This window comes from Rattus norvegicus, chromosome 1 (assembly GCF_021556685.1).
Source record: "Rattus norvegicus strain SHRSP/BbbUtx chromosome 1, alternate assembly SHRSP_T2T, whole genome shotgun sequence".
NCBI lineage: Eukaryota > Metazoa > Chordata > Mammalia > Rodentia > Muridae > Rattus > Rattus norvegicus.
Window position 1 is genome coordinate 128,610,830 of NC_141534.1, and position 144,179 is coordinate 128,755,008.

Sequence of the window (144,179 nt, forward strand, 5' to 3'; positions counted from 1 at the left end):
AGCCCGGCTGATGCATGTGGAACCGACACACCTGGACCACACCTGGGTGGTGGTCAATTTACTTCTGCCTTTTGCTTCCTCAGCCTTTATCCTTGAGATTTAGGCTGATCTTCTTGGATTTCTCCCTAATTAATTCAGGTCTCCTAGTCGGTCTTTTGTTACCGAAGTCACGAGCCAGGTAGTCACGAGCCAGGGTTTCCCACTGTGCTTCCCAGTTATTTTCTACCTGGAGACTTGGGTATATAAGTGGTGAATAAAGCTACAGGAGATTCTCACTCTTCTTCCTCACTCTCGCTCTTCCACTCTTCCTCTCTCTCTCTCTCTCTCTCTCTCTCTCTCTCTCTCTATCTCTCTTCCTCTCTCTTCCTCTCCTGGCTTGACATGATTAAAAAAAAAAGAAGGAGCCAGGAGAGAGGGTGCTGAACCCTGAGAGTGGGAACTAGTCGTACCTATTTTTTTTCTTTTTTTACTGCAGCAGTGTAGCCAGACTTCTTCCAATCCTTCAGAATGATTATCCAAGGCTCTTCTTTCTTAGACCTTTATCTTTAGCTCCCAGGCAATAGAATCTCACATTAGGAGAGATGTCATATGTATTTTATGGCTTACTTTCCTATAAGCTGTCTAACTCAGAGATCACACTATATCCTATGTCTAAGTCTACATGTAGTCAGCCCTTATGCTTTATATTGTAGTTGGAACAATTACTGCCTGATAACTTTCCAAATTTTATTGGGGCAAAATATTCTTGCAACCAGTCAAATGGCCTCAAGCTTCCAAAGTTTGATCCAGACCTAATACATTAGGCTGGAATGGTTTTACATTCTTATCTCTTTCTAGATTGTTTATCTTCCAGAAATGATGTTTAGGGTCTGTTGTAATTACTGCATCTTAAGTGTAAATCAGTTATATTGCTTTGATTTGTACTCTAATGCATAGCAAATGTGGTAACAATAACATCACCACATACATTTTGGTATGTGTTGCCAAATGACACCACAAAATTTGTTGTTGTTGTTGTTTATTTCTTGCCTTAGTGAAGGATTTGTAGAAAACTTCCTTCAATTGCTTAATAATGTGCTTCTTTATAATAGTATTCCATTGCATATATGAACCATATTTTCTATATCTATTATTTGGTTCAGGGACATCAGTGTTTCTTCAAGTTTCTGGCTATTACAAATAAAGTTGTTGTGAACATAGTGAAGCATGAGTCCTTATATGTTGAAGTAACTTTTGTGTATATGACTAGGAGAGGTAAAGCTTGGTCTTCAGGTTGTACTATTTCCAGTATTCTGAAAAACAGCTAAATATAACTCCAGGATAGTTGTACCAGTTTGCACTATGACCAGCGATGGAGGAGTGTTTCCCTTTCTCCACAGCCTTGCCAGCATGTGCTGCTGTTTGAGTTTTTGATCTTAGCCATTCTGATTTGTGTAATGTGGAATCTTAGGGTCATTTTGATTTACATTTCCCCGATGTCTAAGGATGTTAAACATTTCTTTAAGTACTTCTTAGTCATTCAAGATTCCTCTGCTGAGAATTCTGTTTAGCTATATACTACATTTTAATTGGCCTATTTGTTTGTTTCTTTCTTTGTTTGTTTTTGAGTAAGACTTCTTCAGTTCTTTATATATTTTGGATAATAGCCCTGTGTTTGATGTAGGTTTAGTGATGAGCTTTTCCTAATCATTGGGTCTTAGTTTGTCCTATTGACAGTGTCCTTTGCCTTACAGAAACATTTTAGTTTCAAGAGGTATCAATTATAAACTGATAATCTTATGGTCTAAGCCATAGTGTTCTGTTCAGAAAAATTTCTCCTATACCAATCTATTAGAGACTATTTCCCTCTTTTTTCCATTTTACTTAGTGTATCTGATTTTATGTTGATGTCCTTGATGTACTTGGGCTTGAGGTTGTGCAGGTGTTAAATATGGAGCAATTTTCATTCTACAACAATGGAGGATTCTTCTACGTGCTCCACATCCTTGGCAGCATGTGGTCTTATTTATTAATTGATCTTAGAGCATGATGCACTGGTGTTATTTTCATGAAGTTGTCTTCTGTACCAGTGTCCAATTTTCTCTTTGATTAGATTTTATAATGAGGTGTTTGATACACTTGGACTTGAGTTTTGTAATGGATGATAAACAGTATTTACTTCCATTTTTCTACAAGTAGACATGCAGGTAAACCAGCACCACTTGTTGCATTTTACTTTTTCTTTGTCAAAAATCAAGTATCAGTAGGTATGTGGATTTATTTCTGGTTCTTCAATTCTAGTCTTTTGTTCTATCACTATTGATGTATAGTATAGCTTGAAATCAGAGATTGTGATGACTCTGGAATTTTTATTGCACCAGATTATTTTAGTTATCCTCGGTTTTTGTTTTTCCACATGAAGTTGAGTATTGCTCTTTCTGGGTCTGCATAGAATTTTATAGGATTTTTTTAGGAACTACATTGAAATTGTAGATTGCTTTTGATAATTAGTGTAATTTTACTACTTTAATACTACCAATCCACAACAACACTAAACCTATCTTGTGATATATTCTTTAGTTACTTTCTTCAGAGATTTACTACCAAACAGATGAGAGCCAGGAGATCAAGGATTTTCCTGTGAGATCGAATTTCCTTGAAATATCAGAAGCTATACACATAAAGTCTCATCAAAATCATTGCTCAAAGATGATCAAAGGTAATGCCAATAGAACAGTTAAAGTGGTTGGAATGAATATGAGGTTTCAACCAACAGGAAGTACTACAGGTAATTAATCTGTGACAAAAATAGAAGGTGTGGTCTTAATGAGTAAGAGCACAACACTTGTTATCTAGTACCAGATAGTCAGGTATCAAAAGAGGCCTACAACAATATTTTGCAAATCAAGCAGGTTATATTACAAACACACACACACACACACACACACACACACACACACACACACACACACTTGTATATGTATTCATGAAATAAGAATTAATGTAAAATGGGTCATTAATTTAAGTAGAGTAAGTTGGCATGTTTGAGAATATTTAAATGAAAGAAAATGCATGGATAAATGTTATAATTATATCATCTCAAAAATAAAAATTTAAAATGTTTGATTATATAAACAAAAGAAGAAAATGAAGGAGGAGAAGAAGAAGCAGAAATAGAGAAGAAACAGAAGGAGGAGGAGGAGGAGGAGGAGGAGGAGGAGGAGGAGGAGGAGGAGGAGTCTGATAATGAAGGAAAGAAAAACAAAATGTCTTCCAGAGTTATCCTGGCCCTACAGGACAGTCTGGAGTTTACTCCTCATAAATTTACCTCTACCTTGAAGCTTCTATGGTTGTTTTAAATTGACATTATTAAATTAGAAGAGCATCTACTCACTTTGGTACAGAAAAATACATGCACCAGATCTTACTCGACATCTATATCCTTTGATAGTGAATAACATGTTCAAAATTTGAACAACTGATCTTAAAAATATTCATGAGAAAATTATTTCACTTTTTGAGCTCCCAGCTTGTGAAATGTACTCTTTGTCCACAATGTTGCCCATGACAGATAACTTCTCCAGAATAATTGAGATAATTCTAAGAAAATGCTAATCTTCCTTCTTTGAGTCTTCTGGGACCAGCAAAGCTGCCCTGAGCAGCCGGCCATCTTTGGAGGATCTCCATTCTACAACCATCTCTCCTCCATATCCACTACACTCCTGAACCATACTGGTAAGCTTTCCTTCCCCCACAAAAGATCTCTGCTCTCTGAAACCTGTGGGTCAAGACAAGTTGCCCTGAAAACCCTGCCATTCCGGGGCGTGGGGGAATCCATTCTCCTGCCACCTCTCTGACCACCTTCTGTAGGCTTCAGGCTCCTGAACCATACAGAACTGCAGTTCAGAAACCATACAGACCAAACATAACCATCAGGGATTTGATGATTTCTGATGACCAGGACTGTACAGATTCATCCCTCTCTCAGTGCCTGCTACAAGAACATCTAAAATTATCCAGATGGCTCAAGGTCCTGGAAATAATACAATCAACATTAGCCAGAGCACTGTGAAGCCTCTAAAGTACAGGTACCACATTACAATGAGCCCTGGATATTCTAATATAGGCAAAACATTAAAAATTATCTTAAATCTTATAAAGATGATAAAGGTATTAATGAGGAAATAAATAAACCCCTTAAAGAAATATAGAAAAATACAATTAAACAGGTGAAGTAAATAGAGAAATATGAGCAAGATCTGAAAATAGAAATAGAAGTAATTAAGAAAACACAAATGAGGAAATCCTGGAGATGGAAAAGCCTGGAAAAGAACAGGAACAACTGATACAAACATTACCAAAAAAATACAAGATGAAAGATAGACTCTCAGGTTTTAAAGACTCATTAGAAAAAATAGGTACATCAATCAATAAAAATGACAAGGCTATAACTCTCCTGACACAAAACATCCAGAAAAATCTAGGATACCATGAAAAGACATAAACTAAGAATAGTAGAAGTGGAAGAAGGTTAAGTGTCCCGGCTACAAGGCTCAGAAAATATTCTCAACAAAATCATAGAAGAAAATATTCCCAACCTAAAGAAAGAGGTGGCTATATACACATGAGAAGCTTATAGAACACCAATTAGAGTGGACCAGAAAATAAAACCTCCCTGGCAAATAAAAATCAAAACACAATATCTTCAGAGCAGAAAAAGAATATTAAAAGCAATAAGAGAATAACATCAGACCTATACAAAGGGAGACCTATTAGAATTACACTTTATTTTTCAAGTGAGAAACTAAAGTATAGAGGAGCTTGTAAATATATGCTGCAACCTCCAAAAAACCCACAGATATCAACATAGAATACTAAACCCAGCAAAACTCTCAATCACTATCAAGGTGAAAACAAGATATTTCAAGATAAATCCAAATTTAAATAATGTCTATCCACAAACATAGCCCAGCAGAAAAATGAAAGAAGGAACCCTCCCGTGTAAGGATAACTACATCCAAGAAAACACAGGAAATAAATTTTGTATGGTTTGTTCAATTCCTTCACCTCATTGGTTTTGTTTTCCTGTTATTTTTAAAGGGATTTTTCTGTTGCCTTTATTTATGTGTTGTCCTGTATTTATTTAAGTGAGTTATTTATGTCCTTCTTAAGGTTCTCAAACATTCTTGCATTCCTGAGATGAAACCTACTTGAACAATGTGGATGATGAATTTGATGTGTTACTGGATTCAGTTTGTAAGTATTTTACTTAGAGTTTTTTCAACTATGTTGAAAAATAGTTCTGAAATTCTCTTTCTTTGTTGAGTCTTTGTGTGGTTTAGGTGTAAGTGTAACTGTGGCCTCCTAGAAATAGTTTGGCAGTGCTACTTCTGTTTCTATTTTGTGAAAAATTTTGACCAGTATTGGCATTAGCTCTTCTTTGAAAGTCTGGCAGAATTCTGCCCAAAAACCATCTGGCTCAGGCTACGGTTTAATGCTGGGAGATTTCTAATGACTCTTTATCTTTTAACAGACATGAGGCTGTTTAAATAGTTTACCTGATTTAATTTGGTAAATTATATCTGCCTAGGAAAATTGTCCATTTTACAATTTCTGAGAAGTAAGGATTTTAAAAATTTAATGATTATTTGAATTTCCTTAGTGCCACATGCCATGGCTCCCTCTTCCCTACTGGTTTTGTTTATTCTGTCTCTATGTATCTTGGCTATTTTAGATATGGATTTGTCTATCTTGCTGATTTTCTCAAAGAGACAACTCTTTGTTTTATTAATTCTTTGTATTGTTTACTTTGTTTCTAACTGATTGATTTCAGCCCTTATTTTGATTATTTCCTGCCTTCTACCCCGTTTGATGTACTTGATTGTTGGCTAGAGGTTTCAGGGGCAGTTTTAAATTGCTGATATGAGAATTTCCTCATTCCTTCATGGAGACACTTAGGGCTATGAACTTTTCTCCTAGAAATGCTTTCATTATGTCCCATAAATTTGCATATGTAGTGCCTTCATTTTCAGTGAATTCTAGAAAGTCATTTTTTATTTCATCCCTGACTCAGAGATGATGAGCAGAGTCGTTCAATTTCCATGATTGTGTAGGCTTTCCACTTTTCTGCTGTTATTGAAGTCAAGATTTAATCCGTAGTGCTCTGATAAGACACAAGGCATTATTATTTCAATATACTTGATTCGTTTGAAGCTTTTGTTGTTACCAACTATAAAGTCAATATTTGAGAAGGCTCCATGAGGTGCTGAAAAGAGTATGACTGAAATATTCTATAGATATTTTTTTACAAATGTGAGTACCCTGGTGTTTAAGGCACAGTTGATAAGAATTGAGAAATCATCTTTTTAAAGTTTTCCTTTGACTGCCTTTCCCTATATCTTTTGATTAATTTTGATTGAGAGTCTCTTTAATTACATGTTCAAATGGCTACTCCAGCTTCATTTTTGGGTCCATTTGCTTGGAAAATTAGGCCAAGCCTTTTCCTCTAAGGTAATGCTTATCTTTATAGCTGAGGTGTGTTTCTTGTATGCAACTATATGATGGGTCCTGATTTTTCATCCATTCTGTTAGCCTGTATCTTTTTATAAGGTAATTGAATCTATTGATGTTGAGATATATTAATAGCCAGTGTTTGGTATTTCCTGTGATTTTGCTGATTGTGATGTTAGTGAGTGTGCATGTATATGTGCATGCATGTATGAGAGAGAGAGAGAGAGAGAGAGAGAGAGAGAGAGAGAGAGAGTATGTGTGTAATTTTATTGTTTTTGCTGGTGGTTTTTAAAATATAATGAAAATGAAGGTACAGCATACTCAAACTTAACAGGCATAATAAATACAGTGCTAAGAGGAAAACTCATAGCTCTGACTGACTTAAAACAGAAACTGGAAAGAGCACATATTAGCAGATTGACAGCACATGTAAAAGCTCTAGAACAAAAAGAAGCATATACATCAAAGAGGCATTGACAGCAGGAAATAAACTCAGGGTGGTAATCAAAAAAGTAGAAACATAAAGGACTATACAAAGAATCAACAAAACAGGAGCTGGTTCTTTGAAAAAAGAATAAGAGAGATAAATCCTTAGTGAGAGTAACCAGAGGGAACAGAGAGTATATCCAAAAAACAAAATCAGAAATGAAAAGGAAGACATAACACCAGAATCTGAGGAAATTAAAAGAATGGTCAGTTCCTACTACAAAAGCCTATATTCAACAAAACTGGAATATCTGGATGAAATTGAAAAATTTGTAGGCAGATTCCAGGTACCAAATTTAAATCAGGATCAAATAAACCAACTAAACAATACCATAACTCCATAAGTAATGGAAGTAGTTTTTAAACCCAAAGGATCCCAGGACCACATGAATTTAGTGCAGAATTCTATCAGACCTAAATAGAAGACCTCATACATATACTCTCCAAACTATTCCACAAAATAGAAACAGAAGGAGCACTACCCAATTATTTTATGAAGCCCAATTACACTAAAACATAAACCACCCAAAGACCCAACAAAGAAGGAGAACTTCAAAACAATTTCCTTCATGATTATCAAAACAAAATTACTCAATAAAATTCTCCCAAACCAAATTGAAGAACATATCAAAACAGTCATGCATCAAGATCAAGTAGGCTTCATCCTAGTGATGGAGAGATGGTTCAATATATGGAAATCCATCAATGTAATCGACTATGTAAACATACTCAAAGGAAAAAAAAAACACCTGAGTGGCAGTATTAATACAGTAAAAATGGTCATTTTACCAAAAGTGATCTACAGATTCAATGCAATCCCCATCAAAATACCAATCTAATTCTTCAGAGTTAGAAAGAACAATTTGCAAATTCATCTGGAATAACAAAAAACCAGGATAGCTAAAACTATCCTCAACAATAAAAGGACTTCCAGGGAATCACTATCCCTGAATTCAAGCAGTATTACAGAGCAATAGTGAAAAAAAAACTGCATGATATTGGTAGAGAGACAGACAGACCAGTGGAATAGAATCAAAGACACAGAAATGAACCCACGCACCTATGGTCACTTGATTTTTACAAAGGAGCCAAAACCATACAATGGAAAAAAGATAGCATTTTCAGCAAATGGTGCTGGTTCAACTGGAGGTCAGCATGTAGAAGAATGCAGATCGATCCATGCTTATCACCCTGTACAAAGGTTAAGTCCAATTGGATCAAGGACCTCCACATCAAACCAGATACACTCAAACTAATAGAAGAAAAACTAGGACAGCATCTCGAACACATGGGCACTGAAAAAACTTTCCTGAACAAAACACCAATGGCTTATGCTCTAAGATCAAGAATCGACAAGTGGGATTTCATAAAACTGCAAAGCTTCTGTAAGGCAAAGGAAACTGTTATTAGGACAAAATGACAACCAACAGATTGGGAAAAGATCTTTACCAATCCTACAACAGATAGAAGGCTTATATCCAAAATATACAAAGAACTCCAGAAGTTAGACCACAGAGAGACAGATAACCTTATTAAAAATGGGGTTCAGAGCTAAACAAAGAATTCACAGCTGAGGAATGCAGAATGGCTGAGAAACACCTAAAGAAATGTTCAACATCTTTCGTCATAAGGGAAATGCAAATCAACCCTGAGATTTCACCTCACACCAGTGAGAATGGCTAAGACCAAAAACTCAGGTGACAGCAGATGCTGGTGAGGATGTGGAGAAAGAGGAACACTCCTCCGTTTTTGGTGGTATTGCAGACTGGTAAAACCATTCTGGAAATCAGTCTGGAGGTTCCTCAGAAAATTGGACATTGAACTACCTGAAGACCCAGGTATACCTCTCTTGGGCATATACCCAAAAGATGCCCCAACAGATAACAAAGACTCATGCTCCACTATGTTCATAGCAGCCTTATTTATAATAGTCAGAAGCTGGAAAGAACCCAGATGCCCTTCAACAGAGGAATGGATACAGAAAATGTGGTTCATCTACAGAATGGAATATTACTCAGCTATCAAAAACATTCACTTTATGAAATTCATTGGCAAGTGGATGGAACTGGAAAATATCATTCTGAGTGATGTAACCCAATCACAGAAAAACACACATGGTATGCACTCATTGATAAGTGGCTATTAGCCCAAATGCTTGAATTACCTTAGATGCACAGAACACATGAAACTGAAGAAGGATGACCAAAATGTGAATACTTCACTCCTTCTTTAAAAGGGGAACAAGAATACCCTTGATAGGGAATAGGGAGGCAAAGTTTAGAACAGAGGCAGAAGGAACACCCATTCAGAGCCTGCCCCTCATGTGGCCCATATATATATATATATATATATATATATATATATATATAGTCACCAAACTAGATAAGATGGATGAAGCAAAGAAGTGCAGGCCTACAGGAACCAGATGTAGATTTCTCCTGAGAGACACAACCAGAATACAGCAAATACTTAGGCAAATGCCATCATTAAATCACTGAACTGAGAACGGGACCCCTGTTGAGGGAATCTTAGAAAGAACTGAAAGATCTTGAAGGGGCTTGAGACACCATATGAACAACAATGCCAACCAACCAGAGTTTTCAGTGACTAAACTACTACCCAAAGACTATGCATGGACTGACCCTGGACTCCAACCTCATAGATAGCAATGAATAGCCTGTAAGAGTACCAGTGGAAGGGGAAGCCCTTGGTCCTGCCAAGACTGAACCCCCAGTGAACGTGGTTGTTGGGGGGAGGGCGGTAATGGGGGGGAAGATGGGGAGGGAAACACCCATAGAGAAGTGGAGGGGGGAGAGATTAGGGGGATGATGCCCGGAAAACCAGGAAGGGGAATAACAATCGAAATGTAAATAAGAAATACTCAAGTTAATAAAGATGGGAAAAAAAGAAATACCTAAATTAATAAAGATGGAGAAGAAAGATAATATCATTTTTTTTTTAAATCTGAAGTTATTCTAGTATGGAATAAATAAGGTTTGTTGTTGTTTTGGTTTAAAAAAAAGATGTTGAGAAAGCATTTGACAAAATCAACACCCTTTCATATCAAAAGTCCTGGAAAGATCAGGAATTCACAGCCCATACTTAAGCATAATAAAAGCATTATACAGCAATACAGTAGCCAATGTCAAACTAAATGGAGAGAAACTCAAAGCAATCCCACTAAAATCAAGGAATAGACAAAGATGTTCATTCTCTTCCTACCTTTTCAGTATAGTACTCAAAGTCCTAGCCAGAACAATCAGGCATCAAAAGGAGGTCAAAGGGATAATCTGGAAAGGAAGAAGTCAAAATTTCACTATTTTTCAGATGATATGATAGTATACTTAAATGACTCCAAAAGTTCCACCGGTGAACTACTACGCCTGAAAAACAACTTCAGCAAGGTGGCTGGGTACAAAATTTACTCAAACAAATCAGTAGCCTTCCTCTATTCAAAGGATAAATGGGCAGAGAAAGAAATTAGGTAAGTGGCATCCTTCACAATAGTCACAAACAACATAGAATATTCTAACCAAGCAAGTGAAAGATTTGTGTGAAAAGAACTTCAAGTCTCTGAAGAAAGAAATTGAAGATAGTCTCAGAATATGCAAATACCTCCTATGCTCATGGATTGGTAGGATTAATATTATGAAATGGCCATTATAAGAATCGACAAATGGGATCTCATAAAACTGCAAAGCTTCTGTAAGGCAAAGGACACTGTGGTTAGGACAAAATGGCAACCAACAGATTGGGAAAAGATCTTTACCAATCCTACAACAGATAGAGGCCTTATATCCAAAATATACAAAGAACTCAAGAAGTTAGACCGCAGGGAAACAAATAACCCTATTAAAAAATGGGGTTCAGAGCTAAACAAAGAATTCACAGCTGAGGAATGCCGAATGGCTGAGAAACACCTAAAAATGTTCAACATCTTTAGTCATAAGGGAAATGCAAATCAAAACAACCCTGAGATTTCACCTCACACCAGTGAGAATGGCTAAGATCAAAAACTCAGGTGACAGCAGATGCTGGCGAGGATGTGGAGAAAGAGGAACACTCCTCCATTGTTGGTGGGATTGCAGACTGGTAAAACCATTCTGGAAATCAGTCTGGAGGTTCCTCAGAAAATTGGACATTGAACTGCCTGAGGATCCAGCTATACCTCTCTTGGGCATATACCGAAAAGATGCCTCAACATATAAAAGAGACACGTGCTCCACTATGTTCATCGCAGCCTTAATTATAATAGCCAGAAAATGGAAAGAACCCAGATGCCCTTCAACAGAGGAATGGATACAGAAAATGTGGTACATCTACACAATGGAATATTACTCAGCTATCAAAAACAACGAGTTTATGAAATTCGTAGGCAAATGGTTGGAACTGGAAAATATCATCCTGAGTGAGCTAACCCAATCACAGAAAGACATACATGGTATGCACTCATTGATAAGTGGCTATTAGCCCAAATGCTTGAATTACCCTAGATCCCTAGAACAAACGAAACTCAAGACGGATGATCAAAATGTGAATGCTTCACTCCTTCTTTAAATGAGGAAAAAGAATACCCTTGGCAGGGAAGGGAGAGGCAAAGATTAAAACAGAGACTGAAGGAACACCCATTCAGAGCCTGCCCCACATGTGGCCCATACATATACAGCCACCCAATTAGACAAGATGGATGAAGCAAAGAAGTGCAGACCGACAGGAGCCGGATGTAGATCGCTCCTGAGAGACACAGCCAGAATACAGCAAATACAGAGGCGAATGCCAGCAGCAAACCACTGAACTGAGAATAGGTCCCCTATTGAAGGAATCAGAGAAAGAACTGAAAGAGCTTGAAGGGGCTCGAGACCCCAAAAGTACAACAATGCCAAGCAACCAGAGCTTCCAGGGACTAAGCCACTACCTAAAGACTATACATGGACTGACCCTGGACTCTGACCCCATAGGTAGCAATGAATATCCTAGTAAGAGCACCAGTGGAAGGGGAAGCCCTGGGTCCTGCTAAGACTGAACCCCCAGTGAACTAGTCTATGGGGGGAGGGCGGCAATGGGGGGAGGGTTGGGAGGGGAACACCCATAAGGAAGGGGAGGGGGGAGGGGGATGTTTGCCCGGAAACCGGGAAAGGGAATAACACTCGAAATGTATATAAGAAATACTCAAGTTAATAAAAAAAAGAAAAAAGAAAAAAAAGAAATGGCCATTATGCCAAAAGCAATCTACAGATTCAATGTAATTCCCATCAAATCCTAACTCAATTCCTCATAGAGTTAGAAGAGCAATTTGCAAATTCCTTTGGAATAACAAAAACCCAGGGTAGTGAAAACTATACTCAATAAGAAAAGAACTTCCAGGGAAATCATCATCCCTGACTTCAAGCAGTATTACAGAGCAATAGTGATAAAAAAATCTGTATAGTATTGGTGCAGAGACACGCTGTAGATCAGTGGAGAAGTAGTGAAGTCCCAGAAATGAACCCACACACCTATGGTCAATTGATCTTTGACAAAGAAGCTAAAACCATCTAGTGGAAAAAAAGACAGCGTTTTCACCAAATGGTGCTGGTTCAACTTGAGGTCAGCATGTAGAAGAATGCAAATGGAGCCATTCTTATCATTTGGTAGACAGCTTAAGTCCAAGTGGATCAAGGACCTCCACATAAAACAAGATACACTCAAACTAATAGAAGAAAAAATATGGGAAGATCCTCAAACACATGGGCCCTGGAGAAAACTACCTAAACAGAACACCAATGGTTTATGATCTAAGATCAAGAATTGGCAAATGGGACCTGATCAACTGCAAATCTTCTTTAAGGCAAAGAACACTGTTATTAGGCCAAAATGGCAACCAAGAGATTGGGAAAAGATCTTTACCACATCCAATAGATGGCTAATATTTAATATATACAAAGAACCCAATAAATTAGAGTCAAGAGAATCAAATAACCCTATTAAAATGGAATACAGAGCTAAACAAAGAATTCTCAGCTGAAAATATCAAATCGCTAGAGAAATGTTCAACATCCTTGTTCATCAGGGAAATGCAAATTAAAAGAACCCTGAGATTCTACCTCACACCATTTAGTATGGCTAAGATAAAAACTCAGGTGGCAATAAATGCTGATAAGGTTGTGAAGAAAGAAGAGCACTCCTCAAATGTTTGTGAGATTACAAGTTGGTACAATAACTCTGGAAATCTGTCTGGAGGTTCTTTAGAATATTGGATACTGAGAACCCAGTTACACCACTCAAATACCCAAATTATGCTCCAGCATACAACAAAGATACATGCTTCACTGTGTTCATAGCAGCGTTATTTATAATAGCCAGAAGACAGAGGAAACCCGATGCTGTTTAACAGAGGAGAGGATACAGAAAATATGGTACCTCTACAAGATGGTGTACTACTCTGCTATCGATAAACAATGACATCATTAAATTCATAGGCAAATGGATGGAACTAGAAAATACCATCCTGAGTGAGGTAACCCAATCAGCAAAAAACAAACAAACCAACAAACAAACAAACAAACAAACAAAAAACCCACACATGGTATGCACTCACTGATAATTGGATATTAGCCCAAAAGCTCAAATTATCCATATACTATCTACAGACCACATAAAGCTCAAGAATAAGGATAATCAAAGTCAGATGCTTCAGTCCTTCTTAAAATGGGAAAAATATCTTCACAGGAGAAGATATGGAGACAAATTTTGGAGCAGAGACTGAAGGGAGGGTCATTCAGAGCCTGCCCCACCTGGGGATCCAGCCCATATATACAGACACCCAGATAATATTGCTAATGCCAAGAAGAAGTGCCCCCTGACAGAAGCCTGATATAGCTGTCTCCCGAGAGGCTCTGCCAGAGCATGATATATACAGAGATGAACACTTGAAGCCAACCATTGAATTGAGTACAGGGCCTCCACTTGAAGGAACCAGAGAAAGGACTGAAGGAACTGAATGGTCTTTTAACCCCAGAAGAACAACAATATCAACTAACCACAGCTTCCAGGGAATAAACCACTACCTACAGTCTACACATGGACAGACCTATGGCTACAGCTGCATACGTAGGAGACTATGGCCCAGTTGAGCACCAATGGGAGGAAATGCTCTTGGTCCAGTCAAAATTGACACCTCAGTGTAGGGAAAATGTCATGGTGGGGAGATGGGAAGGGGGATGTTTGGTAATGGGGAATACCCTTGTAGAAGAGAGAGAAGTGTATGTTATAGGTGGCTTATGGAAGGAAATCGGGAAAGGGAATGACACTTGAAATATAAATAAAAAATCCAATAAAAAAGAATAAAAACAAGTGAATCCTAAATGTTTTCTTAAAATAAAAAATAATAAATTAAAACATTTTAGAATTTAATGAAAATGACTTCAGAGCATACCCAAAGTAATGTTATAAAATGAAGGTAGAGCTAAGAGGAAAACTCATAGCTCTCAGTGCCTCCTAAAAGAAATTGGAGAGAGCATACACTAACACACCAGACACCACACCAGAAAGCTGTAGAAGATAAAGAAGCAAATTCACTCAAGAGGAGTAGACTGAAGAACGTAATGAACTCAGAGCTGAAATCAACAGGGTAGAGACAAAAAGAACTATAGAAAGAATGAACAAAACCAGGAGCTGGTTTCTGGAGAAAATCAACAAGATAGATAAACCCTTAGCTAGCCTATCCAGAGGGCACAGAGGAAGTATCCAAATTAACAAAATAAGAAATGAAAAGATAGACATAGCTACAGAAACTGAGGAAATTAAAAAATGTATCATATCCTATTACAAAAGCCTATACTCGGGCTGGTGAGATGGCTGAGCAGTTAAGAGCACTGACTGCTCTTCCAGAGGTCCTGAGTTCAATTCCCAGCAGCCACATGGTGGCTCACAACCATCTGATGCCCTCTTCTGGTGTGTCTGAAGACAGCTACAGTATACTTATGTATAATATATAATTTTTTTAGAAAAGCCTATACTCAACAAAACTGGAATATCTGGGCAAAATGGACAATTTTTAGACAGATACCATGTACCAAATTAAAATCTGGATCAGATAAACCATCTAAACATTCCCATAACTGCTAATGAAATAGAAGTAGTCATTAAAATCTCCCAACTAGAAAAAAGCCAGGGACTAGAAGTGTTTGGTGTAGAAATCTATCACACATTCCTAGAAGCACTAATACTAATTCTCTTCAATGTATTTCACAAAATAGAAGCATAAGGAACACTACCAATTCATTCTTTAAAGCCTCAATTACACTGATCCCTAAAACACAAAAAGTCCTTTCAAAGAAAAAGAAGTTGAGATCTATTTTCTTCATGAATATTGATGAAAAAATACTCAATAAAATTCTGACAAACCGAATCCAAGAATGTATCAAAATGATCATTCAACATGATCACGTAGGCTTCATCCCAGTAATGCACAGATGGTTTGATATGTGGAAAGCCATCAAGGTAATCCACTATATGAAGAAACAAGAAAAAATAACCACATGATCATATCATTGGATGCTAAGAAAGCATTTGACAAAAATTCAACATGCTTTCATTTCAAAAGTCTTGGAAAGATCAGGAATTCAAGGCCCATACCTGAACATAGTAAAAGCAATATACAGCAAACCAGTAGCCAACATCAAATTACGTGGAGAGCAGCTTGAAGCAATCCCACTAAAATTTGGGACTAGTAAATGCTACCCACTCTCTCCCAACCCATTCAATATAGTATTTGACCTAGCAGAGCAATCAGAGAAAAAAATGAGGTTAAAGTATTTAAGTGTAAGAAGTAAAAAAAATCACTATTTGCAGATTCTATGATAAAAAAGTTAGTTTACTTCAAAAATTCTACTAGTAATTCCTACAGCTGATAATTAACTTCAGTGAAGTGTCTGGATATAAATTAACTCAACAAAATGAGTAGCCTTCCTCTACTCAAAGAATAAACAGGCTGAGAAAGAAATTAGGAAAATGACACCCTATACAAGCCACAAATAACATAAAATACCTTGTGTGACTCTGACCAAGAAAGTGAAAAATCTGTTTGAAAGAACTTCAAGTCTCTGAAGGAAGAAATCCAAGAAGATCTCATAAAATGGAAAGCTATCACATGCTCAGGCGTTGGCAAGATCACTATTGTAAAAATGGCTACCGTGCCAAAAGCCCTCTAAAGTTTCAATGCAATCTCCATCAAAATTCCAACACAATTCTTCATTGAAGTAGAAAGAGAAATTGCACATTCATTTGGAAAAGCAAAAAACCTTGGATAGTGGAAATTATTCTAAACAATGAAAGAACTTCTGAGGGAATCACCATCCCTGACCTCAAGCTGTAATGCAGAACAATACAGTGATGAAAATTGCCTGGTACAAATACAGCCAAGTAGATCAATTGAATAGAATTGAAGACTCATAAATGAATCCACACACCTATGATCCCTTGATCTTTGACAAAGGAGCTAAAACTATCCAATAGGAAAAAGACAGCATTTTCAACAAATTTTCAGCTTGTTCACCTGGATATAACCATGTAGATGAATGCAAATTGACCCAGTCTTATCTCCTTGTAAAAAGCTCAATTCCAAGTGGATCAACAACCTGCACATAAAACCAGATACACTGAAACTAATAGAACAGAAAGTTGGACAAACCTCAAACATATCAATTCAGGGGAAAATTTCCTGAACAGAACACCAATGACTTGTGCTGTAAGATCAAGAATTGACAAATGGGACTTCATAAAACTGCAAGTCTTCTGTAAGGCAAAGCACACTGTCAACAGGACAAAACAGCAACAAACAGATTGGGAGAAATTCTTTATCACTCCTAGTGCTGATAGAGGGCTAATATCTAAGATATACAAAGAACTCCAAAAGTTAGACTCCAGAGAATCAAATGATACTATTAAAAATGGGGTACAGAGCTAAACAAAGAGTTCTCAACTGAGGAGTACAGAATAGCTGAGAAGCAGTGTTAGAAATGTTCAACATCTGCAGTCATCAGGGAAATGCAAACAAAACAAATCTTAGATACCATTTCACAACAGTTAGAGTGGCTATTATCAAAAACTCAGGTGAGAGTAGATGCTGGTGAAGATGTGGAGTAATAAGAATGAACACTCCTCTATTGTTTTTGTAATTGCAAGCCGATACAACCACTCTGGAAATCAGTTTGGTGGTTCTTCAGAAAACTAGGTATAGTAGTACCTGAGGATCCAGCTACACCACTCATGGAAATACACTCAAAAGCTGCTCCAATATATAACAAAGACAAATGGTCCACTATGTTCATAGCAGACATATTTATAATAGGCAGAAGCTGGAAAGAACCCAGCTGTCCTTTCAACAGAAGAATTGATACAGAAAATATGGTACATTTACTCAATGGAGTACATACAATCCAGGCATTAAAAACAATGATTACATGAAGTTTTATGGCAAATGGATGGAACTAGAAAATATCTCCCTTATTGAAGTAATCCAGTCACAAAAGGACACAAATGGTATGCACTCACTGATAAGTGGATAGTAGTGCAAAAGCTTTGAATAGCTAAGGAAAACTTCACAGATCATACGAAACCCAAGAAGATAGAAGACCAAAATTTGGATGCTTTATTTCTTTTTAGAAGAGAGAACAAAATTCTCATGGGACCAAGAGTGGAGCAAGGACTCAAATAAAGGTCTTCCAGAGTGCTCCACCTGGGGATCCGTCCCATAGGCTGCCACAAATCCAGTCACTATTGCTGAGACCAAGAAGTGCTTGCTGACAGGAATCTCACATAGCTGTCTCCAGAGATGTTTTGCCAGAGCTCCAGTGATACAGATGTGGATGTTTGTAGATAACTATTAGACTGAACAAACGGACCCCAATGGAAGAAGAAGAAAAAGACTGAAGGAGCTGAAGGGGTTTTCAACACCATAGGAAGAGCAAAAATATCAACCAACCAAACCCCACTAGAGCACCCAGGAATTAAACCACCAACCAATGAGTACACACGGAAGGACCCATGATTCCACCCATATATGTAGCAGAGTATGACATTGTTCAGCTTCAATAGGAGGAAAAGACCTTGGTCCTGTAAAGACTTGTTTCACTGTAGGAGTTGCCAGGCTGTTGAGTTTAGAGTGGGTGCATGATTCCTCATAGAAGCAGGGGGAGGGGAGAGGGTATAAGGGGAAAGGAGATAACATTTGAAATGTAAATACATAAAATATCCAAGAAAAATAAATAAACAAGAAAACTGGAAATGTATCATCACCTCTATAGAAATATTTTGCTAACTTGTTCTATGGCATACTAACTCCATTGTTACTATGTTAAAACTCTGAAGTTTTAAATCCTAGTCATATTTGTCATTTTTAATTTTATATTTTACCCACCTTAAATAACTTCCTTAGATATTCACAAGACAAACTTCCCTCATGCACCATCTCATCTGGAAAGAGCCTATATTTACCATGAGACATACGTGGTTGATTACTGAGATCAGTCATTAAAAGCAAGTTCTTCATATAAAAGAAGAGGCAAAAGCATTTTTACCTTGAAACCTGTTTTGTCAGTTTACCTTTCTCAGCATGAAACCTTGCAGCACTGTGAACTTCTCAGTGTGTTTACATTTCATTGCCTGAGCCTACCTGCAAAGTAAACTTGCCTGTTGGTTTGACTTCTCTGCAGGAGTCCTAACATCTCAAAGAAAAAGGAGGATGGATGTTTACATATGAAAAGGCTCCCCAGGGAGCTGCTCTCCGGTCTTGCAGAGAAGATCATTCTGAATTTGCTTTGCTTCTATAGAACTGCCAAACACCAACTCTAACAGAGGAACAATAGAGGACTAAATTAGAGAAGGTTGTATAAACCTAAAGGCCTCCATTATCAATTAAAACAACAAAGATTTACCCCCTACCGGTAAAGCCAACCTTTGCTTCTCCATGGTAATCTCCATGGCTTTGTTGAGGGTGATCAACTTTGTATCAAGCCAGGTGTACTAGGACAGTTGGAAACATGACAAAATATGTGAACTCAATGGACAATATTCCAACCGCTAGACTTTTCTGGCTTTGAATTTCTAGATTAGAAATACTGTCTAGACGATCATAATAGTAGATGAAGCATGTTCTAGGTCTTTGTATGGAAGTTTTAGTAGAAGCATTTTCTATAGGCAAGAAAAATCAATACCCAAAGCAAATATCTGTATTCCAGTAAGTAATCTCACAACACTGAACTTTCCAAGACGTAAGTTGTCTAAAGTACTTGACTTGAGATCTGATCACCAACTAGCAAACTAGCATCCCAAGGAATGTCCTACTTCACATTTAGTTTTGGTGTTGGCTGTTGCAGGATTTGGCTTTAAATAACAGCCATTCTTAGTTGAACTTTAGTGAATCAAATCCTTGTGGGTTTTTTTTGTTGTTGTTTGTTTTGTTTTCATTTTTAACTTCATGCATAAATTCCACCCATAACACCATGACCTGCTTGTTTCCAGAAGCTGGGTCCATATAATGATAATGCTACAGATAGGACAGAAAAATCACTGACCCAAATAAAATTCTCCAAATTAATGAAAATAGGCATTTATTTTATTTTATTTTTTAACTTGAGTATTTTTTATTTACATTTCGAGTGTTATTCCCTTTCCCGGTTTACGGGACACATCCCCCTAATCCCTCCCCCTCCCCTTCTTTATGGGTGTTCGCCTCCCCATCCTCCCCCCATTGCTGCCCTCCCCCAACAATCACGTTCAGTCTTAGCAGGACCCAGGGCTTCCCCTTACACTGATGATCTTACTAGGATATTCAATGCTACCAATGCAGTCAGAGTCCAGGGTCAGTCCATGTATAGTCTTTAGGTACTGGCTTAGTCCCTGGAAGCTCTGGTTGCTTGGCATTGTTGTTCATATGGGGTCTCGAGCCCCTTCAAGCTCTTCCAGTTCTTTCTCTGATTCCTTCAACGGGAGTCCTGTTCTCAGTTCAGTGGTTTGCTGCTGGCATTCGACTCTGTATTTGTTGTATTCTTGTTGTGTCTCTCAGGAGAGATCTACATGCGGTTCCTGTCGGCCTGCACTTCTTTGCTTCATCCATCTTGTCCAATTGGGTGGCTGCATATGTATGGGCCACATGTGGGGCAAGCTCTGAATGGGTGTTCCTTCTGTCAATGTTTTAATCTTTGACTCTCTATTCCCTGCCAAGGGTATTCTTGTTCCCCTTTTAGAGAAGGAGTGAAGCATTTACATTTTGATCATCCGTCTTGAGTTTCATGTGTTCTAGGCATCTAGGGTAATTCAAGCATTTGGGCTAATAGCCACTTATCAATGAGTGCATACCATGTGTGTTTTTCTGTGATTGGGTTACCTCACTCAGGATGATATTTTCCAGTTCTAACCATTTGACTACGAATTTCATAAAGTCTTTGTTTGTGATAGCTGAGTAATATTCCATTGTGTAGATGTACCACATTTTCTGTATCCATTCCTCTGTTGAAGGGCATCTGGGTTCTTTCCAGCTTCTGACTATTATAAATAAGACTGCTATGAACATAGTGGAGCACGTGTCTTTTTTATATGTTGGGGCATCTTGTGGGTATATGCCCAAGAGAGGTATAGCTGGATCCTCAGGCAGTTCAATGTCCAATTTTCTGAAGGACCTCCAGACTGATTTCCAGAATGGTTTTACCAGTCTGCAATTCCACCAACAATGGAGGAGTGTTCCTCTTTCTCCACATCCCTGCCAGCATTTGCTGTCCCCTGAGTTTTTGATCTTAGCCATTCTCACTGGTGTGAGGTGAAATCTCAGGGTTGTTTTGATTTGCATTTCCCTTATGACTAAAGATGTTGAACATTTCTTTAGGTGTTTCTCAGCCATTCGGCATTCCTCAGCTGTGAATTCTTTGTTTAGCTCTGAACCCCTTTTTAACAGGGTTATTTGTCTCCCTGCGGTCTAACTTCTTGAGTTCTTTGTATATTTTGGATATAAGGCCTCTATCTGTTGTAGGATTGGTAAAGATCTTTTCCCAATCTGTTGGTTGCCGTTTTGTCCTAAGCACAGTGTCCTTTGCCTTACAGAAGCTTTGCAGTTTTATGAGATCCCATTTGTCGATTCTTGATCTTAGAGCATAAGCCATTGGTGTTTTGTTCAGGAAATTTTTTCCAGTGCCCATGTGTTCGAGATGCTGCCCTAGTTTTTCTTCTATTAGTTTGAGTGTATCTGGTTTGATGTGGAGGTCCTTGATCCAATTGGACTTAAGCTTTGTACAGGGTGATAAACATGATCTGCATTCTTCTACATGTTGACCTCCAGTTGAACCAGCACCTTTTGCTGAAAATGATATTTTTTTCCATTGGATGGTTTTGGATCCTTTGTCAAAAATCAAGTACCCATAGGTGCGTGGATTCATTTCTGGGTCTTCAATTCTGTTCCATTGGTCTATCTGTCTGTCTCTGTACCAATACCATGCAGTTTTTTTAATCACTATTGCTCTGTAATACTGCTTGAGTTCAGGCATAGTGATTCCCCCTGAAGTCCTTTTATTGTTGAGGATAGTTTTAGCGATCCTGGGTTTTTTGTTATTCCAGATGAATTTGCAAATTGTTCTGTCTAACTCTTTGAAGAAATGGATTGGTATTTTGATGGGGATTGCATTGAATATGTAGATCGCTTTTGGTAAAATGACCATTTTTACTATATTAATCCTGCCAATCCATGAGCATGGGAGATCTTTCCATCATCTGAGGTCGTCTTCAATTTCTTTCTTCAGAGTCTTGAAGTTCTTATTGTACAGATCTTTTACTTGCTTGGTTAAAGTCACACCGAGGTACTTTATATTATTTGGGTCTATTATGAAGGGTGTCGTTTCCCTAATTTCTTTCTCGGCTTGTTTCTCTTTTGTGTAGAGGAAGGCTACTGATTTATTTGAGTTAATTTTATACCTAGCAACTTGGCTGAAGTTGTCTATCAGCTTTAGTAGTTCTCTGATGGAACTTTTGGGATCACTTAAATATACTATCATATCATCTGCAAAAAGTGATATTTTGACTTCTTTTCCAATCTGTATCCCCTTGACCTCCTTTTGTTGTCTGATTGCTCTGGCTAGAACTTCAAGAACTATATTGAATAAGTAGGGAGAGAGTGGGCAGCCTTGTCCAGTCCCTGATTTTAGTGGGATTGCTTCAAGTTTCTCTCCATTTAGTTTAATGTTAGCAACTGGTTTGCTGTATATGGCTTTTACTATGTTTAGGTATGGGCCTTGAATACCTATTCTTTCCAGGACTTTTATCATGAAGGGGTGTTGAATTTTGTCAAATGCTTTCTCATCATCTAATGAAATGATCCTGTGGTTTTGTGCTTTCAGTTTGTTTATATAGTGGATCACATTGATGGTTTTCCGTATATTAAACCATCCCTGCATACCTGGGATGAAGCCTACTTGATCATGGTGGATGATTGTTTTGATGTGCTCTTGGATTCGGTTTGCCAGAATTTTATTGAGTATTTTTTGCATCGATATTCATAAGGGAAATTGGTCTGAAGTTCTCTTTCTTTGTTGGGTCTTTGTGTGGTTTAGGTATAAGAGTAATTGTGGCTTCATAGAAGGAATTCGGTAGTGCTCCATCTGTATCAATTTTGTGGAATAGTTTGGATAGTATTGGTATGAGGTCTTCTATGACGGTCTGATAGAATTCTGCACTAAACCCGTCTGGACCTGGGCTCTTTTTGGTTGGGAGACCTTCACTGCTTCTATTACCTAAGGAGTTATGGGGTTGTTTAACTGGTTTATCTGTTCCTGATTTAACTTCAGTACCTGGTATCTGTCTAGGAAATTGTCCATTTCCTGCAGATTTTCAAGTTTTGTTGAATATAGGCTTTTATAGTAAGATCTGATGATTTTTTGAATTTCCTCTGAATCTGTAGTTATTTCTCCCTTTTCATTTCTGATTTTGTTAATTTGGACACACTCTCTGTGTCCTCTCCTTAGCCTGGCTAAGGGTTTATCTATCTTGTTGATTTTCTCAAAGAACCAACTTTTGGTTCTGTTGATTCTTTCTATGGTCCTTTTTGTTTCTACTTGGTTGATTTCAGCTCTGAGTTTGATAATTTCCAGCCTTCTACTCCTCCTGGGTGTATTTGCTTCTTTTTGTTCTAGAGCTTTTAGGTGTGCTGTCAAGCTGCAGACATATGCTCTTTCCTGTTTCTTTCTGCAGGCACTCAGAGGTATGAGTTTTCCTCTTAGTACATCTTTTTGTGTCCCATAAGTTTGGGTATGCTGTACCTTCATTTTCACTAAATTCTAAAAAGTCTTTTATTTCTTTCTTTATTTCTTCCTTGACCAGGTTATCGTTGAGTAGAGCATTGTTCAACTTCCATGTATATGTGGGCGTTCTTCCCTTATTGTTATTGAAGACCAGCTTCAGGCCGTGGTGGTCTGATAGGACACATGGGATTATTTCTATCTTTCTGTATCTGTTTTGGCCCGTTTTTGACCAATTATATGGTCAAATTTGGAGAAAGTACCATGAGGTGGTGAGAAGAATGTATATCCTTTTGCTTTAGGATAGAATGTTCTATAAATATCTGTTAAGTCCATTTGGCTCATGACTTCTCTTAGTCTGTCTATGTCTCTGTTTAATTTCTGTTCCCATGATCTGTCCATTGATGAGAGTGGGGTGTTGAAATCTCCTAATATTATTGTGTGAGGTGCAATGTGTGTTTTGAGCTTTAGTAAGGTTTCTTTTACGTATGTAGGTGCCCTTGTATTTGGGGCATAGATATTTATGATTGAGAGTTCATCTTGGTGGATTTTTCCTATGATGAATATGAAGTGTCCTTCCTCATCTTTTTTGATGAATTTTAGTTGAAAATTGATTTTATTTGATATTAGAATGTCTACTCCAGCTTGCTTCTTCCGACCATGCTTGTAAAGTTGTTTTCCAGCCTTTCACTCTGAGGTAGTGTCTGTCTTTGTCTCTGAGCTGTGTTTCCTGTAGGCAGCAGAATGCAGGGTCCTCGTTGCGTATCCAGTTTGTTAATTTATGTCTTTTTATTGGGGAGTTGAGTCCATTGATGTTGAGAGATATTAAGGAATAGTGATTATTGCTTCCTGTTATATTCATATTTGGATATGAGGTTATGTTTGTGTGCTTTTCTTCTCTTTGTTTTGTTGCCAAGACGATTAGTTTCTTGCTTCTTCTAGGGTGTATCTTGCCTCCTTATGTTGGCCTTTACCATTTATTATCCTTTGTAGTGCTGGATTTGTAGAAAGATATTGTGTAAATTTGGTTTTGTCATGGAATATCTTGGTTTCTCCATCTATGTTAATTGAGAGTTTTGCAGGGTACAGTAACCTGTGCTGGCAGTTGTGTTCTCTTAGGGTCTGTATGACATCTGTCCAGAATCTTCTGGCTTTCATAGTCTCTGGCGAAAAGTCTGGTGTGATTCTGATAGGTCTGCCTTTATATGTTACTTGACCTTTTTCCCTTATTGCTTTTAATATTCTTTCTTTATTTTGTGCGTTTGGTGTTTTGACTATTATGTGATGGGAGGAGTTTCTTTTCTGGTCCAATCTATTTGGAGTTCTGTAGTCTTCTTGTATGCTTATGGGTATCTCTTTCTTTAGGTTACGGAAGTTTTCTTCTATGATTTTTGTTGAAGATATTTACGGGTCCTTTGAGCTGGGAGTCTTCACTCTCTTCTATACCTTTTATCTTTAGTTTGATCTCCTCATTGAGTCCTGGATTTCCTGTATGTTTTGGACCAGTAGCTTTTTCTGCTTTACATTATCTTTGACAGTTGATTCGATGATTTCTATGGAATCTTCTGCTCCAGAGATTCTCTCTTCTATCTCTTGTATTCTGTTGGTGAAGCTTGTATCTACGGCTCCTTGTCTCTTCTTTTGGTTTTCTATATACAGGGCTGTTTCCATGTGTTCTTTCTTGATTGCTTCTATTACCATTTTTAATTCCTTCAACTGTTTGATTGTGTTTTCCTGGAATTCTTTCAGGGATTTTTGTTATTCCTCTCTGTAGGCTTGTACTTGTTTATTTATGTTTTCCTGTGTTTCTCTAAGGGAGTTCTTCATGTCTTTCTTGAAGTCCTCCAGCATCATGATCAAATATGATTTTGAAACTAGATCTTGCTTTTCCAGTGTGTTTGGATATTCAGTGTTTGCTTTAGTACGAGAATTGGGCTCCAATGATGCCATGTAGTCTTGGTTTCTGTTGCTTGGATTCCTGCATTTGCCTCTCGCCATCAGATTATCTGTAGTGTTACTATAGGACAGTGGCTAGACTGTCCTATAAGTCTGTGTGTCAGGGGTGCTGTAGACCTGTTTTCCAGTTTTCTTTCAGCCAGTTATGGGAACAGAGTGTTCTGCTTTTGGGCGTGTAGTTTTTCCTATCTATAGGTCTTCAGCTGTAATACAGTTCCTGTGGGCCTGTGTCCTGAGTTCACTAGGCAGGTCGCTTGGAGTAGGAAGGTTTGTATTACCTGTGGTCCCGAGGCTCAAGTTTGCTCGTGGGGTGTTGCTTACGAGATCTCTGTGGCGGCAGCCACCAGGAAGATCTGCACCACCCTTCTGGGAGTTTCCGTGCAACAGGGTTCCAGATGGCATTTGGTGTTTTCCTCTGGAGTCAGAGATGTGGGCAGAGTGCAGTCTCTTCTGGTTTCCCAGGCGTGTCTGCCTCTCTGAAGGTTTAGCTCTCCCTCCCACATGATTTGGGTGCAGAGAACTGTTTATCTGCTCGGTCCCTTCAGGTTCAGGCGGTGTCTCAGACGCAGCGGACCTGCTGCTCCTGGAAATAGGCATTTATTTAAAGAAAGCCTTTCCCTTTGTGCGCATTGCTGTCCCAAGGCAGGATTTGAGAAGTCAGCATTCAAGTTGAGGAAGACAGAGTTTTATATGCAAAGGAGTAGGGCTTTTCCAGATGGTATATTTCATAGGCAAAAGAGGCAGTTTTACAGGAGGAGAACATTAGCATAAAAAGTTAATCTGAAGTACCTCCTCCTGAAACAAAGACATGTTTGCAAGGTGGGAATAACACCAGGTGCTCATAGCAAGTTATCCATAAAATACCTTTAGAGGAAAAGATAGGGTTTGAAACAAAGGCACTATTGCCATTCCTGGAACAGGTAATATTGAACCATTTGTAGTTAAGGATATAGGTGACACGTAGTGCAATTCTTGATACACACATGTTTAATCCAAAACAGGAATCCACTGAGTTTATCCTCATGATAAGTTAACTTTTAAGCTTAAGATGGAGACAGACTGGGTCTTCAAGGGCAATGAAAATGATGGCCAGGAAGTCCACAAATGAGGTGTCATATATACTTAACTATTGAAATCCCCACTAACTGAGATAACTTATTATCAGTATTAATTTTACCCCTGTGTTTTACATTTAGAGAGACTTTTCAGATGTTCAAATCCATTAGGAAAGACAAAAGACAGCATCAATTTAAATTTTGATAAAACGAATGTATTATTTTCTATTATTTTATTTATTTACATTCCAGCTGTTGTTCCCTTCTAGCACTCCCCCCACCACACACACACAGTTCCTCACTCCATTCCTCTTCCCCCTTGCCTCAGACATGGTGCTCCACACACTATTCCTCTCCCTTCACTGGGTTTCAAGTCTCTCCAGTGTTAGGCCCATCCACTCCCACCGATGCCAGAACAGCCAGTTCCCCCTACCCTTTCTCTCTCTCTCTCTCTCTCTCTCTCTCTCTCTCTCTATATATATATATATATATATATATATATATATATATATATATATGTATATATATATGTATATGTATACACACACACACACACGCGGCTCAGTCTGTAGGATTTTGATTTTACTGCAATTTTGGGTGTGAGTATTTTGTATTGTTGAGAATTTTTGGTTGTCCTGGTTTTATTCTTTTCATATGTAGTGGAGAAATTCTCTTTCCATGTCTATGAAGAAAATTCCATATCTCCAACAATTGTGTTGGAAAATTTCACAGGGATGGCATTGAATCTGTAGATTGCTTTTAATCCTGCCATTTCAAGATGATGGGGGATCTTTCCATCTTTTGATATCTTCTTCCATTTCTTTCTTCAGGAATTTGAAGTTTTTGTAATACAGATTTTACTTGCGTGTGAAAAGTTATAACAAGATATTTTATAGTATCTGTGGCTGTTGTGAGGACTGTTGTTTTGCTACTTTCTTTCTCAGTTTGTTTATCATTTGTATAGAAGAGGGCTGCTTATTCCTTTGACATAATTTTGTAATTTTTTATCTATGCACTTTCTTTAAGGTGTTTTATCAGCTGTAAGTGTTCTCTGGTAGAATTTTTGTATACTATCATATTATCTGTAAAAAGTAATACCTGGACTTCTTCCTTTCAAATTTGATTCCCTTTGATCTCCTTGTCTATTGCTCTAGCTAGAACTTCAAGTAATATATAGAATTTTTAGGAAGAATGTGGCCACCCTTGTCTTTTTCCTGATTTTAGTGAGATTGCTTCAACTTTTTTCATTTAATGTCATGTTGGCTGTTGGTTTGCTGTCTATTGCCTTTATTATGTTTAGGTATGTGCCTTGAATTGCTGATCTATTCAAGACTTTTAACATCAGTGGGCATTTTAAAGGTCTTTTCAGCATCTAGCACAGTGATCATATGACTTTTACCTGGAGATTTTTTACATAGTGAATTATGTTGATGGATTTTCATTAGTATATTATTCACACATTAAAGTACTTTGACTTTATATCCCCTTGATTTCCTTTAGTTCTTTTACTGCTTATTCTAAAAAAGTAATGTTTTTATCTAGTGACACCATTACAGATAATTTTTTAATGAAAATACAAATTTCAGTATCAGCTCTGACTTGTCTGAATGTGCAAAGTGTATCATGCCATAAACATTCTTGTTATGCTTTTTGTCAATATTTTATGTTTTTACATTTCAAATGCTATCCCCTTTCCTCCAGTTTCTGCTCCAATCTTCATCTCTATATCTCCTATAAATATTTTGTTCCCCCTTTTAAGCAGTACTGAAGCATCTGCACTTTGGTAGTCCTTCTTGAGATTCATGTGGTCTGTGGATCATATGTTAGGTAATCATACCTTTGGGCTATTATCCTCTTATCAGTGAGTGCATATTATTTGAGGGTTTTTTTTGTGATTGGGTTAACTCACTCAGAATATTTTCTAGTTCCATCCATTTGCCTATGAATTTCATGAAGTTATTTTCGTTGATAGTTGAGTAGTACTCCATTGTGTAGATATACCACATTGGAACACGTGTATTTGTGATATGTTGGGGCATCTTTTTGGCATATGTCCAAGAGAGGTATAGCCGAGTCCGCAGGTAGTACAATGTCCAATTTTCTGAGGAACCTCCAGACTGATTTCAAGAATATTTGTACCAGTGTGCAATCCCACCAACAATGGAGGAGTGTTCCTCTTTTTCCACATCCTCGCCAGCATTTGCTGTCACCTGAGTTTTTGGTTAGTGGAGAAGCGTCTCGAACACGTGGGCACTGGAGAAAATTTCCTGAACAAAACACCAATGGCTTATGCTCTAAGATCAAGAATTGACAAATGGGATCTCATAAAAGTACAAATCTTCTGTAAGGCAAAGGACATTGTTGTTAGGCCAAATCACCAACCAACAGATTGGGAAAAGATGTTTACCAATCCTACAACTGATAGAGGGCTCATATCCAAAATATACAAAGAACTCACAAAGTTAGAGGGCAGGGAGACAAATAACCCTGTTAAAAAGGGGTTCAGAGCTAAACAAAGAATTCACAGCTGAGGAATGCCGAATGGCTGAGAAACACCTAACGAAATGTTCAACATCTTTAGTCATAAGGGAAATGCAAATCAAAACAACCCTGAGATTCTACCTCACAACAGTCAGAATGGCTAAAATGAAAATCAGTAGATGATTACAAGGATGTGGAGAAAGAGGAACACTCCTCCATTGTTGGTGGGATTGCAGACTGCATTTCTGCCATTCTGGAAATCAGTCTGGAGGTTCCTCTGTAAATTGGAAATTGCACTACCTGAGGACCCAGGTATAGTTTTATGGGTATATACCCAAAAGATGCTCCAGCATATAACAAAGACACATGTTAAACTATGTTTATAGCAGCCTTATTTATAATAGCCAGAAGCTGGAAAGAACCCAGATGCACTTCAACAGAGGGATGGATACAGAAAATGTGGTACATCTACACAATGGAATACTACTCTGATATCAAAAGCAATGCCTTTATGAAATTCATAGGCAAATGGATGGAACTGGAAAATATCATCCTGAGTGAGGTAACTCAATCACAGAAAAACCACAAAGTATGCATTCATTGATAAGTGGATATTAGCCCAAATCCTCGAATTACTCTAGATGCACAGAACAAGTGAAACTCAAGAAGGATGACTAAAATGCAAATGCTTCACTCCTTCATTAAAATGGGAACAAGAATACACTTGGGAGGGAATAGGGAAGCAAAGTTCAGAATGAAGGCAGAAGGAACACCCATTCAGAGCCTGCCCCACATGTGGCCCATACATATACAGCCACCAAACTAGATAAAATGGATGGAGCAGAGAAGTGCAGGCTGACGGGAACCAGATGTAGATCTCTCCTGAGAGACACAGCCAGGATATGGCAAATACATAGGCGAATGCCTGCAGGAAACTACTGAACTGAGAACGGGATGCCCGTTGAAGGAATCCAAGAAAGGACTGAAAAGTTTGAGGGAGCTTGAGACACCATATGAACAACAATGCCAACCAACCAGAGCTTCCATGGACAAAGCCAGTACCCATAGATTGACCCTGGACTCCAACTGCATAGGTAGCAATGAATTTCCTAGTAAAGGCACCAGTGGAATGGGAAGCCCTTGGTCCTGCCAAGACTGAATCCCCAGTGAACGGGATTGTTGGGGGGAGGGCAGTAATGGGAGGAAGATGGGGAGGGGAACACCCATATAGGATGGGATGGGGAGGGGCTAGGGGGATGTTGGCCTGGAAACTGGGAAATGTAATAACAGTTGAAATGTAAATAAGAAATACCCAATTTAATAAAGATGGAGAAAAAACAACAACAACAACAACAACAACAAATAAAACCCACATCATTGGTGATGCACAACATTTCCTGTCTTAGTCATCCCAAGATCACACACTAATATTGATACTATTACAAACATTTTACAAATATTTTACAAATTTAAAAGGCCTACTTTCCTATAAATCCAAAAACTTTACAAGTTCAATTAGTGTATGTGTGTGTGGGGAGCTGGAATCTCAGAAGCGCAGACAATCTGGAGAGCTCAGAGGAGTCAACTACCTCTGCTCAAATTCTTCACACAAGAGTAAATTACTCAGTGGCTTCTGTTCTCTCTGCACACAGGAACTTAGAATCAGTCAGGGGCAGGATCCTTCTGGTTTCTGCCTGCCCCCAGAGCTAAAAGTCACTTGACAGGTGCTCTGACACACCTGAGATCAAAGGTAAGACCAACTCTTCTTGGTCTGAGCAGCCCGAGTGAAGGGCTCAGGGCACACAAACCCAGGAGTACTCTGGGTCAGGACCCTTATAGCTGACCTGGTCCCACAGCCCTCTGTACCCTAATATGGGTACAGAGAAAATGGGTCTACAGAAGTGATGGCACACAGGCTTACAGGAGAGTCAAGCCACTGTTAGAGACAGCAAGACAAGCTCACACCAGAGTCAACCTGAACTCAAGAAGCAAACACAGAAACCTAAGCAACAGAAATGAAGAGTACTTGGCATCATCAGAGCCCAGTTTTCCCACCAAAGCAAACACTGGATATCCAAACACACCAGAAAAGCAAGATTATGGTTTAAAATCACCTCATGATGATGATGGAGGACTTTAAGAAGGATATAATTAACTCCCTTAAAGAAATACAGAACAGTACAGGTTAACAAATAGAAGCACTTAAAAAAGAAACAGAAAAACCCCTTTAAAAATTACAGGAAAACACAACGAACCAGGTGAAGGAATTGAACAAAGCATACAAAATTTACAAATGTAAATGAAACAATAAAGAAAGCACAAAGGGAAACAACCCTGGAGATAGAAAACCTAGGAATTCAGGTGTCATAGATGCAAGCATCACCAAAAAATACATGGAAGTTGATCAATGCTCTACTCAATGGTAACGTGGTCAAGGAAGATATGAAGGAAGAAATTAAAGACTTTTTAAAATTTAATAAAAATGAAGGCAAAACATACTCAAACTTATGGGGCATAATGAAGGCAGTGCTAAGAGGAAAACTCATTGCTCTGAGTGATTAAAAACAGAAACTGGAAAGAACACATATTAGCAGATTGACAGCACACATAAAAGCTCTAGAACAAAAAGAAGCATATACACAGAAGAGGTATAAACAGCAGGAAATAATCAAACTCAGGGTGGAAATCAACCAAATAGAAACCAAAAGGACTTTACAAAGAATCAACAAAACCAGAAGCTAGTTCTTTGAGAAAATCAGCAAGAGAGATAAATCCTTAGTGAGAGTAATCTGAGGGCACAGAGAGTGAATCCAAATTAACAAAATCAGAAATGAAAAGGAAGGCATAACAACAGAATCTGAGGAAATTAAAAGAATGATCAGATCCTACTACCAAAGCCTATATTCAACAAAACTTGAAAAATCTGGTTGAAATAGAAAAAAAATTCTAGACAGATTCCAGGTACCAAAGTTAAATGAGGATCAGAAAACCATCTAAACAGTACCATAACTCCTAAAGTAATGGAAGTAGTTATTAAACCAAAAAGCACCCAAGACCACACAGGTTTAGTGCAGAATTCTATCAGACCTACATAGAAGACCTCATATCAATACTGTCCAAACTATTCTTCAAAATAGAAACAGAAGGAGCACTACCCAATTACTTTTTTTTCTTTTTTTTTGTTTTTTTTTTGTTTTTTTTTATTTTTTATTTTTATTAACTTGAGTATTTCTTATATATATTTCGAGTGTTATTCCCTTTCCCGGTTTCTGGGCAAACATCCCCCTCCCCCCTCCCCTTCCTTATGGGTGTTCCCCTCCCAACCCTCCCCCCATAGACTAGTTCACTGGGGGTTCAGTCTTAGCAGGACCCAGGGCTTCCCCTTCCACTGGTGCTCTTACTAGGATATTCATTGCTACCTATGGGGTCAGAGTCCAGGGTCAGTCCACGTATAGTCTTTAGGTAGTGGCTTAGTCCCTGGAAGCTCTGGTTGCTTGGCATTGTTGTACTTTTGGGGTCTCGAGCCCCTTCAAGCTCTTTCAGTTCTTTCTCTGATTCCTTCAATAGGGGACCTATTCTCAGTTCAGTGGTTTGCTGCTGGCATTCGCCTCTGTATTTGCTATATTCTGGCTGTGTCTCTCAGGAGCGATCTACATCCGGCTCCTGTCGGTCTGCACTTCTTTGCTTCATCCATCTTGTCTAATTGGGTGGCTGTATATGTATGGGCCACATGTGGGGCAGGCTCTGAATGGGTGTTCCTTCAGTCTCTGTTTTAATCTTTGCCTCTCCCTTCCCTGCCAAGGGTATTCTTTTTCCTCATTTAAAGAAGGAGTGAAGCATTCACATTTTGATCATCCGTCTTGAGTTTCGTTTGTTCTAGGGATCTAGGGTAATTCAAGCATTTGGGCTAATAGCCACTTATCAATGAGTGCATACCATGTATGTCTTTCTGTGATTGGGTTAGCTCACTCAGGATGATATTTTCCAGTTCCAACCATTTGCCTACGAATTTCATAAACTCGTTGTTTTTGATAGCTGAGTAATATTCCATTGTGTAGATGTACCACATTTTCTGTATCCATTCCTCTGTTGAAGGGCATCTGGGTTCTTTCCATTTTCTGGCTATTATAATTAAGGCTGCGATGAACATAGTGGAGCACGTGTCTCTTTTATATGTTGAGGCATCTTTTCGGTATATGCCCAAGAGAGGTATAGCTGGATCCTCAGGCAGTTCAATGTCCAATTTTCTGAGGAACCTCCAGACTGATTTCCAGAATGGTTTTACCAGTCTGCAATCCCGCCAACAATGGAGGAGTGTTCCTCTTTCTCCACATCCTCGCCAGCATCTGCTGTCACCTGAGTTTTTGATCTTAGCCAATCGCACTGGTGTGAGGTGAAATCTCAGGGTTGTTTTGATTTGCATTTCCCTTATGACTAAAGATGTTGAACATTTCTTTAGGTGTTTCTCAGCCATTCGGCATTCCTCAGCTGTGAATTCTTTGTTTAGCTCTGAACCCCATTTTTTAATAGGGTTATTTGTTTCCCTGCGGTCTAACTTCTTGAGTTCTTTGTATATTTTGGATATAAGGCCTCTATCTGTTGTAGGATTGGTAAAGATCTTTTCCCAATCTGTTGGTTGCCGTTTTGTCCTAACCACAGTGTCCTTTGCCTTACAGAAGCTTTGCAGTTTTATGAGAACCCATTTGTCGATTCTTGATCTTAGAGCATAAGCCATTGGTGTTTTGTTCAAGAAATTTTTTCCAGTGCCCATGTGTTCCAGATGCTTCCCTAGTTTTTCTTCTATTAGTTTGAGTGTGTCTGGTTTGATGTGGAGGTCCTTGATCCACTTGGACTTAAGCTTTGTACAGGGTGATAAGCATGGATCGATCTGCATTCTTCTACATGTTGCCCTCCAGTTGAACCAGCACCATTTGCTGAAAATGCTATCTTTTTTCCATTGGATGGTTTTGGCTCCTTTGTCAAAAATCAAGTGACCATAGGTGTGTGGGTTCATTTCTGGGTCTTCAATTCTATTCCATTTGTCTATCTGCCTGTCTCTGTACCAATACCATGCAGTTTTTATCACTATTGCTCTGTAATACTGCTTGAGTTCAGGGATAGTGATTCCCCCTGAAGTCCTTTTATTGTTGAGGATAGCTTTAGCTATCCTGGGTTTTTTGTTATTCCAGATGAATTTGCAAATTGTTCTGTCTAACTCTTTGAAGAATTGGATTGGTATTTTGATGGGGATTGCATTGAACCTGTAGATTGCTTTTGGTAAAATGGCCATTTTTACTATATTAATCCTGCCAATCCATGAGCATGGGAGATCTTTCCATCTTCTGAGGTCTTCTTCTATTTCTTTCCTCAGTGTCTTGAAGTTCTCATTGTACAGATCTTTTACTTGCTTGGTTAAAGTCACACCGAGGTACTTTATATTATTTGGGTCTATTATGAAGGGTGCCGTTTCCCTAATTTCTTTCTCGGCTTGTTTCTCTTTTGTATAGAGGAAGGCAACTGATTTGTTTGAGTTAATTTTATACCCAGCCACTTTGCTGAAGTTGTTTATCAGCTTTAGTAGTTCTCTGGTGGAACTTTTGGGATCACTTAAATATACTATCATGTCATCTGCAAATAGTGATATTTTGACCTCTTCTTTTCCGATCTGTATCCCTTTGACCTCCTTTTGTTGTCTGATTGCTCTGGCTAGAAGTTCAAGAACTATATTGAATAAGTAGGGAGAGAGTGGGCAGCCTTGTCTAGTCCCTGATTTTAGTGGGATTGCTTCAAGTTTCTCTCCATTTAGTTTAATGTTAGCAACTGGTTTGCTGTATATGGCTTTTACTATGTTTAGGTATGGGCCTTGAATTCCTATTCTTTCCAGGACTTTTATCATGAAGGGGTGTTGAATTTTGTCAAATGCTTTCTCAGCATCTAATGAAATGATCATGTGGTTCTGTTCTTTCAGTTTGTTTATATAATGGATCACGTTGATGGTTTTCCGTGTATTAAACCATCCCTGCATGCCTGGGATGAAGCCTACTTGATCATGGTGGATGATTGTTTTGATGTGCTCTTGAATTCGGTTTGCCAGAATTTTATTGAGTATTTTTGCGTCGATATTCATAAGGGAAATTGGTCTGAAGTTCTCTTTCTTTGTTGTGTCTTTGTGTGGTTTAGGTATAAGAGTAATTGTGGCTTCGTAGAAGGAATTCGGTAGGGCTCCATCTGTTTCAATTTTGTGGAATAGTTTGGATAATATTGCTATGAGGTCTTCTATGATGGTCTGATAGAATTCTGCACTAAACCCGTCTGGACCTGGGCTCTTTTTGGTTGGGAGACCTTTAATGACTGCTTCTATTTCCTTAGGAGTTATGGGGTTGTTTAACTGGTTTATCTGTTCCTGATTTAACTTCGATACCTGGTATCTGTCTAGGAAATTGTCCATTTCCTGAAGATTTTCAAATTTTGTTGAATATAGGTTTTTATAGTAAGATCTGATGATTTTTTGAATTTCCTCCGAATCTGTAGTTATGTCTCCCTTTTCATTTCTGATTTTGTTAATTTGGACACACTCTCTGTGTCCTCTCGTTAGTCTGGCTAAGGGTTTATCTATCTTGTTGATTTAATCAAAGAACCAACTTTTGGTTCTGTTGATTCTTTCTATGGTCCTTTTTGTTTCTACTTGGTTGATTTCAGCTCTGAGTTTGATTATTTCCTGCCTTCTACTCCTCCTGGGTGTATTTGCTTCTTTTTGTTCTAGAGCTTTTAGGTGTGCTGTCAAGCTGGTGACATATGCTCTTTCCTGTTTCTTTCTGCAGGCACTCAGCGCTATGAGTTTTCCTCTTAGCATAGCTTTCATTGTGTCCCATAAGTTTGAGTATGTTGTATCTTCATTTTCATTAAATTCTAAAAAGTTTTTAGTTTCTTTCTTTATTTCTTCCTTGACCAGGTTATCATTGAGTAGAGCATTGTTCAATTTTCACGTATATGTGGGCATTCTTCGCTTATTGTTATTGAAGACCAGTTTTAGGCCGTGGTGGTCCGATAGCACGCATGGGATTATTTCTATCTTTCTGTACCTGTTGAGGCCCGTTTTTTGACCAATTATATGGTCAATTTTGGAGAAAGTACCATGAGGAGCTGAGAAGAAGGTATATCCTTTTGCTTTAGGATAGAATGTTCTATAAATATCCGTTAAGTCCATTTGGCTCATGACTTCTCTTAGTCTGTCGACATCACTGTTTAATTTCTGTTTCCATGATCTGTCCATTGATGAGAGTGGGGTGTTGAAATCTCCCACTATTATTGTGTGAGGTGCAATGTGTGTTTTGAGCTTTAGTAAGGTTTCTTTTACGTATGTAGGTGCCCTTGTATTTGGGGCATAGATATTTAGGATTGAGAGTTCATCTTGGTTGATTTTTCCTTTGATGAATATGAAGTGTCCTTCCTTATCTTTTTTGATGACTTTTAATTGAAAATTGATTTTATTTGATATTAGAATGGCTACTCCAGCTTGCTTCTTCTGACCATTTGCTTGGAAAGTTGTTTTCCAGCCTTTCACTCTGAGGTAGTGTCTGTCTTTGTCTCTGAGGTGTGTTTCCTGTAGGCAGCAGAATGCAGGGTCCTCATTGCGTATCCAGTTTGTTAATCTGTGTCTTTTTATTGGGGAGTTGAGGCCATTGATATTGAGAGATATTAAGGAATAGTGATTATTGCTTCCCGTTATATTCATATTTGGATGTGAGGTTATGTTTGTGTGCTTTCATTCTCTTTGTTTTGTTGCCAAGACGATTAGTTTCTTGCTTCTTCTAGGGTATAGCTTGCCTCCTTATGTTGGGCTTTACCCTGTATTATCCTTTGTAGTGCTGGATTTGTAGAAAGATATTGTGTAAATTTGGTTTTGTCATGGAATATCTTGGTTTCTCCATCAATGTTAATTGAGAGTTTTGCTGGATACAGTAACCTGGGCTGGCATTTGTGTTCTCTTAGGGTCTGTATAACATCAGTCCAGGATCTTCTGGCCTTCATAGTTTCTGACGAGAAGTCTGGTGTGATTCTGATAGGTCTGCCTTTATATGTTACTTGACCTTTTTCCCTTATTGCTTTTAATATTCTTTCTTTATTTTGTGCGTTTGGTGTTTTGACAATTATGTGATGGGAGGTGTTTCTTTTCTGGTCCAATCTATTTGGAGTTCTGTAGGCTTCTTGTATGTCTATGGGTATCTCTTTTTTTAGGTTAGGGAAGTTTTCTTCTATGATTTTGTTGAAGATATTTACTGGTCCTTTGAGCTGGGAGTCTTCACTCTCTTCTATACCTATTATCCTTAGGTTTGATCTTCTCATTGAGTCCTGGATTTCCTGTATGTTTTGGACCAGTAGCTTTTTCTGCTTTACATTATCTTTGACAGTTGAGTCAATGATTTCTATGGAATCTTCTGCTCCTGAGATTCTCTCTTCCATCTCTTGTATTCTGTTGGTGAAGCTTGTATCTACAGCTCCTTGTCTCTTCTTTTGGTTTTCTATATCCAGGGTTGTTTCCATGTGTTCTTTCTTGATTGCTTCTATTTCCATTTTTAATTCCTTCAACTGTTTGATTGTGTTTTCCTGGAATTCTTTCAGGGATTTTTGCGATTCCTCTTTGTAGGCTTCTACTTCTTTATTAATGTTTTCCTGTGTTTCCCTAAGTGTGTTCATGTCTTTCTTGAAGTCCTCCAGCATCATGATCAAATATGATTTTGAAACTAGATCTTGCTTTTCTGGTGTGTTTGGATATTCCATGTTTGTTTTGGTGGGAGAATTGGGCTCCGATGATGGCATGTAGTCTTGGTTTCTGTTACTTGGGTTCCTGTGCTTGCCTCTCGCCATCAGATTATCTCTAGTGTTACTTTGTTCTGCTATTTCTGACAGTGGCTAGACTGTCCTATAAGCCTGTGTGTCAGGAGTGCTGTAGACCTGTTTTCCTCTCTTTCAGTCAGTTATGGGGACAGAGTGTTCTGCTTTCGGGCGTGTAGTTTTTCCTCTCTACAGGTCTTCAGCTGTTCCTGTGGGCCTGTGTCTTGAGTTCACCAGGCAGCTTTCTTGCAGCAGAAAATTTGGTCTTACCTGTGGTCCCGAGGCTCAGGTTTGCTCGTGGGGTGCTGCCCAGGGGCTCTCTGCAGCGGCATCAACCAGGAAGACCTGTGCCGCTCCTTCCGGGAGCTTCAGTGCACCAGGGTTCCAGATTGTCTTTGGCTTTTTCCTCTCGCGTCGGAGATGTGTGTGCAGGGAGCAGTCTCTTCTGGTTTCCCAGGCTTGTCTGCCTCTCTGAAGGTTTAGCTCTCCCTCCCACGGGATTTGGGTGCAGAGAACTGTTTATCCGGTCTGTTTCCTTCAGGGTCCGGAGGTGTCTCTGGCAGGGGTCCTGCCGCTCCTGGGCCCTCCCCCACGGGAGCCCAGAGGCCTTATACAGTTTCCTCTTGGGCCAGAGATGTGGGCAGGGGTGAGCAGTGTTGGTGGTCTCTTCCGCTCTGCAGCCTCAGGAGTGCCCACCTGACCAGGCGGTTGGGTCTCTCTCTCACCGGGTCTGGGAGCAGAGAGCTACCCAATTACTTTTATGAAGCCTAATTACACTTAAACATAAACCACACAAAGACCCAACAAAAAAAGAGAACTTCAGACCAATTTCCTTCATAAATATCAAAACACAGTTACTGAAAAAAATTCTCCCAAAATGAATCGATGAACACATCTAAACAATCATCCATCTTGATATGCAGGCTTCATCCTAGGGATGGAGAGATGGTTCAATATATGGGAATCCATCAATGTAATTGACTATGTAAACAAACTCAAAGAAAAAAACCAACCTGATCATCTCATTAGAAGTTGGGAAAGTATTTGACAAAATCAACAAACACCCTTTCATATCAAAAGTCCTGCAAAGATCATGAATTCAAAGCTCATACTTAAACATACTAAAAGCAATATACAGCAAATCAGTAGCCAATGTCAAACTAAATGGATAGAAACTTGAAGCAATCCCACTAAAATCAGGGAATAGACAAAGCTGTCCACTCTCTCCCTACTTATTCAATATAGTACTCGGAGTCCTAGTCAGAGGAATCAGACAACAAAAGGAGGTCAAAGGCATACAAATTGGAAAGGGAGAAGTTAAAATATCACTATTTGCAGATGATATACTATACTTAAGTGACCCCAAATGTTCTACCAGAGAACTGCTATACCTGAAAAGAAAACTTCAGCAAAGTGGTTGGGTATAAAATTAACTCAAACAAATCAGTAGCCTTTCTTTATTCAAAGGATAAACTGGCAGAGAAAGAAATTAGTTAAATTACATCCTTCAAAATAGTCACAAAAACATAAAATAACTTGGTATGATTCTAACCAAGCAAGTGAAAGATCTGTATGAGAACAACTTCAAGTCTCTGAAGAAAGAAATTGAAGACCTCAGAAGATGGAAAGATCTCCTATGCTCATGGACAGGCAGGATTAATATAGTAAACATGGCCATTTTGCCAAAAGCAATCTACAGATACAATGCAATCTCCATCAAAATTACTACTTAATTCTTTATAGAGATAGAAAGAGCAATTTGCAAATTCATTTGGAATAACAAAAAACCCAGGATAGTGAAATTATACTCAATAATAAAGCAACTTATGGGGAAATCACCATCCCTGACTTCAAGGTGTATTATGGAACAGTAGTGATAAAAAACTGTATGGTATTGGTACAGAGACAAGCATGTAGATCAGTTGAAACATATTGAAGGCCCAGAAATAATTACACACACCTATGGTCAATTGATCTTTGACAAAAAGCTGAAACCATCCAGTGGAAAAAAAGATAGTATTTTCACTGAATGGTGCCAGTTCAACTTGAGGTCAACATGTAGAAGAAAGCAAATAGAGCCATTTTTATCATCTGGTAGACATCTTAAGTCCAAGTGGATCAAGGACCTCTACATAAAACCAGATACACTCAAACTAATAGAAGAAAAAAATGGAGAAAAGCCTTGAACACAAGGGCCCTGGAGAAAACTTCCTCAACAGAGCACCAGTGGTTTATAATCTAAGGTCAAGAACAGAGAAATGGGACCAGATAAACTGCAAATCTTCCATAAGGCAAAGAACACTGCTGTTAGAACAAAATGGCAGCCAACAGACCAATTCTACATCTGAGAGATGGCTAATTTCTAGTATATACAAAGAACTCAATAAGGTAGAATCGAGAAAATCAAATAACCCTACTAAAAATGGAGTACAGAGCTAAACAAAGAACTCTCAGCTGAGGAATATCAAATGGCTGAGAAGTACCTAAAGAAATGTTCAGCAGGGAAATGCAAATTAAAACAACCCTGAGGTTCTATTTCATACCAGTCAGAATGGCTAAGATAAAAAAAACTCAGGTGACAACAAATGCTGGTGAGGACATGGAGAAAGAGGAATGTTCCTCCAATATTTGTGAGATTGTAAGCTGGTACAACAACTCTAGAAATCTGTCTGTACGTTCCTCAGAAAATTGGACTTTGCACTACCTTAGGACCCAGCTACACCACTCATATACCCAAATGATGCTCCAACATACATCAAAGACACATGCTCTACTATGTTCAAACAGTCTTATTTATAATAGCCAGAAGATGGAGGAAACCCAGATGCCAATTAAAAGAGGAGTGGATATAGAAAATATGGTACATCTACAAGATGGAGTACTACTCAGCTATCAAACAACAGTGATATCATGAAATTCATAGGCAAATGGATGGAAGTAGAAAATATACTGAGTGTGGTTACCCAATCACATAAAAACACACTTGGTATGCACTCATTGATAAATGATATTAGCCAAAAAAGTTTGAATTAGCCAAGATTCCATCCACAGACCACATAAAGCCAAAGAAGTATGAAAAAAGTCAGATGCTTCAGTCCTTCTCAAAATGGGAAAATGTATTCATAGGAGGATATATGGAGACAAATTTTAGAGCAGAGATTGAAGGAACAGTCATTCAGAGCCTACACCACCTGGGGAACCAGCCTATATACATACAGCCACCAAACTCAGACAATATTGCTAATGCCAAGAAGTGCCTCCTGATAGGAGCCTGCTATAGCTGTCTCCTGAGAGGCTATGTCAGAGCATGACAAATACAGAGACGAATGCTCAAAGCCAACCATTAAATTGTGTAAGGGTCCCCCTTGAAGGAATTAGAAAAAGTATTGAATGAACTTAATGGTCTTGCAATGCCATAAGAACAACAATATCAACTAACTAGAGATTTCAGGGAATAAACCACTACCTACAGACTATCGTCGACGGAGCCATGGCTACAGCAGCATATGTAGGAGACGATGGCCCTGTTGGACACCAATGGAAGGAGAAACTCTTGGTCCTGTCAATATTGACACCTCAGTGTAGTGGAATGACAGGGTGGGGAGGTGGGAAGGGGGATGTTTGGGGAGGGGGAATACCCTTATAGAAGTGGGAGAAGATGTTATAGGTGGCTTATGGATGGCAAAGCAGAAAAGGGAATAACATTTGAAATATAAATAAAAATTCCAATAAAAAAGCATAAAAAAGAAGTAAATCCTAAATGTTTTCTTAGAATAAAAAATTAAAAAAATTAAAGACATTTTAGACTTTAATGAAAATGAAGTCACAACGTACCCAAAGTAACGTTATAAAAGGTAGTGCTAAGAGGAACTCTCATAGCACTGAGTGCCTCCTAAAAGAAATTGGAGAGAGCATACACTAACACACCAGACACCACACCAGAAAGCTCTAGAAGATAAAGAAGCAAATTCACTCAAGAGGAGTAGACTGCAGAAAGTAATGAACTCAGAGTTGAATTCAACAAAGTAGAAACAAAAAGAACTGTAGAAAGAATGAACAAAACCAGGAGCTGGTTCATTGAGAAAATCAACAAGATAGATAAACCCTTAGCTAGCCTAACCAGAGGGCACAGAGGCAGTATCCAAATTAAAAAAAATAAGAAATGAAAAGGTAGACGTAACTATGGAGACTGAGGAAATTAAAAAATATCTCATATCCTATTACAAAAGCCTATACTCAACAAAACTGGAAGATATGGGGGAAATGTCCAATTTTTAGACAGATGCCTCATACCAAATTAAAATCAGGATTAGATAAAGCATCTAAACACTCCTATAACTCCTAAAGAAATAGAAGAAGTTGACCCGTCCAGCAGATCTAGTTATTCAGGGTTCCAAAGAGGTGCTACCTGAGGGTCAATTGGGAGAGAAAAGAAGGAGACCAAGCAAGGTTCTGTTGTCAAGGTCTCATTTATTGGGGTGAGTGTTATGGCTTATAAGGCATTCAGATAGGGGGAGTGCCCTTTGTGAAACACAAAGGAGGGTGGGGTATTCAGGCAGTGATAGCAGGAGGCAAAGAGGTCAGGCAGTAGGCGGTGGAGACATCTCATGTTTACTCAGGAGACATGTGGTATTTGCTCGGGCTGAAGCATTCCTTGATTGTTATCTTCCTGTGTCATAAATTCATGGGAGAGGCTTTTGTCCAACAATCTTAAGACTTTATGGCAGTCATCTTAGGGGTGAGTATCTGTGTCCATACAACCCAGAGTCACGTAGCCACTTTGAGCTATACAGTCACACAAAGCGGCCAGGCCCAAATCCAATACAGCTCCCTACAAGAAGTCATTAAAATCTCCCAACCAGAAAAAGACCAGGACCAGAAATGTTTAGTGTAGAAATCTATCACACATTTATATAAGACCTAATACCAATACTCTTTAATGAATTCCATAAAATAGAAACAGAAGGAACCCTACCAATTCATTCTTTAAAGCTACAATTACACAGATACTTAAAACACAAAAAGTCCCTTCAAAGAAAGAAAACTTCAGACCAATTTCTCTCATGAATATTGATGAAAAATACTCAATAAAATTCTGACAAACTGAATCCAAGAACATATCAAAAGGATCATTCAACATGATCATGTAGGCTCCATCCCAGTAATGCATGGATGGTTTGATATATGGAAATCTACCAAGGTAATCCACTATATGAAGAAACTCAAGGATAAAACCACATAATCATCTTATTTGGTGCTAAGAAAGCATGTGACAAAAATCAACAGGCTTTCATGTCAAAAGTCCTGGAAAGATCAGGAATTAATAACCCATACCTAAAAAGCAATATACAGCAAGCCAGTAGTCAATATCAAATTACATGGAGAGCAATTGAAGCAATCCCACTAAAATTAGGGACTAATAAATACTACCCACTCTCTCTCTCTCAACCCATTCAATATAGTATTTGATGTCCTAACAGAGCAATTAGACAAAAAACAAGGTTAAAGTATATTAAGTTGGAAAGGAAGAAGCCAAGAAATCACTATTTGCAGATGCTCTGGTAGTATATTTAATTTACCACAAAAATTCCACTAGAAAACTCCTACAGCTGATAAACAACTTCAGCAAAGTGTCTGGATATAAAATTAATACAACCAAATGAGTAGTCTTCCTCTACTCAAAGGATAAACAGACTGAGAAAGAAATTAGGATAATGACATCCTTCACAATCCGAAAATAACCTAAAATACCTTGGTGTGACTCTGATCAAGAAAGTGAAAACTCTGTTTGACAATAACTTCAAGTCTCTGAAGAAAGAAATCCAAGACAATCTCATAAAATGGAAAGAACTCCCATGCTGATGGATTGGCAAGATTAATATTGTAACAATAGCCATTTTATTAAAAGCTATCTAAAGTTTCAGTGCAATTCCCATCAAAATTCCAACACAATTCTCCATAGAAGTAGAAAGAGAAATTGCAAATTCATCTGGAAAAGCAAAAAACCTTGGATAGTGTAAATTATTCTCAACAATAAAAAGAACTTCCCTGGGAATCACCATCCCTGACCTCAAGCTGTATTACAGAACAATACAGTGATGAAAATTGCATGGTACAAATACAGCCAAGTAGATCAATTGAATAGAATTGAAGACTCATAAATGAACCCACACACCTATGGTCCCTTGATCTTTGACAAAGGAGCTAAAACTATCCAATAGGAAAAAGACAGCATTTTCAACAAATTTTCAGCTTGTTCACCTGGATATAACCATGTAGATGAATGCAAATTGACCCAGTCTTATCTCCTTGTAAAAAGCTCAATTCCAAGTGGATCAACAACCTGCACATAAAACCAGATACACTGAAACTAATAGAACAGAAAGTTGGACAAACCTCAAACATATCAATTCAGGGGAAAATTTCCTGAACAGAACACCAATGACTTGTGCTGTAAGATCAAGAATTGACAAATGGGACTTCATAAAACTGCAAGTCTTCTGTAAGGCAAAGCACATTGTCAACAGGACAAAACAGCAACAAACAGATTGGGAGAAATTCTTTATCACTCCTAGTGCTGATAGAGGGCTAATATCTAATATATACAAAGAACTCCAAAAGTTAGACTCCAGAGAATCAAATGATACTATTAAAATGGGGTACAGAGCTAAACAAAGAATTCTCAACTGAGGAGTACAGAATAGCTGAGAAGCAGTGTTAGAAATGTTCAACATCTGCAGTCATCAGGGAAATGCAAACAAAACAACTCTTAGATACCATTTCACAACAGTTAGAGTGGCTATTATCAAAAACTCAGGTGAGAGTAGATGCTGGTGAAGATGTGGAGTAATAAGAATGAACACTCCTCTATTGTTTTTGTAATTGCAAGCCGATACAACCACTCTGGAAATCAGTTTGGTGGTTCTTCAGAAAACTAGGTATAGTAGTACCTGAGGATCCAGCTACACCACTCATGGAAATACACTCAAAAGCTGCTCCAATATATAACAAAGACAAATGGTCCACTATGTTCATAGCAAACATATTTATAATAGGCAGAAGCTGGAAAGAACCCAGCTGTCCTTTCAACAGAAGAATTGATACAGAAAATATGGTACATTTACTCAATGGAGTACAATCCAGGCATTAAAAACAATGATTACATGAAGTTTTATGGCAAATGGATGGAACTAGAAAATATCTCCCTTATTGAAGTAATCCAGTCACAAAAGGACACAAATGGTATGCACTCATTGATAAGTGGATATTAGCCCAAAATTTGGTATAGCTAAGAAAAACTCCACAGATCATATGAAGCCCAAGAAGATAGAAGACCAAAATCTGGATGCTTTATTCCTTTTTAGAAGGGAGAACAAAATACTCTTGGGAAGAAGTACAGGGACAAAGAGTGGAGCAGGTACTCAAATAAAGGTCTTCCAGAGACTGCCCTACTTGGGAATCCATCCCATATGCTGATAGAAATCCAGTCACTATTGCTGATGCTAAGAAGTGCTTGGTGAAAGGAACCTCACATAGCTGTCTCCTGAGAGGCTTTGCCAGAGCCCCAGTGAGATATGTGAGGATGGTTGTAGGTAACCATTGGACTGAACAAGGGGACCCCATTGGAAGAGTAAGAAAAAGACTGAAGGAGATGAAGGGGTTTTCAACACCATAGGAAGAACAACAATATCAACCAACCAAACCCCACAAGAGCTTCCAGGGACTAAACAACCAACCAATGAGTCCACATGAAAGGACCCGTGACTCCACCCATATACAAGCAGAGTATGTTCAGCTTCAAGAAGAGGAAGAGCCCTTGGTCCTGTAAACGTTTGTTTCCCCTGTAGATGCTGCTAGGCAGTTCAGTTTGGAGAGGGTAGGTGCTTCCTCATAGAAACAGGTGAAGGGAAAGGGACTATGAGACGGGGGAAAAGGATAATGAAAGATCCCACGCAGAGAGACCCTTACTCAAGTCTTGGGAAATCGCGGACCCCAGACACAGAGAGACCATTTTGGATGTAATAAGCAAAGGCGAGGTTTATTATAAAGACCTATTACAGAGATCTCTGGGCCGACACGTTTCTCACGCAGTAGACAGAGGTGTCGACCATGAAACTCAAAAGTCAGAGGGTTACATAGAGAAAGCTAGGGTATTTTGGCGTGGTTACATATAATTGGCTCATTCAAACATAGCAGTGAGAACAAAGCAGAAAGAGTACGTGCTAGAAGTCAGGGGCTTATCAGGGGGACACCTAGTTGAAATATGGCCCTGAGTGAGCTAGGGGGAGATGTCTTCCTGCCAGATGTCCCATGAATCAGTCCCATTAACTCAGGCTGGTTCCTGTATTCCTTTTTCTTATCTTTATGGCTTGCCAGTCCTGCCTAGACAGTGTTTCCTGTGCTCCTTTATCTTTATGGCCTGCTAGTCTTGGCTGCAGGGGCTTACTCTTTTAATTTTATACATTTTTTCTCTTTTATTTATTTTTATTTTTATTTTTTTATTAACTTGAGTATTTCTTATATACATTTCGAGTGTTATTCCCTTTCCCAGTTTCTGGGCAAACCCCCTCCCCTTCCTTATGGGTAACCCCCTCCCAACCCTCCCCCCCATTGGCGCCCTCCCCCCAACAGAATAGTTCACTGGGGGTTCAGTCTTAGCAGGACCCAGGGCTTCCCCTTCCACTGGTGCTCTTACTAGGATATTCATTGCTACCTATGAGGTCAGAGTCCAGGGTTAGTCCATGTATAGTCTTTAGGTAGTGGCTTAGTCCCTGGAAGCTCTGGTTGCTTGGCATTGTTGTACTTTTGGGGTCTCGAGCCCCTTCAAGCTCTTCCAGTTCTTTCTCTGATTCCTTCAACGGGGGTTCTATTCTCAGTTCAGTGCTGGCGTTCACCTCTGTATTTGCTGTATTCTGGCTGTGTCTCTCAGGAGCGATCTACATCCGGCTCCTGTCAGGCTGCACTTCTTTGCTTCATCCATCTTATCTAATTGGGTGGCTGTATATGTATGGGCCACATGTGGGGCAGGCTCTGAATGGGTGTTACTTCAGTCTCTGTTTTAATCTTTGCCTCTCTCTTCCCTGCCAAGGGTATTCTTGTTCCCCTTTTGAAGAAGGCGTGAAACATTCACATTTTGATCATCCGTCTTGAGTTTCATTTGTTCCAGGCATCTAGGGTAATTCAAGCATTTGGGCTAATAGCCACTTATCAGTGAGTGCATACCATGTATGTCTTTCTGTGATTGGGTTAGCTCACTCAGGATGATATTTTCCAGTTCCAACCATTTGACAACGAATTTCATAAAGTCGTTGTTTTTGATAGCTGAGTAATATTCCATTGTGTAGATGTACCACATTTTCTGTATCCATTCCTCTGTTGAAGGGCATCTGGGTTCTTTCCAGCTTCTGGCTATTATAAATAAGGCTGCGATGAACATAGTGGAGCACGTGTCTTTTTTATATGTTGGGGCATCTTTTGGGTATATGCCCAAGAGAGGTATAGCTGGATCCTCACGCAGTTCAATGTCCAGTTTTCTGAGGAACCTCCAGACTGATTTCCAGAATGGTTGTACCAGTCTGCAATCCCACCAAAAATGGAGGAGTGTTCCTCTTTCTCCGCATCCTCGCCAGCATCTGCTGTCACCTGAGTTTTTGATCTTAGCCATTCTCACTGGTGTGAGGTGAAATCTCAGGGTTGTTTTGATTTGCATTTCCCTTATGACTAAAGATGTTGAACATTTCTTTAGGTGTTTCTCAGCCATATGGCATTACTCAGCTGTGAATTCTTTGTTTAGCTCTGAACCCCATTTTCTAGTAGGGTTATTTGTCTCCCTGAGGTCTAACTTCTTGAGTTCTTTGTATATTTTGGATATAAGGCCTCTATCTGTTGTAGGATTGGTAAAGATCTTTTCCCAATCTGTTGGTTGCCATTTTGTCCTAAGCACAGTGTCCTTTGCCTTACAGAAGTTTTGCAGTTTTATGAGATCCCATTTGTGGATTCTTGATCTTAGAGCATAAGCCATTGGTGTTTTGTTCAGGAAATTTTTTCCAGTGCCCATGTGTTCCAGATGCTTCCCTAGTTTTTCTTCTATTAGTCTGAGTGTGTCTGGTTTGATGTGGAGGTCCTTGATCCACTTGGACTTAAGCTTTGTACAGGGTGATAAGCATGGATCGATCTGCATTCTTCTACATTTTGACCTCCAGTTGAACCAGCACCATTTGCTGAAAATGCTATCTTTTTTCCATTGGATGGTTTTGGCTTCTTTGTCAAAAATCAAGTGACCATAGATGTGTGGGTTCATTTCTGGGTCTTCAATTCTATTCCATTGGTCTATCTGTCTGTCTCTGTACCAATACCATGCAGTTTTTTTAATCACTATTGCTCTGTAATACAGCTTGAGTTCAGGGATAGTGATTCCCCCTGAAGTCCTTTTATTGTTGAGGATAGTTTTAGCTATCCTGGGTTTTTTGTTATTCCAGATGAATTTGCAAATTGTTCTGTCTAACTCTTTGAAGAATTGGATTGGTATTTTGATGGGGATTGCATTGAATCTATAGATTGCTTTTGGTAAAATGGCCATTTTTACTATATTAATCCTGCCAATCCATGAGCATGGGAGATCTTTCCATCTTCTGGGGTCTTCTTCAATTTCTTTCTTCAGTGTCTTGAAGTTCTTATTGTACAGATCTTTTACTTGCTTGGTTAAAGTCACACCGAGGTACTTTATATTATTTGGGTCTATTATGAAGGGTGTCGTTTCCCTAATTTCTTTCTTGGCTTGTTTCTCTTTTGTGTAGAGGAAGGCTACTGATTTATTTGAGTTAATTTTATACCCAGCCACTTTGCTGAAGTTGTTTATCAGTTTTAGTAGTTCTCTGGTGGAACTTTTGGGATCACTTAAATATACTATCATATCATCTGCAAATAGTGATATTTTGACTTCTTTTTTTCTGATCTGTATCCCCTTGATCTCCTTTTGTTGTCTGATTGCTCTGGCTAGAACTTCAAGAACTATATTGAATAAGTAGCGAGAGAGTGGGCAGCCTTGTCTAGTCCCTGATTTTAGTGGGATTGCTTCAAGTTTCTCTCCATTTAGTTTAATGTTAGCAACTGGTTTGCTGTATATGGCTTTTACTATGTTTAGGTATGGGCCTTGAATTCCTATTCTTTCCAGGACTTTTATCATGAAGGGGTGTTGAATTTTGTCAAATGCTTTCTCATCATCTAAAGAAATGATCATGTGGTTTTGTTCTTTCAGTTTGTTTATATAATGGATCACGTTGATGGTTTTCCGTATATTAAACCATCCCTGCATGCCTGGGATGAAGCCTACTTGATCATGGTGGATGATTGTTTTGATGTGCTCTTGGATTCGGTTTGCCAGAATTTTATTGAGTATTTTTGCATCGATATTCATAAGGGAAATTGGTCTGAAGTTCTCTTTCTTTGTTGGGTCTTTGTGTGGTTTAGGTATAAGAGTAATTGTGGCTTCATAGAAGGAATTCGGTTGTGATCCATCTGTTTCAATTTTGTGAAATAGTTTGGATAATATTGGTATGAGGTCTTCTATGAAGGTCTGATAGAATTCTGCACTAAACCCGTCTGGACCTGGGCTGTTTTTTTTTTTTTTGGGAGACCTTTAATGACTGCTTCTATTTCCTTAGGAGTTATGGGGTTGTTTAACTGGTTTATCTGTTCCTGATTTAACTGTACCTGGTATCTGTCTAGGAAATTGTCCATTTCCTGCAGATTTTCAAGTTTTGTTGAATATAGGCTTTTATAGTAAGATCTGATGATTTTTTGAATTTCCTCTAAATCTGTAGCTATGTCTCCCTTTTCATTTCTGATTTTGTTAATTTGGACACACTCTCTGTGTCCTCTTATTAGTCTGGCTAAGGGTTTATCTATCTTGTTGATTTTCTCAAAGAACCAACTTTTGGTCCTGTTGATTCTTTCTATGGTCCTTTTTGTTTCTACTTGGTTGATTTCAGCTCTGAGTTTGATTATTTCCTGCCTTCTACTCCTCCTGGGTGTATTTGCTTCTTTTTGTTCTAGAGCTTTTAGGTGTGCTGTCAAGCTGGTGACATATGCTCTTTCTTGTTTCTTTCTGCAGGCACTCAGCGCCATGAATTTTCCTCTTAGCACAGCTTTCATTGTGTCCCATAAGTTTGGGTATTTCGTACCTTCATTTTCATTAAATTCTAAAAAGTCTTTAATTTCTTTCTTTATTTCTTCCTTTACCAGGTTATCATTGAGTAGAGCATTGTTTAAGTTCCACGTATATGTGGGCATTCTTCCCTTATTGTTATTGAAGACCAGCTTTAGGCCCTGGTGGTCTGATAGGACGCATGGGATTATTTCTATCTTTCTGTACCTGTTGAGGCCCATTTTTTGACCAATTATATGGTCAATTTTGGAGAAAGTACCATGCGGAGCTGAGAAGAAGGTATATCCTTTTGCTTTAGGATAGAATGTTCTATAAATATCTGTTAAGTCCATTTGGCTCATGACTTCTCTTAGTCTGTCTACATCTCTGTTTAATTTCTGTTTCCATGATCTGTCCATTGATGAGAGTGGGGTGTTGAAATCTCCTACTATTATTGTGTGAGGTGCAATGTGTGTTTTGAGCTTTAGTAAGGTTTCTTTTATGTATGTAGGTGCCCTTGTATTTGGGGCATAGATATTTAGGATTGAGAGTTCATCTTGGTGGATTTTTCCTTTGATGAATATGAAGTGTCCTTCCTTATCTTTTTTGATGAGTTTTTGTTTTAAATTGATTTTATCTGATATTAGAATGGCTACTCCAGCTTGCTTCTTCTGATCGTTTGCTTGCAAAGTTGTTTTCCAGCCTTTCACTCTGAGGTAGTGTCTGTCTTTGTCTCTGAGGTGTGTTTCCTGTAGGCAGCAGAATGCAGGGTTTAATTTTATATTTTTAAACCTTAAATTCGTATAATTTTCCTTTCAGATAACATTTGAAATGTAAATACATAAAATATCCAAGAAAAATAAATAAAAAGGAAACAGGAAAGGTATCATCACCTCTATAGAAGTATTTTTAATCCTAGTGTAAATAGTTTTGCTGACTTGTTCTATGGCACATTAACTCCACTGTTAATATGTGAAAACTCTAAGTTTAAATCCTGGTATTATGTGTCATTTTTAATTTCATATTTTACCCACCTTAAATAACTTCTTTAGATTACCACAACACAAGCTTCCCCCACCCACCATCTCATCTGGAAAGAACCTGTATTTACCATGAGACATAAGTGGTTGATTACTGACATCAGTCATTAATAGCAAGTTCTTCATATAAAAGAAGAGGCAAAAGCACTTTTACCTTGACACCTGTTTTGTCAATTTACCTTTCTCAGCATGAAGCCTGGCAGCCCTGGGAACTTCTCAGTATGTTTGCATTTCTTTACCTGAGCCTGTTGGCAAAGTAAACTTGCCTGTTGGTTTGACTTCTCTGCAGGAGTCCTAACAGCTCAAAGAAAAACAGAATTTTACTTATGAAAAGCCTCCCCAGCGAGCTGCTCTTTGAGCTTGCAGAGAAGATCTGGCTGAATTTACTTTGCTTCTGCTAAACTGGCTAGCATCAACTCTATCATAGCAACCATAGAAGAATAAATTAGAGAATGGCTTCCATTATCAATTAAAACAACAAAGATTTACCCCCTACCTGTAAAGCCAACCTTTGCCTCAACCTTGGTAATCTCCATGGGTTTGTTGAAGGTGATCTACTTTCTATCAAGCCAGCTGTATTAGGACAGTTGGAAACATGACAAAACATGTAAACTCCATGGACAAAATTCCAACCGCTAGACTTTTTCGGCTTTGAATTTCTAGATTAGAAATAATGTTGTCTAGACTATCATAATAGTAGATGAAGCATATTCTAGGTCTATGTATGGAAGTTTTAGGAGAAGCGTTATCCATAGGCAAGCCAAAATCAAAACCCATAGCAAATATCTGTATTCCAGTAAGTAATCTCACAACACTGACCTTTCCAAGACGTTAAGTGGTCTAAAGTACTTGACTTGAGATCTGATCACCAACTAGCATCCCAAGGAATGTCCTATTTTAGAATTATTTTTTGGTGTTGGCTATTTCAGGATTTGACTTCAAACAACAGTCATTCTTGGTTGAACTTTGGTGAATCAAAGTTCTTGTTTTTTTCTTTTAACTTCTTGTATAAATTCTGCCCATAACATCATGACCTGCTTGTTTTCAGAAGTATGGACCCATATAATTGACAATGCTACAGATAGGAACAGAAAGACTACTGACCGAAATAAAAATCTCCAAAGTAATGAAAATTGGCATTTATTTAAAGGAAGCCTTTCACTTTGTGTACATTTCTGCCTCAAGGCAGGATTTGAGAAGTCAGCATTCAAGTTGAGGAAGACAGAGTTTTATATGCAAAGTAGTGCGTTTCCAGATGGTGTATTTCATAGGTGTATTACAGGAGGAGAACATTAGCATAACAACTTAATCTGAAGTACCACCTCCTGAAGTGAAGACATGTTTGCAAGATGGGAAAAACACCAGGTGCTCATAGCAAGTTATCCATAAAATACATTTAGATGAAAAGATAGGGTTGCAGAGTAGACATTACCTTTTCAAACAGACACAATTGCCATTCCTGGAACAGGTAATACAGAATCATTTGTAGTTAAAGATATAGGTGACACATAGTGCAATTCTTGATAAACACATGTTTAATCCAAAACAGGAATCAACTGAGTTTGTCCTCATGATAAGTTACCTTTTAAGCTTAAGATGGAGACAGACTGGGTCTTCAAGGGCAATGAAAATGATGGCCAGGAAGTCCACAAATGAGGCATCATATATACTTAACTACTGAAATCCCCACTAACTGAGATAATGTTTTATAAGTATTTATTTTATCCCACTGTTTTACATTTAGAGAGACTTTTCAGATGTTCAAATCCATTAGGAAAGACAAAAGACAGCATCAATTTAAATTTTGATTAAATGAATGTATTATTTTTTATTATTTTATTTATTTGATTCCAGCTGTTGCTCCCTTCTAGCCCCCCACCCCACAGTTCCTCACTCCATTCCTCTTCCCCTTGCTTCAGACATGGTGCTCCACACAATATGCCTCTCCCTTCACTGGGGCCTCAAGTCTCTCCAGTGTTAGGCTCATCTGCTCCCATATATATGTATATTATATATATACATATGTTTGGTGACTCAGTCTCTGGGATTTTCCTATGGAGTTTTCTTCCCCTTCAGATCATTCATTCCTTTCCCTAATTACTCCATGTTTGATTTCACTGCATTGGTTGGGTGTGAGTATCTGCATCTGTTAAAGTCAGCTTATAGTGTATCTCAGAGGACAGCTATGCTAGGCCCCTGTCTGTAAACATATCATAGCATCAGTAATAATGTCAGGCCTTAATACCTGCCCTGCCTCCATGAGATGTATTCCACATTGGGTTGGTCACTGGACTGCCTTCCCTTCAGTCTCTTCTTCATTTTTGTCTCTGCAGTTCTATTAGACAGAAACAATACTGAGTCAGAAATTTTGACTGTGTGTTGGTAAACCAGTCCCTCCACTTTGGCCTCTGTCTATTTACTAGAGATGGACTCTTCGAGTTCCCTCTCCTACTATTGGGCATTTTGGGTAAGGTTACTTAAAGGCCATTGGGTCCTGAGTATCTTTCACCTTCCAGGAATCAGGAAATTTCTAAAACCTCCCACCAATTCCAGAAGCTACAAATTTATATTTATTCTCCTGATCCTTTTTCTCTTCTGTCCCCTCCCACCACCACTGATCCTGTTCCTCTTTTCCTTTCCCTTTTTCCACTCCCACCGAGACCCTCTGCCTTTTGTGGTTATTTTGTTTGCCTTTATAAGTGGGATTGAAACATCTTCACTTAGGCTTTCCTACTTGTTAAACTTGTTACCGTCTGTGGGTTATATCCTAGATATTGCACATGTTTTGGCTAAAATCCACTTATCAGCAAGTACCTATATCCTTTCGTGTCTGGCTTACCTTACTCAGGACTCTGTTTTCGAGTTTCACTCATTTGTCTTCAAAATTTATGATGTCCTTGTTACTTTTTAAAATTATTTATCAATCATTTTATTTGTTTACATTTCAAATGAAATCCGCCTTCCTGGTTACCCCTTCACACATTCCCCATCCCATCTCCTTTTTCTCTCTCCAGTTTGTCTATGAGAGTGCTCCTCCATGCACTCACTACATATATAGCAGAGAATGCCCTTATCTGACCCCAATTTCCTTATTTTTAATAGCTGAACAGTAGTCCATTCAGTAAATGTTCGCATTCCTGTACATATTCTTCACTTCAGGGTCATCTGGGTTGTTTCTAGCTTCTGGCTATTACAAAAAAAGGCTGCTATGAATATAGGGCAGCACTTGTCTTTGTGATATGGTGAAGCATATTTTGGGAATATGGACAGAAGTGGTCTGAAGGGGTTTTCAGGTAGGTATATTTCCAATTCTCTGAGGAACATCCAGATTGATTTACAGATTGGGGGTTATACCAGTTTGCAATCTCGCCAGCAATAAAGGAGTGTTCCTCTTTCTCCACATCCTTGCCAGCATGTGCTGTCACTTGAGATTTTGATCTTAGGCATTCTGATTGGTGTGAGGTGGAGTCTCAGGGTCGTTTTGATTTGCATTTCTCCAATGACTAAGGATCTTGAACATTTCTTTAAGTTCTTCTTGGCTATTTGAGATTCTCTCTTGGCTATATGGAAATTCTCTGTTTAGCTCTGTACTCCTTTTTAATCTTTTTTCTTTGTTGGAGGATAACTTCTTGAATTCTTCATATATTTTGGATAGTAGCCTTCTGTCAGATTGTGGGGTGAGTGAAGATTTCTTCCCAATCTCTAGGTTTCCAATTTATCATATTGACAGTGTGTTTTGCCTTATAAAAGCTTTTCAGTTTCATGAGGTCCCATTTATAAATTTCTGATCTTAAACCATGAGCCACCGGTGTTCTGTTCAGAAAATTTCCCCCTTTGCCAATGTGTTTAAGGCTCTTTCTCACTTTCTCTTCTGTTTGATTTAGTGTATCTGGCTTTATGTTGAGGTCCTTGATCCACTTCGACTTGAGTTTTGTACAAGGTGATAAATATGGACCTATTATCATTTTTCTATATACATACTGCCAGTTGGACTAGCACCATTTATTGAAAATGGTTTCTTTTTTCCATTGTATGTTTTTGGCTTTTTTGTTAAAGATCGAGTGTTCATAGGTTTGTGGGTTTATTTCTGTATCACTTTTCTATTCTATTGATGGAACTCTCTCTCTTGTACCAATATTATATGGTCATTATCGGTATTGCTTTGTAGTACAGTTTTAGGTCAGGGATAGTTATTCTCCCAAACAACTTTGTATTGTTGGGAATTTTTGGTTACCCTGGGTTTATTTTTTTCTATATGTAATGGAGAATTGCTCTTTCCATGTCTATGAAGAAAATTCCATATCGCCAACAATTGTGTTGGAGTACTGACAGGGATTGCATTAAATCTGTAGATTGCTTTTGGTAAGATGTCTATTTTCACTAAGTTAGTCCTGCCAATCCATGATTATGGGAGATCTTTCCATCTTTGGTGTCTCCTTCCATTTCTTTCTTCAGGAATTTGAAGTTTTATATTACAGATGTTTACTTGCTTGCAAAAAGTTATACCAAGATATTTTATATGATTTGTGCCTGTTGTGAAGGCAGTTGTTTTGCTAATTTCTTTCTCAGTTGGTTTGTCATTTGTATAGAAGAGAGCTACTGATTTCTTTGAGTTAATTTTGTAATTTTGTATCCATGCACTTTCTTTAAGGTATTTTATCAGCTGTAAGTGTTCTCTGGTAGAGTTTTTGTATACTATCATATTAACTGAAAATAGTAATACCTGGACTTCTTTCTTTCAAATTTGATTCCCTTTGAGCTCCTTGTCTATTGCTCTAGCTAGAACTTCAAGTAATATATAGAATAAATAGGGAGAAAGTGGGTACCCTTGTCTTTTTCTTAATTTTAGTGGGGTTACTTCAATTTTTTTTCATTGATGTGATGTTGGCTGTTTGTTTGCTGTATATTGCCTTTATTATATTTAGGTATGTGCCTTGAATTCTGAATCTATTCAAGACTTAAAACATAAAGGGGCATTTTCAAAGGCCTTTTCATGATCTAGCAAAATGGTCATATAAATTTTCCCTTTATATATTGAATTATGTTGATAGATTTTCATTAGTATATTATTCACACATTAAAGTAATTTGACTTTATATCCCCTTGATTTCCTTTAGTTCTTTTACTGCTTAATCTAAAAAATATTTTTTTATTTAGTGACACCATTATAGACAATTTTTTAACGAAAATACAAATTTCAGTATCAGGTCTGACTTGTCTGAATGTGCAAAGTGTATGGTGACATAAACATTCTTGTTATGCTTTTTGTGGAATATTTAATGTATTTACATTTCAAATGTTATCCCCTTTCTTGTTTTTGCCTCCATAACCTTTCTATGCATCCTATCTCCCCCTTTTTCTATGAGGATGTTACCCATCCCAAACCAACCATACATTCCTGCCTCCCTGCCCTGATATTCCCCTACATTTTGGGTTCCAGTCTGGGTAGGACCAAGTGCTTCTCCTCCCATTGGTGCCCAACAAGGCCATTATCTGCTACATATGCAGCTGGAGCCATGGATCTATCTATGTATTCTCTTTGGGTAACTGGTAGCTCTGGATGGTTGGTGTTGTTTTACTTATGGGCTTGCAATCCCCTTCAACTCCTTCAATCCTTTCTCTAACTCTTCCAATGGGGACCCCATTCTCAGTTCAATGTTTGGATGCAAGCTTTTTTTGCTTTGTCATGAAAGCATAGCATTTCAGGAGACAGCTATACCAGGCTCCTGTCCACATAGATTTCTTGGCTTCAGCAATATTGCCTGAGTTTGTTGGCTGTAGGTATATGGACTAGATTCTAAGGTAGAGAAAGCACTGAATGGCCATTCCTTCAGTTTTTGCTCCAAACTTTGTCTCTATATCTCCTATGAATATTTTTGTTCCCCCTTTTAAGCAGGACTGAAGCATCTGCACTTTGTTTGTCCTTCTTGAGACTCATGTTGTTTGTGTATCATATGTTAGGTAATTCATGCCTTTGGGCTTATGTCCCGTTATCAGTGAGTGCAAACATTTTTTTTGCAATTGGGTTAACTCACTCAGAATGATATTTTCTATTTCCATCTCTTTGACAATGAATTTCATGAAGTTATTGTTTTTCATAGCTGAGTAGTATGACATTTTTCTATTTCCATCTATTTGACAATGAATTTCATGAAGTTATTGTTTTTCATAGCTGAGTAGTATGCCATTGTGTCGATGTACTACATTTTCTGTATTCATTCCTCCATTGAAGGAAATCTGGGTTCTTTCCAGGATAAGTAAAGTTGCTATAAACATAGTGGACCATGTGCCCCTGTTATATGTTGAAGTATATTTTGGGTATATGCCAAGGAGTGGTATAGCAGTGTCCTCATATGGGACTATGTCCAATTTTCTGAGTAATCTCCAGACTGATTTCCAGAGTGATTTCATCGCCTTGCAATCCCACCAACAATGCAGGAGTGTTCCTCAATCTCCACATCCTCACCAGTATCTTTTGTGATAAGTTTTTGATCTTAGACATTCTGACTAGTGTGAGGTGAAATCTCAGGGGTGTTTTGATTTGCAATTCCCTGATGACTAAGGATGTTGAATATTTCTTTAGGTACCTCTCAACCATTTGTTATCCCTCAGATGAGAATTCTTTGTTTTGCTATATATTCCATTTTTAAGTACTATTATTTAACTCTCTGGAGTATAACTTCTTAAGTTCTTTGTACATATTAGATATTAGCCATTTTTCCTATTAGTTTTAGGGTATCTGGTTTTATATGGAGGTACTTATTCCACTTGGGGTCAAGCTTTGTACAGGGTCATATAAATGGATCAATTTGCATTCTTCTACATGCTGACCTCCAGTTGAACTAGCACCATTTGTTGAAAACACTATCTTTTTTCCACTGGATGGTTTTAGCTCCTTTGTCAAAGATCAAGTGACCATAGGTGTGTGGGTTCAATTCTGGGTCTTTAATTCTATTCCACATGCTTATCTCTGTAACAATACCACACAGTTTTTATCACTATTGCTCTGTTATACTGCTTGAGATCAGGGATGGTGCTTCCTCTAGCAGTTCTTTTATTGTTGGCGATACTTTTCACTATCTTTAATTTTTTCCAAATGAATTTGCAAATTGCTCCTTCTTACTCTATGAAGAATTGAGTTCCAAAGCCAGCTGGGGAACATCAGAGTCATGAGGTTCACAGCAATGAGTACAAGTTAGTCCTAGACTCTGAGATAAAGGAAGATAATAGATATTTGAAATTTAACATATATAAATCTCCATATATATGGAGAAAGAAATAGATAATATATATTCTGGGCCCTTAGCCTAGTTTGTTGTTTCATGTAAACACCATTGTACCCTGAAAGCTTCAGTTCTTTCTGTAAAGAAATGCAAACGGCCATTGCACTTTAATGATTGTTACTCTTTTCTCAATAAAAAGTGTGTAGAGACAAGCAAAATTACAGATTCAAGAAAAATTAACAGAGAATTAGCAACAGTTTATGGCTTTAAAATCTTTTGGTTTTATAATTAGTTCATTTTTTATTGTGATTATTTTTGTTGGTGTGAATAAATCTTGTATCTTAAATTAAAATTCTTAACTGAGAAATACTGAATGGCAGAGAAGCACCTAAAGACATGTTCAATATCCTCAGGTATCAGGGAAATTCTAATCAAAAGAACCCTGAGATTCCACCTCACACCAGTCAGCATGGCTAAGTTCAGTATTCAGGTGACTGAAGATGCTGATGAGGATGTGGAGAAATAGGAACACTCCTCCATTTCTGGTGGGACTGCAAGCTGGTACAACCACTATGGAAATCAGTCTAGCAGTTCCTCAGCTATTAAAAACAATAACTACATGAAATTCTTTGGGAAATGCATGGAAGTAGAAAATATCCTGAGTGAGGTAACAAAAGAGCACACATGGAATTCACTCACAAATAAGTGTATATTAAACATAAAGCTCAGAATACCAAAGATACAATTTACAGACCACATGAAGCTCAAGGTGAAGACCAAAGTGTCTATGAAGTGTCTATGTTTCAGTCCTTCTTAGAAGGGGAAACAAAATATTCACAGGAGAAAATATGGGGACAAAGTGTTGAACAGAGTCTGAAGGAAAGGCCATCTGGAGACTGTGCCACCTGGAGATCCATTCCATAAACAGACAACAAACACAGACACTGTTGGGGATGCCATGAAGTGCTTCCTGAGAGGAACCTGATGTAGCTATATCCTGAGAGCATGAGCCAGAGCTTGACAAATACAGAGGCAGATGGCTGCAGCTAACCATTGGGCTGAGTATGAGGTCCGCAATGGATGAGTTAGAGAAAGAACTGAAGGAGCTGAAAGGGTTTACACACCCATAGGAAGAACGACAATATCAACCATCAAATCTGACATACCCAGAAATCCAAGGACTAAATCACCAACCAAAGAGTACACATGGATGGACCAATGTTTCCAGCTGCACATGTAACAGAGAATGTCCTTGTTAGGCATCAATCAATGGAGAGGCCCTTAGTCCTGTGAAGGCTCAATACCCCAATGTAGGGGAATGCCAGGGCAGGGAGGAGGGAGAGATATGTGGGGGAGCACCCTCATAGAAGCAGGGGGATGGACTATGGGATAGGGGGTTTCCAGAAGAAACTGGGAAATGGGATAACCTTTGAAATATAAATAAATAAAATATCCAATAAAAATAAATGTTATCTAAAAAATACAGGAAAACACAATCAAACACGTGAAGGAATTGAACCAAGTGAACCAAGATCTAAAGGTAGGAGAAGAAACAATAAAGAAAACCCAAATGGCGGCTGCTGTTGAAGTGGAAAATCTAGGAAAGGGGTCAGGATCACAAACAGAATACAAAAAAGCGAAGAGAAAATTTCAGGTATAGAAGATAACTTAGAAGTTATTGACACAATGGTCAAGGAAACTTCAAAAACATAAAATAACCAATCACTTCTTGGCATCAGCAATACTGTCTGGGTTTGATGACTCCCCAGAATGGATCCCCAGGTGGAGCAGTCTCTGAATGGTCTTACATTGAGTCTCTGCTCCAAAATTTGTCTCTGTATTTCCTCCTAGGAATATTTTGGTTCTAAGAAGGACTGAAGCATATAGACATTGGTCATTTTTCTTCTTGAGCATCATGTGAACTGTGGATACTATCTTGGGTAATCTGAGCCTTTGGGCTAATATCCACTATCTAGATAGAACTAGAAAATATCATCCTGAGTGAGTTAACCAAAACACAAAAACACCCACACATTGTATGCACTCACTGATAAGTGGATGTCAAGAAGTGCAAGCTTACAGGAGCCTGATACAGCTATCTCCTAAGAGGCTCTGCTAGAGCATGACAAATCCAGAGGTGGATGTTCTCAGCCAACCATAGAACCGAGCATTAGGTTCCCATTGGATGAATTAAAGAAAGAATTGAGGAGCTGAATGGGTTCAAAATCTCATAACAAATACAATACCAACCAACCAGAGCTCCCAGCCACAAACCACCATCCAAAGCTCCAGCTGCATATGTAGTAGTGGATGGCCTTGTTTGGCACCAATCGGAAGAGAATCCCTTGTTCCTGCTGGATCCCCCAATATGTGGTAAAATCAGGGCCAGTTGTTGTGAAGGGTTGGTTGGTAGGGTTGGTGGGCAACACCCTTTTAGAAGTAGGGTGAGGGAGATGGGATAAGGCACTTATGGACAGGAAACCAGGAAAGGAGTGACATTTGAAATGTAAATTAAAAAATCAAACAAATAAAAGAAAAATGCCCCACATAGGCTTAGATGTTTACAAGAAATATAACCCTTTCTGTTCTAGATTAATATAAGAGGTTTGTTAATAATTGATATCTATATCTATCGTCCATGTGGCTTTATTTTTCTGGAATGCAATATTAAAAAATCTTTATTGGTAATTGACATCAAATGAAACAATTTATAAATCTAAGAACCAATTTTCAGGTACCAGACAATTAAATAATAAAAAGTAACCAGCATTCAAAATATAAAAATACCTAATTATACAGTGAGACCCAATCAAGTAAGCTCAAGGTTCATATGTTAGAACTATATTATTCAGCTTATCTTCTATATTTTTTCTTGGTAGAGACCATATATTTTGACACAATATTTGGTGAGTATTGATATGGATATGATTGATATACTACATAAGCAGTTACCTTTCAATAATGTTTTCAGTCCTTGCAAGTCTTTTCCTGAACTTGTGAAATGAATTTTTCTGTGGTCTTAACAAAGTAATGTAGCACTTTGGGGCAAAGATACAAAGAAGCAGTCCTGCACTTGAGGCCAAGATGCAGAAGATCTCCACAGCAACCATAGCCTTGCCCTTGGAGCTGTGGTAGACAGGGAGGATGGTGATCCAGACACTGCAGAATACCAGCATGCTGAATGTCAAGAGCTTTGGCTCATTAGATGTATCAGGCAGATTCTTTGCTAGGAAAGCTACAGTGAAATTTGCTAGAGCAACACAGCCCGTGTATCCCAGGACACAGTAGAAGGCAATCACTGAACCTTTGTTGCAACAAATGATGATATGCCCATGTACCATGTGTACATCAGCATCAACAAAGGGAACTCAAGTTCTCAGCCAAATGCCACAGAGTTATCAGTTGGACTGTGGTGCATATAGGGATGATGTAGTTAGGTGCCCTTGACACAAGCAACCCCCTCAGCCTTCTTCCTGGAACAGTGACCTTGAATGCCAGTACTACAGTACTTGTCTTGGACAAGACAATTGAGGCAGCCATGATAAACACAATGGCAAATGTGGTTTGCTGCAGGATGCAGCTGGTCACACTTGGCTGACCAATGTAAAGCAAGGAACAGATAAAACAAAATATGAGTGAGATGAATAGGACATAGCTAAGAGTTTGGTTATTGGCCTTGACTACAGGAGTGTCTCGGTGTTTCAAGAAGACACAGAGCACAACAGATGTAAGAACAGAGCCAAGCCAACCAGAGCCATTCCCAAGGGATCCACATAATCAAGAAATGTCACAGCTTTTTTGAGACACTGTGTTTGATCTGTGTTGGCATACTCATCCTCTGGACAGTTTACACATTGATCCACGTCTAGTATAGGAAGGGAAGTATATCAGATTTAAATTTTCATATTAATCATAGGATACACTAAATTAATGGAATATAATTACAAAATTAGATATACATATTGAAATTTAAATGTGCAAGCTGTAAGACGTTATCTCAATGTTCAGTACCTATCATTTTATGTTAGTTTTTTTTTAATATTTACCTTGTATACTCAAGCTGTGTATAATACTTTTCAAAAACAAATCATAGTGTCACATAATACCCCTGTCTCCCCAGTAATATATATTGGTTTGATTATTCATTGAAATACACCCCTTTCCTTCATAATTTTGTATATTATTCAGAGAAAGAACTCAGAAGAAGCTGTGTCTTTGTATCTCATGTTCTATTTATCAACAAAAGTTTTGGTCCTACATATGGTCTCAAGTGGCTCCTTAGATATGTAAACTCCAACAGTCCACATCTAGGAAAACAACCTATAGCAAATAGTTTGCTTAATCATGTTCTAAATACTTGTCCTTACAAACACAGCTATGAATATTCCTCACCATTCATTATCGAACCTATATCTATAAAAGACACACATGCCACTAGAGAGAACCATAGTTGTTAAATAAGAGTTCAGAGATTTTTGAGTATAGTCTATGGATACATCAAAAAATTCTTCACCAAATTTAGAAAACCACAATTGAAGGGTTATAAAGAGAGTAAGAGTTAGATAGTAAGAATTTTATGCAAGGCTGTATTTCCTAGAAAGATTGCACGTAACACCCATACATTCTCATTAAATTGGCTGCTTAAACATGAACTGAATGGCCTTCTGGTCTGTGCCTGTACTGGGGCAGATCAGCAAGCATGCCCTTTTCAAAAACACAGTCTACAGTTATCCCAGGAGATATGCTTCTGTAAGAGCATCAATTAAGATACCTGCCCAAATAATTTCAGTAGTTGGAAAGCTTGAGGAATGCAGTAGATTCAGGACAATCCATTCCATTCACATGTTATCTATCTCCCTTCCAATCTATACCTGAGCTGAGGAAAATCAATGTATCTCCCCATTCCTCTGCCAACACTACACTTTCTGCATGTCACCCAGGAGATCTGCTGTATCTGAAGCAACATATGGATCACCTGCCAAAATAAGTACAGCCCCAAGCTGCTCACAAGACACAGGATCCCTACCTTATGCTGAAGCTTAATCTCCTTTCCAGTGTGTACCTCCATTGTGGCAGACCTTCCTGTCTCCTTACCCCACAGTCTGCAGGTCTCCCAAGAGATCTGCAGCTAGGGCCAAAGATCTACCAGATCAGTTATAACCCAGGGAAATAGGGGGCAAGCTCCAGACAGAGACACCCAGGGAACTAACGCAAAAGATAGTCAAAGAGTGAGAGGTAAGCACAAAACAAACAACAGAAGCCAATATACTTTGAAACCAGCAGATCCCAGCTCTCCCACCAGAGCAAGTGCTGGATACCTCAACACACCTGAAAATCAGGTTGCTGACCTAAAATCCTATTTCCTGAGGATAACAGAGACATTTGAGAAAGATATAAGTAACTCAGTGAAAGATATATAGGAAAACACAGGCAAACAGGTTAAGGAATTGAACAAAGTGGGACAAACCTAAAAATGGAAGTACAAACAATATAGAAATCACAAATAGAGGTCAACCCTGAAATAGAAAAGATAGGAAGGGGTCAGAAGTTACAGATACAAGCATCACCAACAGAATAAAGGGGATAGAAGAGAGAATCTCAGGTGTAGAAGATACCTTAGAAGACATTGACACAACAGCCAAATGAAATACAAAAGCAAAACTCTTAACCCAAAACAACTAGGAAATCCAGTACTCCATCAAAAGTCCAAACTTAAGAATAATAGATTAGAAATGAGTGATGATTACCATCTTAAAAGGTCATAAAATGAAAAAGGAAAAAAAAATAGAAGGCCACTTCCCTATCCTAAAGAAAGGATTGGCTATAAAGTACAAGAAACCTACAAAACACTAAATAGATTTGATCAAAAAATACAATTTTCCCATCACATAATAATCAAAACACTAAATGCACAGAACGAAGATTTAATATTAACATCTGTAAGGCAAAACAGACAAGAAACACATAAAGGCAGACCTATCAAAATTACACAATACTTGACACAGAGACTATAAAAGCCTGAAATTCTTGGAAAGGTATCATGTAGACCCAAAGAGAACAGAAATGCCAGTCTAGGCTACTATATTTAGCAAAACTTTTAATCAGCAAAATTGGAGAAACTAAAGCATTCAATGACAAAACCAAGTTTAAACAATATATATGACCTTCTGTTCTCCATCTGCATGCAGAGCTGGGGCTGCTCCACAGCTCTCGACCCAAAACCTGCCAGCAGAGAGCCAGTCTAGCAGGAGTACTCTCTTTCCTTAGCCCACAGCCCACAGGTAGGCTCCCATTTCTTTCCACTGAAAATCCAAAGAGAAACCCATTGGGAGTGTAAAGGGCTCAGGAGCCACAGCGTGGTCTAGGACTAGGCACTTCTGTTCTTCATCTGACCTCAGAGCAGGGGCTTTCCCACAGCCCTTGGACACAAAACCTGCCTGCAAAGTACTGGTCTGCCAGAAGCCCCCTCACTACTATGATGACAGGCTCACAGGCCCACAGGCCCACAGAAGGGACAAGTTCTAGTCAGAAATAACAAGACCAAATAATATCAGAGATAACCAGATGGAGACAGGCAAGCACAAAACTAAGAAAGAGAAACCTTGATTATTTGGCATCATCAGAGCCCATTTCTCCCACCACAACAAACACTTGATATCCCAACACACTGAAAAAGCAGGATTTGGATTTAAAGTCACATCTCATGATGATGATAGAGCACTTTAAGAAGAACATGAATAACTCCCTTAAAAATTACAGGACACTGCAGGTAAACAAGTAGAAGTCCTTAAAGAGAAAACACAAAAATCCCTTAAAGAATTACAGGAAAACACAAACAAACAGGTGAAGGAATTGAACAAAAACACCGAAGGATCTAAAATAAAAACAGAAACAAACAAACAAACAAACAAACAAAAAAGAAATCACTTTAGGGATAGAATCCTGGAGATAAAACCTAGTGATAAGAAATCATAGTAGGAAGTATTTTCAATAGAATAAAAGAGATTGAAGAAGTAATTTCAGGGGCAGAAGATACCATAGAAAATATCAAACCAATAGTCAAAGAACATGCACAACACAAAAAGTTCCTAACTCTAATCATCTAGAAAATCCAGGACAAAATGAGAAGACCAAACCTAAGAATAAAAGGTATAGAAGATAATAAAGATTCCCAAATTAAATGGTCACTGAATATTTTCAACAAAATTATAGAAAAATTCCCTAACCTAAAGGAAGAGATGCCCATGATCATACAAGGAGCCTACAGAACTCCAAACAGATTGAACCAGGAAAGAAAATCCTCCTGTCACACAATAATCAAAATACCAAATGCACAATAACAAAAAGAGAATATTAAAAGCAGTAAGGGAAAAAGGTCAAGTAAAATATGAAGTAAGACCTATCAGAAACACACCAGACTTCTCAATAGAGACTATGAAATCCAGAAGTTCCTGGGCTGATGTCATACAGACCCTAAGAGAGCACAAATGCCAGTCTTGGCTACTATATCCAGCAAAACCCTCAATGACCATAGATGGAGAAACCAAGATATTTCATGACAAAAGCAAATATACAGAGTATTTTTCCACAAATACAGACATACAAAAAAATAATAGATGGAAACCTTCAACACGAGGAGGGAAACCACACATTAGAAAAAGCAAGAAGGTAATCTTCCTGAAATATATACAAAAGAAGATAGCAAAAGTAATTCCACTTCTAACAACAAAAATAACAGGAATCAGTCACTATTCTTTAACATCTCTTAACATCAATGGACATGATTCTCCAATAAAAAGACATAGACTAACAGACTGGATATGTAAAGAGGATCCAGTATTTTTCTGCATACAGAAAACAAACCTCAGTGACTAAGACAGAAACTACCTCAGAGTAAAAATCTGGAAGATAATTTTCCATGCAACTGGTCCCAAGAAACATGCTGTAGTAGCCATTCTAATATCGAATAAAATTGAATTTCAGCAAAAAGTTATCAAAAAGATAAGGAAGGTCACTTCATACACATCAACGAAGGAATCAACCAACATGAACTCTAAATGGTGATCATCTATGCTCCAAATGCAAAGGCACCCACATTCATAAAAGAAACTTTATTATAGTTAAAAGCATACATTGCACCACACTCAAGAGTAGGAGGCTACAACACACCACTCTCTTCAATGGTCAGATCATCAAAACAGAAACTAAACAGAGACCCAGAGAAACTAATGGAAGTTATGAACAAAATATATTTAACAGACATCTATAGAACATTTCATCCTAAAACAAAATAAGATAGCTTGTTCTCAGCACCTTCTCCAAAACTGACCAAACACACCTCAGTTAATGCATGAAGTTTGTCATAATCCCATGCATCCTATCAGATCACCATGGACTAAGACTGGTCTTCAATAACAACAAACAGAACAGAAAACCCACACACACATGGAAGCTGAACAATGCTTTTCTCTGTTACAACTTGGTCAAGGAGGAAATGAAGAAATAAACAACATTTTAGAACCTAATGAAAATGAATGCAAAATATATCAAAACTTATGGAAGACAATGAAAGCAGTGTTAAGAGGAAAGCTTGTAGATCTGAGTGCCTCCAAAAAGAAACTGAAGAAAGCATACACTAGCAACTTGACAGCACACCTAAAAGCTCTAGGGAAAAAGAAGGAAATTAACTCAAGAGGTGTAGTAGGCAGGAAAAATCAAACTCAGAGATGAAATCATCCAAGTAAAACAAAAAAGAGCTATACAAAGAATCAACAAAACCAGGAGATTGTTCTTTGAGAAAATAACAGTTAGATAAATCCTTAGGCAGACTAACCAGAAGGCAGAGAGACAGGGTTCAAATTAAGAAAATCAGAAATGAAAAGGAGACATAACAATAGAAACTGAAGAAATTAAAAATGAATTGTATTCCACTTCACAAGCAAATACTCAAAAAATGGATAATATGCAGAAAATGGACAATTTTCTAGACAGATATCAGGTACCAAAGTTAAATCAGGTTCAGATAAACTATCTAAACATTCCAATAACCCCTAATGAAATAGAAGCAGTCATTAAAAGTTACACAACCAGAGGGATTTAGTGCATAATTCTATCACTCATTCATAGAAGTGCTAATACCAACACTCTTCAAAGTATTCCACAAAATAGAACCAAAAGGAACACCACCCAATTAGTTCTTTAAAACTACAATTATGCTCATATCTACACCACACAGGACTCTACAAAGAAAGACAAACTCACACCAATTTCCCTCATAAATTTCAATGCAAAAATACTCAAAAAAATCTGGCAAACCAAATCCAAGAACAATCAAAAGGACTATTCATCATAATCAAGTAGGCTTCATCCCAGGGATGCAAAGGTGGTTCAATATATGGAAGTCTATCAACAAAATCCACTATATAAACAAATTAAAAAATGATCATTGCATTAGATTCTGAGAAATCACTTGACAAAATTCAACACCCCTTCATAACAAAAGTCTTGGAAAGATCAGGAATTCAAGGCCCATACATAATATAGTAAAAGTAGCCAACATCAAATTAAATGGATAGAAACTTGAAGCAATGCCACTAAACTAAGGAACTGCCCACTCTCTCCCTACCTATTCAATATAGTACTTAAAGTCCTACACAGAGGAAGTAGACAACAAAAAGAGGTCAAAGCAATGAAAACTAGAAAGGAAGATATCAAAATATTACTATTTGCAGTTCGTATGATAGTATACATAAGTTATCCAAAAAATTATACCAGAGAACTTCTACAGCTTATGAACAAATTCTGCAAAGTGGCTGTATATAAAGTTAACTCAAACAAATCAGTACCCTTCAACACTCAGAGGATAAACAGGTAGAGAAAGAAATTAGTGAAATAATACCCTTCACAATATCCACAAGTAATGTAAAATACTTTGGTGTTAATTCAACCAAGAAAGTGAATGAACTGTATGACAAGAACTTCAAATCTCTGAAGAAAGAAATTGAAGAAGATCTCAGAAGATCCAAATGTCTCCCATACTCATGGACTGGCAGTATTAATATAGTGAATGGTCATCTTGCTGAAAGCAATCTACAGATTCAATTCAATCTCCATCAAAATTCCAACTCTAAAAGGGCAATTTGAATTCATTTGGAATAAGAAAAAAAAACCAGTATAGTTAAAACTATTCTCAATAATGAAAGAATGTCTGGGGGAACCACCATCCCTGACTTCAAGCTGTATTACAGATCTATTGTGATAAAAACTTCATAATACTGGTAAAGAGACAGGCACATAGATAAAATAGAATAGAATTGAAGTTTCAGAAATGAACCCAATGGTCACTTGAAAATTTTCCTGAACAGAACACCAATGGCTCATTCTCTAAGACAAAGAATTGACAAATGAGACATCATAAAATCACAAAGCTTCTGTAACACAAAGGACACCATCAATAGAACAAAATGGCAATCAACCAATTTGGAAGCCCTTGCCAATACTATATCTGAAAGAGTCCAGAGAATCAAATAATTCAATAAAGATGAAGTAAAGAGCTAAACAAAGAACTGTCAACTGAGTAATAACAAATGGTTGAGAAGCACTTAAAAATGTTCAACATCGAGTTCTCTGCAACCAAATCCCGTGGGAGGGAGAGCTAAACCTTCAGAGAGGCAGACAAGCCTGGGAAACCAGAAGTGACTGCTCCCTGCACACACATCTCGGACGCCAGAGGAAAAAGCCAAAGACCATTTGGAACCCTGGTGCACTGAAGTTCCCGGAAGGGGCGGCACAGGTCTTCCTGGTTGCTGCCGCTGCAGAGAGCCCGTGGGCAGCACCCCACGAGCGAACCTGAGCCTCGGGACCACAGGTAAGACCAAATTTTCTGCTGCAAGAAAGCTGCCTGGTGAACTCAAGACACAGGCCCACAGGAACAGCTGAAGACCTGTAGAGAGGAAAAACTACACGCCAGAAAGCAGAACACTCTGTCCCCATAACTGACTGAAAGAGAGGAAAACAGGTCTACAGCACTCCTGTCACACAGGCTTATAGGACAGTCTAGCCACTGTCAGAAATAGCAGAACAAAGTAACACTAGAGATAATCTGATGGCGAGAGGCAAGCGCAGGAACCCAAGCAACAGAAACCAAGACTACATGCCATCATAGGAGCCCAATTCTCCCACCAAAACAAACATGGAATATCCAAACACACCAGAAAAGCAAGATCTAGTTACAAAATCATATTTGATCATGATGCTGGAGGACTTCAAGAAAGACATGAACACACTTAGGGAAGCACAGGAAAACATTAATAAACAAGTAAAAGCCTACAGAGAGGAATCGCAAAAATCCCTGAAAGAATTCCAGGAAAACACAATCAAACAGTTGAAGGAATTAAAAATGGAAATAGAAGCAATCAAGAAAGAACACATGGAAACAACCCTGGATATAGAAAACCAAAAGAAGAGACAAGGAGCTGTAGATACAAGCCTCACCAACAGAATTCAAGAGATGGAAGAGAGAATCTCAGGAGCAGAAGATTCCATAGAAATCATTGACTCAACTGTCAAAGATAATGTAAAGCAGAAAAAGCTACTGGTCCAAAACATACAGGAAATCCAGGACTCAATGAGAAGATCAAACCTAAGGATAATAGGTATAGAAGAGAGTGAAGACTCCCAGCTCAAAGGACCAAAAATATCTTCAACAAAATCATAGAAGAAAACTTCCCTAACCTAAAAAAAGAGATACCCATAGACATACAAGAAGCCTACAGAACTCCAAATAGATTGGACCAGAAAAGAAACACCTCCCGTCACATAATTGTCAAAACACCAAACGCACAAAATAAAGAAAGAATATTAAAAGCAGTAAGGGAAAAGGTCAAGTAACATATAAAGGGAGACCTATCAGAATCACACCAGACTTCTCGCCAGAAACTATGAAGGCCAGAAGATCCTGGACTGATGTCATACAGACCCTAAGAGAACACAAATGCCAGCCCAGGTTACTGTATCCAGCAAAACTCTCAATTAACATTGATGGAGAAACCAAGATATTCCATGACAAAACCAAATTTACACAATATCTTTCTACAAATCCAGCACTACAAAGGATAATAAATGGTAAAGCCCAACATAAGGAGGCAAGCTATACCCTAGAAGAAGCAAGAAACTAATCGTCTTGGCAACAAAACAAAGAGAATGAAAGCACACAAACATAACCTCACATCCAAATATGAATATAAAGGGAAGCAATAATCACTATTCCTTAATATCTCTCAATATCAATGGCCTCAACTCCCCAATAAAAAGACATAGATTAACAAACTGGATACGCAATGAGGACCCTGCATTCTGCTGCCTACAGGAAACACACCTCAGAGACAAAGACAGACACTACCTCAGAGTGAAAGGCTGGAAAACAAATTTCCAAGCAAATGGTCAGAAGAAGCAAGCTGGAGTAGCCATTCTAATATCAAATAAAATCAATTTCCAACTAAAAGTCATCAAAAAAGATAAGGAAGGACACTTCATATTCATCAAAGGAAAAATCCACCAAGATGAACTCTCAATCCTAAATATCTATGCCCCAAATACAAGGGCACCTACATACGTAAAAGAAACCTTACTAAAGCTCAAAACACACATTGCACCTCACACAATAATAGTGGGAGACTTCAACACCCCACTCTCATCAATGGACAGATCATGGAAACAGAAATTAAACAGTGATGTCGACAGACTAAGAGAAGTCATGAGCCAAATGGACTTAATGGATATTTATAGAACATTCTATCCTAAAGCAAAAGGATATACCTTCTTCTCAGCTCCTCATGGTACTTTCTCCAAAATTGACCATATAATTGGTCAAAAAACGGGCCTCAACAGGTACAGAAAGATAGAGATAATCCCATGCATGCTATCGGACCACCACGGCCTAAAACTGGTCTTCAATAACAATAAGGGAAGAATGCCCACATATACGTGGAAATTGAACAATGTTCTACTCAATGATAACCTGGTCAAGGAAGAAATAAAGAAAGAGATTAAAAACTTTTTAGAATTTAATGAAAATGAAGATACAATATACCCAAACTTATGGGACACAATGAAAGCTGTGCTAAGAGGAAAACTCATAGCTCTGAGTGCCTGCAGAAAGAAACAGGAAAGAGCATATGTCAGCAGCTTGACAGCACACCTAAAAGCTCTAGAACAAAAAGAAGCAAATACACCCAGGAGGAGTAGAAGGCAGGAAATAATCAAACTCAGAGCTGAAATCAACCAAGTAGAAACAAAAAGGACCATAGAAAGAATCAACAGAACCAAAAGTTGGTTCTTTGAGAAAATCAACAAGATAGATAAACCCTTAGCCAGACTAACGAGAGGACACAGAGAGTGCGTCCAAATTAACAAAATTAGAAATGAAAAGGGAGACATAACTACAGATTCAGAGGAAATTCAAAAGATCATCAGATCTTACTATAAAAACCTATATTCAACAAAATTTGAAAATCTTCAGGAAATGGACAATTTCCTAGACAGATACCAGGTATCGAAGTTAAATCAGGAACAGATAAACCAGTTAAACAACCCCATAACTCCTAAGGAAATAGAAGCAGTCATTAAAGGTCTTCCAACCAAAAAGAGCCCAGGTCCAGACGGGTTTAGTGCAGAATTCTATCAAACCTTCATAGAAGACCTCATACCAATATTATCCAAACTATTCCACAAAATTGAAACAGATGGAGCACTACCAAATTCCTTCTACGAAGCCACAATTACTCTTATACCTAAACCACACAAAGACACAACAAAGAAAGAGAACTTCAGACCAATTTCCCTTATGAATATCGACGCAAAAATACTCAATAAAATTCTGGCAAACCGAATTCAAGAGCACATCAAAACAATCATCCACCATGATCAAGTAGGCTTCATCCCAGGCATGCAGGGATGGTTTAATATACGGAAAACCATCAACGTGATCCATCATATAAACAAACTGAAAGAACAGAACCACATGATCATTTCATTAGATGCTGAGAAAGCATTTGACAAAATTCAACACCCCTTCATGATAAAAGTCCTGGAAAGAATAGGAATTCAAGGCCCATACCTAAACATAGTAAAAGCCATATACAGCAAACCAGTTGCTAACATTAAACTAAATGGAGAGAAACTTGAAGCAATCCCACTAAAATCAGGGACTAGACAAGGCTGCCCACTCTCTCCCTACTTATTCAATATAGTTCTTGAAGTTCTAGCCAGAGCAATCAGACAACAAAAGGAGATCAAGGGGACACAGATCGGAAAAGAAGAAGTCAAAATATCACTATTTGCAGATGACATGATAGTATATTTAAGTGATCCCAAAAGTTCCACCAGAGAACTACTAAAGCTGATAAACAACTTCAGCAAAGTGGCTGGGTATAAAATTAACTCAAATAAATCAGTTGCCTTCCTCTATACAAAAGAGAAACAAGCCGAGAAAGAAATTAGGGAAACGACACCCTTCATAATAGACCCAAATAATATAAAGTACCTTGGTGTGACTTTAACCAAGCAAGTAAAAGATCTGTACAATAAGAACTTCAAGACACTGAGCAAAGAAATTGAAGAAGACCTCAGAAGATGGAAAGATCTCCCATGCTCATGGATTGGCAGGATTAATATAGTAAAAATGGCCATTTTACCAAAAGCAATCTACAGATTCAATGCAATCCCCATCAAAATACCAATCCAATTCTTCAAAGAGTTAGACAGAACAATTTGCAAATTCATCTGGAATAACAAAAAACCCAGGATAGCTAAAGCTATCCTCAACAATAAAAGGACTTCAGGGGGAATCACTATCCCTGAACTCAAGCAGTATTACAGAGCAATAGTGATAAAAACTGCATGGTATTGGTACAGAGACAGACAGATAGACCAATGGAATAGAATTGAAGACCCAGAAATGAACCCACACACCTATGGTCACTTGATTTTTGACAAAGGAGCCAAAACCATCCAATGGAAAAAAGATAGCATTTTCAGCAAATGGTGCTGGTTCAACTGGAGGGCAACATGTAGAAGAATGCAGATCGATCCATGCTTATCACCCTGTACAAAGCTTAAGTCCAAGTGGATCAAGGACCTCCACATCAAACCAGACACACTCAAACTAATAGAAGAAAAACTAGGGAAGCATCTGGAGCACATGGGCACTGGAAAAAATTTCCTGAACAAAACACCAATGGCTTATGCTCTAAGATCAAGAATCGACAAATGGGATCTCATAAAACTGCAAAGCTTCCTTAAGGCAAAGGACACTGTGGTTAGGACAAAACGGCAACCAACAGATTGGGAAAAGATCTTTACCAATCCTACAACAGATAGAGGCCTTATATCCAAAATATACAAAGAACTCAAGAAGTTAGACCGCAGGGAAACAAATAACCCTATTAAAAAATGGGGTTCAGAGCTAAACAAAGAATTCACAGCTGAGGAATGCCGAATGGCTGAGAAACACCTAAAGAAATGTTCAACATCTTTAGTCATAAGGGAAATGCAAATCAAAACAACCCTGAGATTTCACCTCACACCAGTGAGAATGGCTAAGATCAAAAACTCAGGTGACAGCAGATGCTGGCGAGGATGTGGAGAAAGAGGAACACTCCTCCATTGTTGGTGGGATTGCAGACTGGTAAAACCATTCTGGAAATCAGTCTGGAGGTTCCTCAGAAAATTGGACATTGAACTGCCTGAGGATCCAGCTATACCTCTCTTGGGCATATACCCAAAAGATGCCTCAACATATAAAAGAGACACGTGCTCCACTATGTTCATCGCAGCCTTATTTATAATAGCCAGAAAATGGAAAGAACCGAGATGCCCTTCAACAGAGGAATGGATACAGAAAATGTGGTACATCTACACAATGGAATATTACTCAGCTATCAAAAACAACGAGTCTATGAAATTCGTAGGCAAATGGTTGGAACTGGAAAATATCATCCTGAGTGAGCTAACCCAATCACAGAAAGACATACATGGTATGCACTCATTGATAAGTGGCTATTAGCCCAAATGCTTGAATTACCCTAGATCCCTAGAACAAACGAAACTCAAGACGGATGATCAAAATGTGAATGCTTCACTCCTTCTTTAAATGAGGAAAAAGAATACCCTTGGCTGGGAAGGGAGAGGCAAAGATTAAAACAGAGACTGAAGGAACACCCATTCAGAGCCTGCCCCACAGGTGGCCCATACATATACAGCCACCCAATTGGACAAGATGGATGAAGCAAAGAAGTGCAGACCGACAGGATCCGGATGTAGATTGCTCCTGAGAGACACAGCCAGAATACAGCAAATACAGAGGCCAATGCCAACAGCAAACCACTGAACTGAGAATATGTCCCCCGTTGAAGGAATCAGAGAAAGAACTGGAAGAGCTTGAAGGGGCTCGAGACCCCAAAAGTACAACAATGTCAAGCAACCAGAGCTTCCAGGGACTAAGCCACTACCTAAAGACTATATATGGACTGACCCTGGACTCTGACCCCATAGGTAGCAATGAATATCCTAGTAAGAGCACCAGTGGAAGGGGAAGCCCTGGGTCCTGCTAAGACTGAACCCCCAGTGAACTAGACTATGGGGGGAGGGCGGCAATGGGGGGAGGGTTGGGAGGGGAACACCCATAAGGAAGGGGAGGGAAGAGGGGGATTTTGCCCGGAAACCGGGAAAGGGAATAACACTTGAAATGTATATAAGAAATACTCAAGTTAATAAAAAAAAATGTTCAACATCCTTAGTCATCTGGGAATTGCAAATCAAAAGAATTCTGAGATACCACCTCACACCAGTCAGAATGTCAAAAACTCAGGTGACAACTGATGTTGGCCAAGATGTGGAGAAAGAGGAACACTCCTCCGTTGTTTGTGGGATTGCCAGCTCATCCAACAACTCTGGAAATCAGTCTGGCAGATCCTCAGAAAAGTGGACATAGTACTACCTGTGGCCAGACATACAATTCCAGGGCATATATCCAAAAGATGTTCCAACATACGACAAGGACACATGCTCCACTCTGTTCATAGCATCTTTATTTATAGTAGCCAGAAGCTGGCAAGAACCAAGATGTCCTTCAGTGGAGGAATGGATACAGAAAATGTTGTACAGTTATACAATGGAGTACTACACATCTATTAAAAATAATGACTTCATGAAATTCTTAGGGAAATGGATGGAACTAAAAAATATCATCCTGGGTGAGGTAACACAGTCACAAAAGAATACACATGACTTGTACTCACTGATAAGTGGATATAAGCCCAGAATCTCAGAATGCCCAAGACCATATGAAGCTCAAGAAGAAGGAAGACCAAAGTGTGTACATTTAATCCTTCTTAGAAGGGGAAACAAAACACTAATAGAAAGATATATGGAGACAAAATATGGAACAGATACTGAAGGAAAGGCCATACAGAAATTGCCACACCTGTGGATCCATCCTACATACAGTCACCATACCCAGACCATATTGCAGATACCAAGAAGTGCAAGCTGACAGGATCCTGATACAGCTATCTCCTCAGAGGTTATTCCAGAGCCTGACAAATATAGAGGCAGAAGTTCACATCCAACCATTGGAGAGAGCATGAGGTGCCAAAGGGTGGATTTAGAGTGAGAACTGAGGTAGCTGCTTGGATTTGCAACCCCATAGCAAGAACAACACTATCAACCAAACAGATATCCCAGAGCTCCCAGGGACTAAACCCCCAACAAAAGAATACACATGCAGTGACCAATGACTCCAGCTGCATAAGTAGCAGAAGATGGCCTAATTGGGAATCATTGCACACATTCTGCAATGTCTGGATGCCCCAATGAAGGGAAATATCATTATGGTTGGCAGAAGGGAATGTGTGGGTGTGTGGTGGAACACTCTCATAGAAGCAGGAGGACTTTGGATAGGATAGGGTGTTTCTGGAGGTGAAACTGTGAAAGGGGATTCATTTGGAAGAAAAAAAACAGGATAATGAAAACCATCCTCAACAATAAAGGAACTTCTATGGGAAGTATCTTCCCTGACCTCAACTTGTATTACAGAGCATCCATGATAAAAATTAATGCATGGTAATGGTACAGAGATAGGCAGGTAGAACAATAGAATAGAATTGAAGACCCAGAAATGAACTCACATATCTATGGTCACTTGATCTTTGACAAAGGAGCTAAAATCATCCAATGGAAAAAAAGACAGATTGTAACAATTGCTACTGGTTCAACTGGTGGTGAGCATGAAGAAGAACGCAGATTGATCCATTCTTATCACTTGTATAAAGCTTAGTTCCGCGTGGATCAAGGACTTCCACGTAAAATTAGATACACTCAAATTAATAGAAGAAAAAGTGGAGAAGAGCTTCCCACACCTTGCACGGGGAAATTTTCCTGAACAGAACACCAATGGCTTATGCGCTCTGATCAAGAATGAACTACTATCCCATGCATGCTATCGGACCACCACGGCCTAAAACTGGTCTTCAATAACAATAAGGGAAGAATGCCCACATATACGTGGAAATTGAACAATGCTCTACTCAATGATAACCTGGTCAAGGAAGAAATAAAGAAAGAAATTAAAAACTTTTTAGAATTTAATGAAAATGAAGATACAACATACCCAAACTTATGGGACACAATGAAAGCTGTGCTAAGAGGAAAACTCATAGCGCTGAGTGCCTGCAGAAAGAAACAGGAAAGAGCATATGTCAGCAGCTTGACAGCACACCTAAAAGCTCTAGAACAAAAAGAAGCAAATACACCCAGGAGGAGTAGAAGGCAGGAAATAATCAAACTCAGAGCTGAAATCAACCAAGTAGAAACAAAAAGGACCATAGAAAGAATCAACAGAACCAAAAGTTGGTTCTTTGAGAAAATCAACAAGATAGATAAACCCTTAGCCAGACTAACGAGAGGACACAGAGAGTGCGTCCAAATTAACAAAATTAGAAATGAAAAGGGAGACATAACTACAGATTCAGAGGAAATTCAAAAAATCATCAGATCTTACTATAAAAACCTATATTCAACAAAATTTGAAAATCTTCAGGAAATGGACAATTTCCTAGACAGATACCAGGTATCGAAGTTAAATCAGGAACAGATAAACCAGTTAAACAACCCCATAACTCCTAAGGAAATAGAAGCAGTCATTAAAGGTCTTCCAACCAAAAAGAGCCCAGGTCCAGACGGGTTTAGTGCAGAATTCTATCAAACCTTCATAGAAGACCTCATACCAATATTATCCAAACTATTCCACAAAATTGAAACAGATGGAGCACTACCGAATTCCTTCTACGAAGCCACAATTACTCTTATACCTAAACCACACAAAGACACAACAAAGAAAGAGAACTTCAGACCAATTTCCCTTATGAATATCGACGCAAAAATACTCAATAAAATTCTGGCAAACCGAATTCAAGAGCACATCAAAACAATCATCCACCATGATCAAGTAGGCTTCATCCCAGGCATGCAGGGATGGTTTAATATACGGAAAACCATCAACGTGATCCATTATATAAACAAACTGAAAGAACAAAACCACATGATCATTTCATTAGATGCTGAGAAAGCATTTGACAAAATTCAACACCCCTTCATGATAAAAGTCCTGGAAAGAATAGGAATTCAAGGCCCATACCTAAACATAGTAAAAGCCATATACAGCAAACCAGTTGCTAACATTAAACTAAATGGAGAGAAACTCGAAGCAATCCCACTAAAATCAGGGACTAGACAAGGCTGCCCACTCTCTCCCTACTTATTCAATATAGTTCTTGAAGTTCTAGCCAGAGCAATCAGACAACAAAAGGAGATCAAGGGGATACAGATCGGAAAAGAAGAAGTCAAAATATCACTATTTGCAGATGACATGATAGTATATTTAAGTGATCCCAAAAGTTCCACCAGAGAACTACTAAAGCTGATAAACAACTTCAGCAAAGTGGCTGGGTATAAAATTAACTCAAATAAATCAGTTGCCTTCCTCTATACAAAAGAGAAACAAGCCGAGAAAGAAATTAGGGAAACGACACCCTTCATAATAGACCCAAATAATATAAAGTACCTCGGTGTGACTTTAACCAAGCAAGTAAAAGATCTGTACAATAAGAACTTCAAGACACTGAGGAAAGAAATTGAAGAAGACCTCAGAAGATGGAAAGATCTCCCATGCTCATGGATTGGCAGGATTAATATAGTAAAAATGGCCATTTTACCAAAAGCAATCTACAGATTCAATGCAATCCCCATCAAAATACCAATCCAATTCTTCAAAGAGTTAGACAGAACAATTTGCAAATTCATCTGGAATAACAAAAAACCCAGGATAGCTAAAGCTATCCTCAACAATAAAAGGACTTCAGGGGGAATCACTATCCCTGAACTCAAGCAGTATTACAGAGCAATAGTGATAAAAACTGCATGGTATTGGTACAGAGACAGACAGATAGACCAATGGAATAGATTTGAAGACCCAGAAATGAACCCACACACCTATGGTCACTTGATTTTTGACAAAGGAGCCAAAACCATCCAATGGAAAAAAGATAGCATTTTCAGCAAATGGTGCTGGTTCAACTGGAGGGCAACATGTAGAAGAATGCAGATCGATCCATGCTTATCACCCTGTACAAAGCTTAAGTCCAAGTGGATCAAGGACCTCCACATCAAACCAGACACACTCAAACTAATAGAAGAAAAACTAGGGAAGCATCTGGAGCACATGGGCACTGGAAAAAATTTCCTGAACAAAACACCAATGGCTTATGCTCTAAGATCAAGAATCGACAAATGGGATCTCATAAAACTGCAAAGCTTCTGTAAGGCAAAGGACACGGTGGTTAGGACAAAACGGCAACCAACAGATTGGGAAAAGATCTTTACCAATCCTACAACAGATAGAGGCCTTATATCCAAAATATACAAAGAACTCAAGAAGTTAGACCGCAGGGAAACAAATAACCCTATTAAAAAATGGGGTTCAGAGCTAAACAAAGAATTCACAGCTGAGGAATGCCGAATGGCTGAGAAACACCTAAAGAAATGTTCAACATCTTTAGTCATAAGGGAAATGCAAATCAAAACAACCCTGAGATTTCACCTCACACCAGTGAGAATGGCTAAGATCAAAAACTCAGGTGACAGCAGATGCTGGCGAGGATGTGGAGAAAGAGGAACACTCCTCCATTGTTGGTGGGATTGCAGACTGGTAAAACCACTCTGGAAATCAGTCTGGAGGTTCCTCAGAAAATTGGACATTGAACTGCCTGAGGATCCAGTTATACCTCTCTTGGGCATATACCCAAAAGATGCCTCAACATATAAAAGAGACACGTGCTCCACTATGTTCATCACAGACTTATTTATAATAGCCAGAAAATGGAAAGAACCGAGATGCCCTTCAACAGAGGAATGGATACAGAAAATGTGGTACATCTACACAATGGAATATTACTCAGCTATCAAAAACAACGAGTCTATGAAATTCGTAGGCAAATGGTTGGAACTGGAAAATATCATCCTGAGTGAGCTAACCCAATCACAGAAAGACATACATGGTATGCACTCATTGATAAGTGGCTATTAGCCCAAATGCTTGAATTACCCTAGATCCCTAGAACAAACGAAACTCAAGACGGATGATCAAAATGTGAATGCTTCACTCCTTCTTTAAATGAGGAAAAAGAATACCCTTGGCTGGGAAGGGAGAGGCAAAGATTAAAACAGAGACTGAAGGAACACCCATTCAGAGCCTGCCCCACAGGTTGCCCATACATATACAGCCACCCAATTGGACAAGATGGATGAAGCAAAGAAGTGCAGACCGACAGGAGCCGGATGTAGATCGCTCCTGAGAGACACAGCCAGAATACAGCAAATACAGAGGCGAATGCCAACAGCAAACCACTGAGCTGAGAATAGGTCCCCCGTTGAAGGAATCAGAGAAAGAACTGGAAGAGCTTGAAGGGGCTCGCGACCCCAAAAGTACAACAATGTCAAGCAACCAGAGCTTCCAGGGACTAAGCCACTACCTAAAGACTATATATGGACTGACCCTGGACTCTGACCCCATAGGTAGCAATGAATATCCTAGTAAGAGCACCAGTGGAAGGGGAAGCCCTGGGTCCTGCTAAGACTGAACCCCCAGTGAACTAGACTATGGGGGGAGGGTGGCAATGGGGGGAGGGTTGGGAGGGGAACACCCATAAGGAAGGGGAGGGGGGAGGGGGATTTTGCCCGGAAACCGGGAAAGGGAATAACACTTGAAATGTATATAAGAAATACTCAAGTTAATAAAAAAATAAAAAATAAAAAAAAAATTAAAAAAAAAAAAGAATGAACTACTAGGTCCACATAAAATTGCAAAGCTTCTGTAAGGCAAAGGACACTGTCAATAGGACAAAATGACAACCAACAGATTGGGAAAATTTCTTTATCAATTATATACATCTGATAGAGGGCTAATATCCAGAAGTTAGACTATAGAAAATCAAATAATCATATTTAAAATGGGGTATAGAGCTAAACAAATAATTCTCAACTGAGGAATATTGAATGAGGGAGAAGCAGCTTAAGAAATGTTCAGTGTCCTTAGTCCCCAGAGAACTTCAAATCAAAACATCCCTAAAATCCCACCTCATAACAGTCAGAATGGCTACAATAAAAATCTCAGTTGATAGCAGATGCTGGCCAGGATGTGGAAAAGAATATTCCTCCATTGTTGGTTAGATTGCAAGGTGATATAACAAATGTGGAAATCAGTCTGGCAGTTCCTCAGAAAATGGGACATAGTACTACTTGAGGACACAACTATACCACTGCTTAGCATATACTCAAAATATGCTGTAACACATAAATGGACACATTCTCCAATATGTTCATAGCAGCCTTATTTATAATAGCCAGAACCTAGAATGAACCCAGATGTCCTTCAATGCAGGAATTCAGAGAGAAAATGCGGTACAATTACTCAATGGACACTACTTTGCTATTACAACAATGACTTCATGCAATTCTTAGGGGAATGCATGGGTCAAGAAAATATCATCCCAAGTGTGGTAACCCAATCATAAAGTGGCACACACTGTATGCACTCAGTGAGAAACAGATATTAGCCTAAAAGCTCAGAATACCGAAGATACAACTTACAGACCACATGAAGCTAAAGTGGAAGTAAGACCGAAGTATATATTTTTAAGTCCTTCTTAGAAGGGGGACCAAAATACTAATGGGAGGAGATAAAGAGACAAAAAGTGGAGGGAACAGAGACTGAAGAAAAGGCTATGCAGAGATTGTATTATTTGGAGAACAATTCCATATACAGACCAAGTCCAGACACTATTGTGGATGCCAAGAAGTGCATGCTGACAGCATCCTGATATAGTTGTCTGTCCTTAGAGTATCTGCCAGAGTCTGACAAATAGATAGGCAGATGCTCTCAGCTAACCATTGGATTGAGCATGGAGTAACCAATGGTGGAGTTTGAGAAAGGACTGAAGATCCTGAAATGGTTTGTAACCACATAGGAAAAACAAGTATATCAACCAACCAGAAACCCCAAAGCTCCCAGGGACTAAAGCACCAACAAAAGAGTAAACATGGGGTGATCAAAGGCTCCAGCTGCATATATAGCAAAGGATGGGCTTGTCAGGCCTCAGTGTGAGGAAAGGCCCTGGGATTTGTGAAGATTGCATGCCCCAGTATAGTACAAAGCCAGGGGGAGAAGGGAGCAAGTGGGTATAAGAACATCTTCATAGAAGCAGAGTAAGTGTGGACGGGATAGAGTGTTGCAGGAGGGCAAACTTGGAAAGGGGTTAACATTTGAAACGTTAATAAAGAAAAATCCAATAAAAGAATTAGATAGAAAAATGTGATTAAAAATATCCATTAAAAGAAATTCAACTCAACATTCAAAGAAGAGTTAATCCCAATATTCCAAAATTTGTTCCCAGAATAATAACTGAAGTAACGTGTCCCAAGTCATTTTATAAGAACATAGTTACCTTAATACACAAACAGCTTAAGGGTTCAATAGATTAAGAGAATTAGAGAACAATTTATGTTACCAATAACTTTGTTGAATTACTCAACTATATACTTACAAACCGAATCCAAGAACACGTAAAATGATTGTGCATCATGATCAAGAATGCATAATCCCAGAAATTATTAAATGATTCCAATTTAAAAACACAGATTGGAAAAAATCTTCACTAAACCCACATCTGATAGAGGGCTAATATCCAAAATATATAGAGAACTCAAGAAGCTTACCAACTAAATACCAAACACCCCAATCAAAAAATGGGGTATAGTACTAAACTGAGAATTCACAATAGAGGAATTTCAAATGGCTGAGAAGTACATAAAGAAATGTTCAAAGTCCTTAGTTATCAGAGAAATGCTCTCCAGTGGGGAGAGTGAATTTATTGAATCCACCTCTAGCAGAAAGATAGGACATCGAATGTGGAATAGGGTTGCTATATCACAGCCAAACGCTGACCCATAATTCTTTCATCTCAAAGAAATGCAGGGATGGAAATGGAGAGGAGCCCGAGGAAAACAAGGTCCAGTGACAGGCCCAAAGTGGGATCCTGCTCAAGGAGAAGCCCAAAGACCTCATATCATTACTGAAGCTATGGATTGTTCACAAAAAGAGACTTACCATGGCTGCTCTCAAAAAGACCCAACAAGCAGTTGAAAGATTCAGATGCAGATATGTGCACCAGAAGCTGCTGAGTCCTCTGGTTGAATTAGGGTGGTGGAAGCTACGGAGGAAGGGCAATACTGTAGGAGGACCTGCAGTGTCAAATAATCTTTTAGACACTGGATCACCAACCAGGAAGCATACACCCGACAAGATAAGGCCTCCAATGCAAATACATCAGAGGACTCCAAGGTATTGGTTTAGTCAGAAAAGATGCACAAATGAAATATGTGGATTAGATCAATCCCCATTAAAATACTAACATGAATTTTTACAGACTGCAGAAATTTGATCACTTTATACAAAGAAAAATAAACACAAGATGGCCAAACATGCTGAACAATTACAGAATTGCTGGAATTAGCACCATTTCTAATTTCAAGTGGCACAACAATGCAATACTAATAAACACCACACGATATTGGCATAAAACAACCATATTAATTCACAGAATAAAATTAAAGATGAGAGATATATTTATACAACTTTGGATATCTAATATTTCATAAATAATCCAGAAATATAGACTGAAAATAATGAAAGCACCTCAAAGAAATGGTGTGGGTCACATTGGATATCTGAAGGTAGAATAATACAAATAAATTTATATTCATCACCCTACACAAAGTGATCAGGCACATCAACATAAAAAAAGACACAATGAACCTCATTATAAGGAAATGTTTAACATCTACAAATGCATTGACACAAGACACAACTTTCTGAACAGAACACCAATAGCAAGGGAATTATATCAACAGTTATAGAAATGAGTTGGAATATAACTAAAAATTATTGTTAAGGTCAAGAATGCAATCAATTGAACAATACATAAGCACGAGGATTAAAACATATTTTACCCGTTACATGTTCAAGAGAGGAGTAATAGATAATGTATTAAAAAAACTCAACAACCTAGATATCAAAACAAAACCAAATAATTGAATTACAAAACAGAGTAAATAATCTGACAGGATTCTAAAGGGAGAAATCTGAAATTCCTGTGAATCATTTTAAAAATTTCAATATCTTTAGCAATAGGAGAAAGACAACCCAAAACTTCTTTAATATTCTAAGTTATTTGTGACACAATTGCTGAGATCAATAAGCCAAATGAACTCATGCAGGCAAGGATGCAGAGTCATGCCTCCATTATTGAACAGAATATAAACTTACAGAGCCACTCTAGAAGTCAACCTGTCATCATGAAACCCAGCTATACTACTGTTGGGCACATAACCAAAATATACTCTATCCTACCACATGGCCACTTGCTCCAATATGTAGTTTTCATAAAAATACTCAGAAACTTCAAGCAACCTAAATGTGCTTCAGCTCAAGAATGGATAATGAAATATGCTATTTTTACACAATTTATTATGATTCTGCTCTTGAAAAGAAAATGACATCATGATATTTGCTGGCAAATAGATGGAACTAGAAAGAATCTTTCTGCGATAACACAGTTAAAAACTACAAATATGGCACATATTCATTTAAAAGTTGTAATTAGCTGTTAAGTAGATGATTAAAAGCTACAATATACAGATGCAAATGCAGAACGTCTAAGAAAAGAAGAGGTTTGGTGGCAATGGAACATGGGTCTTTCTGGGAAGAAGAAATAGAGTAATTCTGATGGAGGCAAATGAAGGAAAAAGGAAGTGATTTGTTGTAGGTTATGGAGAGATTGTGTATTTGTAGCAAAGCAGCAGGAATTAAAGTGTATTTGGGTGGGCAACATTTAAATATAGTGTACTAGAAATCTGGAATCTCTGATGATAACCCTAATAAGGAATTCTCATAATGTAGAATAAACAAACTGCACTTGCCATATTTACTATCCAGGAAAGTGGTGTGGGTAGGTTATATTTGGTTGTGTTTTTGACTGAGGTCGCTTGAAAATCTCCAAACTACTCATATTGACACTAGGACAGAACTTTTCCATCTGAAACCTAAGAGGGAGACTCCATTTCAAATACACAGAGGTCTAGCTGGTGTGAGCTACAAGACTTCACCTATATATTTTAGCCTCTGGGGCATGAGAGATATTGTGTAGGAAAAATACCAACCTAGATGTTGAGCCAGCCATAAAACCCTCCATCCACACTCTGTCCTGCTTTCAAGGAAAAATGGTAGTCCAAAACATGCTGAGGTGACCACCCAATATCTCATTTAACTTGAGGCCTACTGTACAAGAAGGAATCCATTCCTAAACTACTTGGATGGCCAGAATGTAGAAACTGGATAGTCCAGAGAGACCTAACAGATCTCAAATAATATTGGTATTTAAAAATCAAGTAAATGATTTCTAAAAGATATATTGCTATACTGATAGAACAGTATCCTACAAAGGCATCATCAGAAGATAAATGCAACCATTCCTTGGGCAGTAGATTAGATCAGAACCAAGATCTATAGCCAGACATGCATAGAGAGTCTAAAATTTACAATCCCATCAGTTTTCTCCCTGCAGAAGTAAAGGGGAGCAAAGAATGTAGAACACACAGGGGATAGAATATACCAGAAAAGCTTTTTCTACAATTTGAAATAGATAGGACTTACATAGGCTCAGTGAACATGAAGCATCAGGCAAGTGACTTGCATTGGTTTGTATAAGACACTCTGCATATATTTTATGGCTGATAGCTCTGTTGGACTCCTAACAGTGGGAGAATGTATATTTCTGACTTTATTGCCTGCTCTTGAGAGTCTTTTTCTACTGGGTTGTCTAGGAGAATATTGATATATCATAGCAAAATAAAACGATCATACTTCTAAAACACATTGCAACATCATTTAACATCTAGTCATCATTACAAAACTAAGAAACAGTGGAGGAAATATGTAGTAGTGTGGTGATTTGGGTCATATGCTTGATCCAGGGATTGGCACTATAACAATGTGTGGCCTTGTTGGAGAAAGTATATCATTGTGGGGTTGGGCTTTGAGACCCTTCCTTTACAGGTTGCCTAAGAGTCAGTCTTTTTCTGTTTGCCTTCTGAACAGGATATATAGCTCTAAGCTCTTCTTGCACCAGGCCTGTCTGGAAACTGCTATGCTCTTGCCTTGACTGTGATGTACTGAAAATCTCAAATCATAAGCCAGGGAAAACTAAATGTTGTCCCTCATAGGATCTTACTTGGTCATGGTGTGTATTCATAACAATGGAAATCTAATTAAGACATATGGCGTCTATATTTTTAATAAAATTGAAAACTACAAAGAAGAGATAATAAAATAATTTTTAGAATTCAGAGAAATGTCCAGGACAATATACTGTTTTCATTGGTTCTAGAATGGTGAGAAAAAATATAGTTAAAAAAGATGTAATTTATGATTTACAATAACAGTGTTACAGACGGTTCTTACTTTGTAATGAGATATATATTTTCCTTTTCCCAAAGGACTTTTGAAAGCCATGTGAATATTTGAGATATAAGAAATCTTATTATTTTGATAAAACATTTCCTTACTTGTCATATTAGAAATTTGATTTTCTGGGCAGGGATGACAATCAAAGCAGCAGACAGCCTTTCCTTCCTGAGGGGATTTTCTGTGTCCTGGTCTGCAAGGCATACTACATATTGAGGGTAGAGTCTAAGAAAAATCAGATATGTAATAGAAATAAAGACCCTTTAACATAATGGAAACAGTTCCACTGGTTCACAATCTATAGCCACTAAAAGACTTTTAATTATACTTACCATATTAAAAACTATTATTTTTACATGTAAAACATATGAATGTATATTGATTTATATATTATGAAACACCTAGAAGACAAGTTGAGAATAAGAGAAAGAAAACACTATCAAAAGTGGTAGAAAAATGAGTCAGTAAGTGAGGAAATGTTGAAAATATACCATGGCAAGGCAAAAGTAAACAAGAGTTTAGATAATTGTGGTACAGGTAAAATTTAAAATTAAGACTACATTACCTAACTGAAATCTGTAGCACACTCTATCATTTCATCAGATATATATACACTTGTGGACTATTTAGAGAATGACCAGAAAAACATCCTATTTTCATTTTAAGTCCATATTATTTTTGAAAATCCATGATATAGAAAATATACTCTGTATCCTGTTTTAAATTCTGGTTCATTATAACTAGGTCTCCAGCATGATTTTACAAATTCTACTTTTTTTCAGAAAAGTGAATACCTAAAAGACATTTGTCATTTTAGTTTCAACCATGTCTATGTCTTAGGACAGAAATTATAAAGTTTCAAATGCTCCCAATTTTTATTATCTTCTCTTAAGCATTAACTTGGTCAGGAGTTTTTGATACTAAATAACATAAATTTCATTTAGATTTAAAGTTTCACTATGCTTGTTAATTAACATTTTTGATTATATTTAATGCCCTAATATATGAATTTTATGTTTAGAGAGTACTGATACTTCCTCTATATTTTTCTGCCAACAGTGCCAACAGGGAACTGAAATCCTTAATAGGTCAAAATGTGGCAAAGGTACTTGATATTATTTGTGATTAATTCAATAACTTGATTATTAAATTTTCACCACATGAAAGACAAGTCATTTTATTATTCATACTTTAGAATTTTATGAGAAAAAATTTAAGTATTGAGAGAATGAGGTATAAGTATAATTGAAGTATTAGGACAAAATTTTATGATTTAGATTGTGAAATGCCACTAGGTTGCCAGTGTTGGCTGTGTTATAATTTATGTCACTAATATTATGTGCCTCATATATAATGACAGAGTACAAAGATATATGCCATTTATGAGAATAGTTACTTATTTACATGGCTTAATACTTTATTCCTCCCTTTAAGAATTCAAACTCTGATAAACATGCCATTACCTTCCAAGAGTCAAATTCTAGTTCATTCCCAGCATTCTTCAACCACGTGTCTACTTGTTGCTGAAGTATCTCATGGAGGGAGTAGCCAACAGCATACACAGCATTGTATAAGTTGTAACATGTATCACTCATGGACGTTCCAAGTGGTGGTCTGAGTAACCATTTAAATACAGTTTTGATTGGACAGTTCTTCAGATTCTTACAGGTTGATGGTGGCAAGGAACACTTAAAATGAGTCCACCATAGCTTAGCAAAGGAAATTTCACTACTGTAGTTTGAAGGGTGCATTGTCTGAATAAATTTTTTAAATCCAGGCATCTCAGTATGCTGGTGTGAAAAAAATGAGAGTGCCAGGTTTGTAATTAAGTAAGAAATCTCCTATAATAGTGATCATATCAAATTGTGACACAATGACCCAAAGTTTCCAAATGTCTTCAGATTTAAATTGTATGAAGATAAACTGTACAGAAGAATCTTTGTCTCCGTACACTATCACAACTTTTGCTGATGACATCATGATTTGGTTATAATATGTCTGTAGCAATTTAAAGTATAACTTTGAAACTCTTGCAATAATAGTTACAAAGGATAAACAGACAAGATTTCTTAGCACTTCTTTTTTCAATTCAGAAAGGAATTGAAATCCATGATCATTACCTATAATGATCACTCCCACCCAGTTCCACCCTAGGCAGACCATTAGAGTCGCCATGGCTAGTGGTAGAGATGTGTCCTTTGGTGATATCCGGTAGAGATGAGGAAATTGTTCATTGGCAGCCAGATGGAGATAAAAATTACCACAATAAAGCTGAAAGACATGGGACAGAAGCAACAGCATGAAGAAGATGGAATGCATAGAGGTAGTTTTAAGGTCCATGTGCTAGAATAAATTTTGGGAGTGTTACAAAGTATGTATTCTTCATCTTATAATTAACAGTATATGCAATTACTTTTGATTCACTAAACAGTTATAGATAAACTGTCTTCTGGCAAATCATCTTGCACTACTGCTGTCTTTATTGCCCTTTGTGATAAAGTTGTGTTTGCAACAGAAAATATCTGAGACTTTTTCCTTGATTGATCAGAATAGACATAAACTCATTCTCTGCTTTTATCCAACTTTGGTATTCAGAAATTCAGACAAAACTGAGAAAGTATTGCATTTAATTAACCCACACAGACTTACATCTGGAGATCTGGAGATATATAAGAAAGGTCCAATTGTGCTACATAATAACCTGATGGGTCCAGTAAGTACAATCAAATATCTTCTCTGATTTGTACAGGAGTAATTAGGAATAAGTTCTGTCCTTTTTAATGACAAACCAGTTTTCTGATCATGGTTCATTTGGTTACATTCAATCTTAACTTGAAGAGAAATGTTGGGTAAAATATAAAGGTTCCTATTGATTTATTCCATGGCAAAATAAACTGAGGAAATCAAGTGGACAGTCTTAGGTGTTACCCTGAAAACAGAAAAGTAATCATCATGCATTTGGCTTCTAATCATGGTAATTTAAATAAGACTGCATAAGACTAAAACAATTGATTCTCTTTTTTTGACCCATTGACATGATGACACAATTTCTTATTATGCTGTACTAGTATTTGAGAAGAGAGTAAGAATGGAAGGATTCTTCTATTTAAGTGGGGTGGGAGGAGGAGAATGGGCTTATTCAGATAAAGAAGTGCTAATGAAAAAAAGTGGACTTCAACATGAACATTCCACACATATGTACAGGTTTTTTTTTTTTTTTATTAACCTGAGTATTTCTTATATACATTTCGAGTTTTATTCCCTTTCCCGGTTTCCGGGCAAAAATCCCACTCCCCCCTCCCCCCTCCCCTTCCTTATGGGTATTCCCCTCCCAACCCTCCCCCCATTGCCGCCCTCCCCCCAACAGTCTAGTTCACAGGGGGTTCAGTCTTAGCAGAACCCAGGGCTTCCCTTTCCACTGGTGCTCTTACTAAGATGTTCATTGCTACCTATGAGGTCAGAGTCCAGGGTCAGTCCATGTATAGTCTTTAGGTAGTGGCTTAGTCCCTGGAAGCTCTGGTTGCTTGGCATTGTTGTACATATGGGGTCTCGAGCCCCTTCAAGCTCTTCAAGTTCTTTCTCTGATTCCTTCAACGGGGGTTCTATTCTCAGTTCAGTGGTTTGCTGCTGGCATTTGCCTCTGTATTTGCTGTATTCTGGCTGTGTCTCTCAGGAGCGATCTACATCCGGCTCCTGTCGGTCTGCACTTCTTTGCTTCATCCATCTTGTCTAATTGGGTGGCTGTATATGTTTGGGTCACATGTGGGGCAGGCTCTGAATGGGTGTTACTTCAGTCTCTGTTTTAATCTTTGCCTCTCTCTTCCCTGCCAAGGGTATTCTTGTTCCCCTTTTAACGAAGGCGTGAAACATTCACATTTTGATCATCCGTCTTGAGTTTCATTTGTTCTAGGCATCTAGGGTAATTCAAGCATTTGGGCTAATAGCCACTTATCAATGAATGCATACCATGTATGTCTTTCTGTGATTGGGTTAGCTCACTCAGAATGATATTTTCCAGTTCCAACCATTTGCCTACGAATTTCATAAAGCCGTTGTTTTTGATAGCTGAGTAATATTCCATTGTGTAGATGTACCAAATTTTCTGTATCCATTCCTCTGTTGAAGGGCATCTGGGTTCTTTCTAGCTTCTGGCTATTATAAATAAGGCTGCGATGAACATAGTGGAGCATGTGTCTTTTTTATATGTTGGGGCATCTTTTGGGTATATGCCCAAAAGAGGTATAGCTGGATCCTCAGGCAGTTCAATGTCCAATTTTCTGAGGAACCTCCAGACTGATTTCCAGAATGGTTGTACCAGTCTGCAATCCCACCAAAAATGGAGGAGTGTTCCTCTTTCTCCACATCCTCGCCAGCATCTGCTGTCACCTGAGTTTTTGATCTTAGCCATTTTCACTGGTGTGAGGTGAAATCTCAGGGTTGTTTTGATTTGCATTTCCCTTATGACTAAAGATGTTGAACATTTCTTTAGGTGTTTCTCAGCCATTCGGCATTCCTCAGCTGTGAATTGTTTGTTTAGCTCTGAACCCCATTTTTTAATAGGGTTATTTGTCTCCCTGCGGTCTCACTTCTTGAGTTCTTTGTATATTTTGGATATAAGACCTCTATCTGTTGTAGGATTGGTAAAGATCTTTTCCCAATCTGTTGGTTGCCGTTTTGTCCTAAGCACAGTGTCCTTTGCCTTACAGAAGCTTTGCAGTTTTATGAGATCCCATTTGTTGATTCTTGATCTTAGAGCATAAGCCATTGGTGTTTTGTTCAGGAAATTTTTTCCAGTGCCCATGTGTTCCAGATGCTTCCCTAGTTTTTCTTCTATTAGTTTGAGTGTGTCTGGTTTGATGTGGAGGTCCTTGATCCACTTGGACTTAAGCTTTGTACAGGGTGATAAGCATGGATCGATCTGCATTCTTCTACATATTGACCTCCAGTTGAACCAGCACCATTTGCTGAAAATGCTATCTTTTTTCCATTGGATGGTTTTGACTCCTTTGTCAAAAATCAAGTGACCATAGGTGTGTGGGTTCATTTCTGGGTCTTCAATTCTATTCCATTGGTCTATCTGTCTGTCTCTGTACCAATACCATCCAGTTTTTATCACTATTGCTCTGTAATACTGCTTGAGTTCAGGGATAGTGATTCCCCCTGAAGTCCTTTTATTGTTGAGGATAGTTTTAGCTATCCTGGGTTTTTTGTTATTCCAGATGAATTTGCAAATTGCTCTGTCTAACTTTTTGAAGAATTGGATTGGTATTTTGATGGGGATTGCATTGAATCTGTAGATCGCTTTTGGTAAAATGGCCACTTTTACTATATTGATCCTGCCGATCCATGAGCATGGGAGATCTTTCCATCTTCTAAGGTCTTCTTCAATTTCTTTCTTCAGTGTCTTGAAGTTCTTATTGTACAGATCTTTTACTTGCTTGGTTAAAGTCACACCGAGGTACTTTATATTATTTGGGTCTATTATGAAGGGTGTCGCTTCCCTAATTTCTTTCTCGGCTTGTTTCTCTTTTGTGTATAGGAAGGCTACTGATTTATTTGAGTTAATTTTATACCCAGCCACTTTGCTGAAGTTGTTTATCAGCTTTAGTAGTTCTCTGGTGGAACTTTTGGGATCACTTAAATATACTATCATATCATCTGCAAATAGTGATATATTGACTTCTTCTTTTCAGATCTGTATCCCCTTGACCTCCTTTTGTTGTCTGATTGCTCTGGCTAGAACTTCAAGAACTATATTGAATAAGTAGAAAGAGAGTGGGCAGCCTTGTCTAGTCCCTGATTTTAGTGGGATTGCTTCAAGTTTCTCTCCATTTAGTTTAATATTAGCAACTGGTTTGCTGTATATGGCTTTTACTATGTTTAGGTATGGGCCTTGAATTCCTATTCTTTCCAGGACTTTTATCATGAAGGGGTGTTGAATCTTGTCAAATGCTTTCTCAGCATCTAATGAAGTGATCATGTGGTTTTGTTCTTTCAGTTTGTTTATATAATGGATCACGTTGATGGTTTTCAGTATGTTAAACCATCCCTGCATGCCTGGGAAGAAGCCTACTTGATTATGGTGGATAATTGTTTTGATGTGCTCTTGGATTCGGTTTGCCAGAATTTTATTGAGTATTTTTGCGTCGATATTCATAAGGGAAATTGGTCTGAAGTTCTCTTTCCTTGTTGTGTCTTTGTGTGGTTTAGGTATAAGAGTAATTGTGGCTTCATAGAAGGAATTCGGTAGTGCTCCATCAGTTTCAATTTTGTGGAATAGTTTGGATAATATTGCTATGAGGTCTTCTATGAAGGTTTGATAGAATTCTGCACTAAACCCGTCTGGACCTGGGCTCTTTTTGATTGGGAGACCTTTAATGACTGCTTCTATTTCCTTAGGAGTTATGGGGTTGTTTAACTGGTTTATCTGTTCCTGATTTAACTTCTTTACCTGGAATCTGTCTAGGAAATTGTCCATTTCCTGCAGATTTTCAAGTTTTGTTGAATATAGGCTTTTATAGTAGGATCTGATGATTTTTTGAATTTCCTCTGAATCTGTAGTTATGTCTCCCTTTTCATTTCTGATTTTATTAATTTGGACACACTCTCTGTGTCCTCTTGTTAGTCTGGCTAAGGGTTTATCTATCTTGTTGATTTTCTCAAAGAACCAACTTTTGGTTCTGTTGATTCTTTCTATGGTCCTTTTTGTTTCTACTTGGTTGATTTCAGCTCTGAGTTTCATTATTTCCTGCCTTCTACTCCTCCTGGGTGTATTTGCTTCTTTTTGTTCTAGAGCTTTTAGGTGTGCTGTCAAGCTGGTGACATATGCTCTTTCCTGTTTCTTTCTGCAGGCACTCAGCGCTATGAATTTTCCTCTTAGCACAGCTTTCATTGTGTCCCATAAGTTTCAGTAGGTTGTACCTTCATTTTCATTAAATTTTTAAAAGTCTTTAATTTCTTTCTTTATTTCTTCCTTGACCAGGTTATCATTGAGTAGAGCATTGTTTAATTTCCACGTATATGTGGGCATTCTTCCCTTATTGTTATTGAAGACCAGTTTTAGGCCGTGGTGGTCCGATAGCACGCATGGGATTATTTCTATCTTTCTGTACCTGTTGAGGCCCGTTTTTTGACCAATTATATGGTCAATTTTGGAGAAAGTACCATGAGGAGCTGAGAAGAAGGTATATCCTTTTGCTTTAGGATAGAATGTTCTATAAATATCTGTTAAGTCCATTTGGCTCATGACTTCTCTTAGTCTGTCTACGTCTCTGTTTAATTTCTGTTTCCATGATCTGTCCATTGATGAGAGTGGGGTGTTGAAATCTCCCACTATTATTGTGTGAGGTGCAATGTGTGTTTTGAGCTTTAGTAAAGTTTCTTTTACATATGTAGGTGCCCTTGTATTTGGGGCATAGATATTTAGGATTGAGAGTTCATCTTGGTGGATTTTTCCTTTGATGAATATGAAGTGTCCTTCCTTATCTTTTTTGCTGACTTTTAGTTGAAAATTGATTTTATTTGATATTAGAATGGCTACTCCAGCTTGCTTCTTCTGACCATTTGCTTGGAAAATTGTTTTCCAGCCTTTCACTCTCAGGTAATGTCTGTCTTTTCTCTGAGGTGTGTTTCCTATGGGCAGCAGAATGCAGGGTCCTCGTTGCGTATCCAGTTTGTTAATCTATGTCTTTTTATTGGGGAGTTGAGGACATTGATGTTGAGAGATATTAAGGAATGTGATTATTGCTTTCTGTCTTATTCATATTTGGATGTGAGGTTATGTTTGTATGCTTTTCTTCTCTTTTTTTTTTGTTGCCAAGACGATTAGTTTCTTGCTTCTTCTAGGGTATAGCTTGCCTCCTTATGTTGGGCTTTACCCTGTATTATCCTTTGTAGTGCTGGATTTGTAGAAAGATATTGTGTAAATTTGGTTTTGTCATGGAATATCTTGGTTTCTCCATCTATGTTAATTGAGAGTTTTGCAGGATACAGTAACCTGGGCTGGCATTTGTGTTCTCTTAGGGTCTGTATGACATCTGTCCAGGATCTTCTGGCCTTCATAGTTTCTGGTGAAAAGTCTGGTGTGATTCTGATAGGTCTGCCTTTATATGTTACTTGACCTTTTTCCCTTACTGCTTTTAATATTCTTTCTTTATTTTGTGCGTTTGGTGTTTTGACTATTATGTGATGGGAGGTGTTTCTTTTCTGGTCCAATCTATTTGGAGTTCCTTAGGCTTCTTGTATGCCTATGGGTATCTCTTTTTTTAGGTTAGGGAAGTTTTCTTCTATGATTTTGTTGAAGATATTTACTGGTCCTTTGAGCTGGGAGTCTTCACTCTCTTCTATACCTATTATCCTTAGGTTTGATCTTCTCATTGAGTCCTGGATTTCCTGTATGTTTTGGACCAGTAGCTTTTTCCGCTTTACATTATATTTGACAGTTGTGTCAATGATTTCTATGGAATCTTCTGCTCCTGAGATTCTCTCTTCCATCTCCTGTATTCTGTTGGTGAAGCTTGTATCTACAGCTCCTTGTCTCTTCTTTTGGTTTTCTATATCCAGAGTTGTTTCCATGTGTTCTTTCTTGATTGCTTCTATTTCCATTTTTAATTCCTTCAACTGTTTGTGTTTTCCTGGAATTCTTTCAGGGATTTTTTGACTCCCCTCTATGGGATTCTACTTGTTTAATTATGTTTTCCTGGAATTCTTTCAGGCATTTTTGTGATTCCTCTCTGTAGGCTTCTACTTGTTCTCTAAGGGAGTTCTTCACGTCTTTCTTGAAGTCCTCCAGCATCATGATCAAAGATGATTTTGAAACTAGATCTTGCTTTTCTGGTGTGTTTGGATATTCCATGTTTGTTTTGGTGGGAGAATTGGGCTCCGATGGTGCCATGTAGTCTTTGTTTCTGTTGCTTGGGTTCCTGCGCTTGCCTCTCGCCATCAGATTATCTCTAGTGTTACTTTGTTCTGCTATTTCTGACAGTGGCTAGACTGCCCTAGAAGCCTGTGTGTCAGGAGTGCTGTAGGCCTGTTTTCCTGTTTTCTTTCAGCTTGTTATGGCGACAGAGTGTTCTGCTTTCGGGCGTGTAGTTTTCCCTCTCTACAGGTCTTCAGCTGTTCCTGTGGGCCTGTGTCTTGAGTTCACCAGACAGGTCACTTGCAGCAGAAAAGTTGGTCTTACCTGTGGTCCCGAGGCTCAAGTTTTCTCGAGGGGTGCTGCCCAAGAGCTCTCCGAGGCAGCAGCAATCAGGAAGATCTGTGATGCCTTTTCCGGGAGCTTCAGTGCACCAGGGTTCCAGATGGTTTTTGGTGTTTTCCTCTGGGAGATGTGTATGCAGAGTGCAGTCTCTTCTGGTTTCCCAGGCGTGTCTGCCTCTCTGAGTGTTTAGCTCTCCCTCCCATGGGATTTCGTGCAGAGAACTGTTTATCTGGTCTGTTTCCTTCAGGTTCCGGTGGTGTCTCAGAGGCAGCGGTCCTGCCGCTCCTGGGCCCTCCCCCACGGGAGCCCAGAGGCCTTATACAGTTTCCTCTTGGGCCAGGGATGTGGGCAGGGGTGGGCAGTGTTGGTGGTCTCTTCTGCTCTGCAGCCTCAGGAGTGCCCACCTGACCAGGCGGTCGGGTCTCTCTCCCACAGTGTCTGGGAGCAGAGAGCTGCGTAAGTACATGTTTATATGATAGGAAACACCCATATAATTTTCTCTAAGTACTTATCCACAGTCTTGTAAAGACAGCACACTTATAAGTATGTGAGCAACACAAATTAATGTTGAAGGTAAAAGGCCAAAATATAATTGTTTGAGTAAATGATGGGGTTTATAAAAATGGGACATGGGAAGAGGTCAAAATATAACACATTTTAGGAAACTCACAAAGAACTAATAAAAACTCCATCATACTCAATGTGGAAAGACTCAGATAGTGTTTTGGTTTTCAGGACTTGGCTCAAATTAAATAAAGATGTATTGATTGCTTTTATCCCCTGTTAATCATTTGTATTCTTGTTGGAAAGATGTATGGCTGAAACAGTATTTACATCACGGCTTGCATAATCATGGAAAATAAGAATCAAAATTACAATCCCAGTGATGTACTTACCAATAACTTCATCTTCCCCTTTAAAGCAATGTATCAAAACAGTATCATCTCGAAAATCAACAATGTAACATAAAAGTATATTTTGGTATCCTTCTCATGCAATTAATAGGAATGTTGGAAATATATAGAGAGTACATAAATAGAAGGAGATTTTATTTCTGTCTTCTACCAGTCAAATTCAAATTTAGACGATGATAGAAGTCATGAGGAGAATCCATTTTTCTCAGCCCCAGAGAAATTCTGATTATGTAGGCCACCATATGGGATGGAATATTTCAAATTAGGTTTTGTATTTGGCATACTGTATTTGCTTTTTCAACTCAGAAATATTTTCAGATTATGATAAACTTGTTAAATCAACAATCCACTCAATGAATTTTGTCATATGATAGCTATTATTTACACATTAATTTTTACAAACTACTTTATGGATTCAACCAAATGTATATGCAGCACAAGTTTACATTAAATTCTCTAATTTGCTGTGAAATAAATTCCTGTTTCTTTACACTGCTTATGAATACAAATCCTTAGTTCATCACATTTTATCTCCTCCATTTTTGCCATGATTTTTGCCTCAGTATGTTTTTAGACATAATCTGACAAAATGAAATTACATCATATTGTACCTTATACTTCATATTTCTGTTATCTTAAAATGCTACTCAAAGAGAGCTAAAAAAATTTGTAGAGCAAGTATTTAGAATCTCTGTTTGAGTTGTGTTTGGTTTTGTTTAGTCTCCATCACCATAGTAATTTTTTGAGTCATAATTTACCCTTTTTCATCTAATATTATCACTCTTTTATAGTAAACAAAACACAATGTACGTAGCTCAATCATCCAATGTTTTGCTTCTAAAACCATACTTGACTTATCCAATGCGATAACATGTTCATAATAATGATAGAAATATCCAAATATTGGTGATAAATGACATTTAAAAGCCATACAACAATCTCTCTTGTCTAGAGATACATACACATTTTGCAAATATCTTGGTTATGTAATGTATAAGTCTATATAGAAACTGATATGTAATAATTCTATTGTATAATGAATATAGATATTTATGAAGAAAATTAAGGAAGTGATAATTACCACCTAAAAACTTTATAAAACTGAGGAATGCATTTATTTTTGAGTCCAGTTGCTACATAATCAAGTTAACAATTTGTTGTGTAAAGGGGAAGCACAGGATTCTAGATAAGAAGTGCTAGCATGGATATTTACTTTATTACTCACAATAAGAAGAATTTAAAGCATTTCTCTAGACCTCTGTTATGTACTATTAAAGTGCATATTCCAAAAATTCATACAGATTCAGTTGTCACAGTGTTGGACATAAAACTTATCACACTCTTAAAAGAGGAGAACACACCAGTGAGGCATATTGATTTATAGGTAGGGAAATTTAAAAAGAGTAAAAATGAATTACAGGCACTATGTCTTTGACATCTAGGACAAGGCTTACTTGTAATTATGTCTAGGTTATCACAAGACTATGGGAGACAAAACACAGGTATTTCTCAAGATTTTCTTGTTCTAATTACTCAACTCCCTCTAGATTCTTTCTCATCTATATCTGATCATTTGGACTCTGGCTGATCTTCTCCTATTTTCCTATTAAAGAATTATGTACTTTATCATATCAATGCATAGTTCTACTGCAGTTTCCTATTCTTTCTGCGAATTTTCTTTAATCTATTTCAAAGTAACAAACTTTCTCCTGTGCTTTTATTTCATTCAAAGACTTTTTTTAAAACTGAACAAACCATTATCTAAAAGGCTAAACTTTACTTTGCTGATCCTCATTGCTTAAAATGTTCCTCTTGAAATGTGTTTTAATGTGACCCCATAGGAAGAACAACAGTCTCAACCAACCAGACACCCCAGAGTTCCCAGGAACTAGACCACCACCGTAAGAGTACACATGGAATAATCCATGGCTCTAGCTGCATATGTAGAAGAGGTTGTGCCTTGTCAGCCATCAGTTGGAGGAAAGGCCCTTTTTCTTGTGAAGGCTTGATGCCTTACTCAAGGGGAATGTCAGGGCAGGGAGGCTGGAGGAATTGGGTGGGTCGGGGGAGAAGTGTTTGGTGGTATGGAATGGGGGTTTACTGAAGGAAAACTGGGAAAGGGGTTAGCATTTGAATTGTGAATAAAGAAAATATCCAATAAAAAAACACATAAATACTAATAACTACTACCAGGGCATCGATAGAAAAACATGTTTTCTTAATCACTTTCCTAGCATATTAAAGATAAATAATCAGTTTCTTCAGTTGAAATCACAAATACATCTAAAATAAATATCCATCGATAATGGTCTTTACTGGAAAGAAATAAATTCAAATGTGTATAGTGGATACATCTCAATAATACACAAACACATTTTATATAATTAGGGAAAGAAGAGAAAGTTTTTAAATGGGGAATGAATATAATAGATGACAGATATGCCATAAAGACTAGAATGGCCCTCATTTCTTTTAACAGAGTAACACATTATCTGCGGGGTTATGTACATGATTCATAATAGCATTTTCAGTTCTGGATTCAGCTACATGAATCATACACCATCAATTTTGAAATATGACATACATTATTTTAACAAATCTTGGTATCTTCTCAATACATATAACTAAAATCAGGGCAGATATATCAGTGTTCTATGTGCAGGAATTATGCATTCATACTGATGGAATAAGCACTAGCTGACCAATAAAATTATACTTTACTGTAGTCTCTATTAAATAAGCCAAAACAATCTTTGTTACTATTTATCTCAGTAACATCACATAATACAATAAAAAGGAAATTGTCATATTAAGAGAATCTTTCTAGGCATAAGAAAAATAATGTGGGCCATTCATTCATTATCATTTCATCACATGGGAAATGTGACTCAAAATGACAAACCACAAGCTACCCTATAAATCTGTCAGAATTAGGAAAATAAGCAGTAGTAAAACATATAGTAAATTTTGGTTATGTCCTAGAGTAGGACAACCAGAGACAAACAAAATCATGGCTACTCTTCAGCATCCTTAGAATGCTTTATCTCCCATGATAAACTAAAATAAAAATGAAAGATGCATTTACTGCTTGTCTAGATTCCCACTGAAATAATCATTCTTCACATAACCATTCTTTGTATAAATGGAAAAGAACAATCTGCATCTTTATCACCTAGATTATTTTCCATGTCTTTTATTCTCCAAAAGCACCTGGGATCACTCAAATGGGAAAATATAGTGGAAAGTTTCAGAACCAAGAAGAAAAAGAACAAAGAGAGCACCTGTGTCATGTCACCCAGAAAGATGCATGAATAAAATGCACCATGGTATGTCAGACAGCAAAATCTGATGTATAAATTTTGAATGAACACATCCAGGTGTCAATTACTGCTGTAGTTACTCCTAAGGAAGGCATGTATTTCAGTCAGCACTTTACTGTTCAGCTCACTGTTTGCCTCTAGAGGATGCTTAATCACTGTGTGGCCTGGGGCTCTGCATCTGACAACTGATGTTCAGGTTACAAAGAAGGTGTAATAAATTTGGTCCTTCTTCTCTATGTCCCTTATGGTTGATCCACATAAGTTAAAATGAAGTCACTATACATGATTCCTCTTGGCACGTTTTATAACAAGCCTAGTTTAGCAAAACAGTTTTCTCATTAACTGTTTGAAATAGTTGACTGATTACATCAAACATTTCATGTGAACTTTACAAGAAATTATGGTAATAACTCCAACTGAATGCAGTTGATCTTAAAAATAAACAAATGAATAATATCAAGCAATACCTGTATGTGTCTCCAACACTTATACTTAATAATTTTATAAAGTTGCTTTCAGTATGTTTCTCATTTGTGCATTTAAAATTTATATTGCATTAGTTTGGGACAAGGTCATGGAAGTAGATCTAATTTGAAGTTAAACTTATTCTAAGCTTAATTTGCAAAGCTCACTACATAGGAACTCCAAAAAAATAAATTTTCTATTGCACTGTTCTTTAAAGGGTCAGGTTACTGGTTGCTGCCGCTGTAGAGAGCCCGTGGGCAGCACCCCACGAGCGAACCTGAGCCTAAGGGACCACAGGTAAGACCAAGTTTTCTGCTGCAAGAAAGCTGCCTGGTGAGCTTGGGACACAGGGAAGCAGAATTCCTCTAGGACCGGGCACGTTCTGTGATTACCGGAAGTCCCACACCCACGGATCCTGGCCCACAGCAGCTCTCTGCTCCCAGACCCGGTGAGAGAGAGACCCAACCGCCTGGTCAGGTGGGCACTCCTGAGGCTGCAGAGCGGAAGAGACCACCAACACTGCTCACCCCTGCCCACATCCCTGGCCCAAGAGGAAACTGTATAAGGCCTCTGGGCTCCCGTGGGGGAGGGCCCAGGAGCGGCAGGACCACTGCCTGAGACACCGCCAGAACCTGAAAGAAACAGACCAGATAAACAGTTCTCTGCACCCAAATCCCGTGGGAGGGAGAGCTAAACCTTCAGAGAGGCAGACAAGCCTGGGAAACCAGAAGAGACTGCTCCCTGCACACACATCTCGGACGCCAGAGGAAAAAGCCAAAGACCATCTGGAACCCTGGTGCACTGAAGCTCCCGGAAGGGGCGGCACAGGTCTTCCTGGTTGATGCCGCTGCAGAGAGCCCGTGGGCAGCACCCCACGAGCGAACTTGAGCCTCAAGACCACAGGTAAGACCAAATTTTCTGCTGCAAGAAAGCTGCCTGGTGAACTCAAGACACAGGCCCACAGGAACAGCTGAAGACCTGTAGAGAGGAAAAACTACACGCCCGAAAGCAGAACACTCTGTCCTCATAACTGACTGAAAGAGAGGAAAACAGGTCTACAGCACTCCTGACACACAGGCTTATAGGACAGTCTAGCCACTGTCAGAAATAGCAGAACAAAGTAACACTAGAGATAATCTGATGGCGAGAGGCAAGCGCAGGAACACAAGCAACAGAAACCAAGACTACATGGCACCATCGGAGCCCAATTCTCCCATCAAAACAAACATGGAATATCCAAACACACCAGAAAAGCAAGATCTAGTTTCAAAATCATTTTTGATCACGATGCTGGAGGACTTCAAGAAAGACGTGAAGAACTCCCTTAGAGAACAAGTAGAAGCCTACAGAGAGGAATCACAAAAATGCCTGAAAGAATTCCAGGAAAACATAAATAAACAAGCAGAAGCCCATAGAGAGGAGACACAAAAATCCCTGAAAGAATTCCAGGAAAACACAATCAAACAGTTGAAGAAATTGAGGATGGAAATAGAAGCAATCAAGAAAGAACACAGGGAAACAGCCCTGGATATAGAAAACCAAAAGAAGAGACAAGGAGCTGTAGATACAAGCTTCACCAACAGAATACAAGAGATGGAAGAGAGAATCTCAGGAGCAGAAGATTCCATAGAGATCATTGACTCAACTGTCAAATATAATGTAAAGTGGAAAAAGCTACTGGTCCAAAACATACAGGAAATCCAGGACTCAATGAGAAGATCAAACCTAAGGATAATAGGTATAGAAGAGAGTGAAGACTCCCAGCTCAAAGGACCAGTAAATATCTTCAACAAAATCATAGAAGAAAACTTCCCTAACCTAAAAAAAGAGATACCCATAGACATACAAGAAGCCTACAGAACTCCAAATAGATTGGACCAGAAAAGAAACACCTCCCGTCACATAATAGTCAAAACACCAAACGCACAAAATAAAGAAAGAATATTAAAAGCAGTAAGGGAAAAAGGTCAAGTAACATATAAAGGCAGACCTATCAGAATCACACCAGACTTCTCGCCAGAAACTATGAAGGCCAGAAGATCCTGGACTGATGTCATACAGACCCTAAGAGAACACAAATGCCAGCCCAGGTTACTGTATCCAGCAAAACTCTCAATTAACATTGATGGAGAAACCAAGATATTCCATGACAAAACCAAATTTACACAATATCTTTCTACAAATACAGCACTACAAAGGATAATAAATGGTAAAGCCTAACATAAGGAGGCAAGCTATACCCTAGAAGAAGCAAGAAACTAATCGTCTTGGCAACAAAACAAAGAGAATGAATGCACACAAACATAACCTTACATCCAAATATGAATATAACGGGAAGCAATAATCACTATTCCTTAATATCTCTCAATATCAATGGCCTCAACTCCCCAATAAAAAGACATAGATTAACAAACTGGATACGCAACGAGGACCCTGCATTCTGCTGCCTACAGGAAACACACCTCAGAGACAAAGACAGACACTACCTCAGAGTGAAAGGCTGGAAAACAACTTTCCAAGCAAATGGTCAGAAGAAGCAAGCTGGAGTAGCCATTCTAATATCAAATAAAATCAATTTCCAACTAAAAGTCATCAAAAAAGATAAGGAAGGACACTTCAAACTCATCAAAGGAAAAATCCACCAAGATGAACTCTCAATCCTAAATATCTATGCCCCAAATACAAGGGCACCTACGTACGTAAAAGAAACCTTACTAAAGCTCAAAACACACATTGCACCTCACACAATAATAGTGGGAGATTTCAACACCCCACTCTCATCAATGGACAGATCATGGAAACAGAAATTAAACAGTGATGTCGACAGACTAAGAGAAGTCATGAGCCAAATGGACTTAACAGATATTTATAGAACATTCTATCCTAAAGCAAAAGGATATACCTTCTTCTCAGCTCCTCATGGCACTTTCTCCAAAATTGACCATATAATTGGTCAAAAAACGGGCCTCAACAGGTACAGAAAGATAGAAATAATCCCATGCATGCTATCGGAACACCACGGCCTAAAACTGGTCTTCAATAACAATAAGGGAAGAATGCCCACATATACGTGGAAATTGAACAATGCTCTACTCAATGATAACCTGGTCAAGGAAGAAATAAAGAAAGAAATCAAAAACTTTTTAGAATTTAATGAAAATGAAGGTACAACATACCCAAACTTATGGGACACAATGAAAGCTCTGCTAAGAGGAAAATTCATAGCGCTGAGTGCCCGCAGAAAGAAAAAGGAAAGAGCATATGTCAGCAGCTTGACAGCACACCTAAAAGCTCTAGAACAAAAAGAAGCAAATACACCCAGGAGGAGTAGAAGGCAGGAAATAATCAAACTCAGAGCTGATATCAACCAAGTAGAAACAAAAAGGACCATAGAAAGAATCAACAGAACCAAAAGTTGGTTCTTTGAGAAAATCAACAAGATAGATAAACCCTTAGCCAGACTAACGAGAGGACCCAGAGAGTGCGTCCAAATTAATAAAATCAGAAATGAAAAGGGAGACATAACTACAGATTCAGAGGAAATTCAAAAAATCTTCAGATCTTACTATAAAAACCTATATTCAACAAAACTTGAAAATCTTCAGGAAATGGACAATTTCCTAGACAGATACCAGGTAAAGAAGTTAAATCAGGAACAGATAAACCAGTTAAACAACCCCATAACTCCTAAGGAAATAGAAGCAGACATTAAAGGTCTCCCAACCAAAAAGAGCCCAGGTCCAGACGGGTTTAGTGCAGAATTCTATCAAACCTTCATAGAAGACCTCATACCAATATTATCGAAATTATTCCACAAAATTGAAACAGATGGAGCAGTACCGAATTCCTTCTACGAAGCCACAATTACTCTTATACCTAAACCACACAAAGACACAACAAAGAAAGAGAACTTCAGACCAATTTCCCTTATGAATATCGACGCAAAAGTACTCAATAAAATCCTGGCAAACCGAATTCAAGAGCACATCAAAACAATCATCCACCATGATCAAGTAGGCTTCATCCCAGGCATGCAGGGATGGTTTAATATACGGAAAACCATCAACGTGATCCATTATATAAGCAAACTGAAAGAACAGCACCACATGATCATTTCATTAGATGCTGAGAAAGCATTTGACAAAATTCAACACCCCTTCATGATAAAAGTCCTGGAAAGAATAGGAATTCAAGGCCCATACCTAAACATAGTAAAAGCCATATACAGCAAACCAGTTGCTAACATTAAACTAAATGGAGAGAAACTTGAAGCAATCCCACTAAAATCAGGGACTAGACAAGGCTGCCCACTCTCTCCCTACTTATTCAATATAGTTCTTGAAGTTCTAGCCAGAGCAATCAGACAACAAAAGGAGATCAAGGGGATACAGATCGGAAAAGAAGAGGTCAAAATATCACTATTTGCAGATGACATGATAGTATATTTAAGTGATCCCAAAAGTTCCACCAGAGAACTACTAAAGCTGATAAACAACTTCAGCAAAGTGGCTGGGTATAAAATTAACTCAAATAAATCAGTAGCCTTCCTATACACAAAAGAGAAACAAGCCGAGAAAGAAATTAGGGAAACGACACCCTTCATGATAGACCCAAATAATATAAAGTACCTCGGTGTGACTTTAACCAAGCAAGTAAAAGATCTGTACAATAAGAACTTCAAGACACTGAGGAAAGAAATTGAAGAAGACCTCAGAAGATGGAAAGATCTCCCATGCTCATGGATTGGCAGGATTTATATAGTAAAATGGCCATTTTACCAAAAGCAATCTACAGATTCAATGCAATCCCCATCAAAATACCAATCCAATTCTTCAAAGAGTTAGACAGAACAATTTGCAAATTCATCTGGAATAACAAAAAACCCAGGATAGCTAAAGCTATCCTCAACAATAAAAGGACTTCAGGGGGAATCACTATCCCTGAACTCAAGCAGTATTACAGAGCAATAGTGATAAAAACTGGATGGTATTGGTACCGAGACAGACAGATAGACCAATGGAATAGAATTGAAGACCCAGAAATGAACCCACACACCTATGGTCACTTGATTTTTGACAAAGGAGCCAAAACCATCCATTGGAAAAAAGATAGCATTTTCAGCAAATGGTGCTGGTTCAACTGGAGGGCAACATGTAGAAGAATGCAGATCGATCCATCCTTATCACCCTGTACAAAGCTTAAGTCCAAGTGGATCAAGGGCCTCCACATCAAACCAGACACACTCAAACTAATAGAAGAAAAACTAGGGAAGCATATGGAACACATGGGCACTGGAAAAAATTTCCTGAACAAAACACCAATGGCTTACGCTCTAAGATCAAGAATCGACAAATGGGATCTCATAAAACTGCAAAGCTTCTGTAAGGCAAAGGACACTGTGGTTAGGACAAAACGGCAACCAACAGATTGGGAAAAGATCTTTACTAATCCTACAACAGATAGAGGCCTTATATCCAAAATATACAAAGAACTCAAGAAGTTAGACCGCAGGGAAACAAATAACCCTATTAAAAAATGGGGTTCAGAGCTAAACAAAGAATTCACAGCTGAGGAATGCCGAATGGCTGAGAAACACCTAAAGAAATGTTCAACATCTTTAGTCATAAGGGAAATGCAAATCAAAACAACCCTGAGAAATGCAAATCAAAACAACCCTGAGATTTCACCTCACACAAGTGAGAATGTTTAAGATCAAAAACTCTGGTGACAGCAGATGCTGGCGAGGATGTGGAGAAAGAGGAACACTCCTCCATTGTTGGTGGGATTGCAGACTGGTACAACCATTCTGGAAATCAGTCTGGAGGTTCCTCAGAAAATTGGACATTGAACTGCCTGAGGATCCAGCTATACTTCTCTTGGGCATATACCCAAAAGATTCCTCAACATACAAAAGAGACACGTGCTCCACTATGTTCATCGCAACCTTATTTATAATAGCCAGAAAGTGGAAAGAACCCAGATGCCCTTCAACAGAGGAATGGATTCAGAAAATGTGGTACATCTACACAATGGAATATTACTCAGCTATCAAAAACAACGACTTTATGAAATTCGTAGGCAAATGGTTGGAACTGGAAAATATCATCCTGAGTGAGGTAACCCATTCACAGAAAGACATACATGGTATTCACTCATTGATAAGTGGCTATTAGCCCAAATGCTTGAATTACCCTAGATCCCTAGAACAAACGAAACTCAAGACGGATGATCAAAATGTGAATGCTTCACTCCTTCTTTAAATGAGGAAAAAGAATACCCTTGGCAGGGAAGGGAGAGGCAAAGATTAAAACAGAGACTGAAGGAACACCCATTCAGAGCCTGCCCCACATGTGGCCCATATATATACAGCCACCCAATTAGAGAAGATGGACGAAGCAAAGAAGTGCAGGTCTACAGGAACCGGATGTAGATCGCTCCTGAGAGACACAGCCAGAATACAGCAAATACAGAGGCGAATGCCAGCAGCAAACCACTGAACTGAGAATAGGCCCCCGTTGAAGGAATCAGAGAAAGAACTGGAAGAGCTTGAAGGGGCTCGAGACCCCAAAAATACAACAATGTCAAGCAACCAGAGCTTCCAGGGACTAAGCCACTACCTAAAGACTATACATGGACTGACCCTGGACTCTGACCCCATAGGTAGCAATGAATATCCTAGTAAGAGCACCAGTGGAAGGGGAAGCCCTGGGTCCTGCTAAGACTGAACCCCCAGTGAACTAGACTATGGGGGGAGGGCGGCAATGGGGGGAGGGTTGGGAGGGGAACACCCATAAGGAAAGGGAGGGGGAGGGGGATGTTTGCCCGGAAACCGGGAAAGGGAATAACACTTGAAATGTATATAAGAAATACTCAAGTTAATTAAAAAAAAAAAAAAAAGGTCAGGTTAACCAACAACCTTGGTGTTCAGAATATTAGTTGTAAGTGACCTCAAGGCGTACCAACCTTTATTGTGATGATGAATAAGGAATTTATTCTATTATAATATAAAAGTAATTTTCATAATTGATTTGTTATTACAATGCACAGTCTTAGAATATCTTCAGTTTGAAATATCAACTAACATAAATTCTAAACAGTCTTTGTTAATTTTTTTCCTGGCAATTTCCTGTATGGAACATTTTATGATGGAAATATGTAAATAATACCTAGCATTATTATCAATGAATGAAAGAAAAAAACCTCATTATAGAAGATAGAAAAAAACCCTTAGTCTATGTTACTGGGATTGTAAGTAAGTGATCACGTTTGTTACTGGTATCATTTGGTAGAATGCATTTTCAAATATGTGTGTTTTGTAGACATTTAGTTGCTTTAGATTTTTCCCTAAGCAGGTGTATTACATTTCATTTTAATAATGAAGTAAAAATTACTGTCATATTATAAAACACTTAGTATTTTTCTTTTTTGTGTATTGATAGTCTTTATTTTTACAAGATGTTTTGATCATTATCACTGTATTTACCAATTCTTTCCATTCTTTATTACACTATCCACCCAACTGTGGGCCTTTATATTATATGCATTTCAAGAATACTTTTTTTGGAAATTTTTTTTGGGTTCAAGATATTTCAAATCTTTTCAATGTTGTGTCAATGTATCAGTGCATGGTTTCTCATTTTTACACAGTTTTGTTTTTCTTTCCCAGGAGTTAAAATGTGCATCCACCAATGCCAATGGTGGAATTCTGTATGCCTATCCCTTCTTCATATTTTAATATAGTCTTTCTTTGACTTGCAAGGTTTTATGTTTGCTACCCCGGTCCCTGCAAGTTCATACCTGCCCTGTTGTGTCTAAAAGATAGTTTCCTTCCAGTCATCATCCACTTTTAGCACTTATATTAAATAGGCTCAGATTACTGCACTACTTCTTGGACACTGAGGGACGTGTATTGAATATTGTATCTTTAGACCCAACTATTAGCCTTAGATCTCTCTCATCTTGAGCCCAAGCATTTCTCTGGTTTATTGATTATATAAAAATAAATCAAGCTACCAGATTCATTTCCCCAATTAAAAAACATAGACTAACAAAGTGTATAAGTAAACAGGACCCAGCATTGTGCTGCATACTGGAAATGTACCTCAGGGACAAAGACAGATACTACCTAGGAGAAAAAGGCTGGAAAATTTTATAGGCAAATAGTCCCAAGAAAAAAGCTGGAGTAGCCATTCTAATATGGAATAAAATCAACTTTCAATGAAAAGTTACCGCTCATCAAACGGAAAATTTACCAAGATGAACTCTCAATTCTGAACATCTATACTCCAAATGCAAGGGCAACCGCATTCATAAAAGAAAAGTTATTAATGACCAAACAGACATTGCACCACACACAATAAAAGTTGGAGACTTCAACACTCCATTCTTATTAATAGACAGATAATGGAAACAGAAACTAAACAGAGACAGTGAAACTAAAAGAAGTTATGAACCAAATGAATTTAACAAATATCTATAGAACATTTCATCCCAAACAAAAGAACATATCCTCTTCTCAGTACTTCATGGTAACCTTTCCAAAATTAACCATAGTTGTCACAAACCAGGCCTCAAAAGATACAAGAATATTGACATAACCACAGACTAAGGTTGGTCTTAAATAACCACAAAAACAACAGAAAGCACACATATACATGGAAACTGAGCAACTCTTGACTCAATTAGAACTTGACCAAGGAAGAAGTAAAGAAAATAAAGACGTTTTTAGAATTTAATGCAAATGAACGCACAACATATCCAAATTTATTGGACACAATGAAAGCAGTGCTAAGAGGAAAACTCATAGCTCTGAATGTCTCCCAAAAGAAACTGGAGAGAGAATACACTAGCAACTTGAAAGGACACCAAAAAGTTCAGGAACAAAAGGAAACAAATACACCCAAGAGGACTAGAATGCAGGAAATAATCAAATTCTGGGATGAAGTCAACCAAGTAGAAACAAGTAGAACTATACAAAAATCAACAAAACTAGGAGCTGGTTCTTTGATATAATGAACATTATAGGTAAGTACTTATCAAGACTAACAAGAGGACACAGAGAGAGTGTCCAAATTAAAAAAATTAGAAATGGAAAGAGAGACAAAACAACAGAAATTGAAGAATTCAAATAAATTATCAGATCCTACCACAAAAGCTTATCCTCAATAAAACTGGAAAATCTGGACGAAATGGATGATTTTCTAGACAGATATCAGGTACCAAAGTTAAATCAGGATCATGGTTTATCTGAACAATCTAACCATCCCATAACCCCTAAAGATATGGAAGTTGTTTTTAAAATTCTCCCAGCCAAAATTATCTGCAGACCAGATGTGTTTAGTGCAGATTTCTCAGACCTTCAAGGAAAACCTAATACTAATACTTTTTGAATTATTGCACAAAATAAAAACAGAAGAAACACTGCTCAATTCTATCTATGAAGCCACAATTATGCTCATAACTAAATCACAGAAAGACCCAACAAATCAAGAGAATTTCAGACCAATTTCTCTAATGAATATTGACACAAAAGTAATCAATAAAATTCTCACAGACAGAATCCAAGAACACATCAAAAGGATCATCCATCATGATCAAGTGGGATTCATCCTAGGTATGCAGGGATGGTTCAATATATGGTAATGTATCAATGTAATCTACTATATAAAATGCCAATGAAAAAAGCCATATGATCCATTACTTATATGCTGAGAAAGCATTTGACAAAATTCAATACCTCTTCATGATAAAAGTGTTTGAAAGATCAGGAATTTAAAGTTCATACCTAAACATAGTAAAAGGATTATGAAGCACATCAGTAGCCAATATCAAACTAAATAGAAACTTGTAGCAATCTCACTAAAACCAGGGACTAGAGAAGGCTGCCCACTCTCTCCGTACTTATTCAATATAGTATTTGAAGTCCCAACCAGAGCAATCAGACAACAAAAGGAGGTCATAGGGATACATTTTGGAGAGGAAGAAGTCAAAATATCACTATTTTCAGATGATATGATAGTATACTTAAGTGACCCCAAAATTCCAGAATGGTAATACTAAGCCTGATAAACAACTTCAACAAGGTGGCTAGGTATAAAATTAACTCAAACAAATCAGTAGCCTTCCTCTCCTCAAACGATAAACAGGCTGAGAAAGAAATTAGGGAAAAAGCACCTTTCACAATAGTCATAAATAACATAAAATACTTGGAGTGACTGTCACCCATTAAGTATAAGATTTTTATGACATATACTTCAAGTCTCTGAAGAAAGAAATCAAAGAACATCTCAGAAAATGGAAAGAATCCCCATGTTCAGGGATTGGCAGGTTTAATATTCAAAAAAATCACCGTCTCCATGAAAGTAATCTACAGATTCAATGCAATCCCCATCAAACTTCCAAACAAAATTCTTCTTGGAGTAAGAAACCAATTTGCAAATACATTTAGAAAAACAAAAGAACCAGGATAGCAAAAACTATCCTTAGCAATAAAAGAACTTTTGGGGGGAATCATCTTCCCTGACCTCAAGCAGTTTTACAGAGCAACAGTGATAAACACTGTATGGTATTTGTAAAGAGAAAGGCAGGTAGATAAATGGAATAGAATTGAAGATCCTTATACTTTTTGGTCACTTTTCATTGAAAGTTGATTTTATTCCTTACTAGAATGGCCACTCCAGCATTTTTTCTTGGGACTATTTGCCTATAAAATTTTCTAGTCTTTTTCTCTTAGGTAGTATCTGTCTTTGTCACTGAAGTGTGTTTCCTGTATGAAGCACAATGCTGGGTCTTGTTTACCTGTGGCCAATAGATCTTTGACAAAGGTGTTAAAATCATCCAGTGAAAAAAGATAGCATTTTCAACAAATGGTGCTGGTTCAATTGGAGGTGGAAAAATACAAATCAAACCATTCTTATGACACTGTACAAAGCCTAAAGCCTAAGTCCAATTGGATCAAGAACCACCACATAAAATCAGATAGAAGAAGGAATAGAAGAAATAAGTGAGGAAGACCCTTGAACACATGTGCCCTGGGGAAATTTTCCTGAACAGAACACCAATGGTCTATGCTCAAAGCTCAAGAATTGACATATTAGACCTTATAAAATTGCAAAGTTTCTGTAAGGCAAAGGACATTGTCATTAGGACAAAATGACAACCAAAAATTGGGAAAATATCTTTACCAATGATACATGCAGTAGGGGGCTAATATCCAATATATACATAGAACTCAAGAAGTTAGTCTCCACCGAATTAAATAACCATATTAAAATTGTGTCCAGAGCTATACAAGGAATTCTCTGCTGAGGAATAAATATTGAGTGGCTGAGATATACATCAGGGAAATGCAACTCAAAACAACCCTGAGATTTCACCTCACACCAGTCATAATGGCTCAGATCAAAAACTCAGATGACAACAGATGCTGATAAGGATGTGGAGAATAGGAACACTTCTCCATTGTTAGTGGAATGGAAAGTTGTACAACCAGACTGGAGATTCCTCAGAAAATTGGTCATTGTACCAACTGAGGACCCAGCTATACTACTCCTGGGCATATACCCAAATGATGCTCCAACAAACAACAAAGACACATGCTCTACTATATTCATATCAGCCTTATTTGTAATAGCCAGAAGCTAGAAAGAATCCAGAATTCTTTCTTTTTTAAATTTTTCATTAGATATATTTCTTTTCTTACATTTCAAACTTTATTCCCCTTCCAAGTTTTCTGTCCATAAGCCTCCATTCCCACCCCTCCCCTCCCCCATATGAGTATTCCACTCATACATCTCCTTTACTGCCCCCCATAATCCCCTGCACTGGGGGGTCCAACCATAGCAGGACCGAGGGCTTCCACTTTCACTGGTGCCCCAACAAGGCTATTCTTTGCTACATATGGAGTTGGACTCCTGGGTTAGTCCATGTATATTCTTTCAGTAGGTTAAGTCCCTTTAAGCACTGGTTGGTTGGCATTGCTGTTTTCAGGGGGTTGCGAGCTCCTTCAACTCATTCAATACTTCCTCTAATTCCCCTCAAAGGGGTCCTGTTCTCAATTCAGTGGTTTGCTGTTAGCATTGACCTCTGTATTGGATGTTCTCTGGATGTGTCTCTATTTCTGGTACCTTTCAGGATGCATTTTTTAGCTTCATCAATCTTATCTAGTTTTGGTGGCTGTTTATATATATGGGCCACATGTGGGCAGGCTCTGAATGGCCGTTCCTTGAGTTGCTGCTCTAAACTTTGCTTCCATATCCCCTCCTATGAATATTTTTTCACCTTTTAAGAAGGAGTGGGAGCATCCACATTTTGGTCATCCTTCTTCTTGAGCTTCCTGTGGTCTGTGGATTACATCTTAGGTAATTCGAGTTTATTGGCTAATATCCAATTATCAATGAGTGCATACCAAGTGTGTTTATCTGTGATTGAGTTACCTCACTCAGGATGATATTTTCAGGTTCAATCCATTTGCTTATGAATTTTATGAAGTCATTGTTTTTGATAGCTGAGTAGTACTCCATTCTCTAGATGTACCACATTTTTTTAATCCATTCCTCGTAGAGCCAGCTATACCACGCCTGGGAATATACCGAAAAGATGATCCAACATATAACAAGGACTCATGTTCCAATATGTCCATAGAAGTCTTATTTATAATAGTTACAAGCTGGAAAGAACCTAGATGGCCTTCAGTGGAGGAATGGATACAGAACATGTGGTACATTTACATAATGGGTATTACTTAGTGATTAAAATCCAATACCTTCCTGAACTTCTTAGAAAATGGATGGAACTAGAGAATATAATCTTGTGTGAGGTAACCCAATTTGAAAAGAACATACATGGTATGCACTCAATGATACATGGATATTCACCCAAAAGCTCAGAATGTTCAAGATACAATTCAGAGACCACAGGAAGTTCAAGATGAAGAAAGACCAAAATGTGGATGCTTCAGTCCTTCTTAGAAGTTGAAACAAAATATTCATAGGATGAAATATGGAGACAAAGTATGAAGGAGAGTCTGAAGAAAAGGCCCTCTAGAAATGTCCCTACCTGGAGATTCGTCCCATATAAAGTCACCAAACCCAGATGCAATTGAGGATGCAAAGAAGTGAATGGTAACAGGAGATAGATAAAGCTGCCAGAGACTGATAAATACAGAGGCAGATGTTTAAAGGCAACCACTGGCTTGAGAATGTAGTTCCCCTTGCAAGAATTAGAGAAAGATGCTGAAGGGGTTTAAAATCCCATAGGATGAACAATAATAATTACCAACCAGAATCTATCAGGGACTAAACAACCAAGGAGTACATATGGATCAACCTCTGGTTCCAGCATAGGATTGGCCTTGTTGAGCATCAGTGGAAGGAAATGCTTTTGATCTTGTGAAAGTTAAATGCAGCAGTGCATGTGAAAACCATGGTGGGGAGTCTGGATGTAGTGGGTGGGAGGGTCGATAGCACTCAGAGAAGCAGGAAGAGGAAAATGCAATAGTGAGGTTTGGGAGAAAAAACTGGGAAATGGGATAAAATTTGGAATGGAAATTATAAAAAATATCTATTAAAATGCAATACAGGAAAACACTGTCAAATAGGTAAAGGAATTGAACAAAGAAGTCTAAGACCTTCAAATGCAAGAAGAAGCAATAAAGAATCACAAATTCTTTTGAGGGCAAACCTTGAAATGGAAAGCCTAGGACATCAGTCAAGAATTATGGATGTAAGGATAACCAACAGAATACAAGAGATAGAAGAAAGTATCTCAGGTATAGACAATACCTTAGAAGATATCAACACAAACAACAAAGAAAATACAAAACACAATAAACTCCGGAAAAACCAGGACATGATGAACAGACAAATAAAATAGATAATAGGAACTATCCAGATAAGAATAATGGGAATACAGACAAACAAAGTTTCCCAGGTCAAAAATTTACACAATATCTTTCTACAAATCCAGCCCTACAAAGGATAATAAATGGCAAAGCCCAATATAAGGAGGCAAGATACACCCTAGAAAAAGCAAGAAACTAATTATCTTGGCATCAAAACAAAGAGAAGAAAATCACACAATCTCACATCCAAATACGAATATTAGAGGAAGCAACAATCAATATTCCTTAATATCTCTCAACATCAATGGTCTCAACTCCCCAATAAAAAGACATATATTAACAAACTGGATACGCAATGAGGACCCTGCATTCTGCTGACTACAGGAAACACACCTCAGAGACAAAGACAGACACTACCTCAGAGTGAAAGGCTGGAAAACAACTTTCCAAGCAAATGGTCTGAAGAAGCAAGCTGGAGTAGCCATTCTAATATTGAATAAAACAGATTTTTCAACTAAAAGTCATCAAAAAAGATAAGGAAGGACACTTCATATTCATCAAAGGAAAAATCCACCAAGATGAATTCTCAATCCTAAATATCTATGCTCCAAATATAAGGGCACCTACATACGTAAAAGAAACCTTACTAAAGCTCAAAGCACACATTGCACCTCACACAATAGTAGTAGGAGATTTCATCATCCCACTCTCATCAATGGACAAATCATGGAAACAGAAATTAAACAGAGACATAGACAGACTAAGAGAAGTCATGAACCAAATGTACTTAACAGATATTTATAGGACATTCTATCCTAAAACAAAGGATATGCCTTCTTCTCACCATGTCATGGTACTTTCTCCAAAACTGACCATATACTGAGTCATAAAACAGGCCTCAACAGATACAGAAAGATAGAAATAATCCCATGCGTCCTATCAGACCACCATGGGATAAAGCTGGTCTTCAACAGCAATAAGGAAAGAAAGCCCACATATACAAGGAAGTTGAACAATGTTCTACTCAATGATATCCTAGTCAAGGAAGAAATAAAGAAAGAATTAAAGACTTCTTAGAATTTAATGAAAATGAAGGTACAACATACCCAAAGTTATGGGACACAATGAAAGCTGTGCTAAGAGGAAAACTCATAGCTCTGAGTGCCTGCAGAAAGAAACAGTAGAGAGCATATGTCAGCAGCTTGATAGCACACCTAAAAGCTCTAGAACAAAAAGAAGCAAATACACCCAGGAGGAGTAGAAGGCAGGAAATAATCAAACTCAGAGCTGAAATCAACCAAGGAGAAACAAAAAGGACCATACAAAGAATCAATAGACCAAACGTTGATTCTTTGAGAAAATCAGCAAGATAGATAAACCCTTAGCCAGACTAATGAGAGGACATGGAGAATGTGTCCAAATTACCAAAATCAGAAATGAAAAGAGAGACATAACTACAGAATCAGAGGAAATTCAAAAAATCATCAGGTCCTACTACAAAAGGCTATATTCAACAAAACTTGAAAAATCTGGAGGAAATGGACAATTTCCTAGACAGATACCAGGTACCGAAATTAAATCAGGAACAGATAAACCATTTAAACAACCCCATAACTCCTAAAGAAATAAAAGCAGTCATTAAAGGTCTCCCAACCAAAAAGAGCCAAGGTCCAGATGGTTTTAGCACAGAATTCTATCAGACCTTCATAGAAGACCTCTTACCAATACTGTCCAAACTGTTCCACAAAATTGAAACAGATGGAGCGCTACTAAATTCCTACTATGAAGCCACAATTACTCTTATACCTAAACAACACAATGACCCAACAAAGAAAGAGAACTTCTGCCGCGCCCAACCTCGACCAGCAAGGAAGACACGACCACAGGAAATCTTCTTCAAGCAGTTTTACTCAGGAACCTTGATACAATCTTCTGACCTCTATCTCTTCTGACTCTCTCTCCCCGGAGGAACGCCCTGCATCACACTTAAATAGCTAGCACTGGCCAGTCCTAGCAAGCCACGTGGGTCATGTAGATAGGCTGTCACTATGCAGAAGCTAGCAGGCCAGGCAGACATAGCCAAATAAGGACTTGTTTACTGCAGGGAGTGCTCACCATTGGGAGGGCAGAAGGCAGAAACCAGCACCATCTTTGAGGCACGGCACGTCACAGCTCTCTACAGTTCCCCCTTTATGTTTAATTAATCAAGCAGGCAAAGGCACCGCTGAGCGTGGCGACCCCCCTGTCTTAGGATCATCCCTTCATTAAACCCATCATAGGACACCTCGTCACCCACAAGGTTCCATGCCTTAGGTAGAAGGGAAGTTGCCTGTCGCTGGGCAAGGTCACTCACATATACTCAGGGGCGAGGTGCAACTAGGTCTTCTGAATGACCGTAAGCCAGGCTTGAGGGGACTGTCCTGCTTCAGTGGCTGTAAATGTCTGTACCACCATAGCCGTGTGCCGCCTCTGAACAAACCTCATTCTACAGAGATACCACAGGCTCACTAGGGAGACCAGCAGCAAGAATCCAGCTAGGGCTCACATACCCACCCACTCTCTAAGATGATTCAGAGCAACAGCAATCCAAGATGACAATCTCGTAGCCAGTCTAGCATCTGCACATGTGGAGTTCACGGTCACAATGGCTACATGTAGCTGATCCATTAAGAAATCGAATTCTCCAGTCCAATTACCTAAAAAATAACTTGACAACTGTTTAGACAAATTAGAGGAGTGGGCTTAAAGGTCATGACGTATCGGCATGAGTCTCGGGAACACCGATAGTATCCCCCACCGGGGCTCTGTTTTGACCAGCATTTGGGTCACACCAAGAAGTGTCAGCAACAGCAGGATCTTCATTCTTGTTGCACCTCCTGGTCAATCTTTCAGGGACCCACAACAGATCTTGCCAGTCCTGAGGAAACACACAAACAGACCCTCTTGCCCATGCCAACACAGGGTCTGGCCAATGCCATAAGCCAGTGAGCACATCTTTCCACTTCACATAACCTTTCAATGTGCCCGCCCAACACAGATGTTGGTCAGTGGCAGAAAGGGCATCATCATTCAAAATTAAAAAAATAAGAGTAAAAAGGGCTAAGGATATCTGTTCCTTAGGAGTTCTGCCATGGCCTATTCCCCCTTTTTGTTTAATTAAGCATTCCTTCAAGGTATGATGTGCTCACTCAACAATACCTTGACCTTGGGGATTATAAGGCAGACCATGGCTCAACTGCACATCCATCTGTTTACAAAAGGATTTGAAAGATTGGTCAGTGTATGCTGGGCCATTATCAGTTTTTAAGTGTTGAGGCTTTCCCCAAGCAGCCCAGGCTTCTAGGCAGTGTCCAATAACATTGTGTCCCTTTCCCCACTCATAGGGGTAGCATGAACGACACCTGAGCAGGTATCCACAGAAACATGAATGTATTTTAGAGTCCCAAATCCAGATATGTGAGTTACATCCATTTGCCAAATCTTTAGAGGCAGTAAGCCCCTGGGATTAATCCCCACACTAGGGGGATGATGGAAAGTGATACACTGTTGACATCTTAAAACTATCTGTTGAGCATCTGCTCAAGACAGATGAATCTTCTGCTGTAAGGTCTTGGTAGGCACATGAAATTGTTGATGAAACTGTTGGGCTTGATCCAATGATGAGCTTAAGAAGATAAACTCCGTTCAGGTACATCTATCCACAAGATCATTTTCCTCACTTAGAAGACCAGGGAAACCTGTATGAGCTCTAATATGTTGGACAAAAAACTTGTGACCTCTTTTCCAGATCAATTCCTGAAGTTCCCTCAGCACCTGGCATACAGTGCTGCTAATTTTAATAGGGCCAGCCACTTCTAATATCTTAACTGTATTAGCAACATATGAGGAATCAGAGAGCAAATTAAAGGCAAAAGAACAATTTTTAAACACTTCCAGCACAATTTTGAGTTCAATTACTTGTGGAGAGCTGGGTTGATATTGACACAAAATTGGCTCTTGATGGTCAACCACATAGGCTCCACAGCCATTTTTGTATCCATCTGTAAAAATGTTTGGGGCCCTCTCTATGGGAACACTGGAGGTAACCTTAGGAAAAATCACGGGATGTTCCTTAAAGAAGGATAACAAAGGGTGTTTTGGATAATGACTTCCTATCTCTCCATGGAATCCACAGCATAATATAGCCCAATCATCCACAGTGTCACATAAGATCTTCATCTGCTGACCTGTATAGGGCACTATGATCGAGGTTGGGGAAACACCAAAATATTGTATGCACTGTTGGATCCCATTCAGGGCTAATCATGCAACTGCTATAGGATAATACTCTACTGATCTAGCTGGAGAAGCTCTGGGATAAACCCAAAGCAGAGGGCCATCTTGCCACAACAATCCTGTGGGCTGCATGTAGGTGGCTAGAATGCATAGCACAATGTCTGCACCCTCCTTCCATTGATGTAACATTGCGCCTTGTAATCCTTTTTCAACCTTCTTTAAAGCTTCCCTTGCTTCATCAGTCAATTGTCTAGGAGAATCCAAGGCCAAATTCCCAGCCAAAATATTATACAATGGTTTTAATTCATAATTTGGTAATTTTAAATAACATCTGACCCAATTACTATCTCCCAATAATTTTTGAAAATCATTAAGAGTCTTAAGGTTATCTTTCCTCAATTCAACCTTTTGGGGGATAATGATATAAGGGCTTACTTTTGTTCCTAAATAATTTACAAGATTGCCCTTTTGTACTTTTTCAGGGGCAATAATCAATCCTTTACCTTCTAGCAATTTAACTAAATCTCCATATGCTAAATCTAAAATCTCTTCATTCTTTGCAGTTAAAATTATATCATCCATAAAATGGATGCATCTCAGCGCAGGAAACTTCTGTCTTAATGGGGCGATGGCGTTGCCCACAAAAAGTTGACACATAGTAGGGCTATTGGCCATGCCCTGTGGTAAAACCACCCATTCATATCTTTGATCAGGTTCTTTATGATTGCATGATGGAACAGTAAAAGCAAATCTTTCACCATCCCTTGGACAAAGAGGTATGGAGAAAAAGCAATCTTTTATATCAATCACTACAACAGGTCAACAGGCTGGTAGAGAGGATAAAAGAGGAAGCCCACGTTGCACTGGGCCCGTGATTTGCATCTGTTGATTAATAAGTTGTAAATCATGCAACAGTCTCCATTTCCCTGACTTCTTTTTAATCACAAATATTGGGGTATTCCAAGGTGACACTGATGGTCTTATATGTTTCATAGCCAGCTGTTCATTTACCAGGGCTTTAGCTGCGGCAAGCTTCTCAGAGGAAAGTGGCCACTGAGGAACCCACACCGATTTCTCTGTTTTCCAGGTAATGGGAATACCTTCCTCAGCGGCCCCTAGGAAAAACCCAGGTCCTGATTCCCTTCTCTCTGTTGGGCAGTTATAGGGCTAGTCCTACCCTGTAGGTATTTCCCTACTCCTTTACCAGGAAAATAGCCCATGTTTTCATAATCTTTTGTGAAGTCTCGGAATATTCATTGATCAATTTGAAACCCATGTCTTTCAACAGATCCCTTCCCCAAAGGGAAATGGGCAAATCCAACACATAGGGTTGCATAACTCGTGAATGCCCTTCCTGATCTCTCCAACTCAATTGTCTTGCACTCATATCAGGAGCTCGTGCATAACCAAGACCTTGTAATGTTTGAGATGAGGCCTGTACTGGCCATCCAGAGGGCCAATCTTTCTTAGCTATTATACTTCTATCCGCCCTTGTATCCAACAGTCCTAGGATCCTTTTACCATCTATCCTTAGCTCCGTTACTGGGCGTTGGTCTAAACCCAAAGCTAAAAATGTAAGGTGGAGCCTGTGGATCCGAAACCCTTCTCTCCCCTCTCTCTAGACTGGGAGGCAAATCTTTCATGAAGGCTAGGCAAAAGTAACAACTGAGCTATTCTATCTCCAGGGGAAATAGCAGTAATTCCTTTCGGTGATTCTACCATGATCTTGACTACCCCAGTATAATCTGGGTCAATAACTCCTGGATGGACATGTAGTCCTCTTAAAGCTGTAGATGATCTCCCTATAAGTAACCCTACTGTGCCATGCTCAAGGGGTCCTTTAAAATCAGTTTCTATCAACTGGACCCCCATCCAAGGAGTTAGTACAAGTCTGGTGGTGGAGCGGAGGTCCAGTCCTGTGGAGCCCTTAGTGGCTCTCCTTGGCCCCTCGGATGGCAAAGGGACAGCCATCCCTCCTGACTCTGTTCCACATCCTGATTCTTGACTGCCCCATATATTTGTGGGCCCTGGGGTCGTGGGCCCCGCTGTCTGTTTTTTGGACATGCTCCACCAAAGCCGAGGCTGCCCATTGATGTCTTTTTCCGAGCAGCACTCATTAGCCCAGTGGTTCCCCTTTTTGCACTTGGGGCACAGCCCTGGTTGCCTTTGGCATTGGCCACTTCCTGTACTAATTAGACTTCCCCTTTCTGGACATTGCTTGGCATTTCCTTGTGCACTGTTCATAGGCCAACTGTTTAATCAAGGGCATAGCAGTATCTGGGTCTTCAAAGACTTTCCCCGCTGCTTCTACTAATAGGGCTACAAAGTCAGAGAATGGCTCCATAGGTCCTTGAAGGATCTTGGTGAGGTTTCCACTCACTTCTCCCTTATTAGGTAAGGATTTCCATGCCTTTGTTGCAACTTCATTAATCTGCTGGTAAACCTGTCCTGGATACCCTGTCTGAGCATTGGCAAAGCGTCCCTGACCCAGCAGCATATCCCTATCCCAGGCAGCCTGGCAGCCCCCCGCTGCCAAGTTATCGGCAGCCTGTTCATTGGCAAACTCAGTAAGAAAAGCTTTCCAATCTAGATACTTCCCTGGGCTGAGGCATGCTCGCGCCAGATTGGTCCAATCATTAGGAGTCATGAAAATCTGTGTAAAGCCTCAACCTGAGCTATGGTAAATGAGGCTGTAATGCCATATGTCCTGACTAATTCCACCAGAGACTTGATCACCTTAAAGTCTAAAGACTCATGATACCTTTGTTGATTAGCATCCACATAAACAGGATAGGCCAGATGTAGTTCTGTGCGGACTGCCTTCCACACTTCTGGGCAGAATGTACTACCCGAAACTCTATTTCCTCCCTCTACAACATTACAGGGAGGAGGAGCCGAGGGGAATCACCCAGAAGGTTCCTCCACCATTTTAGGCTTTTTCCTTTTCTTCTTCTGTCTATTCCTTAGAGACTGTTTCTGCATTTGATCTATCAACTCTTGTAACTCTTCTGAATCTGTTTCATCTGTTTCCTCCCCTGTATCTGTCTTTTCTGAGTCTGTCTCCTTTGCACTTCCCTGCTTTTCTGACCTCTTCTCTTGAAGCATATCTAGGGCAGCTTGCCCCTTCTCTATAGCTGCCTGACAACATTTCTGATCCTCAAGGCAGCTACACACTAAGTGTCATACTGTACGGACCCCAGGTCTTAGAGTCCCCTGTTCCTGGGCAAAATCAAGGTCTTTCCCTAACTTGTCCCAGCTCGCCACCATGAGATTACCAGAGGCTGCGAACCAGGGTGCAATGGCATCACATTCACTCAAAAATCTCTCTATGGTGATTCTTTTTATTTTTAGTTTCTTTTGCTCAAACAGCTCTTGAAGAGCCAGAAAAATCGGACAAGACTGTGCGGTCCCCATGACAAAAACTTTCTATGTTGCTACGCTAAATTCACCACGCGTCTTGCTACTTTCGGTTCACTGCTACTGCGAACTTTACTTTCGGTTTGCTGCTACTGCGAACTTTACTTTTGGTTCGCTGTTACCGCGAACTTTACTTGCTCACTACCCTGAGACTTTATAGCTGCTTATTTCCTGCGGTCCTTATTGTCCCACCTTACCTTGGGAACTTTCCAGCGCTGCCCTGACTGCAAGAAGTTCTGATCTCAGAGACAGTTGAATCCCTTTATGGTGAATTCAAGGATTCCCCATATGGGCCACCACTTGCCGTGCCCAACCTCGACCAGCAAGGAAGACACGACCATAGGAGATCTTCAAGCAGTTTTACTCAGGAACCTTGATACAATCTTCTGACCTCTATCTCTTCTGACTCTCTCACCCCGGGGGAAACGCCCTGCACCACACTTAAATAGCTAGCACTGGCCTGTCCTAGCAAGCCACGTGGGTCATGTAGATAGGCTGTCACGATGCAGAAGCTAGCAGGCCAGGCAGACATAGCCAAATAAGGACCTGTTTACTGCAAGGAGTGCTCACCATTGGGAGGGTGCAAGGCATAAACCAGCGCCATCTTTGAGGCGCAGCACGTTGCAGCTCTCTACAAACTTCAGACCAATTTCCCTTATGAATATTGACACAAAAATACGCAATAAAATTCTGGTAAACCAAATCCAAGAGCACATCAAAACAGTCATCCACCATGATCAAGTAGGCTTCATCCCAGGTATGCAGGGATGGTTTGCTATATGGAAAACCATCAACATAATCCATTATATAAACAAACTGAAAGAACAAAACCACATGATAATTTCATTAGATGCTGAGAAAGCATTTGACAAAATTCAACACCCCTTCTTGATAAAAGTCCTGGGAAGAATAGGATTTCAAGGCCCATACCTAAACATAGTAAAAGCCATATAGAGCATACCAGTAGCTAACATTAAACTAAATGGAGAGAAAATTGAAGAAATCCCACTAAAATCAGGGACTAGACAAGGCTGCCCACTCTCTCCCTACTTTCTCAATATAGTTCTTGAAGTTCTAGCCAGAGCAATCAGACAACAAAAGGAGATAAAGGGGATACAGATTGGAAAAGAAGAAGTCAAAATGTCACTATTTGCAGATGATATGATAGTATATTTAAGTGATCCCAAAAGTTTGACCAGAGAACTACTCAACCTGATAAACACCTTAAGCAAATTGGCTGGTTATAAAATTAAATCAAATAAGTCAGTAGACTTCTTCTACACAAAAGAGAAACAAGCTGAGAAAGAAATTAGGGAAATGACACCCTTGATAATAGACCCAAATAATATAAAATACCTCAGTGTGACTTTAACCAAGCAAGTAAAAGATAAGAACTTCAAGCCTCTAAAGAAAAAAAATTGAAGAAGACCTCAGAAGATGGAAAGATCTCCCATGCTCATTCATGGATTGGCAGGATTAACATAGCAAAAATGGTCATTTTACAAAAAGCAATCTACCTATTCAATGCAATCCCCATCAAAATACCAATCCATTTCTTCATAGAGTTAGACAGAACAATTTGCAAATTCATCTGGAATAAGAAAAAAACCCAGGATAGCTAAAACTATCCTCAACAATAAAAGGACTTCTGGGGGAATCACTATCCCTGAACTCAAGCAGTATTACAAAGCAATAGTGATAAAAACTGCATGGTATTGGTACAGAGACAGATAGACCAATGGAATAGAATTGAAGACCCAGAAATGAACCCACACACCTATGGTCACTTGATTTTTGACAAAGGAGCCAAAACCATCAAATGGAAAAAAGGTAGCATTTTCAGCAAATGGTGCTGGTTCAACTGGAGGTCAGGATGCAGAAGAATGCAGATAGATCCATGCTTATCACCCTGTACAAAACTTAAGTCCAAGTGGATCAAGGACCTCCACATCAAACCAGATACACTCAAACTAATAGAAGAAATAATTGGGAAGCATCTCGAACACATGGGCACTGGAGAAAATTTCCTGAACAAAACACCAATGGCTTATGCTCTAAGATCAAGAATCGACAAATGGGATCTCATAAAACTGCAAAGCTTCTGTAAGGCAAAGGACACTGTTGTTAGGACAAAACGGCAACCAACAGATTGGGAAAAGACCTTTACCAATCCTACAACAGATAGACGGCTTATATCCAAAATATACAATGAACTCAAGACGTTAGACCGAAGGGAGACAAATAACCCTATTCATAGGCAAATGGTTGGAACTGGAAAATATCATCCTAAGTGAGGTAACCCAATCACAGAAAAACACACATGGTATGCACTCATTGATAAGTGGATATTAGCCCAAATGCTTAATTACCCTAGATGCACAGAACACATGAAACTCAAGAAGGATGATCAAAATGTGAATGCTTCTCTCCTTCTTTAAAAGGGGAACAAGAATACCCTTGGCAGGGAATAGAGAGGCAAAGATTAAAACAGACACAGAAGAAACACCCATTCAGAGCCTGCCCCACATGTGGCCCATACATATACAGCCACCCAATTAGACAAGATGGATGAAGCAAAGAAGTGCAGGCCGACAGGAGCCAGATGTAGATCTCTTCTGAGAGACACAGCCAGAATAAAGCAAATACAGAGGCGAATGCCAGAAGCAAACCACTGAACTGAGAACAGGACCCCCGTTGAAGGAATCAGAGAAAGGACTGGAAGAGGTTGAAGGGGCTTGAGACCCCATATGAACAACAATGACAAGCAACCAGAGCTTCCAGGGACTAAGCCACTACCCAAAGTCTATGCATGGACTGACCCTGGACTCTGACCTCATAGGTAGCAATGAATAGCCTAGTAAGATCACCAGTGGAAGGGGAAGCCCTTGGTCCTGCTAAAACTGAACCCCCAGTGAACATGATTTTTGGGGTCAGGGTGGAATGGTGGGAGGATGGGGAGGGGAACACCCACAAAAAAGGGGAGGGGGAAGGCTTTGGGGGATGTTGGCCCGGAAACCAGGAAAGTGAATAACATTCGAAATGTAAATAAGAAATATTCAAGTTAATAAAAAATGGGGTTCAGAGCTACACAAAGAATTCACAGCTGAGGAATGCCGAATGGCTGAGAAACACCTAAAGAAATGTTCAACATCTTTAGTCATAAGGGAAATGCAAATCAAAACAACCCTGAGATTTCACTTCACACCAATGAGAATGGCTAAGATCAAAAACTCAGGTGACAGCAATGCTGGAGAGGATGTGGAGATAGAGGAACACTCCTCCATTGTTGGTGGGATTGCAGACTGGCATAACCATTCTGGAAATCAGTCTGGAGGTTCCTCAGAAAATTGGACATTGAACTACCTGAGGACCTAGCTATACCACTCTTGGGCATATACCCAAAAGATGCCCCAACATATAACAAAGACACATGCTCCACTATGTTCATAGCAGCCTTATTTATAATAGCCAGAAGCTGGAAAGAACCCAGATGCTCTTCAACAGAGGAATGGATACAGAAAATGTGGTACATCTACACAGTGGAATATTACTCAGCTATCAAAAACAATGATTTTATGAAATTCATAGGCAAATGGTTGGAACTGGAAAATATCATCCTGAGTGAGGTAACCCAATCACAGAAAAACACATATGGTATCGACTCAATGATAAGTGGCTATTAGCCCAAATGCTTGAATTACCCTAGATGCACAGAACACATGAAACTCAAGAAGAATGACCAAAATATAAATGCTTCACTCCTTCTTTAAAAGGGGAACAAGAATTCCCTTGGCAGGGAATAGGGAGTCAAAGTTTAGAACAGAGGCAGAAGGAACACCCATTCAGAGCTTGCCCCACATGTGGTCCATGCATATACAGCCACCCAATTAAATAAGATGGATGAAGCAAAGAAGTGCAGGCCAACAGGAAACGGATGTAGATCTCTCCTGAGAGACACAGCCAGAATACAACAAATACATAGGTGAATGCCAGCAGCAAACCACTGAACTGAGAATGGGACCCTCATTGAAGGAATTTTAGAAAGGACTGAAAGAGCTTGAAGGGGCTTGAGACCCCATATGAACAACAATGCCAACCAACCAGAGCTTCCAGGGACTAAGCCACTACCCAAAGACTATACATAGACTGACCCTGGAGTCCAACTGCGTATGTAGCAATGAATAACCTAGTTAGAGCACCAGTGGAAGGGGAAGACCTTGGTCCTGCCAAGACTGAACCCCCAGTGATCGTGATTGTTGTGGGGAGGGCGGTAATGAGGGGAGCATTGGGAGGGGAACATCCATAGAGGAGGGGACTGGGAGGGGTTAGGGGGATATTGGCCTGGAAATCAGGAACGTGAATAACAACCGAAATGTAAATAGGAAATACTCAAGGTAATAAAGATGAAAAAAAAAGATTCCCAGGTCAAAGGATGTAAAAAGCTATGGACTTGAATGTACAATAAGCCTAAATAAGACCAAATAGATTGGTCTATGAGAGAAAACCTTCTTGTCACATAGTAATCTAAACACTAAATGCACAAAGAAAGAACATTAATAGAAATAATGGAAAAAGGCCAAGTCACATAAAAAGCAGACCTATCAGCATTACAACAGGTTTCTCATCAGAGATAAAAAACCAGAAAAGCCTCTTCGGATATCAGGCAGCCAATAAGAGAACACAAATGATAACCCCCACTATTATACTCAGCAAAATTCTCAATCAACTTAGATAGAGAAACAAAATATTCCAGGAGAAAAGAAATTTAAACATCTATCTACCAATTCAGGCATACAGAAGATTCTAGAAGAAAAATTCCAACACATGGAGGATACATACAAAGAAATAACAAGATATTAATATCCTCACTACAAAGCCAAAAGGAGGGAATCACAGGCACATAATGCCACCTACAAACAACAAATGATAACAGCAACTAGCAATAATTTATATATTTTCATCCCAAAAGACATATACAAACAGATCAGATATAGAAACAGGGTCCAGCATTTTGCTGTGTCCATGAAATACACATCAATAACAGAAAAAAACTACATCAAAGTAAGAGGCTGGAAAAGCTATGAAGCAAATTGTCCCAAAAAACAAGCTGGAGTTTCTAACATAATATGAACTAAAATAGACTTTTTCAAAAGTTATCAAGAGAGATGGGGAAGGACAGTTCATTTTCATCTAGAAAAAATCCACCAAGAGAAAGTCTCAATTCTGAACATCCATTCCACCAATGCAAAGGTGCCTACATTCATAAAAGAAACTTAATGAAATACACATTGAACCCCACATAATAATAGTTGGAGAGTTCAACAGCCCACTCTCACTAATGTACAGGTCACTGAAACAGAAGGTAAACAGAGACACAATGAAACTAATAGAGGTTATGAACCAAAGGCTTTAACAAATATCTACTGAACATTTCACCTTAAAACAAAAGAATACACCTTCTCAGCACCTCATTTTGCCTTTTCCAAAATTGACCATATAATCACAAAACAAGAATCAACCAATACATTAAGATTAATTAATTCCATGCATACTATCAGATCACCAGGAGCTAAAGATAATCTTCAGTAACAATAAAAGGAACAGAAAGCCCACATACCCATGGAAAATGAACAAATTTCTATTCAATGATAACTTGGTCAGGGAAGAAATAAAGTAATTAAAGACTCCTTGGAATTAACATGTTTGTGTAGACTATTTCAACCTAACACAAAAGAATATACCTTAAAAATTAAAAGTCATCAAATCCTACTACAAGAGGATGTACTCAACAAAATTGGAAAATCTAGATGAAATGTATGGTTTTCTAGACAGATACTAGTTATCAAGGTTATTTAAGAAACAGATAAATGATCTAAACAGTGCCAAAACCACCACAGAAAAAGAAGCAGTAATTAACCTTCCCCCAAAAAGGCCCAGGATTAGATGTGCTTAGTACAGAATTCTCTCAGACTCTCAAAAAAGATTTAATATCAATATTACTCAAAGTATTCCACAAAATTATAACAGAAGGAACTCTACTTTAATTCACTCTATGATGCCATAGTTATCCTCATACTTAAGCCACACAAAGACCCAACAAAGAAAAAGAACTTCAGAACAATTTCACTTATGAGTATTGATGCAAAAATACTCAATAAAATTTTCAGAAACTGAATCCAAGAGCACCTCAAAGCAATCATTTATCATATTCAAGTAGGTTTCAACTCAGGGATGCAAGGATAGTTCAATATATGGAAATCCATTAATGTAATCCACTATACAAACACACTCAAAGAAGAAGTACACACGATCATCTCATTTTACAGAGTTTGACAAAAAAATACCCTCATGTTAAAACTGATAAGATATGGAATTCAAGGTCCATACCTAAACATAATAACATAATAAAAGCAACATAGAGCCAACTAATAGCTAATACCAAAGTAAATGGAGTTAAACTTGTAGCAATCCTAATAAAATCAGGAATGATACAGGGCTGCCTGCTCTCTCCTACCTATTCAACGTAGCACAAGAGTTTCTAGCCAGAACAATCAGGCTCTGTCAGCATGTACTTCTTGGCGTCAGAAATACTGTCTGGGTTTGGTGGATATATGGCTATAGGTTGCTGATCCATGAGAATGGGAGTTCTTTCCTCCTTCTGAGGTCTTAGTTTCTTTGTCCGGAGACATGAATTTCTGTCCTACAGATATTTCCCTTGTTGGGTAGAGTCACACCAAGATATTTTATATTATTTTGACTTTTTTGAAGGGTGTTGCTTCCATAATTTTTCTCTCAGCCTATAAATCCTTTTGAGTAGAGGAAGGCTGCTGATAGGTTTGAGTTAATTTTATATCCAGACACATTGCTGAAGAGTTGTTTCTGTTTGAAAGAACTGCAGAGACAAAAATGGAGAAGAGTCAAGATTCAGTGACAGGCCCAAAATGGGATTCAGCTCAAGGGGATGCTCCAAGGCCTGACTCTATTACTGATGCTATGCTGTGCTTATAGACAGGGGCCTATCATGATTGCCTTCCAAGAGGCCCAACAAGCAGGTGAAAGGGTCAGATGACAGAATGGACAGTAGTTGGGGACTCCTGTGATAGAGTTAGGAAAAGGCTCGGAGAGACTAAGGAGGTGCGTGATCCAATAGAAAAACCAGCAGCCTTGAATAACCTTGACCCCTGAGATCTCTCAGAAACTGAGCCACCAACTAGGCAACTGATATACCAGCTGATAGGAGTTTCTGAACACATATATAGCATTGTAGCAATATTTAGGCCATTTTGATGGAGACTGCATGTCAATTGAAGTTCCCTATACCCAAACTCTGTTTTGTTAACAAAAGTTAAAGAGAATACTTCCGCATGTGGGAACATAAAAATATATGGGCAATGTCTTGGTTGATCTCAATGTATTTGTCTCTGAACAGGGATGTGCACAATGTAGGGTCTGCTTTTCTACACAACTCTACTCTATGGGGATAATAAAGAAAAGCAGTGGAAACACTTTATGACTAAGTTGGTCAATGATTTTCCACACATCTCTCAAAGACATTAGGTATGAAAACAATAGTAAGACATCATGAATTGCCTCAAAATAAGCAGACTTTTACACATAGTTAAAACCATCAGCATCTCCTTAAATTTATGAAAAAAATACTCAAATAATGTTGGGTATGTATTTTTATTTACTTATATTAATGAGGATGGAAATTTCTAGTTAATGTTCTGGTCCATCTTCAATACAGAACAGACCCATATATGTTCTGATTCTGCCAGTGCAACAAGTAGATTGTAATATCCAGATAATTACTTTTGTTTAGAAGCAAGGTAGAGTTCCAGTCTCTACTCAGAGCAAAGCTAAAGTCTTCTTTTTCCAGTTCCTTGCCTATCTCTATTAAACAAAATGAAGAAAACAGAAGATCTATCACACATGTTTGTTTTTGTTTTGGAGAGAAATTTCTGTTTAAAAAATAACCAAACAACTCTAGCTTCCAAGTTTCCACCTCCTAGGCACATCTTCCTCCTTCTTAATGAGGTGTATTTTATGGATATGACTATTTTCCTGTAAAGATGATTTACTCTAAAAGGATATAACATTTCTGGTCATTTCTTGATTACTTATACTTAAAAAATGCTGTCCCATAAGGAAGCATTGTGATACAGACACTATAGAACACAAATGCCAGCTCAGGCTACTATATTCCAAAAAGATCTCAATTAACATAGATGGAGAAACCAAAGTATTTCATGACAAATCCAAATTTATACAATATATTTCCACAAATCCAGCCCTACAAATGGTAATAGACGGAAAACTACAACACAAGAGGGAAACTACACCCTAGAAAAAGCAAGGAAGTAATCTTCTTGCAATAAACCTAAAAAAGAGAGCCAGACAAATGTAATTCCACCTCCAACAATAAAAATAACAAGAAACAACAATAACTATTGCTTAATTGCTCTTAATATTAATGGAGTCAATTCCCCAATAAAAAGACATAGACTAACAGACTGGATACAGGAAGAGGACCCAGCATTTTGCTACATACTGGAAAAACAACTCAGTAACAAAGACTGACACTACCACCAAGTAAAAGGCTGAAAAACTATTTTCTAAGAAAATGGTCCCAAGAAACAAGCTGGAGTAGCCATTCTAATATCGAATAAAATCAACTTTCAACCAAAAATTATCAAAAAAATATAAGAAAAGACACTTCCTACTAATCAAAGGAAAAATTGACCTAGATGAAGTATCAATCCTGAATATCTATGCTCCAAATGCAAGAGTACCCACATTCATAAAATGAAACCTTATTAAGCTCAAAGAACACATTGTACCTCACACAATTATAGTGAAAGATTTCACCATCCCATTCTCAGCAATGGATAGTTTATGAAAACAGAAATTAAACAGACCATAGAGAAACTAACATATGTCATAAACCAAAAGGACTTAGCGGATCAGATGTCTGTAGAACATTCATCCTAAAGCAAAATAATATACCTTATTCTTAGCACCTTATGGTACCTTCTCCAAAATTGACCATGTAATCAGTCACAAAAAAATACCTCAACAGATACAAGAATATTGAAATAACCCCATGCATCCTAACTGATCGCCACGAATTAAGACTGGTCTTCAATAACAATGAAAATGAGAGAAAGCCCACATACACATGGAAGGTGAACAATGCTCTACTCAATGACAATTTGGTCAAAGAATAAATAAAGAAATTAAAGACTTTTAAAAATTTAATGAAAATGAAGGCACAACATACCGAAACTTATGGGATACAGGAAAGCAGTGAGAGGAAAACTCATAGCTCTGAGTGCCTTCAAAATGAACTGGAGAAAGCATATATTAGCAGCTTGACAGCACACCTAAAAGCTCTAGAAGAAAAAGAAGCGAACGCACCCAAGAGGAGTAGATAGCAGGACATAATCAAACTCTGGACTGAATTTAACCAAGTAGAAAGAAAAAGAACTATACAAAAAATCAACAAAACCAGGAGCTGGTTCTTTGAGAAAAATCAACAAGATACAGAAACCCTTAGCCAGATTAATCAGAGGGCACATAACAGTATACAAATTAACAAAATCAGAAATAAAATAGAAGACATAACAACAGAATCTGAGGAAATTCTAAAACTCTCCAGATCATACTACAAAAGATTTCATTCAACAATACTGGAAAATCTGGATGAAATAGATGATTTTCTAGATAGATACCAGGTATCAAAGTTAAATAAGGATCAGAAAATCCAGCTAAACATTACCATAACTGCAAAAGAAATAGAAGAAGTTATTAAAATATCCTCCCCCAAACCACAGGACCATAATTGTTTAGTGGACAATTCTATCAGACCTTCAAGAAAAACCTAATACAAACACTGCCCAAACTATTGCACAACATTGAAACTGAAGGAACACTACCTAATTCCTTCTACAAAGCCACAATTATGCATGTATCTAAACTACACAAAGACCCAACAAGGAAAATTCAGACCTATTTCCCTTATAAATATTGACACAAAAATACTTGATAAAAACTAACTCCAAGAACACATCAAAATGATCATTCCTCACAATCAAGTAGACTTCTTTCCAAAGATCCAGGGATGGTTCAACATACAAAATTCCTTCAAGGTAATCCATCATATAAGCTAATTCCAAATGATCACCTCATTAGATACAGAGAAAGTATTTGACCAAATTTAACACCCTTTCATCAGAAAAGTTTGGAAATATCAGGAATTCAAGGCCCATACCTAAACATAGTAAAGCAATATACAGCAAACCAGTAGACAACACCAAACTAAATGGAGAGAAGCTTGAAGCAATCCCAATGAAATGAGGGACTAGACAAGGCTAACTATTCTGTCCCTACTTATTCAATATAGGACTTGAAATCCTAACCTGAGCAATTAGAAAACAAAAGGAGGTCAAGTTGATACAAATTGGAAAGGAAGAAGTCAAAATATCACTATTTGCAGATGAAATGATAGTATAATTAAGTGATAAGAAAAGTTCCACCAAAGAACTACTAGGCCTAATAAACAATTTAAGCAAAGAGGCTCAATATAAAATTAACTCAAACAAATCATCAGCCTTCCTCTACTCAAAGGATACAGAGGCTGAGAAAGAAATTAGAGAAAACTGCACCCTTCACAACAGTCACAAATAACATAAAATGCCTCAGTGTGACTCTAATCAAACAAGGGAAAGATCAGAACAACATCTTTGAAGATAGAAATTCAGGATGATCTGAGAAGATGGAAAGATCTCTCATGCTCATGGATTGGCAGGATTAATATTATAACAATATCCATCTTGCCAAAAGCAATCTACAGATTCAATGCAATCCCCTTCAGAATTCCAATGCAATTTTTCATAGAGTTAGAAAGAGCAATTTGCAAATTCATACTGAATAATGAAAACAAAAACAAAAACAAAAACAGGATAGTGACTACTATCCTCAACCATAAAAGAACTTCTGGGGGAATCACCATTCCTGATCTCAAGCTGTATTGCAGAGAAATAGTGATAAAAATTGTATGATATGGTTACAGAGACAGGCAGGTAGATCAGTGGAACAGAACTGAAGACCCAAAAAGGAACCCACACACCTATGGTCAGTTGAACTTTGACAAATGAGCTAAAACCATCCAATGGAAAGAAGATTTCATTTTCAACAAATGATGCTTTTTCAACTGGAGGTCAGCATGTAGAAAAATGCAAATCAATCCATTCTTATTGCCCTGTAGAAAGCTCAAGTCCAAGTGGAACACAAACCTCCACATAAAACCAGATACACTCAAGCTAATAGAAGAAAATGTGGGAAAGAGTCTCATACATATCGGCACTGGGGAAAATTCCTGAACACAACAACAATGCCTTATGCTCTAAGATCAATAATTGACAAATGGGACATCATAAAATTGCAAAGCTTCTGTAAGGCAAATCACACACTGTCAATAGGAGAACATTGCAACAAACAGATGGGTAAAAGATCTTTACCAATCATACTTCTGATAGAGGACTAATATCCAATATATACAAAGATTTCCAGAGAATCAAATAACCATATTAAAATAGGGTACAGAGGTAAAGAAAAAATTCTCAGCTGAGTAATATCAAATGGTTGAGAATTACCTAAATAAATATTCAACATTTTTAGTCATCAGGAAATGGAAATCAAAACAACCCTGATGTCCTCCAATGGAGGAATGTATACAGAAAATGTGTTACATCTACACAATGGAACACTACTCAGCTGTTAAAAACAATGACTTCATGACATTAATAGGCAAATGAATGGAACTTAATAATATCATCCTGAGTGAGGTAACCCAATCACAAAATACACATATGGCATGCACTCACTAATAAGTGTATATTAGTACAAAAGCTTGGCTTACCCAAGATACAATCCACAGATTACAGATTCTTTCAGGTCAAGAAAATGGGCAATCAAAGTGTGGGTTCTTCAGTCCTTCTTAGAAGGGAGAACAAAAATATTCACAGGAGAAAATATGGAGACAAGTTTTGGAGCAGAGACTGAAGGAATGGCCATTCAGAGCCTGTCCCACCTAGGCATCCAGCCCATATTCATACAGCCACCAATCCCAGTTAATAGTGCTGATGCCAAGAAGTGCATGCTGACAGAAGCCTGATATAGCTATCTCCTGAGAGTCTCTGCCAGACTATGACAATTACAGAAGCGAATGTTTGCCTCTGAGAATGTGACCCCCATTGGAGAAGTTAGAGAAAGAATTGAAGGAGCTGAAGGGGTTTGCAACCAACTACAAACAACAATAACAACAATCAGGTAAAATCATAATTAGTCAAGTAAGGCTATAATATCTGATTGGGCAGTGTGAAGGAAAGGCATACCTGAAAGTTTTAGAGAGGAGACAGAGTAGGATGGAAAGAAAAGATGAGATGGAGTTGGAAATAGCAACAATATGAAACCAAAAGGGGGAAAATGGAGCTGACCTACATGGTCTGGAGAAGCTTCAAGTAGCTAGGAATTTCATAGATGGGCAATAAGCAGTGTATGGGACATTTGCCTAATCAAGGTGTGCATCTTATATCAATTGAGTTTTGGGTTCTTTGGGTGGGCATTTTGAGGTTGGAGATTTACAATCATAAATCTGGATGGCTATTACAAGTCTCTAATGATATCATTTTATCTGGCTAAGGGAATTTGAGTGAGCAGTACCTAGCTTTCTGCAGGCTAGTCACAGGAGGTGGATTGCCAGGGAAGTTGGAATGGCATGGACACATCTGGCCACAGAAACTATGGGAGGGAGCAAGACCACCATTGCCAGTGATTACCTGTTTAAGCATGGTTTGATTTTTAAAAACTACATGTTACAAGAAGCAAAGACAAGTGAGCACTCATACATCATCTTTTTGTTGATTGTCATTTCCTTCTGCAAAGGTCTTTGTCACAGACAAGAGTAGTTCACTAAGAAACTAACACATAAGAAAAGTTTCAGGAGGTATAGATGGGGATTCATCCAGTGCTGGGTCATCTGAATGTTTTATTTCCAATAGGATTCTCTCACACAGCTCCATTCTAGCATATCGAATCTTTCTTCTTTCCTATCAGTGCATCACTTTATCTACCAAAATAAGTTGTGTTTTAGATGTTATTTTGTGATGTACCAATTTTAGAATGATGACTTATGTTCAGCTTTTGACATTTTAATCCCTATGATTGGTGTACAGTAGTTTGTTTTGTGGATAACAGAGAAAATATTTAGGCCATTTGTGTTCTCCTGGAGTTCAGAAATTTTATTTTCTGAGCTCATTTACCTCATTTTACTTTATCCATAATAATAGATGCAAAGAGCCAGCCTCATTATTTCTCTTACTTTTTTCAAATACATAAAAATTTCTATTCACAGTCCCCAAATTCCTTGTTATTCATATGAAGTAAATCAGCAATAGGAAATATGTTATTGTGTATAGTCCTTACAGAGCACACACTGAGCATTTCCAGTGTATTCTTTGCTACTAGGTGAGTCTTTTTAAAAATTAGTTTAGTGAGAGAAAGTTCTAAATTGCACTAATTAGGTAGCAGTAGTAGATAACTCTAAGTCTTGAGTAATATATTTTTCTTTTTTTCTGTAGAACCACTTGCAATTTACATTAAAAATTTTACAGGGCTGATACCGATATAATGATTAGATATTACAAAGGGAATTTATTATATTGATTTAGTTGGCATATTCTGAATAGCCCAACAATGTGTATTTACATAAACAGAATGAAAGACTGAGAGCTCAAACCCATGAGGTTGGATGATTTGGCAGTTCCGGTTTGAATCTTCAAGCCAGGAGGATTTCAGGTGAGATCCTGACCCTCACTCCATGTTAAATAATGAAAAATGAAGGACCAATCTCAATGATGGAGTATGGCAGGATGAACAAATGGAGTGCCAGTCTCAGTGGTGGAATGTGCCAGCTCCAGGTACAGGGCAGTAGCATTGAACAAAGAATAAAAGGGGTCAGAAAAAAACAGTTCTCCTTTGCTTCAGACTTACTTAAATATGTGCTGCCTCCAGAACATGTTTGCCCACTCTGGGAAAAGGTCTTCTGTCAACCAATCCTGTGGAACACATCCAGAGATGTGTCTGTTCAGTGGGAATCCACATTCAATCAAATTCATGTCTAAGATTAAATATTATAGAAAATATAATAAAATGTAATATATAGTAAGAAATATATGTGATATTGTAACTCTAACTGTGTGAAGTTGCTGTAATTTTTTGAATACTGAGAATCAGATTTTTAAGAGAAAATTACATTCCATCCTGTGTACTATGTGTGTGCATAATTATTTTAAGATTGAGCACCTCCTTCTAAAACTAATACTCTAAGTCTTAAGTTCTAAATTAAGAAGACCTTATTGTTAATTTAAATACATAGCATCAAGTTCCAGACCATCAAAATTTGTATCATAGAGATTACCAGAAATTTGTAATAAATATTCTATCAAGAGATCTGGGTATGTCACCTGCTAAACATAAATTTCCAAAACCTGAAGAGGAAGTCCCTGTCCTGAGCAATATCTTTATGTGTTGGGAACTCCTTGAAAATATCCTTATTTCTAAAATTCAAATAGTTTCTCTAGCATTACTGGCAATGAATGTTAGGCTTAACTACAACCATGACATTAAGAGCCCATACCTCATTTACTTCATTATATGTTCATTAAACTTGTAAAAATTATACAGAAACAAAAATCAAGTGAAAAATATTCAGAAATAAAAGCTGTAAACACTTCCTGGTTGCTGCCGCCGCAGAGAGCCCGTGGGCAGCACCCCGCGAGCAAACTTGAGCCTCGGGACCACAGGTAAGACCAACTTGTCTGCTGCAAGAAAGCTGCCTGGTGAAATCGGGACACACAGAAGCAGAATTACTCTAGGACAACAATCAAACAGTTGAAGGAATTAAAAATGGAAATAGAAGCAATCAAGAAAGAACACATGGAAACAACCCTGGATATAGAAAACCAAAAGAAGAGACAAGGAGCTGTAGATACAAGCTTCACCAACAGAATACAAGAGATGGAAGAGAGAAACTCAGGAGCAGAAGATTCCATAGGAATCATTGACTCAACTGTCAAAGATAATGTAAAGCAGAAAAAGCTACTGGTCCAAAACATACAGGAAATCCAGGACTCAATGAGAAGATCAAACCTAAGGATAATAGGTATAGAAGAGAGTGAAGACTCCCAGCTCAAATGACCAGTAAACATCTTCAACAAAATCATAGAAGAAAACTTCCCTAACCTAAAAAAAGAGATACCCATAGGCATACAAGAAGCTAACAGAACTCCAAATAGATTGGACCAGAAAAGAAACACCTCCCATCACATAGTAGTCAAAACACCAAACGCACAAAATAAAGAAAGAATATTAAAAGCAGTAAGGGAAAAATGTCAAGTAACATATAAAGGCAGACCTATCAGAATCACACCAGACTTCTCGCCAGAAACTATGAAGGCCAGAAGATCCTGGACTGATGTTATACAGACCCTAAGAGAACACAAATGCCAGCCCAGGTTACTGTATCCTGCAAAACTCTCAATTAACATAGATGGAGAAACCAAGATATTCCATGACAAAACCAAATTTACACAATATCTTTCTACAAATCCAGCACCACAAAGGATAATAAATGGTAAAGCCCAACATAAGGAGGCAAGCTATAACCTAGAAAAAGCAAGAAACTAATCGTCTTGGCAACAAAACAAAGAGAATGAAAGCACACAAACATAACCTCACATCCAAATATGAATATAACGGGAAGCAATAATCACTATTCCTTAATATCTCTCAACATCAATGGCCTCAACTCCCCAATAAAAAGACATAGATTAACAAACTGGATACGCAATGAGGAACCTGCATTCTGCTGCCTACAGGAAACACACCTCAGAGAAAAGACAGACATTACCTCAGAGTGAAAGGCTGGAAAACAATTTTCCAAGCAAATGGTCAGAAGAAGCAAGCTGGAGTAGCCATTCTAATATCAAATAAAATCAATTTTCAACTAAAAGTCAGCAAAAAAGATAAGGAAGGACACTTCATATTCATCAAAGGAAAAATCCATCAAGATGAACTCTCAATCCTAAATATCTATGCCCCAAACACAAGGGCACCTACATATGTAAAAGAAACCTTACTAAAGCTCAAAACACACATTGCACCTCACACAATAATAGTGGGAGATTTCAACACCCCAGTCTCATCAATGGACAGATCATGGAAACAGAAATTGAACAGAGATGTAGACAGACTAAGAGAAGTCATGAGCAAAATGGACTTAACGGATATTTATAGAACATTCTATCCTAAAGCAAAAGGATATACCTTCTTCTCAGCTCCTCATGGTACTTTCTCCAAAACCGACCATATAATTTGTCAAAAAACGGGCCTCAACAGGTACAGAAAGATAGAAATAATCCCATGCGTGCTATCGGACCACCACGGCCTAAAACTGGTCTTCAATAACAATCAAGGAAGAATGCCCACATAAACTTGGAAATTGAACAATGCTCTACTCAATGATAACCTGGTCAAGGAAGAAATAAAGAAAGAAATTAAAAACTTTTTAGAATTTAATGAAAATGAAAGTACAACATACCCAAACTTATGGGACACAATGAAAGCTGTGCTAAGAGGAAAATTCATAGCGCTGAGTGCCTGCAGAAAGAAACAGGAAAGAGCATATATCAGCAGCTTGACAGCACACCTAAAAGCTCTAGAACAAAAAGAAGCAAATACACCCAGGAGGAGTAGAAGGCAGGAAATAATCAAATTCAGAGCTGAAATCAACCAAGTAGAAACAAAAAGGACCATAGAAAGAATCAAGAGAACCAAAAGTTGGTTCTTTGAGAAAATCAACAAGATAAATAAACGCTTAGTCAGACTTACGAGAGGACACAGAGAATGCGTCCAAATTAACAAAATCAGAAATGAAAAGGGAGACATAACAACAGATCCAGAGGAAATTCAAAAAATCATCAGATCTTAGTATAAAAACCTATATTCAACAAAACTTGAAAATCTTCAGGAAATGGACAATTTCCTAGACAGATACCAGGTACCGAAGTTAAATCGGGAACAGATAAACCAGATAAACAACCCCATAACTCCTAAGGAAATAGAAGCAGTCATTAAAGCTCTCCCAACCAAAAAGAGCCCAGGTCCAGACGGGTTTAGTGCAGAATTCTATCAAACCTTCATAGAAAACCTCATACCAATATTATCCAAACTATTCCACAAAATTGAAACAGATGGATCACTACCGAATACCTTCTACGAAGCCACAATTTCTCTTATACCTAAACCACACAAAGACACAACAAGGTAAGAGAACTTCAGACCAATTTCCCTTATGAATATCGACGCAAAAATACTCAACAAAAATCTGGCAAACCGAATCCAAGAGCACATCAAAACAATCATCCACCATGATCAAGTAGGCTTCATCCCAGGCATGCAGGGATGGTTTAATATACGGAAAACCATCAACGTGATCCATTATATAAACAAACTGAAAGAACAAAACCACATGATCATTTCATTAGACGCTGAGAAAGCATTTGACAAAATTCAACACCCCTTCATGATAAAAGTCCTGGAAAGAATAGGAATTCAAGGCCCATACCTGAACATAGTAAAAGCCATATACAGCAAACCAGTTGCTAACATTAAAATAAATGGAGAGAAACTTGAAGCAATCCCACTAAAATCAGGGACTAGACAAGGCTGCCCACTCTCTCCCTACTTATTCAATATAGTTCTTGAAGTACTAGCCAGAGCAATCAAACAACAAAAGGAGGTCAAGGGGATACAGATCGGAAAAGAAGAAGTCAAAATATCACTATTTGCAGATGATATGATAGTGTATTTAAGTGATCCCAAAAGTTCCACCAGAGAACTACTAAAGCTGATAAACAACTTCAGCAAAGTGGCTGGGTATAAAATTAACTCATATAAATCAGTTGCCTTCCTCTATACAAAAGAGAAACAAGCCGAGAAAGAAATTAGGGAAACGACACCCTTCATAATAGACCCAAATAATATAAAGTACCTCGGTGTGACTTTAACAAAGCAAGTAAAAAATCTGTACAATAAGAACTTCAAGACACTGAAGAAGGAAATTGAAGAAGACCTCAGAAGATGGAAAGATCTCCCATGCTCATGGATTGGCAGGATTAATATAGTAAAAATGGCCATTTTACCAAAAGCAATCTACAGATTCAATGCAATCCCCATCAAAATACCAATCCAATTCTTCAAAGAGTTAACAGAACAATTTGCAAATTCATCTGGAATAACAAAAAACCCAGGATAGCTAAAGCTATCCTCAACAATAAAAGGACTTCAAGGGGAATCACTATCCCTGAACTCAAGCAGTATTACAGAGCAATAGTGATAAAAACTGCATGGTATTGGTAAAGAGACAGGCAGATAGACCAATGGAATAGAATTGAAGACCCAGAAATGAACCCACACACCTATGGTCACTTGATTTTTGACAAAGGAGCCAAAACCATCAAATGGAAAAAAGATAGCATTTTTAGCAAATGGTGCTGGTTCAACTGGGGGGCAACATGTAGAAGAATGCAGATCGATCCATTCTTATCACCCTGTACAAAGCTTAAGTCCAAGTGGATCAAGGACCTCCACATCAAACCAGATACACTCAAACTAATAGAAGAAAAACTAGGGAAGCATCTGGAACACATGGGCACTGGAAAAAATTTCCTAAACAAAACCCCAATGTCTTACGCTCTAAGATCAAGAATCGACTAATGGGATCTCATAAAACTGCAAAGCTTCTGTAAGGCAAAGGACACTGTGGTTAGGACAAAACGGCAACCAACAGATTGGGAAAAGATCTTTACCAATCCTACAACAGATAGAGGCCTTATATCCAAAATATACAAAGAACTCAAGAAGTTAGACTGCAGGGAAACAAATAACCTTTTTAAAAAATGGGGTTCAAAGCTAAACAAAGAATTCACAGCTGAGGAATGCCGAATGGCTGAGAAACACCTAAAGAAATGTTCAACAGCTTTAGTCATAAGGGAAATGCAAATCAAAACAACCCTGAGATTTCACCTCACACCAGTGAGAATGGCTAAGATCAAAAACTTAGGGGACAACAGATGCTGGCGAGGATGTGGAGAAAGAGGAACACTCCTCCATTGTTTGTGGGATTGCAAACTGGTACAACCATTCTGGAAATCAGTCTGGAGGATCCTCAGAAAATTGGACATTGAACTGCCTGAGGATCCAGCTATACCTCTCTTGGGCATATACCCAAAAGATGCCCCAACATATAAAAAAGACACATACTCCACTATGTTCATTGCAGCCTTATTTATAATAGCCAGAACCTGGAGAGAACCCAGATGCCCTTCAACAGAGGAAAGGATACAGAAAATGTGGTACATCTACACAATGGAATATTACTCAGCTATCAAAAACAACGACTTTATGAAATTCGTAGGCAAATGGTTGGAACTGGAAAACATCATCCTGCGTGAGCTAACCCAATCACAGAAAGACATACATGGTATGCACTCATTGATAAGTGGCTATTAGCCCAAATGCTTGAATTACCCTAGATGCCTAGAACAAATGAAACTCAAGACAGATGATCAAAATGTGAATGCTTCACTCCTTCTTTAAAAGGGGAACAAGAATACCCTTGGCAGGGAAGAGAGAGGCAAAGATTAAAACAGAGACTGAAGGAACACCCATTCAGAGCCTGCCCCACATGTGGCCCATACATATACAGCCACCCAATTAGACAAGATGGATGAAGCAAAGAAGTGCAGGCAGACAGGAGATGGATGTAGATGTTTCCTGAGAGACACAGCCAGAATACAGCAAATACAGAGGCGAATGCCAGCAGCTAACCACTGAACTGAGAATAGGACCCCCGTTGAAGGAATGAGAGAAAGAACTGGAAGAGCTTGAAGGGGCTCGAGACCCCATATGTACAACAATGCCAAGCTACCAGAGCTTCCAGGGACTAAGCCACTACCTAAAGACTATACATGGACTGACCCTGGACTCTGACCTCATAGGTAGCAATGAATATCCTAGTAAGAGCACCAGTGGAAGGGGAAGCCCTGGGTCCTGCTAAGACTGAACCCCCAGTGAACTAGACTGGTGGGGGGAGGGCGGCAATGGGGGGAGGGTTGGGAGGGGAACACCCATAAGGAAGGGGAGGGGGGAGGGGGATGTTTGCCTGGATACCGGGAAAGGGAATAACACTCGAAATGTATATAAGAAATACTCAAGTTAATAAAAAAAAAAAGAAAAAAACATGCACATCAAAATGAATTATCTGCTAACTCAGAAGAATAAAGCTGCCACTTTTAGATCCTCAAAAAAAAAGCTGTAAACACTGAGAAAAATTATACAGAATGTGCTGGCTGATACTTTTGTGCTTTTCACTCTTGAATAGGAGAACCAAACCTTTTTTTTTTAAGTTCTTATGCCACCAGAGGGAATCATACATTGTATATGCTGAAACTCTTCTAGCAGAATTAAAAGAAACTGTTGTTTGATGTAATGGCCACCAGAGGGCAAACGATACCGGTTTAGTTCAAAAACAATTACAAATGGAATGAGGTGCCTTCAGTTTGTATCTAAAACTACAGTGGTTTAAAATGTTATGACAATTTTCCAGTTTTTGTTTTCAGAGAAGAATAAAATATCCCAAAATACATTATAGGAATAAACATGTCCCAGCCCAGCTCTATCTGCTATAGTAAGCTACAAAACTAGAATGGGAATCTGAGACAGATGAGCACACATTGTAGACATTGAGTAGTAACATACATTTTAGAAAAGGTGTTATCTGACTTTAAGCTCCAACTAGATTTTTACATACCTCTTATTTTACTCTTTAAGAGGGAAAAAGCTACTATATTGCCATTTGCTGATCTTAGAAAGAATGTTGGGAATATCAATCTAAAACAAGATTTCTGATACCCAATTGAATGGGAACTTTGCTAATTCAATTGATTTTTCAAATTTAATTCATAAGTGAGTTTTCGGTTTATATGGTTATGGTTTTGGTCACTCTATATTGAGGTTCTTTTATTGTAAATATGTTATAAAAATGTATGTCCAAGGTTGAAACTTGTCTTTTACTTACACTCAGTTTTGAACTGTACATAACGAATATTTTATAGAAGTCTAATCCACAAATGTTCATGTTCGATGAATCAACACTTTGTTCACTCTGAGATCTGAATAATGAACTCATTTGCATTTGACTCAATTTGAATACCTGTGCCATATGTATCATTTCTTGAAAACATTTTTTGTGATTATCATGTATTTATAATTTTGTCAGAAATAGATGAATGATCTCACTCCCCATCTGTGCCTAGGATTTCCATTCTGAATCACAGACATGTCTCTACTTCTATTATAAAATTGTGTTTGGTCCCATGGAAAGAAATAAATTTCTAGTCATCATGCAACATGCTTTATATAAATCCTTTATGAGTTCAAGACAATTTCTTCTATTTCTAGTTTTATTTTGGATTTTGTAATATGATTGAGGGTTGCTTTTACATAATTGCAGGTTCTTGACGAGGCAAAATGCCCCCCTTCCTTTTTCAGGTATGGATAATGTGATTGGACTGAATCAATATTACAAAGTGTTGAATCAGCCTCAAACTTTTGATGTAAGCCTCGCTTGATCATTTTATGTTGTATTTTCCTTTAAAGGATGCAGGATATTGTTACAATTTGTGAATAGATTTTGTGACATGTTCATCTAGAAATATGTGTCTTCTTTTGTTGTGAATTATATGTCTTTGGAATTATATAAATGGCAAGTTCATAAATTATTTGTTCTTCATACTTTCTGGATTACCCATGAAATCCAAAAAATTATTTGGTGGGGGAGAATTTGAATCATTCTTGTAATGTGAGTTAGTCTGGCCTTGAGCTCTGTGTGCTGCTGCCTTGTTCCTTGTAGTTCCTCAAGTGCATTTTCTTAAATATTTTGTGGACTTCATCAGTGAAAGTATGTTGATCTCATGTTCTTCTTCATATCCATCAAAACATTGTGTGATACTGATGAGATGGATCCTCATAAGACTCAATCATTTCTCCAACAGAATGATCTGTTCTCACATAATCCTAGATTAAGTTGGTTCCATTAATAAATATATTCCTTTGGGAAAATAAAAAATACAAAGACTCACAATATGACACACTTGTTTTTCACTATTCTTTTTTCAGAACTGAGGACCGAACCCAGGGCCTTGTGCTTGCTAGGCAAGTGCTCTACCAGTGAGCTAAATCTTCAACCCTTCTCACTATTTTTATAATGTGTATACTATTGTCCTAGAGTTTCTGCTATAATGAAATGATGTGACCAAAAGCACACGATAGTAGGAAAAGCTTTTATGCATCATAGTCAATCATTAAAGGAAGTAAGAGCAGGGACTTAAATATGTGAGGAACGTGTAGGCAGGGACTGACTTGCTGATTGCCGTTTTGTTCCCTATAGCTAACTCTGCACACCTTCTTATAGAACCCAGAATCACAAACCCAGAAATAACAACAATGCCAATGGACTGTACCCACC

The 144,179-nt window shown here is 38.3% G+C and overlaps 1 pseudogene; it reads right to left on the bottom strand.

Annotated features, from left to right (window-relative positions):
- Vom2r-ps62 (vomeronasal 2 receptor, pseudogene 62) lies at window positions 60,921-99,504 on the bottom strand (annotated as a pseudogene).